The 144,179-nt window shown below is 42.9% G+C and overlaps 1 protein-coding gene and 1 pseudogene across 2 annotated transcripts; both read right to left on the reverse strand.

Moving 5' to 3' along the window:
- Window positions 1-13,998: 13,998 nt before the first annotated feature.
- On the reverse strand, window positions 13,999-112,746 carry OTUD7A (OTU deubiquitinase 7A). Of its 2 annotated transcripts, XM_035131410.2 has the most exons (14): window positions 112,714-112,746; window positions 89,288-89,419; window positions 82,702-82,952; window positions 66,500-66,654; window positions 53,868-54,053; window positions 49,278-49,496; window positions 45,303-45,404; window positions 44,384-44,511; window positions 42,777-42,889; window positions 36,682-36,809; window positions 35,734-35,883; window positions 19,453-19,567; window positions 18,514-18,598; window positions 13,999-16,638 (listed from the first exon to the last, which is right to left on the reverse strand). In XM_035131410.2, the coding sequence occupies exons 4-14, from the start codon at window positions 66,648-66,650 to the stop codon at window positions 15,214-15,216; spliced, it is 2,802 nt and encodes a 933-aa protein (XP_034987301.1). In that variant the 5' UTR covers window positions 66,651-66,654; window positions 82,702-82,952; window positions 89,288-89,419; window positions 112,714-112,746; the 3' UTR covers window positions 13,999-15,213. The 2 variants fall into 2 exon arrangements, with proteins under 2 accessions (XP_034987301.1, XP_060138488.1); XM_060282505.1 differs by lacking the exons at window positions 82,702-82,952; window positions 89,288-89,419; window positions 112,714-112,746 and having other exon boundaries at window positions 66,500-66,762.
- On the reverse strand, window positions 56,641-56,701 carry LOC118093325 (U6 spliceosomal RNA; annotated as a pseudogene).
- Window positions 112,747-144,179: the final 31,433 nt, after the last annotated feature.

Consider the following 144,179-nt stretch of genomic DNA (forward strand, 5'->3'; position numbering starts at 1 on the left):
TGGTGCTGCATGTAATTTGGGTCAGGACAGGTGGATATAACCCTCCACTCCCCTACTTAGCAGCCATGATCCAAATGGTTCCCCTCCTGGAGTTGCCATTAGCTAAAAAGAAAAAAAACCACACAGGCACACTGCAGCTGGGAACCAATCTGGTTAGGCTATTAGGACAATTTTTTGCTGCTGCATAATGAATGTTCTTAACTGCATAAAGAGAGCCCATTTAAGACACATGAGAGTGGGTGAGCTTTCAACAACTCTGCTTTTAAAAGTGGCTTTTAACATGGAACATATTATCAGTTCTTTGCCTTCATCGTGTTCTTTCATCTTTTCATCAGAGTTCTGAGCAAATATTTCCAGTTCAAAACATCAATTTCATCTGCCACAGGCTTAACTCTGATCTGGTGGAGCCAGCCTCACAAATTTATTTGGAGTGTCACCAGTTTATAGCACCTTGCCCGGGGGGGGGGGGGAGGCAGATCAGTGTGTGCCTGTCCCACATTAGACAAACCCAGAACAGTTCAAAAGAGAAATATTTGCCTCGCCTCTCTTCAGCTTCCCACTTACAAATATATAATCTTCAAAAAAAACCCACTCCAAGAGGACTCTTTGTGGAGGAAGGCAGGTTTTCCTTGCCGTCAGCAGTCTGAGCAGGTCAGCTGATCCTAGGCTTGATGCTAATTCCTAGTGCCTATGCCTCTCTACAGTGAATTAGGAAGTCTCCTGGCACTGTTTTAATAACAGCCTTGCACAGACCTCAAGGGGATATTCCATGCATCAAACAGATCCCTCCCTGTAAAGCTTTACAGCCAGTTAACTCATTCAAGGGCTGACCACTCTTTCACTCTCTCTTCGATTTATGGTGCAATGCATTTCTTCCACCCAGGGTTGCTCAGGGCAAGCTATTGCTTAGACACCAAAGCACATTGTGACTGTACAGGGGTAGAGTTTTTTTTTCAGTACAGTTCCTTTTTCAGCAGCTGCTTTATTATTATTATTATTATTATTATTATTATTATTATTATTATTATTAACATTTTTGCATCTCCCATTTCATCATTTCAGGGCAGAAATTAGCTGGGAGTTTCTAAAGATAGAGACAAACATCCAAGCAGAGATGGATCGAGTATTCTTTTGAGTAGTGGGCACAAATATAAGGAAAGACAAGAGACAGAGAGCATTTCAAGCACCCTATATATTAACTATTTAACTATTGATATAATAGGCAGTGCAAATGTTCTCTTGCTGCGTCTGTATCCTCCTCTGAGCTGGTCTCCAAGGTGGAATGCTTGAGTAGTGGGGGAACCAATACCTTAAAGGCACATTGTTTCCCTTCCTAAACCCGAGATGCAGTTTTGTGAACAGGAGTGATGCAGTTCTGTTGCATCGCTCAGTTTACTGCAAGCGCTAGCTTTAAAATAAACTTCCTTCTTGAACAGGAGGAGGAGGAGGACTCTTGTACAGCATCCGACCCTTAGTCCACCTAGTCCACTACTGTCCAGTGTCAGCTTCCTCAGCAGCATAGCTGCCAAGTTTTCCCTTTTCTCATGAGGAAGCCTATTCAGCATAATGGAATTTCCCTTAAAAAAGGGATAACTTGGCAGCTATGCTCAGCAGAAGTCTCTCCTAGCCCAGCTGAGATCTTTTTAGCTAGTGATATTGAATAATAAACTTGGATCTTATGCCTGCAAAGCAGGGGTTCTGACACTGTAAATTATCTCACATATCCTTCAAAATCTCAAAAATCTATGGTGATGTTTCTGAAAAATGAAATTTCAGTTTAATGAATTGATTAATTACTTACAAGGCATATGATGATCGAATCATGAATTATCAAAAAACAGTGGAGCAAGAAGCAAAATGGCAGGTTTACACAAAAATTCAGACAAACTGATATTTTACAAATTAAGTTTATTTTATTGAATAGCTATCCGAGCCACCCTCTGTTCCAAACAATGGAGGAGCCAATCACACAGATTACAGAGCTATCAGTAACTTGTAGCATTCTTTCATAAAAGAAATTAATTACAGTTCTAGAAAAAGAGTGACAGTCATAACTGGAAGTCATAACAGAAGCCATATTTAGTAGTAACTATTGCAAAAATTGGTCTAATGCTTTCATACTTTACAAAATAACAACCCAACTGCTAAAAATGGCCCTTACACATCTTCTTAGTAAAATAATGAGCATATAAAAATAACATTTAATTTTAACTGGAAGGAAGATTGCACATAGAAAAAATTTCAAGGACATACATATCCAATAAGAAGAGAAACATTTGTTACCTGTTCAAGTTACTTACTGGTCCTGTTTCTTCTAACAATCACTTTAAATATTATACGACGGGTAAATTAAAAAACTAACACTCTGGACAGGATACAAAGAGCTGCACAGGAGCAGACCCACAAGTCCAAGGAAGTCCTGGACTTTTGTTTCGTAAACGTCAGCTCCCAATGCTGCATGACATACCGCTTTAGAAACTGAGGAAAGTTTCAAAAGCAGCTTGTGATATTGTGTGAAGGGGTCTGTCATTCAGAGGGGGAAAGTCAAAAATTCCATGAGCCATGCCTAAGTCCATGGTTTGTCTAAAGTAGTTCTTTGGATTCCACTTTTTGCTATAAACATGAACAGCAACCATTTGACAGGTTTAATCCAATGACATGTAGCAGAAAATGAATGCATAATTAGGGGCCTACTTAGCGCATAGCTTGGGCATTCACAGGGATTCATTGGTGCTGTACTGACATTTTTTTGAAAAAAACAAACAACTAGGCTTTAAGCAGTAAATAAATTAATAAAAAATAACAACAATAATGATAAATGTTTAGGATAAGGGCTCAAGAGAAAAAATGAGAACCAACCAAACTCCTTTGTTCTTCTAGTCATTTTAATGTATTTTGTTGCAATACAATGCTGAAAGTATAAAATTTTACAGAATAGCAAAATTATCAACTAGGCAAATATTTGGAAGTTATGGTCAAATATTGCTGTAAATTAAGAACCAAGGAACATTTTTTGCACTCTGCAATTTGATTATACATTTGCAAAGACCATTGGTCACTGTAAAAAAAACACTCTTCTTGCATAAAGCGACAAAAAAACTTTGGTGATAAGTGTATATGGAGACTCATACCAATATTACTAGGAATCTGTCATGAAGAACAGTTGGGGGGGTGGGAAGTACAAAGAGAATAGGGGTGATGCCCCCTCAATATTTGTAGGAGGATGCCTCCTCCGCCCACTCAACATTGGGGGAGGGGGCTCAGCCCCCTACCTACAAATATTGAGGGTGCACCGGCCCTATAGCACCTATGAAAGGTGGGATATATTATTTGTTAACAAGGTAGCAAATAAACAGAAAAAACTAATCTTTCAACAGTTTAAATTGAACTGAAGGCATATTTTCAAGGGAGTTTTCCACAGCATCACATTGCTGCCATGGCAAATGTGGTACAGTATATGAAAAAGGAATTCTATTGATCAGGATTAGCAAAGGGTTGACCTAAGTATGGTTAGCACGAGATGGAGTCTGACCCTCCTTCACTGCTCACTGAATAATGTTCCGTTTTTGCTCAAGACATAAGTGAAACTCCTATGGAGCACTTTTCACATTACCTTTTCAAAGTCACAGCGATTTGCAAGTCGTGCCTTTGTTGAAAGGGTTGTGGAAGGGTGATAAGTCAACTACAGTGCACACCATTTGTCTTGGTGGTGGCAAGATGTAAGGCAAATACTGTATCCACTTGCAGCACTAGACGTTAGATACCTATCTCCCAGCAAATATAGGCACATGAATGATAAATTTAGGCATGAATTTTGGATGCAAATGCATTCTCCTGTGAAAGCAGTGTCCTGTCTTGAGGGAAGGGTCTCTAAATCTTGCTAAAAATTAATTCCACTTCAAAAATAATGAGTAAGAGTAATATATACCAATGGCAGATTGCCATACTTCCCTCCTGATGGCTCTCTGTGTCCCAAACTCCATACACTTCAGATTTTCTTCAGGTCTTACCTCCTTTCTTTTGATACCTTTGAGCTAGGGAATGTGCAAAATATTCCAGAGAAAGTGTCGTTAGTCATCTTTTCTACCTTTTTTAACTCCAGTTTCCCCCTGAAATTCCAGATATTTTGCTTGAAGGCGCACCACATTTGTTCCAGATCTTTCACTGAGTGGCATTTGGCTGGTTCTCTCTCTCTCTCTCTCTCTCTCTCACTGACATACTAATCCGCCGCTTGCATTCGCATGACACCTCTGTCTGTCTTTGCTTTAGGTGCTCTGGTGTCAGAGGGGGCTTGCCAGCCCACAGCCAAGCGCTTGCAGTAGCTAAAGAGGGCTCTGGGAAGCTTAGAATCTGAACAACACGGTCCATGATCAGCCTATGTCAGGGACCACATATTTACGAGAAGAAATTCCAGTCACCTAGATGGTGGACTTTCACAGAGTTAAAATAATAGTACATAAATTATGACAAAGGGACACACTTTTCATGCTAGAAAAATGCAAACACTCTCAAGTCTGGAGAAGCAGCTTCATTAAAGTGAATGGCATCTCTTTGTTGTAGGTGGCAATTAAAATATTTTAAATGAAACTCCTGGGCTGCTGTTCTTGATGTTTTACTGTATGTTTCTCTTATGTCTCCACACGAAGCCAATTCCCCCCCTCCCAAAAAAATGTTTGAATAAAACTGCAGAAAACAATCCACCTCCACAACTTAAAATAGGTTTTTGCAATGAAGAAATCCCCACAACTAAACAGAATAACAGCTAAAATCCTCGTGAATCTGGCCAAGAGCACAAGAGATGATGGCCTTTCATATTGAGAATTCTGCCTCCACTAATACGCCTTGTTGCTATAGATACAGAATGATCTCCCTAATTATTATGAATCTCTTCCATTTATTCATTTTCACTGGGGGTTCCAGCCATTCTGGCAGCCATCAAAGAGTCATAGGTTTCAAAACAAATTATCTTCAAACAACACACAATTAAGGAAACTGAATAGCAATATATAACTAACCAGACTATGAGCAGTCTGCAGGAATTTATATGAAAGTGATACAGCAACTACACACTGAAGGTGGGTGGGAACACATAACTATGCAGATGGGAAACAATGGGCCATCAGGTGAAGAAGTTGCAGCAGCTCCCATTGAGGCCACCAGAGAGAGAGAGAGAGAGAGAGAGAGAGAGAGAGAGAGAGAGAGAGAGAGAGAGAGAGAGAGAGAGAGAGAGAGAGAGAGGCATTCAGGCACTTCTCTGCATCTTGCCTAGACAGAGTTCCATCTGAAAGTCTCTGAGATAAATATGACAATTGTCTTGTATTTGCATGAAACTTATTGTAAGCTGCCTTGGGAGGTTTTTGCTCTGAAAGGCAATATATAAGTACTTAGAATAAATAATAAACTCAAAAAGATTGATCCAGACCTAAATGACCCCCACCCAGTTTTGGAATCCATCTGCTATGTTGCATGTTTCCAGGTTGAAGGCTGTGGATTATTGGTTCAAGTTAAACAAAATACCAACGCTGTCATTTATTATTAGCAATTTGTAACAGAAAAGGTGGTAACAGTGCTGCTCATTGGATCCTAAAACCAGAAAAACTGAAATGAAACTGGATCACAACCATAGCTGCCAAGTTATCCCTTTTTTAAAGGGATTTTCCCTTATGCTGAAAAGGCTTCCTCGCAAGAAAAGGGAAAACTTGGCAGCTATGATCACAACATTCAAATGTGGAAACAAAACTGTTGTTTTGTGGAATCTTTATATAATCTTTTTGGTTTTTCTCCTAGTCGATGGTTTCAGTCATATATTAAATTGACTGTAATGTCAGTAAATGTCAGTTAATTCAAATATGTGGCCATTTTTGTTTATTTCTGTTATATGCCACATTATGATTTTATTGGCAGCATTTGGATTTCTGCATAAGAAGATAATGCATTGTTGCTACTGAGGAATCTAATTCTTTCATATGTCACATATATGGTCCTAGATTGCCGTATATTTGTGATAAAGTGTGAAAGATGAAGATTTTTCTATGAACTGGAGGGATTTGGGGGATGATTTTGAGGTGAGATCTGCTTGTTTTAATAGGTCATCAAGTCCTTGGGTGACGCATGTGAGATCCCATTCAGGAGACTGTCTTCCACACAGAGCGCTATAATAAGAATGAAGAAGATGAAGTGAACTTTTGAATCTTTGCTAAAACTGAAGAGATCTTCTATTTTCTTAATTTTGGTGAGCACATAAAAAAAAACCTACTACGGTAGTCTAAACAAGATGAGAAGAATATCAGGTTTTAGTAGCGCTGCAATAATCTACAGAACTTGTTCCCAAGAGATGACAATAGGCCAGAATAGCTGCATATTCTATAAGTGATTATAGCTCTATTCAGAAAAAATATTCACATTCAATCTTACTTTGCTTCAAAAACATCAGGTCATTTTTTTCATGAAATTTGCAGTGGGGGAATCTCAAGTTTGATTTTCGTGATGATGTTTTGTTTATATTATTTGGCTGAGTCTTGTTAAATATCTCCTCAATGTTTTATGTCCTATAAAAGAGGATTCCATAAAGAAATAAAATGGGGAACATGTCGTTTTACCAAAATATATAAACCACCGTATAAAGCTTTTCAGTAAAAATCATTCTATATTCCAACCTTCAACAGACACTGGCAATGAGCATTCAGAATGTATTGTAACATTTACAAAGCTTTCTTCACAAGGTTAGTACCACATTTCCCACATGAACCTACTAAATTGACAACAACTCTCTATAATAAAGGTGCAAAATATTGCTTTGTAGCATATTTTGAAAGTAATATAAAAATAATCTCTATATTTTAAACTTGGTTTGGAAAATTGCAACATAATACAGTCATTTATGTCTACAAACAGACTGCACTTACAAACATCTTTCATTATGGGTGTGGGTGTGTATATATGTGTGTGTAAAAGCAAGCATGTCCATAAAAAAACAAATGTGCCAACTAGTTACTAAAGTCAGTTAAACGCTACACCGTGTTTTATTTGGCAGTAATTCTACAAAGTTTGCCATACTCTCAAAAAAAGTAGTTATTTTGCAGAGTACACTACAAAAAAACTGAATGTGTTCTGAGCTGAAAAGCCACTTGCAATCAATTTTTCCATTGTAGTTCTGCCATCACAATAATGTCTGCTTTTCTATACAAGGGAAAGGAAGTAATCCCTGGCTCTCCACTATAATAAATTATTTCATGATACATTTTACAATGTTTCAATACAACACATTCTCAATTTTTGGAACTAGAAATGTATTAATTCTTTTGGATGGGGAAGAGAATGTAATCAACACATATCGACAAAACGCAAGGCTTCCATCTATCTTAAATGAGTGCTCCCATGGGTGAATAACTTTGTTCCTGGGACAAATTGTACCATTAAAGGGCCTTCCATTGTTATGACTATCCTTAAAGGTAAAGGTAAAGGGACCCCTGACCATTAGGTCCAGGACCATTAGGTCCAGAGATGAGTGACTCTGGGGTTGCGGTGCTCATCTCATTTTACTGGCCGAAGGAGCTGGCGTTTGTCCACAGACAGTTTCCAGGTCATGTGGCCAGCATACTAAGCCGCTTCTGCTGAACCAGAGCAGCACATGGAAACGCCGTTTACCTTCCCGCCGGAGCGGTACCTATTTATCTACTTGCACTTTGACGTGCTTTCGAACTGCTAGTTTGGCAGGAGCTGGGACCAAACAACGGGAGCTCACCCCATCATGAGGATTCTGATCAGCAAGCCCTAGGTTCAGTGGTTTAGACCACAGCGCCACCCGCGTCCCTTATGACGATCCTTACCTGACAATATAAATTTGCTTTACTTTATATGTATGTTCACTCTAAAGAGGACTGTATGTACTCTGTGCAGAAAGGACTGAAATTCTGCATTCACGCAATTTCAGTTCTGCATCCTGATAATCTGAATTCTCCTATAAATTATGCAAATTTAACAAATTTGTGTAATTTCTTTCGATTTTGGTTTTATAAACTATTTTGCATACATATTACTGGTCTTGCTAGTCACAGTAAGGAGTTTACAGCTACAGAGTTCCTTCTTTGGCTCCTGAGATTTCAGCAGGACTAGCCAACAGAGTTTCAAGCATATTGTTTCAGCAGCCATAAAAGGGGGGCGGGGAGAGATAAAGAAGGTGCTGAGATTCTCAGGAAGCTGAATTCTGTGTTCAGTACAACACTTGCTGCTTTTTCTGCATAAAATGGCAGGAACAGTATTGCCAGCAAAAACACTGTGATGCCCTTCACCTGCTTGGTGATAAAATCCCTATTGATCATTCATGCCTGTTTTTCAGAAGGAGAGGGGCTGATTTAAATGGTCACCCCCATTAAGTTAAGTGCATGAAATACACAGGGTGGTGCGGAAAAGAAAGGGGTAACTAAACACAGCTACTGATCAATATTTCTGCCTCTGACTTTTATGAAACATATGGCGGTGCTTACAAAATATATTGCAATGCAGGAATGGCAAAACATGTCTGTTTTCACGAGAAGCTGAGTGCAGAACAGGAACTGTTGTTTCCTGTCTAAACACATTTAATCCAAAATCACATTTACCTAATCCAACACAGAGCTCAGTGGAGCTTCTTCCCAGGTAAGTGTGTAAAGGATTGCAGCCTAAGACACACATTATCTGTGATATATTACACCAGTCCTTCCCCTAAGAACTCCATTTCAGCTGACAAGGGGTGTTTTATTACACATTTTAACTCATGCTGAATTAGATTTGTCTGTTATCTGGATTCCAGTAGCGCAATAATACAACTTGGTTTTGCTTTGAAAGAACACCAATGAGTATCTGATTGGACTTGGGGCAGTACAGTGGCAGAGAGAGGCTTCTGCTACCAAGTCCAAATGTTTGCTTGTTCTGGCTTATGATCACCTGCAAAACTTTCCACAGACCTGCTTAGAACCACCTACAACACACAACACAACTTATATGTAAACACAAAGTGTATCATGTTTTATTCATTCATTAGCCCTTTTCTATACTACTTTTTCATGTATTATTACAAAGTATGAGAATGCTTAAATACCACTTTGAAATAACCCTTAGACCCTTTGTTCCATAGACAAAAGAAAAGTCAAACATTTTGCATATTTTCTTTGACAAGTTTTGGATTAGTGGCTTGAACAATTTATACAGCCTTTTACTTTCCCCCCAACACACATTTTTTTTCTGATGCCTATTAGCAGAGTAATTATAATTTATTTGAAACCATAAAGCATTTTTCTTTCATTTATAAAAACATCACTTTACCCCAGAACAGTTAGCAACACTTATTACATTCAACCACTGTTCCATGTTTTGTACTTCTCAAATACCAAACAAAGGGTATTTTGCCCATTGGCAGCCCCCTTATGCACAAGCCCAAGGAAATGAAAAGTTCCAGTGAAAGAGCACTGTTCAATTCAACAACGCTTGTGCAGGAGAAATTCCCAGAGAACTGTGTCGTATTTCGCAAAAGAAGCTTTGACACAAGCCTCAAATTCCCATCTCAACAATCAAATTTTGTCTTTGCACAGCCCAGCCTTCCTGACTTGGAATTAACTGCCCACAAACCCTTAGCCCTTTATATACTGAATTGTCTACAATATCCACTTGTTACCCACCAAGTGACCAACCCACAACCCAAGAAAATGCTGAACTGGATGAAACAGCAGTCATGCTTATATATAGATATATTGAGAGAGAAAGAGAGAGAACAAGAGACAGGGAGTTCAAGCAAAACACATTTTGGCCTTAAAAAAAATAAATCCCTGGAACAAGAAGTTTCATAAACACTTAATTTCCAGATTCAGGTAGGTAGCTGTGTTGGTCTGACGCAGTCAAAATATATAAAAAATTGTCCAGTAGCACCTTAGAGACGAAAGCACACGAAAGCTTACACCAAGAACAAACTTGGTGTCTAAGGTTGGTCTCTAAGGTTACTGGACAATTCCCCCCCCCCCTTATATACTTCGACTTAATTTCCAGTGAGAATGACCTTTTAAATTGTATAGTTTTTACTGAGGCTTCATTCAAACTCTTGCCTCTTTTTCAGATAAGACAGACAGGAACAAAATCCTAAAAACACTGAGGGTAAGGTCATTCATAATTGCCTACTATTTTTTTGTGGGATGTAATCCACTGGGAGCTGTGGCGCTGTGGGTTAAACACATAGAGCCTAGGGCTTGCCGATCAGAAGGTCAGTGGTTCGATGACGGGCTTGGTCCCTACTCCTGCCAACCTATCAGTTTGAAAGCACGTCAAAGTGCAAGTAGATAAATAGGTACCGCTCTGGTGGGAAGGTAAACGGCTTTTCCGTGTGCTGCTCTGGTTTGCCAGAAGCGGCTTTGTCATGCTGGCCACGTCCTGGACCAATAACGCGAGATGAGCACCACAACCTCAGTCAGTAAAGACTGGACCTCATGATCAGGAGTCCCTTTACCTTTAATCCACTGGGAGCAGTCAAATACAACATTCAGTCAAATACAATACATACAGCAAGGGAATGTTTGGTCCGGCCAGTCGAAACTTCCTGTTCCTCCTGGCCTGGAGCATCCTTCCTCGCATGTGACTAGTGGGTGGGTGTGACCTTTCCAAGGCATGCCGCCACTCTCTCTCTTTTCCATCTTCCTTTCGTCCTGTGAACTTCCCAGACCGCTAACTGCAGTCACTAGGTCAACCCACATATGGGGTACACCTGCTTGCAACTTCAAGCCTTAGGCCTGCCTTCAGGAATCACACTGTGCTCTGCCTGATCGTAGTAAACTCTCTTTTTATTGCTTATGAATAAGACTGTGGCGTCTTTATTCTTTTAGGAGGGATTCAAGGGGTCTTACCAGGAAAATATTAGAACACATTTCAGTCTGGACAAGCCAGATTGAGTTGCGTATTGCAACTAGTTTTCTGCTGTGTAAAGGGGAATGCACTCTGCTAAACAAAGGAACTTGCTAGCACAAGCTAGGAAGGATATTAATAAACAATATATCCTCTCCTGCCACCTTGAACATTCCCACACAATTTGCTTGGAATGATCGTTATACAATTTGAGCATGGAATGCAAGCATCACCCCACAGACCATGTCCTCTTTGTTACCTTGGTTCCCATTTTGTGGTGGTTTAGATAGAATCACACCAATTTGAATGTACTAACTCATCCTGGGTTAGAAGGAACCAAGAACTGCACAATTTGAAACTGAGATCTAGCCCAGTGAGATACCAATGACTGTATGTACACTGGTCTTGAGTTAAAACCCTATTCAGGCACACAGAGGAATAGAGGAATTGACATTGACACCTGAGCTTCAATGTCAGCACGAACCCTCTGGGTACATACCAGGCCTGGTATAAACACTCAGAGCTTGATCCTCTGCCATTTCCTGGTCAAAGAAGCAGTAATAATGTTAATATCTTTTGACTCTCCACTTAGAGTCCAGCTCTGACTCTAGCCAAACTGATCTCCAGAACTCTAGAGGCCCCTCATTGCAGGTCTAATTGGCATTGGCCTCACCCCTAACTTCTGCAGATGAAGTTTTATGGGTGGAAAGCGGCACTGAGAGCTAAGATTTTTCTGAGATGCTCTGCTATATAATTAGATTCTTACACAGAGTAAGAATTAGATGCTCCCTAAGTAAATAATGACCTCACGGGTGGCGCTGTGGTTAAACCACAGAGCCTAGGGCTTGCTGATCAGAAGGTCGGCGGTTCAAATCCCCGCGACGGGGTGAGCTCCCATTGCTTGGTCCCTGCTCCTGCCAACCTAGCAGTTCGAAAGCACGTCAAACTGCAAGTAGATAAATAGATACCACTACAGCGGGAAGGTAAATGGCGTTTCCGTGTACTGCTCTGGTTCATCAGAAGCGGCTTAGTCATGCTGGCCACATGACCTGGAAGCTGTACGCCGGCTCCCTCGGCCAATAAAGCGAAATGAGCGCTGCAACCCCAGAGTTGGTCACGACTGGACCTTACCTTTTAAGTAACTAATGTTTAGTGAATTATTTCTAAGAGTAGGGTATAAACAAGGATCAGATTAGAGCATGGGTGCCAGAAAACAGTTCTTGGAAGTGGGGTATTGATTTGAGCAACTCATTAGAGCATTTCTATCATCTGGGCAAAACTTATTTTCATTCAGTTCAGTGTATATTTTTTTTTAAAAAAATGATAATAGTACCAAGTGAATATATGAAATTATTGTGTCCATTAAAATTTATTCTCCTGATGATGACTATATCAAAATGGAAAAGCATAAATTGTTAACAGCAAGTGGCTCATGCCTACCTCCACGAGCCACCTCCACCTAGAGAAGCATTTAGAGGCATGCTAAAGGGCAGTTCTACAGTAAAAGGTAAAGGGACCCCTGACCATTAGGTCCAGTCATGGCCGACTCTGGGGTTGAGGCGCTCATCTCGCGTTATTGGCCAAGTTCTACGGTAATGCATTAGTAAGTACTAATATTTTCTTTCTTAAACTTTTAAAATATCATCCTTGCTCTCTCTCTCTCTTTCTCTCTCTCTAATGAATACAATCAAAGATAAGTCCATCTGGTACCACAGATTTCTTTGGCCAAAGAAACAGGAGTATTTTTCACAATGAACGAAAAACATAAAAAGGCATTGGACAAAATTGGAACATCTGAGGTTACTTGTGTTCTAATCCACACAGCAGCCATCAAACCACATCTGTTTTGCACCTTAATTCTATGTTGGAAGAACAGAACAGGCAAGGGCAGAGGCCCTTAGGAAGGCGCCCTTTCCTCTCCTCCTGCTTTGAAATAAATGGCAAAGCTGGACAAGAACACTGCAGGGTCAGGCGGCACTAATGACACAGCTGGTCCTCTTTCTTGAGTAGACTACCCATAAAAGAATGGGGACCAGCTTGGCACCACCATCACTGTAACATTTTGCAGTGTGAGTGCACCCTTAAGTGTGGTAACACATCTTCCTCTGGGGTAAAAGGAGATACCAATTCAGAAACATGACACATTCTCGGAGATACATGAACTACAAGGCTGGATTCATTAAGAGCTGTTCTTAAGTAATATTGGTGTGCCTCCCCCGCCCCACCAAACTTAAAATTTATTATTAATTAATACTAAGTATCACTTCTGACTTCATTTTGTACTGAATTATAGCATCAATTAGTGATTGCTACCTCAAAGTACTTCAAAAACAGGCGTTTCAAGGTGTGTGCAAGTGGTGAACAGACAGGAGTCTCAAGTACTTTCTATTTGAGGATGCAGAAACCAAGTTCAATATGTAAACTGAGATGTGGCTATGAGTGAATATTTTCTGAGCTTACCTAAAAATATTAGAGCTAAAGAGAAGAACCAAAAATATAGGCCATTCCTAGTGATGAACTTTCCTAATTAAAGAGGGTCACTTTGAGGGCTCAGAGTGGTGCCCTTAGGTTAATGACACTGTCATATTTCTTCTTCCCTTTTCATTAGATGTGATAGGAGCCTCAGTAATGGGATGAATGGGATAAATTTCATTCTGAAATTTAATTCAGATCATACAAAGGCAACAATGCTGACTGGGGGAGCCAGCCAACATTGGGATTGCTCTATATTGGTTCTTAATGGCACCATACTCTACTCTCACAGCTTAAATGTGCTCTTGAATCTTGCACTGAAAGCAGACTTTCATGCAAAGTATACACCGGAGGGCTGAGGGCTGTAAGAAATTATGAAGTATGCTATTTGGTGCCCAAGCTGGCAGCAAGTGGTTTGCTAGAAACAAAATAGATATAGAAGGCAAACAGGTTTATATCAATGCCAACTGAAGCCCTACTATAGACACCAGTGTTACATTCAGCTCTTATCTAAAACATCTGAAGAGCACCAGGCATAGAGGTTATCTAAATTATTCTGTCTAGTTTCAAACTCTATTACAATCTTTGCTTCATTTTTGTCTTTGCAATGGTGTTTAGAATTCATCTTCTGCACTGTCTAGTACTCATCTCAGAGGAGCAGACTTTAAACACAAATCCATGAGCTGTCCTTGTAAGTGTTTAAGACCATTTTGTGCATGTCCAATTGATGTGTGACTGCTGATGTTTCGTTTTCAGCTGATGTGCGCAATGACCCGGAATACAACTCCTGTGCAAACAGGGAGTTGCCTGCAACACATGTGCAAATTAACAATAACAATTTTTGTCTTCTCTGCAAAGAGGTAGCAGCTCTACATTGTGCTATATGAATAATAAAAAATATGAAGGCTTCCATATGCCAATATTTCAGTTCTTTAATTCTTGGGAATTAATAGCTAAATAATGTGGTTCCAATAAGCAGTGTCGATAAACTGGCCAAAACGACCAAGGAAAGGATATGATCAGTGAGATACAGGGCCCTTAGCTATGTGGTTGCACTGAATGAGGTTTAAGACAGGTGTAAGACAAAGCTATTGAGGCAGTTGTTTCGTCATCCAATAGCCCAACTGTTGAATTGTAAAGTACTTATTTTCAACCATAAGGGCTTGAGTCCTGTCTAAAAATAAAATAGATATGTCATCTGGAGGATAAGCACATTTCTTTCTTGGACATTCTGTGCAGTACAAAACTGGAGTTTGCTTACATCAATAAAACCAAGAATATGTGTTTTGTAAGAGAAGCTTGCTAATGAATCCAGGCTTTCATTTGTGTATCTGTGGAGAAAACAGGACTACTAAAATAATACAAGCAAGGATGTTAGCATGTTAGTATGAACTATACGCAAATTACTTCCCCCAATTTTTAAAGGAAGAGGAAAGAGCTATGAAAAAGTTATATTTCTCCAACTGAGATGGCTCTAAAGAATGAGACAGACACATCTTATTACAATACCACATTTCCAGTTATTATGACTTTTTCCCTATCTTCCTACTACCTGAGTGATGTCAGTGTAAATTCAGGCACCATTAGAAAAATTTTGACCAAACGTATACACAGCACTGACAAAGGAGTAAAGAACCTTTCAGCTTACCAGTGTATGTAAAAAAGACACTGACAAAATGGAAAATAATAAACTCTTTATGATAAATAAATTCTTAGTTTTTCATTGCTGCAGGGGAAAAACAAATAAGCTGGACCTTTCTCCCCACAGATCCCTCTGCAGGATTCTCTCTTCCTTCCTCCTGTAATCCATTGCCACATACCTTACAAGTAATAAAATGGAGGAAATAAATATTCATGGGAGGAGCTCCATCACCTTCAATGTCGGTGCCCCTTACTTTCTTGCTCCCTGCGTTTCAGCTCCTCCTTATAGCAGTAGGAACAATAGTTTTCAGTCTCGGGGCGACCATAAAAAGAGCAGTTCTCTTTCTTGCAGCGGTTCTGCTGGATTGAATATATTGGGCTAATTGTGCTCCTGCCTCGATTTTTGTCATTGTTCAACCAGGTCTGTGGTGCATCCTCATCAGCATATTCCAAGCAGTCTCTGATGTCACTGGTATTAAACCCATTAGTATATGTTTGTGACTTGTGGTCCGTAGGCATAACATAGGTCAGTGACTCCACTGTGTTGACCGTACGGATGCCTGCTATTCGGGCTGGGCTATAGCTCTGTGAAGACAATGACCGGTTCTGTTGGGGATATGTGGCACATGTTTTTAAGGTGCCAACCACTGGCTTGTAGGTATCATCCTGGAAGCTTGATGGCTTGGAATTGACATCGTGCAAGTGGATGACACTTTGCCTCTGAACAGGGGGTGTATGGCTATAGTGGGCAGACAATGGAATGGGTCCACTTTTCTTGGCACCAATGGTAGGTGACGAAAATGACCCTGGTGTGGGACTAGTACGGTCTTTAAACTTTAAAACCAGTTGAGTCGTATGGCTTTGAGGCAAGACTGGTGATGCCCTTCCCTGAGGAGATGATTCCAACTTCTCTTTTGAGTACATTTCTTGCTCCAGTTTCCTGCATGACGATCCATTGAGAGTAGCCTTCTTCTCTGCCTCTTTCCTCTTCTGCTCCTGTTCAGCACTAAAGCGCTCCTGGGCGCTGGTCAAGTAATAGCCAATCATCTCCTCATGGAACTGATGTCTATGGCTGGTCAAGAGGAGGCCAGCAAAGATGAACTTCCGCTCCCCTTGCATGGCGGCTCTCAAGATGTTGAGGCTCAGCTTCACATCAGTACTGTACTTCCATGGGTCTGACTGTTTATCTGAAGGGGATTTAGAATTCATTTTTTCAACAGGCGAAATGCTTGTCTTTTCCGTGGGAGAGGGGGTTGTCTTTTCAGATGGAGAAGTGCTTGCAGACTGGCCAGATTCTTCTTTGCTTCCTTTGCGTGACTTAGACTTCTTCTCTTTGACTTTCTCAATGATCTCCCCATTTTTCCCATTTCCTGAATTTGCTCTGCTCATTTTGCCATGCACTAGTCCCCCAAGCCCACCCATATTCTTCTTTAGCTTGATGCCTAGAGTTTTACTGAGACTCCCAAGTTTGTTAGCAACTGAATCAGCCCTGTTTTTTTCTTTGTCCTTCCTTTGCTTTTCTTTCTCTTTCCCATTTTTCCCATTATTGCCATTAGAATTGCTGCAGATGGAATCCCTGTCGGAGTCCATGGAATCAGCGAGAGACTGAACATCCTCTCCTGCTGACGCAGTAGGAGATTCTGGCTGAGCCAGAGGAGCCTATTAAGAGAAGTAAGTTAACAATTAGAAATTATTCTTACACAATGATTTCCTGCAGTAAGATCCTCTCTACATTTGAATGCAGTTTTTCAGAATATTTAGCATTTGAAAAATGCAAGTCTTCAAAAGAATGGTTCTGCACATGAAGGGGTCACAATTACATTAACAGATGGTTAATCTTTGGAAGAAACTTCCTAGATCCAGGTTTATAATAGCTTGTCAAATCTCTCTGACTGTCCTTTTGGGAAGTCATTCTCTTGAAACGTCAGATGTTTGCTGTGAATTCCACAGCATATTCAAGATGGTAAAAGCCAAATCTGAAAACAGTGCATCTTTTTGTATGCTTTCCTATATCTGAAACATCAGGAACCATTGCAATATGATGTTAGATAGAATGGATATGCTCTTCACTACAAGTTTTCTGATTTTTTTCTGATGGGTGATGGCTTAGGAGAGAATTTCTCTCTTCAAATAGATCAGCTAGTATTCCTGGAATTTTTTATACACCATGCTTGGTTCTCTTGCTCAACATATCTGAAACAATCTGGTCTGTTGTTTCTTGCTTACTCCTGCTCAGTGCTTATGGGACAATGTTTTGGATTATATTGAGGATAGTGATAGTAAAGTTCAGTCCTGATGACCATTCTGTGTGGAAAGGCTACATTGTAGGATACATTCCGGTACAAATGGCATCAAAGATGCAAAATGAAAGATAACACAAATGCAGAAGCCAATCTCTGGGTATTTAGCAAGGGATTTTTTTTAAAAAAATGATTAGGATGGCAATAATTGATCTGGGATTAAAAAGCAAATTGTGCAATAATTCAATTATCAATGACGTTCACATTTATACCTGAAAATATATGATGTAGCGCAAGTAATTTTCAGTGTAACTATAGAAGTACATTTCAAAACATTCATTTCCAAGACTCCTAAACAGATATCCTCCTATCTCAGCCAACCCTATGAAATTAATCTTGCAAATTATTCACAATGGGCAATGATTGAAAATCAGTTAACCTGACCATATTTCTCATTAGATCATGTGTGCTGTTTCTTGACTATTTCATTAGTGTTGGAGCAGCTTCCGAGAGGCATGATTAACAAGTATGATAAGGTAAGTGGGATATTCCAGAGAACATATTCAGTTCCCCAAAGCTCCCTTTTGTGCACATGAAAATTTGGCTGAACTCTTAATTTGCTTACCCCTGACTGACAACCTTGGGTATCAACTTTGCAGTCTCACATTTGATAGTCACTACACATTTGTTAAACCACGAATGTTCTGATATTTGGACCTGAGAATCCACACTCTCAAATGTGGAACTGCACAAATGCAAGGAGCAAATTCTGCTTTTCAGCCCTTTCCCTAGAAGACAATGGATAGACAGGCTGGCCAATTACTCTTTAGTTTTGACCATCTCATATGCCTTGACAGAGGGCAGAATTTCCAACCAAAAGCAGCATTGCTACTACTACTACTACTACTACTACTACTACAATTTATATACCACCCTTTATCAAAAGATCTTAGGGTGGTGTACAACACTAGAAATACATTACAAAACATCAGTGATAAAAACATAACAACAGTCTAATCCATTGCTGCTACAGTTACAGTAGTGCATGGTCATTTTTGTGTGTCAGAAAGTGCTGCATTAATTCTAGGGAGGCAGGGACCTGGACCTTGCCTCTCCCTGCCCCAGCTTCCCAAAGGAGCTTCCCTGAACCGCTAGCCCAATAGCAACACAGCAAGGATGCAATGGATTCTGTTGCACTAGTGATGGGAGCCTAACCCAGGATCATCTGCTTTCATGAGATCACACAGTTGGGGCCTATTTCTCTCAAGCTACTTATGGAGAGTAAAAGGGTTACCCGTGTTTCCGATGGTATGCGTATCCAGGTTACATTCATGTAACTGTGCAGAAGATTAAGCTTTGCCTCCAGAGACAGAATCAAACTGAGAAAGGAAAAAGAGGAAAGACCACATACCATATAATCACTGAAAATTTACAGCCACAGAGTACAGTGGAACCTTGGTTTATGAACACCTCGGTTTACGAATTTTCGGTTTACGAACGCCGCGGACCCATCTGGAATGGATTAATTCACTTTCCATTACTTTCAATGGGAAACTTCGCTTCAGTTTATGAACGCTTCAGTTTATGAACAGACTTCCGGAACCAATTACACCCATGCTTCGGGTTAAGTACGCTTCAGGTTGAGTACTCCACGGACCCGTCCGGAACGGATTAATCCACTTTCCATTACTTTCAATGGGAAAGTACGTTTCAGTTTAAGTACTCCGCGGACCGTCTGGAACAGATTAATCCACTTTCAATTACTTTCAATGGTAAAGTTCACTTCTGTTTATGAACGCTTCAGTTTATGAACAGACTTCCAGAACCAATTGTGTTCATAAACCGAGGTACCACTGTACTCACACTTAATCGAGAGAAACAGAAAAAAACCCATCAGGTTTAACAAGAGTACTTTCAGTTACAGGTCCCCATGCTCTCTTAAGGAAATAAGATAGGGGGGAAAGAAACAGTACTACACTGGGCTTGCTATGGGAAATTTGCAGCCTCACATTTGTCTTGCCAGACTGGGGCAACCAACTGGCATTTTGTAGATGGCAAAACTCCACACCCAGCTAGTGAACTATGCGAGAGATGTATGTGGCTCAAAAACTATATAATTATTTGTTCTAAAAACTGATTTTAAAAGGGCAGGCTAATCAAAGGTCGCCAGGCATTTTAGGCACACAGATGTCCACATGGTGTTGAAGTTTTAGTTATTTAAAAGAGTTCTTACTTGGCCAGCTTGGAGTTATCATTGTCATCCTTCCCCCACTCCCAATCTTTCCCAGGATCAACCGCAAAGTGCAAAGGTAGTAACTTGTGTTCAGAATCAGTCAGAGGGATCACCGCTGAAGGAAAGAGGAAAAGATCAGAAGTGAAGAAATATATTTAGGTGGGAAAAGGATGAGAAACAAGAATTGGCTGAAGAAAAGGGAAAAGCATTTTAGAAGCATTTGTTCAAGACACTGTGCCTAATATATACCATGTTGCCATTTTTTCATAAGAAATTGCTTATTTTGCAAACAGTGACACCTTTGTATATCATGTGATTTTTTTTTCATGATGAAGAAAAATAGTCATCAGCTTTCAGAGATGGCAATTAGGATATTTCTCTGGGTGTGTGTTCTTCAGTTTAATAATATTAAACATCAGTTTAATAATATGAGATAACCATAGCCTCTTTCGTAGATCTCAGACTGACCACATCTCTAGCCAAAGCATTTGACAAAAGCAGCACAAACCTTTTCTTTTGGTTTGGTGGGCAGGGTTAAAGCAAATGTTTTGAAAGCTGAAATTATACACTTCTGCTTTCACTTTCATTTACAATATACTGTCATTCACCTGCAACCTCCAAGGAAAGTGGACTATAACCCCAAATAATTAGTAGGCTATTCACTCCAGATTTTACTAAGTCCTAATTTACTAAGTCCTCTGAACACTAAATCTTAGTTGCTGTGACCATCCTGGTCATTTCAACTAAAAAGGAAATAAAAGTGTTCTATGCAACCTGTGCAGAATATGCATAGGGACACCGTTAAAATACAGCGATAAGCAAGTTATACACCTATACCTTGAAATGCACCCCCCACACAAATATTTTTCTAATATTACATTGCTGATCAGACTTTACAGTCTACTGCATTGTCTTCGATGAATGTTCTTCTCAGTTTTTAGGCTGCAACCACAAATCTAGCAACATTATCCCATGTTGATGGCCTTTCAGCTGATCCCTGGTGGCCTGCTGGAATGTGGAGTTAACCAGGGCTATTGACTGTCTGGCTCTGAAGTGCCCTCTCCAATTGCATGGAGCCCAGACAGCCTCATGGTTTCCCCCAGTGCTGAGGGCGATGAAACAATCACTGAGGTGGCTAGAGTGCAGCGCCGTGCGGTGCCCAGCAGCGCCGTGCGGAGAGTCCCGAGCCTCTGGGACGCAGCAGTGCTCTGTAGCACTTTGAATCCTCCTCCTCCTCCACACGGGGCTGCTGGGTGCTTTGTGCTTCAGCAGCAGCAGCAGCAGCCGTTTCCAGGCGCCGAGCCGTGGCAGGAGGAGGAGGATTCAAAGTGCTACAGAGCACTGCTACGTCGCAGAGGCTCGGGACTCTCCGCACGGCGCTGCTGGGCACCGACCCGGCAAGCCTCCTCCTCCTCCTCCTCTTGCCTCACCTCCTCCTCCTGCCGCGGCTCAGCCTCATGAATGTGAGCTCAGCAGCGGCTCAGCCTCACGAACGTGCAACTCTGAGGCTTTACGCACTTCTCCTAAAACGGACACCCGCTGCCTCACGCTGCACGGGAAATGCTTTTTGCCCCTGGGTCCCTTCGCGCTCTTTTCTGGCGCTGAATCAAGGCGGCGACCCCCCCTTCCCTTTCTTCCTTCCTCTCTTTCGTTCTTATTCTTTCTTTCCCTCTCCTTCCTTCCTTCTTTATCTCTGTCTTCTCTCCCTCTTTCTTTTTCTTTCCTTCTTTATTCCTTCTTTCCTACTCTTCTTTCTCTCACCTCTTTCCTTCCTCTCTCCCTCCTGCTCCCTCTTTTCTTTCTTTCTTCCTTCCTTCCTTCCTTCCTTCCTTCCTTCCTTCCTTCCTTCCGTCCTTCCCATCTTTCTTCCTCCCCCTCATTCTTATTCTTTCTTTCCCTCTACTTCCTTCTTTCTCCCTTTCCGTCTTCTCTCCCTCTTTCTTTCCTTCTTTATTCCCTTCTTTATTCCCTACACTTCTTTCTCTCCCCTCTTTCCTTCCTTCCTTCCTCCCTCCCCTCCCCTCCCTCTCCTCAGAAACATAGGATGCTGCTTTATACTTCTGGCCCTTAAACCCTGGAACCAGGAGAGCAGCTCCAGTGAGTCAACCTCAGCCAGTCCCTTTGGTGAAGGGTGGTGGCTCACTGGCAGAACATCTGTCCTGCATGCAGAAGGACCCCAGCATCTCCAGGTACTAGTAGCTCTGCAAAGGTCCTGCATGAAACCCTAGCAAGCCTCCACCACCCAGTGCAGTTACCAAAAATCATTTTTTAATAAATTGTACAATAATTGTACATTTGAATATCTACTTGCCATTATTCTGACTATGTTTCTGCTTTCAGAGCTAGTTATTACTTACATTATTACAAAAAAACAGTAATAATTGAATGCAGTGACAATAATTTATGATAATAAAGAGTGGACACATAGTCCTACAGATACAACCGGCCCTTTGAGGGTGACCAAACTGCTGATGCGGCCCCCGATGAATTTGAGTTTGACACCCCTGTAGTATTATCTCCCATATTACAGATGCGGAAACAGGCTGAGAAACAGTGGCTTCCCTAGGGCCCTCAAGAAGTTCCCAGGAGAGTTGAGATTTGACCTAGGAACTTCCTGATTTGTAGCTCAGTCTGTTAGTCACTAAAGGGACGCGGGTGGCGCTGTGGGTTAAACCACAAAGCCTAGGGCTAGCTGATCAGAAGGTCAGTGGTTCAAATCCCTGCGACTGAGTGAGCTCCCGTTGTTCGGTCCCAGCTCCTGCCAACCTAGCAGTTCGAAAGCACGTCAAAGTGCAAGTAGATAAATAGGTACCACTACAGCGGGAAGGTAAACAGCGATTCTGTGTGCTGCTCTGGTTCGCCAGAAGCGGCTTTGTCATGCTGGCCACATGACCTGGAAGCTGTATGCCGGCTCCCTCGGCCAATAACGTGAGATGAGCGCCACAACCCCAGAGTCGGTCACAACTGGACCTAATGGTCAGGGGTCACTTTACCTTTACCTGTTAGTCACTATGCAAAATAAGCTATTTCAAAAGGTTACACATTTTTGGATGTACATATTTGAATGTCAGGGCTACATTTATATAGAAATTGGTTACAAGAATCTTAAAAAATAGAATACTATAAGAGTTTACTGAAAATCCTCTTGCAACAGAAAGTATTTTTCCAGGATTGGTGAAGATAGCAGTCACGGGTAAAGATGTAGCAGATTGTAACATTAGTAAAGTTTCACCAGGTGGCATTAAACCCACGTTTTACCAGCTTCCTCAAAGAATATCATGGGGAACTGTGAAAAGCCTTATTGCAATAAAAATACACTATGTCCACAGGATTTCCCTGATCCACCAAGCTTGTTACACTGTTAACAAAAGAAATGAGAGTGGTCTGGCATGACCTATTTTTGAGAAACGCATGCTGGGTGTTAGTAATCATAGCACACTTTTTCTAAGTGCTCACAGGCCGACTGTTGAATTATCTGTTCTAGGACCTTTCCTAGTTCCTAGAACAGATGATAAATGTTTTTAAACAAAAAAACAGATTTCTCTATCTCAAGACAACCAAAACAAAAGAAACAGAAACAACCTTGAAATATACTCGGAGTCAAGAGTGAATTTCATGCTCTTTATTCAGCTCATAGTCATCAAGGAGGAGAAGAGAAGACGAATGGCTCTTTTCCCCAAACCGTCTGCTTATATACATTATTTACACAATGGGCCTTGCGTGATTGGCTACTTCAGGGCTACACCTGTGGGCCAATTATATTGTGGATTGACTTCTGCCTGCAGCCTGATTGGCTGCTCCTACAGGCCAATCAGGTAGCAGATTCACTTCTGCCAGCCGCCTGATTGGCTGCTCCAGCAGGCCAATCAGGTTGAGGATTCACTTCCACCTGGAGTTGGATTGGGTAGCTCCCGCTAATTCTGAATCCTATTGTTCTAGGATTCAGCTCAGTACATAACACCCCTCCCCTCTAAGTTCCAGTCCTGCCCGGGAAGTTGCATTCGTAGTCCCCAAGGTCTGCTGGCCGCCTCCGTGTGCGTTGTGGCCTGGGGTGTTCCTTGGTCAGGGGTTCTGGTTCTGGCTCGTGTTCCGAGGCTGCTGGCTGTGCCAGGGCTGTCTGGTCTGGCGCCACTGAACCACTAGGTTGTAGCTCTGGTTCCGGTGTCCTTCCAGCCTCGGGGCGCCCCTCTGTGCCTACTGCTTCTGCTTCCCCTGCCCACCCCTCTCGCTCTACAGGCCTCACTGCCCTGCTGTCCCCTTGGGACCCCTCTGTCCCGCTCTCCTCCCGGGTTCCTCCTGGGAATCGTCGCCGTAGCTGGTCGCAGTGGCGGCGCCAACATTGCCCCCCTTCCGTTAGTACCTCGTACGACACGGGACCGGTCACCTTGGTGACTGTGGCGGGTACCCATGCTGGGCCTGCCCCAAAATTCTTTGCATACACTGGGTCCTGGGCCACAAATGTCCGGGGGTTCCTGCCTTTCCCCACCACTACCTCATCCTGAGCTCTGTCGGGGTGAAGTCGGTCCAGTCTAGTTGCAAGGCGCCGGCCCATTAGTAATTCAGCTGGGCTCCGGCCCGTCGTTGTGCTTGGGGTGCTGTGCTGTGCTAGAAGAAATGCGGCAAGGCGGTATTCCCAGTCCCCTTGTGTCATGCAGCGGAGGCTGTCCTTGGTGGTCCGCACCATGCGCTCCGCTTGGCCATTGGTGGCAGGGTGGAATGGTGCTGAGCGGATGTGGCGGATGGCGTTCTGCGCTGTGAAGGTCTGGAACTCCTCTGACGTGAATGCGGTTCCATTGTCCGAGACGAGGGTGTCAGGGAGCCCGTGGGTCGCAAACAGCTTACGTAGTACCCGGACGGCCGCCGCTGTAGAAGTGGATGGTACCAGTGCGACCTCCAGCCATTTGGTGTAGGAATCCACCACTATGAAGAATGTTTTTCCCTGGAAGGGGCCAGCGAAGTCCACGTGCAAGCGTGACCATGGATGTCGGGCGGACTCCCAGGGCTGGACTGGGGCCCTTGGGGGATCCGGGCGGGATTCTTGGCAGGTCTGGCAGTGTTGGACCCAGGCCTCTATCTCTCTGTCAATCCCCGGCCACCACACATAACTCCTGGCAAGGGCCTTCATCCTCACTACCCCTGGGTGTGTCTCGTGTAGGGCTGTGAGGACCCTTTTGCGGAGGGGCTGGGGAACAACGACCCTGCTTCCCCATAACAGGCACCCCTTGTGGGCCGACAGTTCATGTTTGCGGTTTGTGTAGCCAGCGAATTCTGGCCCGGGGCTGCTGCTGGGCCATCCTCGCCACACCCAGTCCAGGACCCGGGAGATGACCCTATCTTTTGTGGAATGGTGCGCAACTTCTTGTGCCTGAATGGGTCGGTCGGGAAGCAGCTCCAGAGTCATAACCTCTTGCGCAGGCGCTGGGTCGGGGCCTGTTTCTGGTAGTGGTAGCCTGCTGAGGGCGTCTGCGTGGCCCATCGCCTTCCCAGGGCGGTGGATTAGTGCATACTGGTAGCCGGCAAGGAAAATTGACCACCTGAGGACACGTGGAGACAACACTTGGGGGGTCTGCTTCTCAGGAGCAAACAGGCCAAGCAACGGCTTGTGGTCAGTCACTATGGTAAAGGGCCGCCCGTACAAGAAATCATGGAATTTTTTTACGCCCTTCACGATTGCCAGACCCTCCTTGTCAATCTGTGAGTAGTTTCGTTCGGCTGCAGCAAGCGTCTGGGAGAAGTATGCCACCGGCACCTCTCTTCCATCCGGGAGTTGGTGTCCCAGGACAGCGCCGATGCCATAGGGAGAGGCGTCGCATGCCAGCACCACTGGCAGCCTCTCGTCGAAGTGTGCTAAGACCGAGTTCGAGACGAGCAAGTCCTTGACTGCCTGGAATGCGGCCCTTTGTCGCTGGCCCCACACCCAAGGGGCCCTTTTATCTAGGAGTCTGTGTAGGGGCTCCGCTACCGCTGCCTTATGGGGAAGGAAGGCATGGTAAAAGTTCAATAGTCCCAAGAATGACTGAAGTTCGGGCTTGCTCTTGGGCGCTGGGGCCTCACAAATGGCCCGTACCTTGTCACCGGTTGGATGGACCCCTTCTGCGTCCACCTTAAATCCCAGAAAGTCCACCTGCGGCACTCCCAGTAAACACTTTTCCCGCTTCACCTTGAGGCCCGCCGTCTGGAAACGGTGCAGGACGGAGCGGAGGCGGTCCTCAAATTCCTCTGGTGTGGGCCCGGCGATCAGTACATCATCGAAGAAGGGGGTGACGCCAGGAATCCCTTTAAGGAGGGAGTCCATTAGATTCTGGAATATGCCTGGTGCCACGCTAACGCCAAATTGCAGCCGCTTAACTCTGAATGCCCCTCTGTGCGTCACAATCGTCTGAGCCTCTGCTGTGGCTTCGTCCACAGGCAACTGTTGATACGCTTGGGCCAAGTCCAGTTTGCCAAAGATTTTTGACCCAGCCAGGGTGGCGAGGACATGGCTGACCACTGGCACTGGGTATGCATGGGCCGTGAGAGCCTTGTTTATGGTGCATTTGTAGTCTGCACAGATGCGGACCGAACCGTTAGGCTTGACGGGTGTGACAATTGGAGTTTCCCAGGGGGCGTTGGGCACCGGCTCCAGCACTCCTTGCTCCACGAGCCGGTCCAATTCCTCGTCTATGCGGGGTTTCAGGGCGAACGGGACCCGGCGGGCCTTGTGCCTGATGGGTCGTACAGCGGGGTCTAGCTGTAGGGCAATGGGGGGTCCTGTATATCGTCCCAATGCCCCATCGAAAACCCCTGGAAACTCTTTGCATATGGCGTCCACGTCCACTTGTAAGCTAGTGCGGTTCACCCCGGTAACGGCTAGCCCCAGAGGTCCAAACCATGCTAGTCCCAGTAAGCTAACGTAGGGGCCCTTAACTACCAGCAAGTCCAATTGTTGCTTTCGCCCTCGATATTGCACCCTGAAGGTCCCCACCCCCATAGTAGGGACCTTACGTTTCTGGAAGTCCCGGAGGGTGAATGGGGCCGGCCTTAGTTTGGGACCCCCATTAGGGCACAGTTCCCTTAATGTTCGGGCCGAGATTATGGATAGAGTTGAACCCGTGTCCAGCTCCATGCGGCATGGGGCTCCCTCTATCTGTACCTCTATATAAATTTTCTCTGTGCTGGGATGGGGCAACTGGAATACCTGGTAGTCCGTGATCTCCGTCGAGTTGCCTTGGTGCATGGTGCCGTGTGACCTGGGGCTCCTGGGTCGGTCATCTGATGCTTGTCGACGGGTGAGTCGAGCCCGACACACCCGGGCGATGTGTCCCAATTTTCTGCACTGCCTGCACTCTGCGTTGCGGAAACGACAGGTCCTCCTCTCGTGGTTCTCCCCGCAGCTTGCACAGTTCCCTCCTTCTCGTCGAGGCTGCTGTGGTGTGTGTGCTGCTTGAGTGTGCCGCTGTACTCGGTGTACTTCCTCCCTGTCAGATTCGGATTCGTCGGTGAGGTCTTCGTGGTAGACCCTCGGTTGGGATGGCGGGGCCGGTCGTGCCTCTTGCGTTGACCTCTCGGCGGCTTCGGTTGCCAGGGCTTCCTCCAGAGCAATCTGGAACGTGAGGTCTTTTTTGGCGTAGAGGCGTCGTTGCAACATCTCGTCCCTCAGGCCACCGACGAGGCGGTCACGAAGCATGTTCTCCAATTCTGAGAAGTTGCATAACCGGGCGGCTTGGCGGAGGGAGGTCACAAACCCAGTTATGGTTTCCCCCGGGGCTTGCCGCTTTGCGTAGAAGGCATTTCGGCAAGCTACCACCGAGGGCTGTGGTGAGAAGTGCTCCTTCAGCCGTTCCATTATTGTTTTGTAAGAGACGGTAGCGACATCTCTAGGTGCAAGGAGAGCCCGGGCGATTTCAAACGTCTCCTCTCCACAGACGCTGAAGAATGTTGCCCTCTTCATGGCATCGTTGGTGACTTCTTTCGCTTGCAGGAGGAAGTTGAAACGGGCGGCGTACCCTTCCCAGTCTCCTGATGCTGGTTTGAATGGCGAGAAGCTGCTGTCGGTTGCCATTCTGGGTTCCTAGGGTCCTGGAGCTGAAGCCTGGATGCACGGTGCGATGCAGCGGTGCAGCAGGTGGCGGTGCTGCGGTGCAGTGCGTGGTGGCGGTCAGCTCAGCAGGATCCCATCCTCGTCGCCAGTGAAATATACTCGGAGTCAAGAGTGAATTTCATGCTCTTTATTCAGCTCATAGTCATCAAGGAGGAGAAGAGAAGACGAATGGCTCTTTTCCCCAAACCGTCTGCTTATATACATTATTTACACAATGGGCCTTGCGTGATTGGCTACTTCAGGGCTACACCTGTGGGCCAATTATATTGTGGATTGACTTCTGCCTGCAGCCTGATTGGCTGCTCCTACAGGCCAATCAGGTAGCAGATTCACTTCTGCCAGCCGCCTGATTGGCTGCTCCAGCAGGCCAATCAGGTTGAGGATTCACTTCCACCTGGAGTTGGATTGGGTAGCTCCCGCTAATTCTGAATCCTATTGTTCTAGGATTCAGCTCAGTACATAACAAACCTATTTTCTTTTAGTGGCTACAGCTAATGTATTTTCAGGTTATTTCTCTCTCCCAAGGAAAACATAAGTGATTACATTCTTCATTAGAGTCAATAGCTAGAAGTCAAAGATGCAAAGAACTCAACATGTTTTTATTTGCATAAAAAGCTCAGGAGCATAGTAGGGAATATGCTTTGGAAAGGCCAACCTTGTCAAAAATGGCATTCACTATTTATTGAGCTTGGGCAGTTAGATCCAGTTATAAAGTTAACTGCGTCAAAAGCCAGAAGTTTGCAGAAGCTCTCCTGTGTTTGCACACAGCAGCTCTTGAAGGGGTGATGTACGGATTATTCTACAAACCTCTCATGTGTCTCACGCTAAAAGAAGTATAAACTGGGCTTTGCCTATGAGAACATGCAATGGGACAGCTGCTTTCAAACTGTTCAGGAATAAAACACAGAAATGTATCCAGCCTCTCCTCTCATTAAAGGGATGGTTTGCTGTGTAACTCTCTCTCAAGATATTCACATTACTGTTTGCTTCATAGTAATATGAGAAGAGTTATGAAAATATTAACAGCCACTGCTGCAGAGAGCTAGCATTTTTCAACGGCTTATTTTAAATAGAACGTTTGTTTCATATTAATTTGCATGCACTTGAAAATAATTGTGTGGGCTGTGTGTCTTCACATTTATGTTTTAATTACTCCACTGGAAAGATCCCTATAAATAAAATCCTAAATATCTAAAATGTAATATGGCAGACATTGCTCCAACAGCCTTGTTAAGCTGCTGTTAACAATTCGTAAGTGGGTGCATGGGTTGCCAGATATAATGTGTGGTTTTTATGCTGGCTTTCCCAAACAGCAGCTCTCTACTAACCCCACCCCAGCCTGCAAGTTGTTGTTTTTTAAACCTAGGAGAGTTTTAGGAGTCTTATATAATGCTGAGAAAGGGCACTGTGGAAGCCCCAATGTCCTGGCAAACAGTGGGGACATCGGGCTCCCTTGTGATGCTCAGCCAGAGGTCAGGAAGGCTCCTACCCCCCAGCACAGTAAGACCCAAATACCCTGCAAGCAGGAGCCGGATTGCGGCTCTGTCACACTTTTCCATTGAGGGGTGCCTGACCCCAGCCCCAGTTGCTAGGTGAAAGCCTTCTGTTTCTCCCCCCCCACCCCAATCATAACCGCACCCCAGACATTACTGGAACACTGTGGGAGGTGATCTCCACATTCATAACATTTAAAAGACCAGGTGCCACATGGATGTTTGCAGACCTTTAAAGGAATGAAACCATGGGAAAGTGCTTGGCATGCCATAATTGTAAAATTTATGCTTGTCTCCTTCTCTGTTACCTTAAAAAGCCTCCAAAATCACATTGCCTTACTTGCTCTTGACATCAGCAAGTAAATGGCATCCCATGAGGCAGTTCTGAAATGGGAAAGGCATTAAGATTCATTTAGTTCAATCTGCTCTGTAACAAGATTTAGTGACAAAATATGAATTTTAAAAAATAGTCTTTAGTGCAGAGTTCGAAGCTCATTGCCTCTAGATATTCATAGGATTTGATCCCTCCCACTCTTTCAGAAGCACTTCATGAAATATATAATTTTCTACTCCTTCCCTAATTAACTGAGATGTTTTAATTTGCTTTTTTCTTTCCTGCTCCACTGTTCTTACTTGTCTCTTTGTGCTTTTCCTTTCCCCTGTGTATCTAGTTTTATTGCTGTTCTGAAGACTCTTCAGTAGTTAACTCAGTTTACCTAGTTATGAAGGCAATGCCAATGGAGCTAAGGTGGAGCTGCCGAGAAACAAAAGGGAAGTATCAGAATGTTTGAAGAAATCGCAAGATGTGCAGAACTAGAGGGGAACCCCTAAGGCGGTAACCCCCACCCAAAAAAGCAGTGCAGTGAGGACCAAGCATGTGCAATGAGAAAAGAATACTGAGTTTCTGTTGGGAGATTAAAAACCAGAGAGAATGAAAGGGCAGGAATGAAAATCTGAGCTCTTATTGAGTTGTTCTCAATGAACCACACTGTACATTCCGTGTGCTGTGATATGAAGTAGTAAAAAAAAAAGCTTCACCAGTAAATTTCTGTGCATGAGGCAGCTGCTAAAATGTGCAGGAGAACAGCCAGTAAAAGAAGTAGCAACTTCACATCTGGGAGTCTGATTGAAAATTGGTGAGAACCGTTGAGAAGCAGTGGAAATTCAATGGCAACAACCCTTGTATCTTATACATATTCAGTAGAGCCTCCACAGAGGTAATTACACTAATCAGTAAGATGCAGCTGGCTAGAGGGTTTCTCATCTCTGAGAATTAGCCAAAAGTCAGAATAGCTTCAAAGCTATAGAGAGCAATGCTGCAGAACTAAATGATATTAGGTAGGAGATAAATTTTGGAAGGGCTACACATCTTCTAACAAAAAAGCAGCAGCAAAAAAATTGTCAGCTTAATCTACAGCACTTGAAGGAAGATTATAGCTTGGAATTTTTACTTGAAAGCTGCATTCAAACATGGAAAGGACTGACATCCTTTTAACAATGAGAGATGCACCTTTGCAATCACTAGTGGACTCTCACAAAGATAAAGGCCCACATTCCTATATGGAAAGGGGGTTGTAAATGGTCCCAGATCCAATGAAAATATAGAATGATTTTTTCTTCCATCTTTCTCCCACAACCTGCCAGGGAATATCATCTAATATCATCTAATCTTTTAAAATGTATTAGGAAATGTCTACTGAGTAGGCACCCACAATCACAGCATCTCTTTCATTCATAGTGTCTCCTTGTACTGTTGAAATCAAAGCATGCTTTGAGCAACACTGGAATAAAGCCATCACACTTATCCATTTATGGGAAAGCAGTCCTTTGACGGAAAGAGTTACTTGTGCCTTTGAACCAACAAATTCATGAATAAAGGCAGCTAAGGATTTAAAAATATCAGCATAGCAGCTGCTTACTTTATACAGCAAGATCTAGAAATCAAGAGGCCTGCTTCTAGCTGTTCTGCTCTGTACAGAAAAAGCATCTTCAACGAAAAAGATCTGTTAGAAGGCATACAATGTCTTCATGTGGGAATGTAGCACCTTCCGATATGTAAAAGCAGAAGTCTGGAGTATACAAAACAAACAAATTGTTGCAATATCCCCGTGTTCCATCATATGACTGCATGAAGCCCCAGGGAGAATACTGTATCCTCTCTTAGTTAGCAATGTCAAACTCCTCCCACTTTCTTCTCTTTGCTTGCTTAACAATTTTGCCTGACACTATTGGGAGGCGCTTATCCAAAGTCTGTGCTAGGCTTTTTCCATGATCTCCAGTACATCTGTGGCTAAAAGAACAAAGGCCAAACTAGATCTGCGGCAAGGGGTCCTGGCTGCATGCATTTTTTAAAAGTTAAGTAGCAGCCATGTTGGTGATGATGGGGATTCAGACCAGAGAAACAACACACATTTATTTGTGTGCTGGCTAAAAGTATTGCGCTCCTGCTCTCAGTCACCTCCCCTGCTGGCTGCTAATCAGACTTCTTAAAACCCTGAAAGATATTGTTTGTCCCATATCTTTGCCCACTATATTTCTATCACATTAGTGTTTGGGGGAAATACGGTAATTTTAATCTTTAACCAACTTTGCTCATGTTTTTTTTGTCTTATGCTTCTGGATTCATTTAAAGTGGAAGGCCCGGAATAAATTGGGAAGTGACAGTCCCCATATGAACTTGAATTGTTTAGTTATGGGAAGGAGTCCCTGCTACAGGTGCTGCTCCCTCACGAGGCTTTGCTGGTGCAGTTATGAGGCATGTCTCTTTGCCGGTAGTGCTGCCATTCTGGATACAGAACCAGGTATTGACTAATCTTTGGAAAATACTTTTGCCAAGGTTTTTGTTTATTTTACACATCCTAAGGTGCTAAATAAAAAATAAAAATAAAAAAATAAAAAAACTAACTAATCCTAAGGTGCTGTTATTCTTTGAGGAACTTCCATAGTTTGAATCTTTCACTAGTGTGTTTTAAATTTGTTTTTATAGTGGTGGTACACTGTTTTTGTACATTGTTTCCCTGCTTATTTAACTTATATGCAGAATTCATGCGAAAGGCTGGACTGGATGAATCCCAAGCCAGAAGAAATATCAACAGCCTCAGATATGCAGATGACACAACCTTGATGGCAGAAAGTGAGGAAGAATTAAAGAACCTTTTAATGAGGGTGAAAGAGGAGAGCGCAAAATATGGTCTGAAGCTCAACATAAAAAAAACCAAGATCATGGCCACTGGTCCCATCACCTCCTGGCAAATAGAAGGGGAAGAAATGGAGGCAGTGAGAGATTTTACTTTCTTGGGTTCCATGATCACTGCAGATGGTGACAGCAGTCACGAAATTAAAAGACGCCTGCTTATTGGGAGAAAAGCAATGACAAACCTAGACAGCATCTTAAAAAGCAGAGACATCACCTTGCTGACAAAGGTCCGTATAGTTAAAGCTATGGTTTTCCCAGTAGTGATGTATGGAAGTGAGAGCTGGACCATAAAGAAGGCTGATCGCCGAATAATAATAATAATAATAGTAATAATAATAATAATAATAATAATAATAATAATTTATTTATACCCCGCCCATCTGGCTGGGTTTCTCTAGCCACTCTGGGCGGCTTCCAACTGAATATTAAAAACAGTACAGCATCAAACATTAAAAACTTCCCTAAAGAGGGCCGCCTTCAGTTGTCTTCTAAATGTAAAGTAGTTTTTTATTGCCTTGACATCTGCTGGGAGGGCGTTCCACAGGACGGGTGCCACTACCGAGAAGGCCCTCTGTCTGGTTCCCTGTGACCTCACTTCTCGCAATGAGGGAACCGCCAGAAGGCCCTCGGTGCTGGATCTCAGTGTCCAGGCTGAATGGTGGGGGTGGAGACGCTCCTTCAGGTATTGTGGACTGAGGCCATTTAGGGCTTTAAAGGTCGGTACCAACACTTTGAATTGTGCTCGGAAACGTACAAGGAGCCAGTGTAGATCTCTCAGGACCGGTGTTATGTGGTCCCGGCGGCCACTCCAAGTCACTAGTCTAGCTGCCGCATTCTGGATTAATTGCAGTTTCCGGGTCACCTTCAAAGGTAGCCCCACGTAGAGCGCATTGCAGTAGTCCAAGCGGGAGATAACCAGAGCATGCACCACTCTGGCGAGACAGTCTGTGGGCAGGTAGGGTCTCAGCCTGCGTACCAGATGGAGCGGGTAAACAGCTGCTCTGGACACAGAATTAACCTGTTCCTGCCTGGACAGCTGTGAGTCCAAAATGACTCCCAGGCTGCGCACCTGGTCCTTCAGGGGCACATTTACCCCATTCAGGACCAGGGAGTCCTCCACACCTGCCCGCCTCCTGTCCCCCCAAAACCGTACTTCTGTCTTGTCAGGATTCAACCTCAATCTGTTAGCCGCCATCAAACCTCCAACCGCCTCCAGACACTCACACAGGACCTTCACCACCTTCACTGGTTCTGATTTGAAAGAGAGGTAGAGCTGGGTATCATCCGCATACTGATGAACACCCAGCCCAAACCCCCTGATGATCTCTCCCAGCGGCTGCATAAAGATGTTAAAAAGCATGGGGGAGAGGACAGAACCCTGAGGCACCCCACAAGTGGTGGCACCCCAGGGGTCTGAGCACTCATCCCCCACCACCACTTTCTGAACACGGCCCAGGAGGAAGGAGCGGAACCACTGTATGACAGTGCCCCCAGCTCCCAAGCCCTCTAGACCAGTGGTCCTCAACCTTGGGCCTCCAGATGTTTTGAGACTACAATTCCCATCATCCCTGACCACTGGTCCTGCTAGCTAGGGATCATGGGAGTTGTAGGCCAAAAACATCTGGAGGCCCAAGGTTGAGGACCACTGCTCTAGACGGTCCAGAAGGATGTTATGGTCGATGGTGTCAAAAGCCAACATCCATAGAGGTAAACACCAGGTCTAAGGCATGTCCACGGCTATGCGTTGGGCCAAACTTATTCAAGGACAGCCCCATGGCGGCCATGCTTTCCATGAAGTCCCAAGCGGCCCCTTCTAGGTTCGTGTCGGCATGGATGTTAAAACCCCCTAGGACGACCAAACTAGGTGTCTCCAGGAGAACATCCACCACAACCTGAAGCAGCTTGGGCAGAGAATCCTTGGTGCAGTGGGGAGGTCGGTACACCAAAAGGAATCCTGTACTGCCCCTATTGCCCAACTTCCAGAACATGCACTCAGAAAACTGGGTCTTTCTAATAGGACGCCTGGTGCAAACTAATGACTTCCTAAAAATCACTGCAACCCCCCCTCCCCGCCCACATGCCCTGGGTTGCTGTGCATAAGAGAAACCCGGTGGACAAGCAGAGGCAAGGACAGGCCCATCTGCGTCGTCCAACCAAGTCTCTGTCACACATGCCAGGTCAAATCCTCCATCCACAATCAGATCGTGGATGGCAGTCGTTTTGTTCATCATTGACCTGGCATTACACAGCAACACTTTCAGGTCATGTGGGTATCCCTTGCCGAATAATTGATGCTTTTGAATTATGGTGCTGGAGGAGACTCTTGAGAGTCCCATGGACTGCAAGAAGATCAAACCTATCCATTCTTAAGGAAATCAGCCCTGAGTGCTCACTGGAAGGACCCCACATTAGCAGCAAGCCTAGGCCCAGAAAGCATGTGCAAAATAACCTAGTTGTCTTTCCCGAAGGTGCTAGTATTTTAACACAGTGCTTTGCATAATATGGTCCAAAGACTAAACCAATCTTCCCTAACCATAGCGGAGGAGAACTTGTGGCATATCCAATAACTCTCTGGAATTATCTGGCATGGATGCTGGGTTAATGAAGATTTCTGGTTCCATTAAATAAAGAAATATAAAAGTTGAGGGAAAGGAAGGAAGTAGCCACATTTAGACAATCATATATTGGCTCAATATTTCATCTGAAGAAGGAAACCATGTGTGCCAGCTTCAGAACAAGTCAAGGTCTTAAACCATGCTTTGGAATTGGAGTCTGGGTGCTGTGCCTCAAAACACCAATGACTTACCTGGTATACCTTTCACTTTTTAGAAAGGCAGAACGCAGAAAACAGATCAGAGAAAAAAGCAAGGGAGATGGAAGAACCAAACGCTGCCCAATCACACCACCAACAATGGATTAGTACAATGTTAACTTGGAATTGCCACTTATATAAGCTATGTTGGCAATGATTCAAAATACTACAGTATGACCCATAAAATACACCTTCCGGAGATTCATATGAACAGATATACATTTCAAAATATTCATTTAAACAACCTTAAACCAATGACTTCCCTTCTCTTTCTGTGGTTCATTTTGCATACCAAACATCCAGCCAGTAAACCATTGTTACGTCCATCAAAACTTATTTACACTGTTAAATTTATCTTAATGCTACCAGAATTTGTAAATGAACACAATTTTCATCCAATTTTCATATTCAGTAAACATTTTTCAGTCTTCTATAAATGTATACAGTATTCTTCTTCTCTTATTCTAGATGTTAAATATGCAAGTTGTGTGTATTCCATCAGTTTAAGTAGCCATTCTTCTTTGGTTGGGGCCTTGCTCGCTTTCCATTTTGGGGCTAACAAAACATGGGCCGCTGGCTGATATAATTTTTAACTCAGCACGGTGTTTATGATAGGCACATACAGATGACATGCCCATAGACAATAGCTCTGCATTCCTTTCCACTAAAAGAAAACCATTTTCTTTCCTACTTGACATACCTTGTTCCCTTTGTTGATCTTTTTGCTCCATAGACACAAGAGCGGAGAAATGCGCTTGATCATAGGCAAGGACTAGAGGTGAGCAATGACATCGGTTAGGCATGACTTCCAAAGGCAAGTAAATTCCACCAAATGGAATTGGTGCAAATGCTGTGAAGAGAAACCAAGATTTTGCAAACATGTTGTGAAGCTAGGAATAGGCAGCCTAAGCAGCCTCAATGTATCTTAATATTGATGTACTATTTCATTCATTTCCCATCACATCACAGTCAGGCAAAGTGGCCTGTTGGGCATGCTGCTGTTTGATTAGAACTGCAAGAGAGCTTGATTAGCAGCTGACAGGCCAAAATGAATTGCTGCTGGACTATGCTCATCTTGGAGCGTTGCAAGTTGTGTAGGCCTTCCCTAAACCAGGGGTGATCTATATATATTTGCTGTCTTTACTGTATTCATAAGACACACAAAGTATAGTAAACTATGTCTAATACCAAAATATTTTCAGCAATTAAAAAAATTATTGTTGGTTACAAATGTGCACTGCTGAATCTTACATTCTTTTGGCTTATTCTGTTTATCACACAGTTTCCATGATTACTCCAGAGGGGATGCACTTAGAACTTATTTACCATTTCTCATTCAGCCCAAGGCACAAATAAAATACACTTTGTGGTGAAATGTGTAAATTTCTACACATCGTAAATGACTGATTCTTAGATAAGAATTTTCTAATATCCAGAAGAGCAGGAGAAATTCATTGTTCAGGCTTTTGCAAAACTAGTGACATAAGCAGTTTGCGCCTGTCCTGCTTATGACTGCTAACCAGTCATAATCTAAATGAGACAAAATTTCTTAATATTTTTAATATTAACTCTATAAACCAACCTAAGATTTTATTAAAGGTGGCATTAAAAACATTTTAAATAAACAATCGCCAGCAAAATGACTCACCTTCTCCTCCCGAGTCTCGTAACATTGTGTCTGCAACTACAACAATCGGTCGCCTTAATATATGTGCCAGGACAAAAACGTGGAACTCCTCTAGGCTCTCATACACAGGATCTTCAGAGTTGTCAACTCTAGAAAACCAAGTGCAATGGCACACAATTCAGAACTAAAGATTTTTTCACCCCTTTCCTTACAGTTACTTGTTCTGATGCAAAACTGCTTATATGCATTTCCAACTCAAATCGGATATAATGAAAAACACAGAAGCCATTTTTATTCCTAACAGCTAATGTAAATATAAATAAATGCTTACATAGTTTCCAGAAGACACAAACTCAGGATAGCTAAATTTTGAACTTGGGGTATATATAACAGAGTACAAAATCCGCGCAGTTCATCAGTTAAGGAAGGCATCAACATACAAAGGATGGAATCCCTACCCCCAAAGCAGGTACTAGGAAAGGGTTGAAGCGCCAGCTGCATTTTATAGAGAAATTTGGCTGTTCACTGCAGGAGATAACCTGGATTGCGTCATTAACTGCCAGCAGATTGACCCCACTTCTCAGCCAAGATTATTTCCTAAAGCAGTTTACAACAACCTTACAAAAATCTCAGTAAATGAATAACAAAACAAAAGTTTAACATATTTAGGGATCTATTATAATTTTCTGTTTATTTTAGTTGTAAACGGCTTTAGGAGACAATCTTGGCTGACAAGTGGGGTATGAATATACTAAAGAGCAAGAACATTGCTTGTGTGCAGGGCTTTTTTTTCCAGCTGGAGCTCACCAGACTGCAGCTCTAGCACCTTTCAGGTTGCAGGCCAGTGCCCCCCGGGGTGATTCAAAGGGAAAGCCAACAGGAGAGCTTCCTGCCCTGAAAAATTGATCTGCCCCCTCGGCCAATTGTGAGTGGGCAAGGGGGCGAGATAGTAGATTTTTTGTTTGTGGATTTCCCTCCTTTCCTCCCCTTTACCTCTCCAGAGCCACTTTCCTAAAATTGCTCCCGCATCCCTCTCAGGAAAAGATCAGTGAGGGAAGAAAGGCTTTGGGGAGCATCCACAGGGGGTTTTCCTTAGTTTTACACTTTTAGCACCAGCAGCTGAGTGAAACTGCCCCTGTGTGCGCCACTGTGCAAGTCAAGATGGCGCTGCAGGCGGCACGAGATTCTAGGTGATGTGAAAGTTCTAGCTGTAGTGTTTGATCAGTGATGGCTCATTCAGACACCACCACCCAACAAGTGAACATAGATGCATGAGCCATCTGCAGGATTTCTGATTGCCAGATACTGCAGGAAACAGCAGGGGGTTATCCCCACACCTTCTCTGGCATCTAAATGGTTAGCAATGAAATGGCTGGATTAGAAGCCTTATGCTACCTGTAAATAAACCTTGCACTTTAGGAACTTCCCACCAGGCAACTGTGTTGACAGTTTTGTGTCATTGTATATTTCCTGATTTAATTCTTCAGAACTCTGAAAGTTGACAATGTTTGTATTTTACTTTTTCAAAAGAGAACATGTTTGCTTGCAAAATAATAAATAACCTAAGATGAAACCAGCAGCAACCCAGTCTACCTCAGAACCCATTATTTCCTCTTTTTAAAACAGTTTGCTTTGAAGCTGACACAACTTTGAATGCTTCAAGTTTGTTCTGGCACCAAAGGAAACTAGCTCATCTATAATTCAAAGGGCATCATGCAAATTGTCCGTGGCAACAGCCCAGTGAAATAACTGGGAGGTTCTGGGCTCAGAAGTGTTCTTAGAATGTTCTCTTCCCAAAAAGAGACAAGGACTGAGGGCTCCCATATCTATCCCCACGCCACCTTGGATCCTGGCAAGGAAGGGGCTGCAGAATCAATTCCTTATGTAGGTGCCATTCCCACCCCCACCCACAGCAACACACACATGGACATCTTTAGGGGTAGCTAACAGCCCAGCCCAGAGTGTAGACTAATTAAGTTTCCATTGTTGAGCAAGTATACGAATAAAATGCATGAGGAGCCCTTGCAATTCAGATCAAATCCTTGATCTGCAAACAGAATTAGTGCACTTACACTGTTGGAAAGCAAGTACAGTACCCTTATCTCCCCCCCCCCCCCAGGGAAAACAACAGCTTTGGGTGGCAACTTTGAGAAATATGCTGCAGAGGACAATGGAAGAGGAACCCATAACCCATGCTACAGCACCAATGCTGTCCCACAGTAGCCTTGATCTTATAGAAAAGGTAAGAGATCCTGTTCATTGATTTCTCAAATCATGCCTCCCTTTGCCCTTTTATTAGCCAAGCAAGGCAGAGGTGGAGGTGAAAGGGAGAGCTCAAGCACTGACACATGAGCAGTAAATAAGATTTTAGAGGAGGTGGTGTGCACGTTAGTTGTGGCTGGTATGATACTGAAAAGGCTTTTCTGAAGGAAAAGTCAGATTTAAAAGAGAAAACCTGTTTTACTTACAATGAAAGGTATTTCTGGATCCTGTAAAAGCTACTGCCAGATTGGGATTTAGGTTTGGTGAAGCCCAACAATCAAGAGGCAATAAATCAAGATTGCAAAAAATAAAATAAAGAATTCAAACAGGAAGCTGGCGTCTTAGCTCCTTCCGTTTTCAGTTCTTAAGCAACAAGCCAGAAAGTGAGGCGATTCAGTACTAGCATAGCATGGAGATGGCTTTCAACAGAAAGGTTGCTTTAAAAATTCACTGAGACTCTCTGGTAGGAAAGATAGAGAAGTATAATGGAGGAACTATTAGAAAAAGTAGGCAAGCGATGAGGCACATCAGAATACACAGCTGCTGACAGCCCAGGGGGACTGCATCCAGAAATACATTCCTCTTGTGGGGATCTGATGAGACTGGAGGCAGTAAGAATTTGTGGGGAGATCAGGTTAATTCCAGGTGGAGACCACTGCGGAAAATGTCCAGCAACCATAGGGCTGCCATGGTCTGCTGCCAAATGGGGGAGGATTGTGCACACATTGCTGAGAGACGGTTTGTTCTGTTGGCCATTGCAGGAGAAAGACTGTTGATTTCCTTTGAATCTTCCACACTGCCTGCTTCAGTGGGCTGGGAGGACCGAAAATCCCCAACTCTGGTGGACCTTGAGTCTCGACAGGAGTACTTTGGCTTATAGTGATGAAAATGATGTGATAAAGAAAACACTTCCTGTTATTTACAATACGCTTTCCTTTGTATGTTCTTTTCCCCCTGTCATGTCTCTTAATCGATTTAATTACCATAATTCCCACTACTTTTAATATAACCTCTCCTTTTATATCTCTATTCTAAGCATTTCATCAGATTAGATTCTAAATTTTCTTTTTCCAAGTAATCTTGAACATATTTCCATTCCTCCATTATCTTTTGCCTTGGTACGTTTCTAATTATTGCAGTTAATTTTGCCATCCTCAGGTATTCCACCAGTTTTTCCTGCCATTCCTGAACTGTTGGTAAGCTTTCCATTTTGATGCAATTAATATCCTTGCCGCTGCACATGCATACAGCAGGATATTTACTTTATCTTTTATTCTTTTTTATTCTTTTTTTTGTATCTGTCTTTTCTTTTCTTTTTCCTTCTCTTTTCTCTTTTTTTTCTTTTTTACCTTTTAAAGATCTATGACGTCTGAAGTTTTTTTTAAAATGTTCTTTATGATTTGAAATTTCTATGTTGTTCTTTTGTTGAATATGTACGTTTTATGAAATCAAATAAAGTTTTTTTGGGGGGAAAGGAAATGATGTTGTGAGAAAGACTTGTCATTGGGGCTGGGCGATGTTAGCTTTACAACATCACGATGGACCACTAGCCAAACATCACAATGTTGAAAGCGAGGAACAAGCTGCCTCGGCTCCGGCCCTGAGAGGCACCGGGGTGAAACTGCCTCAACTCAGAGCTGAGGCAGTTTCACCCCCAGCACCTCATGGTGCCTGGGACGAGGCACCTTGCTCGGCACTTCTCCACTGGGAAGCTGCATGCCCCTCAACAGAGAAGTGCAATGGAGTCCCCACCCTGCCACTGGCTCGCGTGAGCAGGAGGTGAGGGGCAGGCTCCATTACACTTCTCCGCTGGGGGCAGACAGCCACGTGCCTCTCAATGGAGTTTAAGGGAGTTGCCTTCCTCAGTGGAATGAGGGCCAGCACATTATGGTGGTTTCACCCGGCGGTATATCACGGGCGAAACTGCTGCTGCTCCTGAGTCCCTCTACCACCAGCGCCTGGCTGCAGCTTGGTTCTTGCATGGTGCGTTGGGTGCTAGCGGCGGAGGGACTCAGGAGCAGAAGCAGTTTCACTTGCATGTCTTCTTGTCCATAGACTCAACTAGGACACCTTTTAACACATCCCCGAAGGCAGAAGAAACAAGGAAATAACTAGCCTGAAAGGAGAACACCAGGAGTCTCAGGAAGAAATGACTGCTTTCTGTGATGCAAATTTTAAAAACTGAAGAAGCAGAGAGGAGCTTAGATGACAGCTTCCTGTTTTAATTCTTTATTATTATTATTTTTGCAAGCCTGCAATGTTGCCTATTGACCACCGGGTGGTGCCAAACCAAAATCCCAACTGGCCACAGATTTTACGGGTCTCTAGAAAGAAGGAAGCTGGCTTGACAGATGGAAAGGGACATTGTTCTAGGAAGCTTCCCTGTCTTGCCTCACCATTAGTAAACAGAGAGATAGCACATGGTTTCCAATGTGGTCCTTGAGTTTAAAAAGTTTCTTCATCCCTGCTTTAAGTGAAACCTGAGTGTTGCCTCTGGGAGAGAAGAGGCTGCCCTGAAATCCTTTCAATCTAGGGAGGTACCCCAGGGTCAGAACGTTCCTAAACTCAAATGTACAAGGTACAGAATAGTTCACTATTTACATTGTCCACACCATATGCAAGAAGCATAGGAGGGTGGAGATGTAAGTCCATGGGACTCTCACCAGTTGAGGTTTATTCCCAGGGAATAATGTGTGGTCGGGACTTCCATCTCTCTCTCTCTCTCTCTCTCTCTCTCTCTCTCTCTCTCTCTCTCTCTCTCTCTCCTCCCCCCCCCCATTGCTCTAAGCCACTGGACTGCTTTTAGAATGGTCTTTTAATTCCATGCTATATTTACTAAAGTCATCGTCCTTTCACATTTGTGCAAGAGATACTCCCTGCAGATTATGATCTAGAAAGGTCTGGCGGTGGGTGGGGAGCCAACATCCCACCCTGGTGACTGGCAGCTCCACTTTAAGGAGTCTTGAATTGCACATTGAAAACTGTGGTATCGGACATCTACAATATTTATTAGTTGGATGGGTGCTTTTGTTTGGATTTCCAGAGAAGCAGAGCTGTCAAATGTGACTTCTTCAAGGACTGAGCTCTTTTATTTTGGCAAATACATCTCAGCACATCTCTAATTGGAGTACACTGAGCTGTGCAAAAACAGGAGACATAAACCGCCTGAGAAGGACAGAATGAGGTTGCAAGAACTAATAAGGACCTGAATACAAAAGTAGTGCAGATTAAGACACTTTTTTTTAAAAAAAAAGCAATTTTGAAGAAATTTATGTAAATGCAAAAACAGCACAGTATTATTATTTTTTAACACACGCAACCCCACAGAGAGAGTGAGAACTAAAATTATTTACATCTGTGGTCACCAACACTGCAGTCATGGGCACCATGCCCTTCACTGAGACCCCTGAAGGGCCTTCAGATTCATTTTGTTTAAAAAATAAGTCTCTAGGCCTCAAAGAAAGAAAGTTATGAAGCATAATTTACAGGTACCCTTCTTAGCAATTTGTGTGAAATGAGCCAGCTGAGCTGTTTCTTTCTGTCAGTATTGGTTAAAATGAGTGATGTCACAGCTCCCGTTCCTCGGCCCCTGCTCCTGCCAACCTAGCAGTTTGAAAGCATGTCAAAGTGCAAGTAGATAAATAGGTATCCCTACAGCGGGAAGGTAAACGGCATTTCCGTGTGCTGCTCTGGTTCGCCAGAAGCGGCTTAGTCATGCTGGCCACATGACCCGGAAGCTGTACATGATCGGCCAATAACGCGAGATGAGCGTCACGACTGGACCTAATGGTCAGGGGTCCCTTTACCTTTTAGGTTAATAAATCAGAAAAGGGAATAGGGCAACCCACACTTACCCGCCTCCAGTGCCTCCATTTTTGCTGAAGTGAGTTCGTGGTTCACTGGAAGCCAGTTTGAGCAGTTCATTCCATTCCCGCTCCCACTCTTCTTCTGTGTAAACTAACCCTGACTAGGAGAGAGAGAAGGCAGTTCAAAGAACAGGAGACAACTGTAACTTATACATTGTGCCTTGATTTGTATCTTTATTTCTTGAGTTAAGAGATCTCTGAACTCACATATGCACAAGTTCTCTGGAACCTGGGAGCACAATTGCTAAGGCTCATTTGCAGTATCCCTCCCCCCCCCAATATATATTAATTCAGCTGCTTTTAATTACCAAAGTAAGCCATCCCACTTTGAATCAAGTTATCATAGAAACAATCTTATTTGGTTTCTCTTATAAATATTCTTCTGGAAGGAGGGCAGAATAAAAAAGGTTAAATTGTGTGTGCATGTGTGGAAGCTGCTATCCTATGCTCCACTACTGGGAGTAAGTCCTGCTACATATAGTGACATTGATATCCTAGGAAACATGCAAAAAATTGTGTCAGTGTCTCAGACTTCCAGTGGTTGTCAAAATAGACTTTGCTGTGCAAAAATGCCTATTTGCACAAAGTGTTTAACCAAATGTACCTCCCAAAATGTTTGTTTAAACAGCACAATGACATCGTACAAAATAATTTAGAACAGAACAGAGAGGGAACACTTCTGATACTGAAAGTTGAGTGGTATAAATTAAGTGTCTCAATGTTAAGTGAAAGATGCAAGGTTATGGTCTGTCCTGCAAATCATTCCCCCCCCCCCCTCCACGGATGATGAGGACTAAATGAAGATATCCAGTGGGTGGGGAAAGCACCCTGCCCATCCTCAAAGTCATTCTTCTTCATCATTCTGGCACAAGCATCAGGCTATGTGTCCTGGCACTAAGAAGGGACTCTATGAGGAAGCCATACAGTGTTTCTCATAAAATAAGACACCGTCTTATATTTATTTTACTTATTTTCGGGTGTGTGGGTGTGTGTGTCTTATTTTATTTTATTTAATTACCGGTAAGTTGTTGCTGCTGCTCAAGCGCCGACAAAGCGCCCAGCAGCGTGCGCCGCATGGAGCCCCGAGCCACAGGAGGAGGAGGATTCAAAGTGCTACAGAGCACTGCTGGGTCCCGCTGGCTCGGGGCGCTCCGCATGGCGCTGCTGGGCGCTTTGTCGGCGCTTCAGTGGGGCCCGCAGCACGCATCGCGTGGAGTCCCGAGCCAGTGGGACCCAGCAGCGCGCCCCGCTGAAGCGCTGACAAAGTGCCAAGCAGCGCCACACGGAGCACTCCGAGCCAGCGGGACCCAGCAGTTCTCTGTAGCACTTTGAATCCTCCTCCTCCTCTTGCGTCTCAGGGCGCTCTGCTGGGTCCCGCTGGCTCGGGGCTCCATGTGGCGCGCGCTGCTGGGTGTTTTGGCGAGCCCCTCCAGAACTGCACTTAGCACTACAGCTTATTTTCGGGGTATGTCTTATATTTTTTCAACGCATGAAAATCGTGCCATGGCTTAATTTATAGGCACGTCTTATTTTATGGGAAACACGGTAGTGAGTATGGCTTCAAAATTAAGATAAATTCTTGATGTTGTACAAACCTCTTTATTCTGCTGTGTCTGCTGCCAGCGCCACCTTCTCTTCAGGGCTTCCCTTTCAGCTCCACTTCGCATCATTGTGTAAAGCGCTTTCCGTAATACAAGGTCCCGGTCATGAAACCCCCACATTCCTAAATGCAAAGAAGTAGTGTGACAGGAGCAAGAACGAAAACAAGGACAGCACAAAACACGCATGAAGAGGAATTAAGACTAGGTTTAATCCTTGGCATGAGTTTTATTCCCTTTGATTATGTTTAAGCATTTCAAATAATAGGTGCAAACATTAAATAGGTTAATATAGGGCAATACTGAATTCAAAGCAAATTTTAGGAAATGTTCTTTAGAAACAATGGAAGAATTGAGTTGCCTGGTGAACAATTTTGCCGGAAGGAAACAAATGTTCTTGATTTTAGCCTCAGAAATTTGGAGTGCTATTGGTGGGCCCTGAATGACTAATGATCACTGGGGGCTCTTTTGACTGTTTCAGAAATAATGACCCAAAAACCTAAGGTCTGGCTGACTCGCACAAGAGAGGGATGAATTGGGAGGGGTGGCTAATACCCCAGAGGACAGGATCACACTTCAAAATGACCTTAACAGATTAGACAACTGGGCCAAAGCAAACAAGATGAATTTTAACAAGGAGAAATGTAAAGTACTACACTTGGGCCAAAAAAATGAAAGGCACAAATACAGATCTCACAGAACCCAGTCCAATTTGTCACTTACTATATCACGGTATCATTTGCTAACATGGATAAGAGGAGATGGCCTAACATTGTGTTTGTACACTATGGGGTCCACATCTTGTTCAAGTGAGGTTCTTTCAATCCTTCTGAAGGAGAAAGGTTGAATCTAAACATTGTAAGCAACATAGAGCTGTCCTATTCTTTCAGAATGCATTATTTATCGGAAGACCTACCTAGGGAAGCCGCATGCAACAGGCAGTTGCCATCCCCTGTGGTGGCCAGTGGGAGAAGGCGTTTACAGCTTGTACACACTGTGGACCACCAGTTAAGCCGACCTGAAAAATGAAAATTAATTTAAAATATAAGGACACTGCCAACATTAAGCACTTTGGAGTCCTATTGATATTAAAAACAAATAGCTCAATCTTTTCAACTGAAATAAATGGTTGTGGTCATAATAAACTGAAATTAGGCTAAAGCAACCTATAACATGAAAATGTGTAGCTATACTTAAACTCAGGAGAATTTCAGATCCTACTGTAAGTCTATTTTCCCTATATCCAAAAAAGTATATAAATTGTAGCTATATTAATAGGTTGGGTTATTAAAAACTCCTGGTAATCGCCACATGTATTCAAGAAGCAGCAGCTGGCACACACTTCACATGCCTAACCATTCTTATGAAAGCTAAATCAAGAGCGCACTCGGGAAGCATAATTTAAAGTGGATTGGGCTGCCTCTGGGAGTGATAAAACTGGAAGTAACATGTTCTCATTTTTAGCAACTCCTTTCTTGCAGGCATGGTGAAATAACAGACTACCGCCTGCACCATGCAGAAGATTTTGACAATAATGTAGGTGTGGCAAGATAAATCAAGGAGACGTATACAATCCATATAAAAGCTATACATTTCTTGATATGAGTTTTATAGTGAAGAAGGTAATAGCTAAGAAAACAAACCTAAGGTGGGCTGCCTGTTACATTTCAGAGTAGATATAAAGGACAATTCTCTTGTGTTAAGAAATAGTTTTCCAAAGAGGTCATACCAGCAATGTCCATTCCTTCTTTGACTTAGCAAAAATGGTTTCAAAGTTTTAAATGGTGGCGCTTACATTATAGCAAATCTTCCCAATTTTAAAAGCATAAACATGACAACCAGGGCCGGATTTAGGTTTGATGAAGCCCTAAGCTACTGGAGGTAATGGGGCCCTTTATACGTCCAGCTGTCCTTTGTCCACAACAAATTGTCGCTGTTTTTTGTGTTGAATATATGCTATATGGTAATTTATGGACCTAATAGGTATCTATTGATCCCCTTCATGGATCAATGCCTTGTCGTGGCGAAGGGGCTTGAATAACTCAGAGAAGCTATGAGCTATGCCATGCAGGGCCACCCAAGATGGACAGGTCATAGTGGAGAGTTTTGACTAAACGTGATCCACCTGGAGAAGGAACTGGCAAGCCACTCCAGTATCCCTGCCAAGAAAACTCCATGGTGAGAAGAGAAGAATCCTTGGAAAAGACCCTGATGTTGGGAAAGATTGAGGGCACTAGGAGAAGGGGACGACAGAGGACAAGATGGTTGGACAGTGTTCTCGAAGCTACGAACATGAGTTTGACCAAACTGTGGGAGGCAGTGCAAGACAGGAGTGCCTGGCGTGCTATGGTCCATGGGGTCACGAAGAGTCGGACACGACTAAACGACTAAACAACAACAACATATGCTATATGGTAATTTATGGACCTAATAGGTATCTATAAACATTTGCATGTAACAAAATATGTATTTTATCAAAGTAATTGTTGAACTGAAATACAATTGGAAATGTACATCCAGGTTTTTTTCCCTTTAAATTTTTTTGGGGTCCCCAAGAGAGTGGGGCCCTAAGCTATAGCTTGTTTAGCTTATACGTAAATCCGGCACTGATGACAACAAATACTCAACAAAGCTCTTGCTCCTTGGAATCTTGAGGATGTCCAGTGTACAACCTGATTATCTCTTGGCTCAGGTTGACTGGACATAAACAGGAGTGGAGGCACCTTGCTAAATTGAGGGTGAGTTTGGCCCTAGGGTTCAGAATAACACCTGAATTCAACAGGAAAAACGCTGACCTGGGTTTGGACAACCCCCACTTGCCCCAGACGACTCTTCAGAACAGTAGAGAGTGGCCTTGATGGTCCTACATATGCACAATAACATTCAGAGTTGTGTCATTCATGCAAACTGCATACCCCATTATGCCATGCAAAATACATAGGCAGAAACAGCAAGAATCTCTGTGCAGGCTGTGGTTTACGTGACACATTGTTTCATACAGTATTAATAATGGGAGTTAAAATGCCAACAATTCTGTGAACTGGCAGAAGCGGATCTTCAGTAAGTTATCACTTTACATATAAACCCTAAATTATGAAGGAGACCTCACAATTGTAGGTCATCTTCTAAGCAAAGACCAGCATATACCATTGACATTATTCAAAGCTCACTGGAATCTATCCAGATAATAATGATGGGAATTGCAGGAATCCATCCTGTCTTCATCATCTTCATCCCTAGGCTGGACTTTCAATAAACAGCCTCTATGTATTCAATAATTGTTCCGGGCATGGAGAGTGCAGAGGTGTTGCCAATGCCTGCTGCTATGGCATGTTGCGACTTTGCTGAGACAGCAGAACAACATAGATATATATAGATTATATAAAAGCCTTTTAATCTATTATTCTGTCTAATTAAATTATTTAGATATTCTTCTACAGTGAAGTTCAACAGAAGCTGCAGGAGCATAATAATTTTCTTACTCCAATAGTGGCCACAGAACCTCTAAAGCGGGCATTCCCAAAAGGTGGTATGTGGACCAGCAGTTGTCCACAATCTTCATTCAGGTGGTCCACTGCATGTCCACATTATATATTCACATTGATTTTTACATTGTATTTCTATTGTTTTGCATTGTGTTGCAGCTTGAATTCTATAGATTGCAAATTGCATTACACTGAAAAGCAATGTAAGAAACAAAAGAAGCAATAGAAATACAATTAAAAACAATACAGCATCAAGCACAGCCCATTGCAATGGCTACAACAGGCAGAAAAATCATTAAGTGGTCTGTCGAGACCACTGGCAATTTTAAATTTTTTTGGGGGGGACGCTTTGGGGACAAACAGGGTGGAAAGGCAATGGCCACCCACTGGAGTGGCCCATCCAGTACTCTAAGGTACGCTGTTCCATTGAAAATGAAGTTTCTATTCACAGTTATCATGGCTAACAACAACTGAACAATATATGTATCAATAATAATAATAATAATAATAATAATAATAATAATAATAATATATTTATTTATACCCCTCCTCCCCAGCCAAGACCAGGCTCAGGGCGGCTAACACTGAATATAAATACAGTAAAAACATTAAAACAAAACAAAAGAAAGAGTTGATTAAAATATAAGTAAGAATACAGTTTAAAATGCAGCTTACAATGCATTTTAGTGGTAGCCTATAGATCAAAGCCATAAGGGTAGAAAACGTCAAATATTCACCGGGGCCAACTATCCATGCTGGTCCTACATGGGCTAGCAAAAAGAGCCGAAAAGGCCCTGGCCTTGGTTGAGGCCAATCTAACCTCCTTGGGGCTCGGGAATTCCAAAGTGTTGTTATTTATGGACCTTATGGACCTTAAGGTCCTCCTTGGGGCATACCAGGAGAGGCAGTCCCATAGGTACGAGGGTCCTAGGCCGCAAAGGGCTTTAAAGGTCAAAACCAGCACCTTAAACCTGACCCTGTACTCCACCAGGAGCCAGTGCAGCTGGTAAAGCACTGGATGAATGTGGTCCCGTGGCAAGGACCCCTTAAGGAGCCTCACCTTGGCATTCTGCACCCGCTGGAGTTTCTGAGTCAGCTTCAAGGGCAGCCCTGCGCTGAGCGAATTACAGTAATCAAACCTGGAGGTGACCATTGCATGGATCACTGTGTGTGTGATGGCCCTGACTGTACTAGCCAACCTGCATGCTATTGCAGTTATTTCAGAGAGTTATTATTTCTGCTGTCATATAAAACACATTTGTTTAATCTTTTTTAAGCCATCTGAATTAAGCGTATGTATCTAAGATGTAAGCAATCAGCTCCAACAATAATATGGACTTAAAAGAGTGGTACTCAAACAAGAAGGTCAAACAAGCCAGACTCCCTTGTCTTAAGTATTTACTCACCAGCTTGTTCCAGAGCAGCCATGGTTGCTTGCTCAATCAAGTCCCGCTCAATGAAGCTTCTAAAGTCTTCACTGTAAACACTAAGGTCAGGGAGCTGGAATGTGTAGATGGGCATCTCCAAAGGAAAATGTTCATTGTTGCATTCACTGGCCACATGGGACCGAGCAAGGGAGACTATGGCTGAGCTGGCATGAGAAATTCCTCTAGACAGCCTCTTTTCTGTGCAGGAACAAAAAAAAAGGGGGGGGTGAGACAACCATAGCAATTCTAAATGTTTTTACTCAGAAGTAAATCCCCCTGAGCTTGATGGGGCTTACTCCTTAGCAAGTGCCTTTAAGATTGCAGTCTAAAGGTGTACTCCCAAAGTACTTTTACCCTGCTGGAGACAATGATCTCTTCTCTCATCTGTACTATATGCTTGCTCTCAAGGCAAAATGAAATAGAACCCCATGACCTTTGATTGTAGGTTTATTAAAAGGACTAGTTACAGGCATAGCTGCCAAGTTCTCCCTTTTTTTAAGGGAAATTTCCTTATGCTGAATAGGCTTCCTCGCGAGAAAAGGGAAAACTTGGCAGCTATGGTTACAGGTAGGTGGCCATGTTGGTCTGCCATCGTAACAAAATAAAAATAAAATAGAAAAATTGCTTCCAGTAGCATCTCAGAGACCAACTAAGTTTGTCATTGGTATGAAGAAGAGGTATCTGAAGAAGTGTGCATGCACACGAAAGCTCATACCAATGACAAACTTAGTTAGTCTCTAAGGTGCTACTGAAAGGAAGTTTTCTATTTTATTTTATTTTGATTTTATTAAAAGGACTGTTAGAGAATAAAAAGTATACAATGCCTACAATAAAACAGCATAAAATACAGCTAAAACTTCACAGCGACCACCAGTAAGATATCATAAAATACATCATCAACAGCTGTATGTGTGAAATGGAAAGAAACTGGAATATCAGTGAATGCCTTATTTCAAGGGGTAGAGCAGGCACCCCCAAACTCGGCCCTCCAGATGTTTTGGGACTACAACTCCCATGATCCCTAGCTAACAGGACCAGTGGTCAGGGATGATGGGAATTGTACTGGAAGGCCGAGTTTGGGGATGCCTGGGGTAGAGTGTTGTGTCGTGGCTTAAGAGTCCAGATACCATCTTCATGAGAACAGTTCTTTATTTAGGGCAAACAGGACTAGGGACTGGGGTAAAGGGAAGCTGTATTTATAGGAACAAGGGTTGGGTGAAGAAAGATACATTTAAGCGGAAACCAATAGAACTCTAACTTTCCGGCGGAACCCAATCAGGCTGAGGATTGTGCTTGTCCCCTTTAAACAGACAAATGAACAGTACTCCCACCAGATTACAGAATATTTGAATTAATACACAACATAGAGCATTCTACATTGCAGATTTAAAGACCATACTCTGGGTGGCCACAATACAAATTTCAAGGGCTTGCAGCGGCACTAAGAGGGGCTCCTCAGATTACATCGGCAACCAAGAAGGTCTGAACAGGAGAATGCAGTCTCTCTTGTAACCTAGTCCCAAATTTATGATGAATTATCACTTTCTTTGTGTTCCCTGAGATTATATTGCATATGTCACAGCTCCAGTCTGGAATAAATTGCAGTGGAAAATCAGTACACAAGTACTGAACTTCCCCACCTCCCAGTAAGCCAAACTGGAAATCCTGAGGAGCTGCTCCCTTAATCCCTACCTTGAAATGTTGCTAGTTAGTTAGGATCCTGTTTTTATATAAGACTAGTTGACCCTCCCACGCGTTGCTGTGGGTTATCCCTGTGGCTGCCCCCACCCTGTGACGATCCATGACGCGTTGCTGTGCCTGACTCAGGATCATAGCTGTCAAGTTCTCCCTTTTTTTTAAGGGAAATTCCCTTATGCTGAATAGAAAAGGGAAAACTTGACAGCTATGCTCAGGGTCAATGTTTCCCACGAAAGGGGGAGGATGTGTCCGTTTCCCCCTGGACTATGTGTCCCCCCCCCATGGTTGTGTCTCATCCCTGTGTTTACTCCCATCCTGTAGTGACCCATGAGGTATCCTATCCCTCCTCCCCCCACCCCACGTCAGCCCATGACATATTTGGGCCCCTCCCCCCCACCCCATCCAGGGCTCCATTCGGGATAGTATTTAAAGGGCTGTAGAGCTGATGCCTAGTCTGTAAAGTGGAGCCAAGGCCTAGTCTGTGAAGTAGAGTCGAGGCCTAGTCTGTAGGCTGTAAAGTAGAGCCGAGGCCTAGTTTGTAAAATAGAGCAGAGCCCTAGTTTGTAGGCTTTAAAGTAGAGACGAGGCCTAGTCTGTCGGCCTTGGCTTGGGCTAGTATTTAAATGTGAGCTGAAGCCTCTGCCCTGTACAGTGGAACCTCAGTTTATGATCACCTCAGTTTACGAATTTTCGGTTTACGAACGCGCGGACCCATCTGAAACGGATTAATCCACTTTCCATTAATCCACTTTCAATGGGAAAGTTCGCTTCAGTTTATGAACACTTCAGTTTAAGTACTCCGCGGACCGTCTGGAACAGATTAATCCACTTTCCATTACTTTCAATGTGAAAGTTCGCTTCAGTTTATGAACGCTTCAGTTTATGAACAGACTTCCGGAACCAATTGTGTTCATAAACTGAGGTACCACTGTATCTCCATTCCTTGGCCCCAGCCTGACTCTGTGGGTTGTCTGGTAATGGCCGCCTTGGTGGTTTCAGTTGCTCGGTTGATGACATCATTATTTGGCACCGCCCATCAGAGCTTTTGCTGGTGATAGCGCGCAATCTGCCTTTCTATTGGATGCTGCTGGAGTCTTCAGAGCATCTGCTGGTGATGTATAATTTGGGCACCACTTTTTGTGTTTAATCATTATTTTAGGTATGAAAGGTGTGCTTTTTTCGGAAAAAAATTATGCAAGATCCCTCCCTGATGGGCAAGGTATGCTTTGTCCTAATTTGATGCAATTCAGTTAAGCGGTTACGGTGAAAGGCTGGGGCATCCGTGCACGCAGTGGGAACATTTTTATATATGTAGATAGGGAAAGAAGTCTGGTTCTGCAAAATCTGGCTTCAGAGTTATCATAATTTTCTGGAAGAAATAGGTACTAGCTGATCATGAAATATATTAAATAATTATTCAGTAATTCACTTTCAACTTTCCTAACAGATCAAATAAAATGCATCACAGAGTCACTCTCTGGCATCCCAACACAACATCAAACAGACCAAAACTGGCTTTAATCTGCAAATAGTTGAGTAGAAGTAATAATTGTGCTCAAATTTGAAGGCAGGTTCTGTTTTTTTTGCCTGATGTTGTGGACTCGGATGACATCTGCACATACATGACAATCAGAAAATACTGTACAGTACATCCCATAATATCCACAGCAACTGTTGTCTGACCTTTTCTAGTGCAATGCTCTGATCCTGCTCAACTGATTTTCCTTCACAAGGATCTGAAAGCCCATGGCATAAAAATTGTCTAGTGCCATTTTATTTAGTGCAAAGATTGTCTGTGGGTCTAGGAATTCTCAAATGCCTCTGACTCGATAGCTGCATGGTCTGACTCTAAGGCAAGGATGGGAAACCTGCACCCCTCCAGCTGTTGTTGGGCTCCATCTCCCAGTATGAGCAGAGCCAGTATTATAGGATGGTGGGAGCTAGAGTCCAACATCTGGAGGGTCAGAGGTCCCCCATCCCTGCTCTAAAGCTCCTCTCTAACATCTCAGCAGCTGAACTAATGGCATCCAAAGCATTGGTTATGTTCACTCAGACCTTGCCTGCCATTTGGGAATCCTAGCAGTGTATATTGAGGTAGTGAGATTAACCCTTTGCTATGGTGGGCTTTTCACTGTGGCACTCGGTTTCTTATGTTTCTTATCTTTACAAAAGCATGTGAATTCTTTTCTTCCCCAATTTTTTTAAAAAGTGGCTTTAAGTAGAATTTAAACATACCAACCGAGTTGAATTTCACTATTTTTTTTATAAAGCACCCTGAACACCAACAGGTATTTGTTGTTGTTGTTTAGTCGTTTAGTCGTGTCCGACTCTTCGTACAGGTATTTAATAATATAATAATATAACTATATAAATAATAATTATTACTAGTACTGTTGGCAATGACCACTACTGCTGCTTTTTTGTTGATAGAAAAAGGAGAGTCAGGATTCTACTTATATAAACCAATTAGGCTCATGTAAATAAAATTTGTTCCTATTAATACCCCAGTAAATGGCATCAGAAGCTAGTAAATGTCTTTTGTAATCGCTAGCTTACATAATAGTTTGTTCTGGGTTTTTATGCCGACCCTCTCTTTGGCAGAAATCTGAAACTCTTTGGTAACGGAGAAAAAGAGAGTCCTACCTTACAATATATGTCCAACAACATGAAAGCCTAACATCCATAGTTTTGACAAACTTGTATGTTGCCAACGCTGAATTTATGAAGGTATATCAAGGGCAGGGCAGTTTTGGGGTGGGCCTACCTATTTTATTTTTTTGGCATCTCAGTAGTAAGCCTTTTACCTGTGTTAGGTTAACAGAAAACCTACAGCAGCAGCTTGCCAATCAAAGTTGGCTAGAAGCACTGTACCTTGAGCAATGTCATCCTGTCTTTGAAGTGATGGTCGCTCACTCTTGTTCACCTGTTGGGAAGGATCCGTTTCCTGCTGCGGCTTAGGATACTTCCCTTCGTTGAACGCTTGTGGCAGATTAGCTGTATGAACCTGCCTAAGCTGCTCATAGTCACTCAGGGCAGCTGTCAAATCCCAATTTTTGCCTAAGAATGAGACATCATAAGAGCATTGTTAACAAGAGTGACTGGTATTTGCAAGTATCAAAGCAGTGGCAACTGTTCTGTATTAATTAATCGGGAGTAAAAATGTTCCATGTTCTGCCTGCCCACTGAAGTGTCTGCTTGTGGAGCTTCAGCTTGAAAACCTCTCTTATAAATTGGAGTATCAAGTGAATATGAAAGCCCTGTCTTTATAGATGTCACCTACAGAAATTCTAAATTTTGTGAGACCAGAAGTGACATAGCTGTTACCAGTGCTGCCTTTCTAGAGAAAGAGGGGTTGGAACTCACAATGAATGCCTCCCTTATTCTCTTATAATGGCAATGGAGACCACCTACTGATATTTGGTGACACCAGTAACAAGTTATTTAAAGAAATAAGAGTATGGGAGAAATCAAAGCACTTTATCTCTTCTAAATGTTTTAAAATGGTACATTTGGGAAGGAGGGGCAGGGGAGAGAGAGAAGGAAAGCTGACAGACTATAGCATCTCTACCATTACCAGCTTTGTGGTTCTGGATCTGGCTGTATCTTCTCAGACTTTGGAGGATTCTTGTCAGAAGTATGAACTTTTTATAAGACTTCTCTAAGAATACTCAGAAGACTCAGCACATTCCAAATTATGATGAGCAGGTTTTGCACACCATTAAGCATATTTCAGCTTTTCAGGTAGCTATGACAGGAACAGAAGGAGTGCCTTTAAGGTTGCACACAGCTAAAGCAGGTTTATATCTCTGCAAAGCATTTCTAGAGTACATATTGCTAGGGAATGGCACTACAAAACTGCTTAACAGAAAATGTGTGTCCGAAAGGTTATTTAAAAATCAATTCCTTTAATAATGATAATGGAACTTTGCACGAAGTGATAGTTTTAAACATACTTTGGAGCCTAAGCCAACTACCTTGAGAGACTTTTTTGTTGCAGAAAAATGGCATTTATATAATTATTTAACATGTAACAATAACAACACTTGATTTTCTTTTATCACAACAAAAGCTTCGTTATGCCTAAGGAAAGAACTCAAGTAGCGTTGTTAGTTGAACAGGACACTGATGCAGAGTTGCATGGGATAAGTAAGCTACCTCTGCCAAAAAAGCAGTCAGAGTAAAGGACCTATGAGTAATCCTTGGCTCTCAAACCATACAATGATTATTCATTTTCATCAAAGCATAATGCCTCTCATTTTCCTCTATTGAATTAGGGCATCATTTACACCAGAAGGATGAAAGCACTTAACCACCTTCCAAAGCACAGTCAGAGATCACCCAACTCCTTCAATGCATGCTCATGAGAACACCATATTCAAAAAAGAGGCTGACAATGAGACGATCCTTAACACCAGTTTAGATGCTGACATTTTAAACGGCAATGTTTTAAATGGCAATGTTTTAAAAGCTGGCTGACGTCAGGCAATCAGGTTGTTTCTTTTCAAGCCCCTATTATTTAAATGTTACTTTCATTTCATTCTAGAATTATCTTAACCCTAGATATTAATAGCCTCTCCAGATTTTTATTTTTAAAGAAACACCTCAGGGAAAGCACATACGCTGAGGATTGCATAGTGCTTTTATTGGCACCAGCAAGAGAATATTCTATGTGTAAGACTTGTAAGAATGAAATGTGACACTGACGGGCCTTGTAATGATAAGTCATCTCTGCATTTTATGATGAAAAGAGGAACCATCTTTCTTTTTATTATTTCAATCTGGCTCTGTTTGGTTAGGATTTATCATTATTTGATATTGTAAAACCTGTTCAGCTATGGCAGAAGTGGATCCTACTACAGTATCAGTATGTATTCACTCGGGTTTTTTTAAATTTTAATGGCACATTTATTCCCAAATTACTTTGCAGGGTGCTTAAATGGAATGAACATGCAGTTCAAATACAACATATGTTATTGTTGACAGTCAAAAGGAATAAGAGAAAAAAATAGAAGTATAATGTTCTGTACCACCTATTCTAGCTCAATTTTTTGGAAAAAAATGACTCAGAAACTTTTGCCTAAAATGTTAACTGGCTTAATTTAATAAATATATAAAGAGATGAGAACAGTAAGTGCAGAACCTATTTGTGTATAACATGCCCTGAGCTCTGGGTTTTATAATGAACATTTTCATCTTAAAAAGCAAAAAAGAAATGTTTTGCACATACATGTTTTGATTAATCATTTAATATATTTAGATTCATTTCAATAATTTAAATTTATTTTGATCCCAAATTAGAGAAATACAATGGAAATTCTATCCCCAAATTCTTCAGGTGGCAGGTTATGAAAATAACCAGGAGGGCTGCATTTTCAATTTATCTTGACCAGAAAAAGAACATGATATATTACTCTGTGGGAAAGGTGACACACTTTTTAGTTCTCAACTGGCAGAAAGCAACTGGTTATTGTGTTGACAATACAGGATAAGAAAAGAGCATTAGTTTTTGGCTTGTAAATGAAGATACAATTCACAAACTATGGTTGTGAACAATCAAACAGATGAAGCACTTCTGTAGGTTCAGGAAGTGGGAGAAATTTTTTTACATCTATGTCAAACTACAGATTTCCTGACAATTCAAAAAGGCCATGCTAATCTTCTCTGTATCGTTCCAATTTTAGTATATGTGCTGCCGAAGCGAGCACCTGACAATTCAAAAAGGAACATTTCACATTAAGATGTTAAAAATGTGTACATTCTGATTACAGTGGTACTTCTGGTTATGAACGGGATCCGTTCCAGAGGACCAGCCATATCCCGAAATCTTTGTAAATGGAGGCACCCTTCTGCGCACGCGCATGGAGTGATTGAGCGCTTCTGCGCATGCGTGCACAACGAAACCTGGAAGTATACACTTCTGGATTTGCCCCGTTCGCAACCTGAAAGTTACGTTACCTGAAGGTAATGTAACAAGAGGGTCCACTGTATTAGCAAATATCTCATTTGTTTAAAATGTTCAAATTCTAGCCAAGTTTTAACATTCATTTCTTAAGAAAGAGAAAATTTCTGTATTACCCGAATAGCTAGCAGAATAACTCCAATGTTGGGCATGATTTACCGTATTTTTCTGTGTATAACACGCCCCCGTGTATAGGACACCCCCTATTTTGGGGGACTCAACATTAAGAAAATGGAGGAAGATTGCCCTCATGTATAAGACTACCCCCCTTTTTAACATTATTTTTAGTAAAAAAAAACCCACCCTAGTCTTATATATGGAAAGGACGGTAATATGCACCATCACCTATAGGTGGAAAACAGGGCCTGTGCCTATCAAGTGTGTGTTCATTGGGGGTATACAAAGATGGATTTCTTAGGTATTAAATAATGCTGAGTAAGTTCCCCATTTGACCATGGTAATAATATTAGATAAATTGGAGTTCTTGTTGTTAGACACACCAATAAGAATCAGACCAAGAACTCAGGCCAACAATATCATTCAATAATGAGAATAATCCCTATTAACATACCAATTGTGAACATAGAAAACAAAATTACATGCAACTATACAATTTCTGTAATAAACTTAATATTCACAGACTGAAAATTTCTCAGTTCAATGGTATCTAATTGAATAATTCAGGTTCCAGTATAGGGTGGCAATGACCAGGGCCAGAATAATCCTGGTCAGGCCATGCAGGCCCTAAAAGCAAGAGGAACTCCATTTTCTAAATCTCTCTGCCTCTGATAGAAAGTAAATTAGACAGCACTTTGCACACAGGCACAGCATGTTTGTACATCTAATGCAAAGATCTAACCACACACAGCACTTCTAAGAAATTCTAGCATAAACCACAAGAGCAAGAGGATGCAGCCCACCGCAAATTCTAAGTAGAGCACAACCACAATTGTGCCTGTAAAATTCCACATAGACACGTGTATGAAGGTACCAGGTACATAACGCCACCTAGTAGAGTTGGGCGGGTGACTTTGCATCTTGGGGTGCTCTCTCTTGATTGGTTGATGAAGTACTGCAGAAAGGCTGATTCACTTCACTCTGTCAAAAAAGGTATAAAAGCACTCTGTGTATGCCCATGGGTCGGGCAGAATGAGAAACTCATTCTCACTGCCACCATTTATTGCAATAAATGTTTTAATAAATCTGTTTTATAATATGTACAACTGTCTGAGATTTCGTCTGGTCAATTTGGGAAGCCAATCATCCATATTACATTTCTGGTGACCTTACATTTCTGGTGCCGTGACTCGGATGAGGGCATTTCCCTGAACCAGAGGCAGTCCCCTTTTTGCCCCACTGGACAGGGCGCAGATTCCTAACGGCGCCTCTGGTCTGGTGCACACCGGCAGACTTTTTCCGGAGGATCAGAGGTGGCCCTTGAGTTTCCATGCCCTGGACGAAGAGGCAAAAGGACCGAGGTTGGAAGGGAAGAACAGGAAAAGCCGGCTGGGGTAAGTAGAAAGGGAAAAGGTACCTTGAAGGGAATTGGCCCCCTTTAATGAGGGGAAGGGAGATCCTGATCACATCTCCAGCGTGTTGGTAGTACTCAGTTAATCAGAGGTCAACTGGGGAACCAGGCGCTTTGGGTAAAAGGCAAAGGGAGGAGGAAAATGTGTATGTTAGTAGTCAGTAGGGAAGAGGTCCCTTGACAAACAGATACTTAGGAAACAAGGAAAAACTGGGAGGTAGAGTGTGGTAAAGTGTCCAATGCATGGTATGTGTGGCAAAGTTTGCAGTGCGTGCTGTGAATGAGGGGATACTTTACAGGGCCATAAATGGGAGGAGTATGGTCAAGAGGAGGGAAAAATGTGATTTCCCTAGAATTCATGATAGATAAATTCATAATGCCATAAAAGAAATTTAATTTACAAGTCCTGCCAACAACAAGTCCAGAGAAAAAGGGGGTGTGCAAACCAGTATCCTCACCCCAGAGAGAAGAAAGGCATTTTGAAAAAGAAGATGAAGAGAAAGGCAGTGGTTAAACAGCAACAAATAATGGCTCAAGGACCAGTGAGGAACCAGAAGGGGTTCAAAGGTCACTGGTGAAGGTCAGTTGCTAGGACGGAGATGTCTCGGTCAATGTAAAAGAGGAAGGAAGAGTGTTCGGAGAAAGATGGGACAAGGGGGTCCCAGCAGAAGAGAGTTCGTCGGTTTGGCAGGCATGGCAAGGAGCCATGGTCAAGGTAACTTAAGAGTTACCTGCATCTGGACTTTGTTATAAACATAGGCACCCAGTACTCTGTTTTTAAATATCCTTGAAACAGCACCAAAAAGCCAAAAGAAGCATCAGACTGATTTTATGCCTAAAAGGGCTGTACAAACAGACAGCGGAGGATTGGTTCAGAAAAATCATCTCTGCAACCTTTAAAATGCTATTCACCACACTAGAAATGAGGCTACCGCCACACAGGATACTGACAAAATGCCAGTAACGGTGCTCAGAAAATGTTTTCATATGCTTCAGCTGGCTTCAAAAGAAAAGAAAAGAAAAAAATCATGTACTTAAGTAGTTCACAACGCAAGAGACAATAGATTTTATTTGAACAATTATAATCTTTTCCCCAAGTCCTGTTGTAGCTGTGCAGACTTTAGTTTTTGGGGAAACTTACAAGAATGGGGAAAAAAGAGACATTTGAGTCCTTCTAAAAGCAAACTACGTTTAAAGGGTTTTACCCTCCTACCTGCAACCCCATTTCATATGTTTTTGTGACAGCAACGTTGGAAAATTTGTAGAACTGCATATTTTAATGAAATGAATGTTTATCAACTAAAGAATTCAGGATAAGGTAGAAGGAAGTTATACTGAATGGAGATTTGTGTGTAAAGACATTGTCTGTTTGAATCTAACACTACCATTGGAAGACAGGCTGCGAAAAATCTCAAGCAGTCTCTCAAACCTCCGGCAGAGATGTGTGGCGTAACCCCCCTTATTTGGTTACACAAGCGATTCTGCATGATTTGTATTTGCACAACTTGCTTTCTCCTGCAACCTGCACTTAGAGACTGTGGCTGTGCCTGGCTGGTGTTGCCATTTCGGACATTCTATTGTATGACATTGTGTGACCAAGACCGTTGCTGTGAAAGTAGGGAGAAAAAGATGTTATGCTTTGGAGGTCCACGTTTCAGCTTACAAAAACACTACTGCTCTAAATGCTTTGACTTTAAAAAAAAATTATGTCTCACGGAAACAGCCCGTTGCTACAAAGCAGCTGTAAGTTTTTTCTTCTTCTAGAAACCACAAGACTTTGCATAATTTGAAAAACAGGCTTTAGTATCCTAGCAGAACTCAGCCGTCGGCAGCTGGATGGGAGGCAAATACGGATTTAAAGGACCCCTCCTTAACCCTGCACATGCATGAAGTTCTGTGGAAGGAAAGAGAAACCACGGGGAGATCCTGAAAGATGGACCAGACGTGGAATCCTGTTGCAAGCCTTGTGAAATTCGGCAAAGACTGCTGTAAGGCACTGCTGCTATATCCCAGAGATGACTTCTCAACTTACTGCTGCTACATCCCAGAGATGACTTCTGTGTGCCAGACACACCTCAATGTCCAATACGTGGGACGCACTACCTCGGAGAGTTTGGTGGTGGACTAACCAGCAAGAAGTTCTAAAACAGCAGCGGCAGCTACAAGGACAATCTCTCTCTCCCCCCCCCTCCTTTGTTTTTTATCTACAGGAAATCACTCGAGCGAACAGCGTGTAGCCTTGCGGAGCCTGACACGATGGTTCCAGCCTGACGCTAGCGAGTCCCTGAGTGAATCCTTGAAGGAAGGGAGACGAGACCCTCTTCATTCCTAGGTGGTGAGGTATCCATTCCATCCGGTGAAAGTGCCTGAGATGACCCCCTGGATCCACACCCTGCTGTACCTAATCAGGAGTGGGTACCCAGCGCACGGTGCACCAGTTTCCCCTTGCAGCGTCTGACCGGCAAAAGACGCCCAGCGCATGGGAAACCGAAGTAGCCCCTGCTGTGACACTCCGGACGCTGTCACTCGACGCACGGGTTGAGGAATGTCCATCTTATGCAGCACCAAACATCAAGGAGACAAGGAGACGCAGTAAATCTTAGACCCTTATATATGTATGTATGTATGTATATTTGTATGGGAGGCATCAATTGAGTGGGACCCACAGTAGAAGTCTACCTGCCCCCAAAGCAGTATCCTTAATTTGGAAGGAAGGGCAGTGTACCTGCCTCACTTGAGCGAACAGACCCAAAACAGTTTCAGAAATTGAACCATGGGGTGGGTTCCAGCAACTCCCTAGGTGATACAGGGCTATAGCTGGGTTGGGGATGTAACTGGAAGAAGTTGGCCAGGTGCACCCCTCAGTTCTGGCTTTGGAAATGATGGGAGAAACTTCTGGTAGCCCACTGATATCTAATGCAAGCCTCTCCTGATTCTGGCAAACTGGAACAATAGCCATTCTTTCTGTAGCCAAATGCTCAGCTAGGACAAACCTCCAATTGTTATATATATATATATTCCTGGCCTTTAGAACTGTGTAGGAACTTTTGAAACCCACTGATTTGCATTGAAGCCCAGTACTGAGCTGAGAGAGAACTGTGTATTTTCCTGCTGACATAAAGTTTTGGAAACAGTGGCTAAAGCCCCTTGGCTTTTAGATTTCCAGCAACTATAGTATCCTAGTATCTCTGAAGACTAGTGTGGCCATTATAGATTCATGGCCCACCTGAGAGAAAGAACCCTTTGTTGCCAAAAGTCTGTATTGCGATTTTTTTGTTGTGCCTCAAATGGAAATGCAATGTAGTAGAAAGTGGCACTTGTGCTTCGACAAAAATGATGTTTGTATAATGCAAATATGTGTTCCCAGTTAGGTCTAACACGAAGGCTAAAAACTTCAACAGAAAATGCTTAGGAGTTATGGAAATAGATTAATCAAAAGCTGAACCAGGCTTAAATTCAGCAAGCATTTTTACTCTGCTTTATAGCATCAAGCTGAAGCAGGGAAAAAAAAAACTTTCATGGTTATTTTACACTGACAGTTCTGCAGACTGAATGCCTTAATCTACAGGCTCTCAGAGTTTGTGTATAGCCCTATGAATTAGCTGATGGTGTCTATCCTAACAATGAATTATTATTTCCCCCTTAGGAAAGATTTCCAACCTCATGTGTATGTGTGGTAGCACTTTTAAGAAACTGTTTAGTAATGCGCGTTATTCATTTGTTTTAGAAACACTAGCTTGTATACCTTAAGTTAAGAAGTTTCAAAATGAAGGTCTGAATGTGCCAGGTAACAAAATGTAGGTCTGTTTGTGAAATATTTTGCTATTTGATTTAAGAAAAGCAATGTACTAATGTCTTTAATGACTGCTAGTTCCTGATCACAGCCGGAGGTTCCTAGGTATTTTAACTGTTCAGTAGAAAAGGCAGCCCCCACCCCAAAGTTATCTATCTGCCTTGCACTATTTCCCTGGAAGTCAAAAACCTAACATTTGAGCAAGCTTCCAGTTAGCCTTCTTCTGCCCTACATACTTCTTTGAAGCCCAGCAATCTTCTGAGGGCTCTTAAGTCTCTCAATACAGCTTCTGGTAGCCCTTCTGAGACAAGCTGAATAACAAGCTGGGAAAAGTCAGCAGAAGCTTCCTCACTTACTTTGCTCTCTGTTGCCCATCCTTTGGCCTAACATTGGAGCATGGGAAGCTGCTGGCTCCTCTGTAGAATCATAGAGTTGGAAGAGACCTCAAGGGCCATCCTGTCCAACCCCCTACCAAGCAGGAAACACCAGGAAACACTGTAGTGTGTTGGCTCAATCAAATGGAGATGCAGAAGCAGACCTGTTCTTCATCTCCATATTGAAGAGGAGGGAATATAGGGTGGCAATGACCAGGGCCAGAATAATCCTGGTCAGGCCATGCAGGCCCTAAAAGCAAGAGGAACTCCATTTTCTAAATCTCTCTGCCTCTGATAGAAAGTAAATTAGACAGCACTTTGCACACAGGCACAGCATGTTTGTACATCTAATGCAAAGATCTAACCACACACAGCACTTCTAAGAAATTCTAGCATAAACCACAAGAGCAAGAGGATGCAGCCCACCGCAAATTCTAAGTAGAGCACAACCACAATTGTGCCTGTAAAATTCCACATAGACACGTGTATGAAGGTACCAGGTACATAACGCCACCTAGTAGAGTTGGGCGGGTGACTTTGCATCTTGGGGTGCTCTCTCTTGATTGGTTGATGAAGTACTGCAGAAAGGCTGATCTTCACTTCACTCTGTCAAAAAAGGTATAAAAGCACTCTGTGTATGCCCATGGGTCGGGCAGAATGAGAAACTCATTCTCACTGCCACCATTTATTGCAATAAATGTTTTAATAAATCTGTTTTATAATATGTACAACTGCCTGAGATTTCGTCTGGTCAATTTGGGAAGCCAATCATCCATATTACATTTCTGGTGACCTTACACCAGTTCCATTAAAGAGTCTTTTGATGCAAAATATCAATATGGCATTTGGTGTAGAAGTCTTTTAAAGTCAGATAGAGACCACAATAATCCGAAGTCAGAATATATCGATACCATGTTTGATGTAAGAGTCTTCTAAAATAAGGTAGCGTCCACAATAATCCAAAGTCAGAAGCCAGGACAGGGCCCTATTTCGGTGTCCTTAACTTTCGTCAGCTAAGTTTAAGGAACGTGTACCCAACGTATACAGAGAACAAGTGGGTACACGTTGACCTCCTTAAACTTAGCTGATGAAGGTTAAAGACACTGAAACGGGGCCCTGTCCTGGCTTCTGACTTTGGTCATTCAGGCTCCCTTGTGGCAAATTGTACCTACCTCAATTAAGCAATATATCAAGCTGGAGGTGGGTGATAATTATTCTAAGTAGCAGGTGGCGATATAGTTCTAATACAGATGGCTTAGCACAAAAAAGAACAAATGTATCATTCGTTGATTTAGATAAATGTGCTCTTTTTGCCATTTAAAATTAATGTTTTGATTTTTTTTAATGCTGCAGAATCACAGTGATTTCTTCACTAAGTTTGTTAGAATGTGACATTCCTCACAAAACCCCAGAGTCTGCAGAGGATGTGCTCTTTGGGATCTGGGAAGGGTCTCCATGTGAGCTGGAGGGGCAGCGGGGCATTGATGCACGGGGAAGTGGCTACTGCTGCTGCGCTACGTGGGGAGGCTGAGCAGCCTCCACAAAGCCCTCTGTGTCAGGGACTGGCTGGATGATGAGGAGTGGAACCAGCTGGAGAACTGCCAAGGGAAACCCCAGAGGAGGAAGGCTCAGAGCTCAAAGATTGGTGGTGGGACACCGAGGAGAGGTCAGAGGGAGAAGAGTGGTAGGAGTTGTTAGATACCGAGGGAGCAACAGGATTTAGTGAGCAGGGAGAGCCTGTGACAAGGAGCAGTTCTGACTCAGAGGCTGAATCAAAGGAGATGGGGCAAGAGGCTGCAGAAGAAGACAGGGAGCCTGCCTCTCCTACTGTGACAAGCTCCTCTCCTCGTCTCCAAGGTCACACAGAGTGATGTGTAGAGCGGAGCAGAGATTAGAGATGCCCAGGCACAGGTTAAGACTGCTTCGGAAACATCCAGCAGAGGAAGAGCTTAGAGGGGGCTGAAAGCAGGGACCATCAGTCCTAGCTATTGCTCTATAGGGGCATGAGTTACTGGGAAGTGTTGCAGAGTTGTGTGCCATTTATTTGAATAAAGAGTTAACTTCTCTGACAAAGTCTGCTCCTTGCTTGCTGACCTGTGTCTGGCTCCAGCCCTGACACGCTACATCCTCTATTGCCTCTAGGGAGGGTTTCCTCGCAAGCCACTAGGATTATCCAGGGTGCTCCCCACCTATGTGCATTTCACTGATGTACATGAGGCCCAGAACGTAACCCCCGCGTAAGTGGGGAGTCGCCTGTACATAACTAACAGTATATATATATTAACTCGAACACACTGGTATGCCAAGGATAGTTACTCCTAGGTCATTAGGTCCGTCCTGGGAGGTTAAAATGCTTCCTCCACTGGGAATTTGAATTTAGAACACAAATCTGATATCAGAAATGGCAATATTCGGTTTGCATTTCATTTCATTTTTATTTCAACCTTCCATCACGTTCTGTAGGTCAGTGTTTCTCAACCTTTTTTGGGCCATGGCACACTTGTTCCGTGAAAAAAATCACGAGGCACACCACCATTAAAAAAGTTAAAAAATTTAACTCTGTGCCGCCCTATAATATAATTATGACTGTAAGAAACACTTGCCAAATATTGCATTCCGGCGGGTTAGTGCTGTGTATTGGCGGCCGCCAGGCTCGTTTGCACTGAGCTTTGGGAAAGAGGAGGAGAAATATTGCTTTTCGGCGGGCCAGCGTTGTATATTGGCGGCCGCCAGGCACGTGACAATGCAAATCGCCCTTCTCATCGCCGCACGTCGCGGCACACCAGCCAGCGTGTGCCGCGGAACAGCGGTTGAGAAACGCTGCGGTAGGTGACCATAAAGTGGCCTCCCACTGAGTTCAATGGGGCTTACTCTCAGGCAAGGAGGTACAGGACTGAAGCCTGAATGATTAAACTTGAAGTCATTAAAGGGCCACATTCCATTCCTAAAACACAGCAAAGTTCAGATGAAGTTTTCAGAATTATCATTTTTAATCACATTTGCTAAAATAATCTGGTTTTATACTGAAATAATTATCTACCAGAGTCTGTGATATAAGCAATAGTTACATTAAACATGTGCACCACAAATATTCCAGAAGGGTAGCCAAAATAGTCCACTGTACTAACACAACTCTAACACAAGACTATCAGATTTATTGTAACATATACTTTAATGGGTGAGAGCCCACTTTGCCACGAACATGAACTGGTTGCCTAAATTGCTATGGACACTTTTTCAGAAGTGTACTGCCAGTATTGAGTCCAATCTAAGATGTTCTCTGCGGGGATCCAGTGTTGTCTACACAATACCACTTCTCACTAAACGAGGACAAAGCTTACTTTAAAGTTCTTCTGTGCAAGCCCCAACACAATGAATGGGAACAGCCATTCAGCCTCTGCAGAGCAGCAAAACCCATCAATGCCAAAACTTGTACAGAATTTTTTTTAAATCAAGGAACCTATTCACATTCCATAGCACTCCACATTGTTCTCAAAGGTGGTGAAAAAACAAGCCAAGAAACTTTCTGAGATCTCTGAGATAACAGAATCAAAACCAAAAAACTATCCTTCATAAAAGTCCAACTTCCATCTTGGCCTAATGAAGGAAATCCTACATCATGGGATCAGGAGTGTATAAAATAAGAATCTTTCCACAGAATGGAGAGAAGGAAACCTATTGATTTGGTTGTGTCTGCTGCAATTTTAGTCTCTATACTGTGCTTGTAAGTTGCAATGGATCACTTTTGTGAGGAAAGCTAATATTATGAATTATAATTTATTAAAGTCACTAATAAATGATGGCGATGATGACAAATCATTTCCTGAGGTCCATTAGTCTTGAGCTTACCTTCTAGCAAGTCTCTTGCCAAACCCGGTTCTGCCCCTGTGGACCGAACAAAGTCTGACAGGACCGCATCCATATCAAGAGTCATGGGATCATGTAGAAGTACTGCTGGATGTGCAGCAGTGCCAGGATTTGGCAATAGGCTACAAGTCATCCATCTAGAAAGAGAAAAATAAAGTAATTATACAGAAAAGGTTGTCGAAAGGTGCCACGTCAACTTTCTAAGTTTGGAATGCTGACAATCATTCTACATTTTCAAGCATTCTTGCTGCAGTCGCTGTCATTGTTCCATTTCTAGCCAATGTTGTCATACCCAAACCCATCATGCACACATTCTCACATCTTCCACCCCACAAGATTGTTATTGATTGGTGAAAATAAACTGCAATAATAAATTATCCTAAAATTGTTAAGCATGCATAGAAGTAGCCCTACAGATTTAAACAAGGGACTTTGAGGCAAAAAGCAAAACAAATCCATAGAATCAGAGAATCATAGAGTTGGAAGAGACCACAAGGGCCATCCAGTCCAACCCCCTGCCAAGCAGGAAACACCATCAAAGCATTCTTGACATATGGCCGTCAAGCCTCTGCTTAAAGACCTCCCAAAGAAGGAGATTCCACCACACTCCTTGGCAGCAAATTCCACTGCTGAACAGCTCTTACTGTCAGGAAGTTCTTCCTAATGTTTAGGTGGAATCTTCTTTCTTGTAGTTTGAATCCATTGCTCCATGTCTGCTTCTCTGGAGCAGCAGAAAACAACCTTTCACCCTCCTCTATATGACATCCTTTTATATATTTGAACATGGCTGTCATATCACCCCTTAACCTTCTCTTCTCCAGCCTAAACATACCCAGCTCCCTAAGCCGTTCCTCATAAGGCATTGTTTCCAGGCCTTTGACCATTTTGGTTGCCCTCCTCTGGACACATTCCAGCTTGTCCAGCACTCAGGGATTTATTTTTATCTCTGTGTGCTCTGCACCGAAAAAAGCCAAGTTCTGTAAATACATGTCTAAATAGCAGCTTATAAATATGTATAATTTACATTAATATTATTATCCTCTTTCCAATCAAGCTTTCCCCTCAAAACTGGGACTTATTTTTTGCCTAGTGACTGAGGTATCGCCAACCATCTTCCAAGTGTTCCCAAACCTTTCTATTTGCTTTAAATGAATGAAATGAATACTGATACTATCAGGTTGCTAAAATGTTTGCCAGATTCCACATTGCCATAGCAATTTTATAACTGTGTAGAATGCACACACTTTAGTATACAACATCTTTTAAAGGCATTTACTAATACACAATCTCATATCTGGATTTATTTTACATTTCTAAAATGCTGACATTGCAAAATTTGTACAATTACTGGTAAAATATAATTGTTTCTTCGTATATCCACACCTCATATATATATTTCACAGTTGATCACAATAAATAATTCCAATAAAATATGATTATATAAACTACAAGAAATACAATTAAAAACCAAGTTTACCACAATTTCACAATCAATTCAAGCAGCAGAATGCATCACTCAATTATAGCTTTTAAAAGAAAGTTTCTTTCCCCAACAGATCTAAAAAAAATAATTTCATTTACAATGCCTGAGAAGATAAAAATGTCTTAACCTGGCACCCAAAGGACTACAGGAACTAAATGAACTTCCTTGCAGAGGGAATTATGTCATTGCTGCTGATAAAAAAAAAGACCTCTAGTTGCCAGTTTCTGCTGGTGGTGGTATTCTGAGAAGTAAATTACCTCCTGGTACTCCCAGTTCATGTAACTGGAACAAGAGTAGGCCATGATCTGTAGCATTAAATGCCCTCAAGAAGTCCAAGAGAATCAACCATCACACAACACTTGTCTCTTTAAGTACATACCATCCATCAGAGCTACTGAGGAAATTTCTGTATCAAAACTGAGCCTGAAACCTGATTGGAATAGGTCTAGCACATCAACTTAATTGAAGAGACCCAGGAGTTGCACAGCCACCACTCAAATACCTTGCATAGCCGCCAACATTATTACCTGTGGATCCAGGACATCAAAGGGGTGGAAGTGATGGGGGGCGGGAGAGAAGCATCTCTCTTCTGCTGGGCTCTGGTGAGCGAGGAAACTGTGGCCGCAGCTTCCTCAGCACCAGGCCAGTGCTGCTAGGCCACAGTTCCACTCCCAGGTCAGGCATGACCCAGGGGTGGAAGCAGCGCAGAGCAGGAACAGTTGCAGCAGCATCGCTGCACCTCTCCTCTGCTGGGCTCCAGTATGCGAGGGAGGCGAGGACAGCCCCTATAGGGAGATCATCCTTGCGGTGCTGGCCATGCCAGCAGCTCCCGCAGTGGGCAAGCTGAAGCTGCTGGTTCTGGCACGTCACTGGGGGCTGGGTTTTGGCAGAGGCAGCCTCTCCTCTTCTGCCCGCTCTCCAGCAGCTGCTATGAACAGCAAAAGGGAGGAGGCCAGAAGCAGCAGCCACAGAGAGGCTCGGCCAGCTCACCCTCCTTCCAGAGCTCAGGGGTGGTTCTGGAAAGCAGGACAATCCAAGATCCAAATGGAAGCTGCGAGTGCTTCTGTGAATCCAGGATGTCCCAGTAAAATTGGGGCTGTTGGGACCGTCTGCCCTTGCTAAAGACATCTGTTGGTACAAAGATGCTCCGACAGTAATTTATTAATACCGTGAGCATAGACTGAGCTCACAAAGACAAGAATTGTGACATTGAAGACGGAATTTTGAATAAGTTAGATAGTAGGCATAAACACAATAGTGCTATTAGTAAATAGAATCAAAGAAGCCATGCATGGAGGTGGGGAGGGGAGTCACAAGGGTACATGGGGAGAGGGAAAGGTTTAACAAGAGTTGGTTGAAGTTGGATATACAACTTCAATGTTAAAGGCGAAGAAAACATGATGTGCTTTATTTACAGTATTTGAATATTCAAAACAAAAAATAAAAAAATTCCTTCCAGTAGGACCTTAGAGACCAACTTAGAGACCTTAGAGACCAACTAAGTTTGTCATTGGTATGAGCTTTCGTGTGCATGCACACTTCTTCAGATACCAGAATATTCAGATGCCAGAATATGTGTTCTACCTATATCATTTGAATATATATATATATATATATATATATATATACATTCTCAGGCAACACCTGCAAATCTGGACCAGATGGACAACGAACTGCCTCAACCTCTGCATCAGTTAGAGCAGGTATTAGTGATTTCATTCTCAAATTGTTTTGCAAACAAATCACAGTAGGCCTTTGAGAGGTTTCTTCTACTGAATCATGCCGTTCAATGATGTAAACCAGTGGTTTTCAAAGTGTGTGCCGTGGCACCCTGGGGAACCTTGAATGATAGTCGGGTGCCACATGCAACGCTGGCCTCTGTCTCTCTTTCCTCCTCTCCCTTCCTCTGATGCCATCTGGTGTCTCTGCCTCCCAACAGCTTGCACAGCTGTGTTTTGCAGTGGCCCTGACTACAAGCTCCCCAGACGAATGGTGCCTCTGAGCAGGGCAGTCTCGAGCAGGTCGCGCGCCCTGGCACTGAGGGGCAGAGATCGCTCTGGCGCCCCCGCCCTCGCAGGGCGCAGCATGGCTTCCGTGCGGCGCCCTGCCTACCGGCCCGGCGCCCTGGCGCCCCGTGCCACTGGGACTCTACCTAGAGCCAGCCCTGCCTCTGAGGCTGGCCAGGGGTGCTTCCCAGGCCCCTGTGGGGCAGTGTGAGGAGGCACCTCTCCTTGGAGCGGGGGGGGGGGAGGTCTGAGACCAAGGCGAAGGGAGAGGAGTGGAGCCTGAGGGACCACTCTGTAAGGGCAGAGTGCCTTCTCAGTAGTGGTGCCCTCCCTGTGGAATGCTCTCCCTTTAGATGTCAAGGAGATAAAAAAATGACACAACTTTTAGAAGACGTCTTAAGGCAGCCCTGTATCAGCAGGTTTTTAACGCTTGATGAAAACATGTTTTTAGATATGCTGCAAGCTGCTCAGAGTGGCTGGGGAAACCCAGCCAGATGGGTGGGGTATAAATAATAAAGTTGTTGTTGTTGTTGTAAGGGAGGGTGTTTGGAAAAGGGTGATGGGCTGCCATTTCTGCAGACAAGGGGTGACATTGCTGGGCTCCTGAGCCCCCAGTCAGGAAGCACACTAAGTCAGGCAAACCTGGCCCTCCAGATGTTTTGGGACTACAAGTCCCATCATCCCTAGCTAACAGGACCAGTGGTCAGGGATGACCTATGCCTGCACTAAGTGGTCTTTGGGAATCTACTCTGTCTCAGACTCACCACTGCAATTCTGGGATAATACTACTTATCAATTTACTTATCTAAAATATTTCTAAACTGCTTTTTAGAGCTGCATCCTTTCAAAGTGACATACACAAAAAAACTACAACTCAAGATACAATGGATATAGTCAGCACATCAGAAAAATGCACATATTATCTCGAGTGAGCTGCTCTGAAATACACACACTATTTACAGGTCCAGTTAAAGGCAGCAGTGCAGAGGAAGATTACTCTAGAACAGGCATCCCCAAACTGCGGCTCTCCAGATGTTTTGGCCTACAACTCCCATGACCCCTAGCTAACAGGACCAGTGGTCAGGGATGATGGGAATTGTAGTCCAAAACATCTGGAGGGCCGAAGTTTGGGGATGCCTGCTCTAGAACTTTCCTTAAGCAGCATAGGCATAAATCAATTCAGAAAGAGTTCCACAGTTATAGTTCCATATACAACCTTAGAGAATTCTTGTAGGGATTACTGAAATATTAAAACAGGCACTACTACTACTACTACTACTACTACTACTACTACTACTACTACAACTACAGGCCTTGCTCACAATCTTATCATTTTGTTTATCAGTCCATGCCTGGATGTTTTGCTTGCATCAGATTCCAAGTTTCCTTCCACCTCTGCTGAAGAGTGATGACCACTATCGTTTTCCTCTTCCATTGCAGAGCTGCTGATTCCTTCATCGCGAGGCCTTTCTGTCTCTCTAGAGTTTTCCTCAGAAGCAACTGGTGATGTCTGTTTTGTCAGAGAGGGCAGATTCACCAGACTTCTATACAGCCATGTTAGGGAATCTCTTCGGAGTATAACAATGATAGCAATCATCAGGAGAATGGTGAATACTATTCCCAGGGCAATTCCCAGATTGCTGCTTCTCATATTAAAAGTGTGAGGTGGCTTTGTAATTGAGATGACAAGCTTGAGAGCCCAATGCTGTATACAATGATATTTATCTCATGGTAGCACTCCTTGTTCCATTGTTGCACTCCCCTTGTTGCATCACAATCAAGTTTAGGAGCAATATGATGGTATGTCATGTCAGTACATGAAAGATGCTATGCTTTGCTTCTCTACCAAGGAATTGCCCAGCCACCCAGTGATGACCATGGGAAGTGAAACCAACTACTTTCAAGATACAACTAGCCATTGTCACACTCTAGAATTTAGAGTAGACTTGTTTAGGGGAAAGGTTTCCTTTTTATTAAAACAAAACAAAACAAAACAAAACAGCAACAACCAAGCATTGTAGGGCTCTTTACTGACAAATTATGTAGTCCAGTTCTTATTAACAGTAATGTATTTTATTGCTTTGTTATTAAGCCCAAAGAATAAAGTTCTGGCCCTTTAAATGTGTAGTTATATAAAATATCATCAACCAACTTTAAAAATATGCAGAGCCTTTAATTACACAGACACCACAGATGGTGTAGCTCGGTGGCTTTGAGAATGAACTGTGGACCAAGAACCTTCTGATCTGAATTCTTGCATCTGACTCTCACGCTCAAAGATAAACTCAGTAGATGGCTTTAGGCATATTTCCAACTGAAGAGCACACCCTTCATTTGAGGATCACAGGGAGGTTTACAAAATAAAAGCACAAAAATACATATCATAATAACAAACAAAAGAGTAATTTCACACATACAGTTTAGAAGGCCATCAATTGTTTAATAAGCCAAAGGCCTAGAAGAGGAATGATTTTGCCTGGTGCCTAGACATGAAATGGAGGTGCCTGGCGAGCCTCCCTAGGGAGAACATTCCATAAGCAGGGAACCACCACAGAAAAGGCTGCGAAGAAGAGCCTCAGATGATGATTGCAGGGTCTGGACTGGTTCATATGGGGAGAGGTGGTCCTTGAGCTATTGCAGTCCTGAGCCATTTAAGGCTTTATAGGACTAAACTAGCACTTTGAATTGGGCCCAGAAACTAATTGGCAGCCAGTGTAGTCAGACCAGGATTGGTGTTATATGCTCAAACTATCTTGCCCAGTGCTGAATTCTGTACAAGCTGAAGTTTCTGAACTGTATTCAGAGACAGCCTTACATATAACATGTTGCAGTAATCTAACCTAGAGGTTACCAGAGCATAGACAACAGGAGTTAGGTTATCTCTGTCTCAGCTGAGCCACCAGCCAAAGCTGATGGACGGCATTCCATGCCACTAAGGCCACCTGAGCCTCAAGCAACAACAATGGATCCAGAAATGCCAACAAGCTACATACCCACTCCTTCAGAGGGAGTATAACCCCATCAAGAGCAGGCAAGCTTCCATCCATCTGGTCTAGGGACTACTAACAATGCCTCAGTCTTATCTGGAATGAGCTTCACTTTGTTGGCTCTCATCCTGTCCATTACCAATGCAAGACACTGGTTCAGCACTTCAACTGCCTCACCTGCAGATGTAAAGGAGAAACAGAGCTGAGTGTCATCAGCATACTGCTGACAACGTACTCCGAACCTCTGGATAACCCCACCGAGCAGTTTCATGTAGATGTTAAACAACATTGGGGATAGGATTGAGCCTGGAGGAACTCCACATTGAAGGCTCCATGGGGCTGAAAAGCATTCCCCAAGTAACACCCTCTGGGAACGTCCATCCAAGTAGGACTGGAACCACTGCAAAGCAGTGCCAGCCACCCCTAAATTGGACAGTCACTCCAGAAGGATACTGTGGTCAATGGTATTGAAAGCTGCTCAGGAGTCGAGGAGTACAGTGGTACCTCTACTTACGAATAACTCTACTTACGAATGTTTCTACTTACGAACGGAGCTCCGTCCGCCATCTTGGATGCGGTTTAGATAGGATTTTTTTTCTATTTACGAATTTTTAGATAGGGTTGCTTCGACTTACGAATTTTTTCTCCCAATGCATTCTTATGGGATTCGACTTTTTTGACTTACGAATGTGCGTTCGGAACACATTAAATTCGTAAGTAGAGGTACCACTGTATTAGCAAAGACACATTTCCCCTATTTCTCTCATGACAGAGGTCAATATACAGGGCAACCAAAGCAGCTTCTGTGCTAAAATCAGGCCTAAACTCTGATTGAAGCAGGTCTAGAAAATCTGTTTCCTCCAAGAGCACCTGGATCTGGGATATTAGGCAATAATTATTCAAATCAGATAGATCAAAAATGGTTTTTTGCAATAAAGGCCATATCATTGCCTTCTCAGTGAAATCTCCATGGCAACACATTTTCCAGCCACAATATATATATATATTGCTTTTCTTCACCACAACCAAGGGTAGTCCCTTAATATTCCCTTAATATAAAACATGTAAGCTATAAATATCTTCATAATTTAGAAACGTTATAAAAATACAAATAAAACACAATGAAGGCTAAACCAAATAATTAATTCTTTCTCTTTCTCAAACACACAACTGTTCAAAATCTGATAACAGATACTGTAGCATGTGTTTTTCAATTAAGAGAATTTATAGGCAAATAAAACTGGTGGTCATATTGCCACTATGCACAGAAGTAATATCTATAGCAATTTCCACTCTTAGAGCAAATTAGTAGGAACCTAAGAGCGGCTCTTCTGGATCAGACCAATGGTTCATGTAGTCCAGCATTCTGGGGTGGTGCTACACTCTTATAGACTCTCCTCCTCCCCAAAGGATCCCAGAGTAGTATACAAAACTTCAATAAAATATACCATGTAACAGCATAAATTTTAAAACTATAAAACTGAAATTATCACAAAATTATCACTGCAGTAGACCAGACAGCTTTTTAGCTCACCTACCCTGAAAAGCTCCAAAGAGAAACAAAGATGTCTTCACTTGATCTTAAACTGTCAACACTTCCATCAGTAGGGAGTTCCACAACTGGACACCACAACAGAAAAGGTTGTATCCTGTGTCATCACACAACGGGCCAGAATTGCCAACAGGACCACAGTGGGCAACTATACATCTTCCAGAATCTCACATGTATAACTCTGAACTTACATGAATCATATTAAATAGAACAGAAAAATTTAAGTAAGCATAAAACCTCAGTAATTACCTAAAATAAATGGAACACCTTATAAGAAGAGTGCAGACTGTGCACATATCAAGTTAATGACATAATAAATTCTGTGCACAGAGTTCTTTCTGAAGAGGTAGGAAGTCCTGTTTCCTGTGCACAATGATCTAGTTGTTCTCAACTTAAGTGATGCAATGTGTGTTCAACAACTACCGTCAGCTGTCTGTACCATCCAGTTGCTGAGAAAAGCAGCAATTGCACCAGTATATGACAGTGACTCATTGGAATAGGGGCTAGTGTGTAGGTAGCTAATGGAACTAATAGTCACAGCTAAGGAAATGCTAGCACAATCTTTTCCCATTAAGATACTGGAATTTATTTTACTCGAGCTGCAAAGTAAGAGCGGCTTCTCTACCCACCCACCCCCATCTGTACAACACACACACAACTTAGCATCATCATCATCATCATCATTATGTTTTTATTAAATATTTTCTTGGGTTACAAAAGTACGTACATCGTCTCTATTTTCAGATCATAAAGTCTTTTCTACAGATCAATGTAAGACTTTAATGCTGTATACAGTATAAGGTTGGGAGAGAAGAGTGAGGGGGGAGAGAAGAGGGGTCATAACCTTTCATCCTAGCGTATTGTCAGTGTCACATTGTGCGGTGCTCTTTCTATTCATTTATTAGTTTTCCTTGGCAGTGAGAGAGGTGGGGGGGGGGCAGGGCCTGGTTGCTTCCCTTCAGTTGACTGCAGGGAGTTTTGTTTGTGTGTGTGAGCGGGAGGGGATGTTGGGTCAAGTTAGCCATATCAATTCATATGCTGTGGGTGGGTTCTTCTTGTTGTTGTTGTTTTTTTAATTAAAAAACCCTTTATTTATTCACTTTTTAAAAACCAATACAAAAGCAAATTTACCATCAATTCAATTTAAGCCACCCAAAGAATAATATACAAATAAAATTCACTTCCAAACAATAACATATCGCTTTCCTTAGAATTATTTTATACTACTTGCGTTGCTTTCCTTTATTTTTCCCACAAATAAAGACACTGTAAATGTTCCCTTCTTGTCAATTTTTCTCCTGTATTCCCCTATGTTATCCTAGTCTAAACAGATTGCTATCTCTGTTTTTATATCTTTTTTTCTTAAAATATTCTTCCACATGTTCCCATTCAATTTTGGATCTTTGTTTTGATATATTTCTAATTGCCGCAGTCATCCTTGCCAGATTCATAAATTCTATTAATTTTATCTGCCACTCCTGGATTGTAGGTACCTCCTCTTTTTTCCATCTTTGACCTATCAACAATCTTGCCGCTGCAAGATGTTTTTCCTGTTTTCTGGTATGTTTTCAGGTATCAGACTTACAAAAAAATATTCCGGTTTCCCCCCAAAAGTGATCCTTAACATCTTTTTCATATCCTCATAAATTTCCCCCCAGAATTTGTTAATTTTTATGCACCCCCGCCAACAATGAAAATAGTCACCCACTTTGTTTTTACACTTCCAACAATTTTTTGATTCTTTCTTATAAATTCTTGCTATCTTATCTGCGGTCAGGTGCCATCTGTACACTAACTTCATCATGTTCTCCTTAACTCCCGTGCTGGCCGTAAATTTCATTGTCGTTTTCCATAATTTGTCCCACTGTGTTTTAAATATTGGTCTTCCCAAATCCTGGGCCCATTTAATCATCACACATTTTATTTCTTCATCTTTTAGTTCCCACTCCAATAGAAATTTATATATTTTTGATAATTTTTTATTATTATTTTCGGTTATAATTTCTTGCAATTTAGATTTCTCCTTTCCAAATCCTATCTCCTTATGTTCTTTAAATAAACTTTGTAATTGAAAATATTGTAGCCAACTGGCACAGAATGATTTAATTTGATCGTATGGTTTCAACATCAGCTGATCATCTTCTCTTACTATTAAGTCTTGATACGTTAACCATATTTCATTTTTACCTCTTCCTCCCATTGCAGTCATCTCTAATGGAGAGGCCCACCAGGGTGTTTTGGGTTGGATTAGATCTTTATATTCTTTCCAGATTTAAAAAATTGACTTCTTTATTACATGATCCAAAAAATGTTTATATTTTTCCTTATCCTCCTGTAAAAGATATGTATGCCACCCCATAACATTCCTAAATCCTTCTACTTCCAAAAGTTCTTCGTCTTCTAGTAAGATCCACTCTTTGAGCCAACACAAACACGCAGATGCATAGTAAATTCTAAGATCAGGGACCCCCCCCATCCTCCCCTTCCTTTAATATCTGTGAGTAATTTGTACTGAATCCTCGCCTTCTTCCCAAGACAAATGAGATTACTTAAATCCCTTCTCCATATACCAAATATTTCTTTCCTTCACACTACAGGTAACATTTGAAATAAAAATAAGATCCTGGGCAATATCGACATTTTTATAGTAGCTATCCTACCTGAGAATGATGAATTTAAATCTCTCCATCTTTCCATATCCTTTTTTACCTCCTTCCATAACTTCACATAATTATTTTCAATCAAATCTATATTATTTGCGGTAATCACAATACCTAAATATTTAATATTTTTTTTTACTGTTGCCCATTCCATTGTTGTTTAGTCGTTTAGTCGTGTCCGACTCTTCGTGACCCCATGGACCATAGCACGCCAGGCACTCCTGTCTTGCACTGCCTCCCGCAGTTTGGTCAAACTCATGTTCGTAGCTTCGAGAACACTGTCCAACCATCTTGTCCTCTGTCGTCCCCTTCTCCTAGTGCCCTCAATCTTTCCCAACATCAGGGTCTTTTCCAAGGATTCTTCTCTTCTCATGAGGTGGCCAAAGTATTGGAGCCTCAGCTTCACGATCTGTCCTTCCAGTGAGCACTCAGGGCTGATTTCCTTAAGAATGGATAGGTTTGATCTTCTTGCAGTCCATGGGACTCTCAAGAGTCTCCTCCAGCACCATAATTCAAAAGCATCAATTCTTCGGTGATCAGCCTTCTTTATGGTCCAACTCTCACTTCCATACATCACTACTGGGAAAACCATAGCTTTAACTATACGGACTTTTGTCGGCAAGGTGATGTCTCTGCTTTTTAAGATGCTGTCTAGGTTTGTCATTGCTTTTCTCCCAAGAAGCAGGCGTCTTTTAATTTCGTGACTGCTGTCACCATCTGCAGTGACCAAGGAGCCCAAGAAAGTAAAATCTCTCACTGCCTCCATTTCTTCCCCTTCTATTTGCCATGAGGTGATGGGACCAGTGGCCATGATCTTGGTTTTTTTGATGTTGAGCTTCAGACCATATTTTGCGCTCTCCTCTTTCACCCTCATTAAAAGGTTCTTTAATTCCTCCTCGCTTTCTGCCATCAAGGTTGTGTCATCTGCATATCTGAGGTTGTTGATATTTCTTCCAGCAATCTTAATTCCGGCTTGGGATTCATCTAGTCCAGCCTTTCGCATGATGAATTCTGCATATAAGTTAAATAAGCAGGGAGACAATATACAACCTTGTCGTACTCCTTTCCCAATTTTGAACCAATCAGTTGTTCCATATCCAGTTCTAACTGTAGCTTCTTGTCCCACAAAGAGATTTCTCAGGAGACAGATGAGGTGATCAGGCACTCCCATTTCTTTAAGAACTTGCCATAGTTTGCTGTGGTCGACACAGTCAAAGGCTTTTGCATAGTCAATGAAGCAGAAGTAGACGTTTTTCTGGAACTCTCTAGCTTTCTCCATAATCCAGCGCATGTTTGCTATTTGGTCTCTGGTTCCTCTGCCCTTTCGAAATCCAGCTTGCACTTCTGGGAGTTCTCGGTCCACATACTGCCTAAGCCTGCCTTGTAGAATTTTAAGCATAACCTTGCTAGCGTGTGAAATGAGCGCAATTGTGCGGTAGTTGCAGCATTCTTTGGCACTGCCCTTCTTTGGAATTGGGATGTAGACTGATCTTCTCCAATCCTCTGGCCATTGCTGAGTTTTCCAAACTTGCTGGCATATTGGGTGTAGCACCTTAACAGCATCATCTTTTAAAATTTTAAACAGTTCAGCTGGAATATCATCACTTCCACTGGCCTTGTTATTAGCAATGCTTTCTAAGGCCCATTTGACTTCACTCTCCAAGATGTCTGGCTCAAGGTCAGCAACCACACTACCTGAGGTGTACGAGACCTCCATATCTTTCTGGTATAATTCCTCTGTGTATTCTTGCCACCTCTTCTTGATGTCTTCTGCTTCTGTTAGGTCCTTACCACTTTTGTCCTTGATTATGGTAATCTTTGTACGAAATGTTCCTTTCATATCTCCAATTTTCTTGAACAGATCTCTGGTTTTCCCCATTCTATTGTTTTCCTCTATTTCTTTGCATTGCTCATTTAAGAAGACCCTCTTGTCTCTCCTTGCTGTTTTTTGGAAATCTGCATTCAGTTTCCTGTATCTTTCCCTATCTCCCTTGCATTTTGCTTGCCTCCTCTCCTCCGCTATTTGTAAGGCCTCGTTGGACAGCCATTTTGCTTTCTTGCATTTCCTTTTCCTTGGGATGGTTTTCATTGCTGCCTCCTGTATAATGTTACGAGCCTCCATCCATAGTTCTTCAGGCACTCTGTCCACCAAATCTAAATCCTTAAACCTGTTCCTCACTTCCACTGTGTATTCATAAGGGATTTGATTCAGATTGTATCTTACTGGCCCAGTGGTTTTTCCTACTTTCTTCAGTTTAAGCTGGAATTTTGCTATAAGAAGCTGATGATCTGAGTTACAGTCAGCTCCAGGTCTTGTTTTTGCTGACTGTATGGAGCTTCTCCATCTTTGGCTGCAGAGAATATAATCAATCTGATTTCGATGCTGTCCATTTGGTGATATCCATGTGTAGAGTCGTCTCTTGTGTTGTTGGAATAGAGTGTTTGTGATGACCAGCTTGTTCTCTTGACAGAACTCTATTAGCCTTTGCCCTGCTTCATTTTGAACTCCAAGGCCAAACTTGCCAGTTGTTCCTTTTATCTCTTGATTCCCTACTTTAGCATTCCAGTCCCCTGTAATGAGAAGAACATCCTTCTTTGGTGTCATTTCTAGAAGGTGTTGTAGGTCTTCATAGAATTGGTCAATTTCACTTTCTTCAGCACCGGTAGTTGGTGCATAAACTTGGATTACTGTGATGTTAAAAGGTCTGCCTTGGATTCGTATTGAGATCATTCTGTCATTTTTGAGATTGCATCCCATTACAGCTTTTGCCACTCTTTTGTTGACTATGAGGGCCACTCCATTTCGGCTACAGGATTCTTGCCCACAGTAGTAGATATGATAGTCATCCGAACTGAATTCGCCCATTCCCTTCCATTTTAGTTCACTGATGCCCAGGATGTCGATATTTATTCTTGTCATCTCATTTTTGACCACATCCAGCTTACCTCCACTCATGGTTCTTACATTCCAGGTTCCTATGCAATATTTTTCTTTACAGCATCGGACTTTCCTTTCGCTTCCAGGCATATCCGCAACTGAGCGTCCTTTCGGCTTTGGCCCAGCCGCTTCATCAGCTCTGAATCTACTTGTACTTGTCCTCCGCTCTTCCTCAGTAGCATGTTGGACGCCTTCCGACCTGAGGGGCTCATCTTCCAGCGTCATAACTTTTATATGCCTGTTGTCTTTGTCCATGGAGTTTTCTTGGCAGGGATACTGGAGTGGCTTGCCAGTTCCTTCTCCAGGTGGATCACGTTTAGTCAAAACTCTCCACTATGACCTGTCCATCTTGGGTGGCCCTGCATGGCATAGCTCATAGCTTCTCTGAGTTATTCAAGCCCCTTCGCCACGACAAGGCATTGATCCATGAAGGGGGCCCATTCCATGAATTGTTCCAATTTAGATATTTCATCTTTCCTTAAATTTTTGATTATTACTTTTGTTTTATTTACATTAATTCTAAGCCCTGATATCTCGCCGAATTTTTTAAATCCTTTTTTAAGATTTATTATTGATTCCATTGGTTCATCTAACATTACTATCATATCATCAGCGAACGCTTTTATTTTGTAAATAATCCCTCTCACTCTTATCCCTCTGATTTCTTTATCTTTTTTAATATCATCCAATAAGGATTCGATTGACAATACAAATAATAATGGGGATAAGGGGCATCCCTATCAGGTTCATTTCCCTATTTCAAACTCCTCCATCACATCCCCATTCAAGATTAGCCTAGCAAATTGTTTATTATAAATCACATTAATTCCTTTCAAAAATTTCCCATTAATTCCAATTTCATCTAACGATTTTTCCATGAAATCCCATGATAAATTATCAAAGGCTTTTTCTAAGAAAATAAAGGCTGCTTTTTTACCTGGTGCCCAATCTAAATATTCAATTAAATTAAAAAAATCTTATATTTTTCGCCATACTCCTTCCCGGTAGAAAACCCTGCTGATCCTGCCCAATGATCCTATTCAATATTTTCTTCAATCTACTGGCAAGGATATCTGTAAAGATTTTATAATATACATTAAGTAAAGAGATTGGTCTAAAATTCCCCACCTGTTTTATTTCTTCCTCGCCTTTTGGTATTAAAGTTATATAGGCCTCCCGCCATGTTTTAGGGAATAATCCTCTTTCCAAAATTCCATTTATTAACTTTTGGTAGAGTCCTCCTATCTCTTCCCAAAATATTTTGTAATGCTGACTTGACAAGCCATCCATCCCCAGTGATTTTCCTACTTTTAATTTTTTAATATCCTCATATATCTCCTGCAGCAACACTGGTTTGTCAAGCAACTCTTTTTCCTCTTTTGTAATCTGTTTTTCCCCCGTTTTGAAAAAAAACTCTTCCAATTTTCCCTCGTTTATATTCCCTTTTTCATATAATTTTTTAAATAATATTGGACAAAGCATTTTTATATATCCTCTAATTTTCTCAATTTCTTTCCCCCATCTATAATCCCCATAATCATTCTCTCTTTTTGTTTTTTCCTTAATTGCCATGCCAAAAGTTTCCCAGCTCCCCCCCCCCACTCAAACGTTTTTTGCTTGGCCCATCTTATTTTATTTTCCATCTCATAGCCTACCATTGTAGACAATTCTTTCTGCAAAATTTTTATCCTCATTACCAAATTTTCGTTTCTGGGATTTTCTACTAATTCTTTTTCTTTCTCGATTTCTTTCTTAATTTTTCCCATATTTTTTTCTCTCTCTTTTGACTCTGCTCTTTTGTTGAAGATATATACCCCAAACAAAGGCTTTACCTGCATCCCATGTCATTGTTAGCACTATTTCTTCTGATGTATTGTTCTTGAAAAATTCTTTTAACAATTCTTTCATTTCTTTACGAATATTTCATCATTTAAGATTCTCTCATCCAATCTCCATCTAATATTTCCCCTCTCCTGTTCTTTTATTTTAACCATTATTGAGTTATGATCAGGTTACAGGTAGGTAGCCGTGTTGGTCTGGATCGAAGTAAAATAAAAAAATTCCTTCAGTAGCACCTTAAAGACCAACTAAGTTTTTATTTTGGTATGAGCTTTCGTGTGCATGCACACTTCTTCAGATAGTTATGATCAGTTATTGATTTAGCCAATATCTCACTTTTAACCACTTTTGATAATAATCCAGATGACAACCATATCATATCAATTCTAGAAGCTGATTTTTTTTTGCCCCTGAATAATAAGTAATTTTTTTCTCCTCTGGATTGTCCCTCCTCCAAACATCTTTCAATTCATAATTATGAGTTATATTAAAGAAAACATCTGGTAATTTTCCTCTATCTTTCTTCCCCCCTTTTGTTCGATCTAGTTCAGATTTTATAACCCCATTGAAATCCCCCAAAAGAATAATCTCCTCATCCGTTATACAATCCCCCATTTTCCTTCCCAATTTCTTTTTTAAAAATTCTTTTTACATCCATTTGGGGCATAGATATTCACCACAATTACATTCCCTTTCGGTAGATTTAAACTTACACCTACCATCCTTCCTTCTTCATCCTGAAGTGAAAGCAAGTATGTGCTCCACCACTGAACTAAGCCCAGTTAGATCACCATTCAACTGTCCTTCCATCCGCAAGTGAAGACTTTATACAGGAAAAAAAATGCTCAAAGACTTTTTCTGGTTTTCAATATGGTGGTGGTGGTGGCATCATCATCAGACAGCAGTGGCAGCTTAGTTTCAGAGCTCCTCATTCCGCTACATAAAACGCAGCCATAGTACCATCTTAATCCTGAAAGAGAGAAATAAAAATATAAATGTCTTAGTTAAGATACAGAGCAGGAATCATCCCATTCATATGAATGGGATCTATAATCTTATTTTGAAGTTTAGAGAGCTGTGGCAAGTCTTGAGCCCTGAGGCCTCCAGGTATAGGGTGGCATATAAATCCAATAAACAACAACAACAGAATACAGGTGAACAACTTGACTTCATTTTGTGCGCCCAATGCTTCCAGAAGTTGCCTTGTTCATCCATCCCAACATAGTTCCCTCCTTCACATTTACCTGCTCCACCTTGTTCCAGATTTTCTTATATAGTTTCAGATCACATGGAAGTGGCATAATTTTTAAAAAATAAAAATATCTCAATTATTTTACTTTTCTTACTGCATGCAGCCTAAAAACGTGGTCCATGAACAGCTTCGCCGTCTATTCATTATTTTTAGGCCACCTGTGTAGCCAGGCCCAACTTTCCTATAAGGCTGGTAGCCAGGCCCAACTTTCCTATAAGAAAAGGGAGCAAGGTTTAATGTCTCAAACCAACACTGCTGAAGGAAAGTTCAAGGCAACGAGACCCAAACCTGAGCACTTTAGAATTCATGCGATATTTGGCAGGAGGGGAGGAGTAGATTTTGTTATGGGGTATTAAACCTTGCACTCTAAGACACAAAAATCATCTGGGTTTCGGATTAGAAATCAGCCCTGAACCCTTCAAAAATTACGTGGATTGCAGCAAGTCCCAAACTGGAGAGCTACATTGCCATCAACACTACAGTATAGTGTTTACCAAAGTGGGTGAGTCTGTCCTCTAGGGGGTGCTGAAATAATCCAGGGGATGGTAGCAGCCTTGGTTGCAATTTGGGGGCATTGAATAAAAATAAGGGAGCGGTGGAAGCATAAAGAAGAGAAGAGAATTTAAAAAAACCTGTTTGTACATGCTTCACCTGTTCTGTAATGATGCCTACTGTCAGGTCGGGCGCCATTGTGGGGCAGCGACAATGCCTCCTCTGGATCCAGCGGTCATGCTGGAGGTGAGGGGTTTTCCCCGTGAGCCCTTTTTGGCTTCAGCCAAGCCCAGGAAGTGGATCTCAGCTTGCCTACCTATTTAGCCAATGGTTGGCAGGTTGTAGCACTGGCCCTGGCCCTGGGGCAGATTGGACCGAGGCGGCAGGCTTCATCCCAGTCTTCCCCATGGGTTTTAGATACATAAAAGAACACAAATTTGTCACTGCATCTTTTTGTTTGTTTGTTCACTTAAAGAAGGTAGATTTCCGTGTGTGTGTGCGTGAGAGTAATTTTTTTCTGAGAATGGGGCGGTAGGGCAAATAAGTTTGAGAACTCTGCTAGAGTGCTTAGTTAAGAGCTGGTGGAGTAATGAACCCTGAATAGGAACAATGTAGAGTTACAACCTTCATGCTGTTTCATCCTAATGTACATTAAAATCAGTATCAATGAACAGTGTTTTGTCCTTTTAAATGTCTAGGAGCTAAAAGAAATTCCTCCTAGCTCTCAAGTCAATCATTTTCTCTTCAAATTATTCATCTGAATAGGTATTTAACCCATTTTCAAAAACAGGCACACTATAAATTGCTGGAGAGTTGCTTTAAAAAGCCATATTCCAAAATTAGTTACATTCCCTGATGAGAGCAAATTGCTCTTCAGATTACATGCTGATCACTTCTTTGTATTTAAATACAGGATATTTTTTTTTAACCTTTTGCTTATTTTATTGTGCTTCATTATCAGTAGAGTTCATGTGTTTCAGAGGGATAATTAATCTGAGATTCAAAGCATCAACTAAAGGCAATAACCTGCTATTTTGCTTTACAATGCATCAAACTACTATTCTGAAACATAAAATATAAGCATTGACTATTGATTTATATGACACACCGTGTGAGCTTAATTTCCTTCACTTTCTTGATCTCTCTGTCCAAATGAAGAAGGACCAACATCCCACCCATTCCGAACACAAGCCTACCTCCTTCCCTGAGAAGCTGCAGTGCAACTCGCTGATAGTCTGAGACTGGACATATAAACCGTTCAAATTCATACTCATAGGAGATGGCTACATCATTTTAAAGCACAAGGCTTCCCCCAAAGACTCCTGGGAACTGTAATTTATTAATGGTGCTGGGAATTATAGCCCTGTGGTGGACAAACTACAGTTCTCATGATTTTTTGGGGAAGTTATGACTGTTTTCTTTTTACCTTTTTAAATACTTTGTGGTGGGGTGGATGGGAGGGATGTTTAGTCAGGTTTGGGAATTTGTTTAATTTTGGCACATTTGTAATTTTTATTGTTTTTGGTTTTATTGTTTTACTGTGTTTTTTGTTGTGTGCTTATATAGGTTTTATTTTACAGGTAGGTAGCCGTGTTGGTCTGAGTCGAAACAAAATAAAAAAAATCCTTCTGTAGCACCTTAAAGACCAACTAAGTTTTTATTTTGGTATGAGCTTTTGTGTGCATGCATACTTCATCAGTTTTATTTTGTTCTTAATGGGAGGGGTCAGGGCTGCCTGGGAGTGGGTCCCAGCCAACAAAATGGCTGGGGCAGGTTCCACAGGGGGGGATGCACTGGGACAACAAATGTCAGTGATCATGGGTAGGAGGAGGAGTTATGCTAAGACCAGACTATGTCATTACCGAGAAGGCAGGTTTAGCCATTGTCTGAGGACTATCCCTGCCTCTGGGTCTGGTCCTGACCGGATGGATACTGGAATCAGCAAGGCATACCCACATGACCTGAAGGTGCTGCTGTGCAATGCCAGGTCAATGATTCATAAGACCACAGCCATCCATGACTTGATCGCGGATGGAGGACTTGACCTGGCATATGTAACGGAGACCTGGTTGGATGAAGCAGATGGGCCTGTTTTAGCTGCTGCTTGTCCACCAGGTTTCGCTTACGCACATCAACCCAGGCCTTGTGGGTGGGGAGGGGGGGTGTTGCAGTGATTTTTAGGAAGTCATTAGTTTGCATCAGGTGTCCTATTGGGATGACCCAGTTCTTTGAGTGCATGTTCTGGAAGTTGGGCAATAGGGGCAGTACAGGATTCCTTCTGGTGTACCGACCTCCCTGCTGCACCAAGGATTCCCTGCCCGAGCTGCTCCAGGTTGTGGCAGATGTTCTCCTGGAGACACCTAGTTTGGTTGTCCTAGGGGACTTTAACATCCATGCCGACACGACCTTACAAGGGGCTGCTCGGGACTTCGTGGAAAGCATGGCCTCCATGGGGCTGTCCCTGAATAAGTCTGGCCAAACTCATAGCTGCGGACATGCCTTGGACCTGGTGTTCACCTCTATGGATGCTGGTGATCTGACACTAAAGAAAAGTGAAACTAAAGAAGTGCCACGGTCACAGCAGTTCCTGGTGCAACTGGACTTCTCCGCAACCCTTCCCCTCTGCAGGGAGGTTGGACCGTTTCGGATGGTCTGCCCCCGCCACTTAATGGATCCAAATGGTTTCCAGAGAGTGGTAGGGGATGCTTTATCCCATGTTGGTGGCCTTTCAGCCGATTCCCTTGTGGCCCGCTGGAATGTGGAGTTAACCAGGGCTATTGACTGTTTGGCTCCGAAGCGCCCTCTCCGATTGCATGGAGCCCGGACAGCCCCGTGGTTTTCCACGGATCTGAGGGCAATGAAACAATCACTGAGACGGCTAGAGCGCCGGTGGCGGATATCTCATTCTGAAGCTGACGGGACACAGGTTAGAGCTCAGTGTCGAGCCTACCAAGTGGTGGTAGTGACGATGAAGAAGACTTTCTTCACCGCCTCTATTGCACCTGCAGAAAACAGCAGCAGGAGACTCTTTCAGGTGGTTCACAATTTAGCGGAACCACCTGCTCCATCGGGGCCCAGCACGGACCACATGATCTCCTGCAATGATTTTGCAAAGTTTTTTGCAGATAAATTCGCTCAGATTCGGGAAGAGGTAGACTCCACCGTGGGAGCAGGGCCGGGGCGAGGGAGTGCTAGAGTCCTGTCTAGTCAAATTGCGTGGGATCAATTTCAATCTGTTACCTCCAAGGATGTGGACAGGCTGCTTGGATGAGTGAAACTTGATCCTTGCCAATGCTGGCTTATAAATGCTAGCCGGGAAGGGCTGGGCGATGGGCTCTGTGGGGTGGTGAATGCTTCTCTCTGTGAGGGAGCCTTCCCACACCTGCTGAAAGAGGCAGTTATTAAACCGCTTCTTAAAAAACCATCTTTAGATGCGGCCAATATGGCCAACTATCGCCCAGTCACAAATCTTCCATTCTTGGGCAAGGTGATTGAGTGAGTGGTTGCTGAACAACTCCAGACACGCCTGGAAGAAGCGGACCATTTGGATCCCTTCCAGTTGGGATTCAGGCCTCATCATGGGACTGAAACTGCCTTGGTCGCACTGGTCAATGATCTCCGGCAGGCTAGGGATAGAGGTGAGAGCTGCTTCCTAGTTCTGCTGGATCTCTCAGCGGCTTTTGACACCATCGACCATAACATCCTTCTGGACCGTCTAGAGGGGTTGGGAGCTGGGGGCACTGTCATACAGTGGTTCTGCTCCTTCCTCCTGGGCCGTGTCCAGAAAGTGGGGGGGGGATGAGTGCTCAGACCCCTGGGGTGCCACCACTTGTGGGGTGCCTCAGGGTTCTGTCCTCTCCCCCATGCTTTTTAACATCTACATGCAGCCACTGGGAGAGATCATCGGGGGGGTTGGGCTGGGTGTTCATCAGTATGCAGATGATACCCAGCTCTACCTCTCTTTCAAATCAGAACCAGTGAAGGCGGTGGAGGTCCTGTGTGAGTGTCTGGAGGCAGTTGGAGGTTTGATGGTGGCTAACAGATTGAGGTTGAATCCTGAGAAGACAGAAGTACTGTTTGTGGGGGACAGGAGGCAGGCAGGTGTGGAGGACTCCCTGGGTCCTGAATGGGGTAAATGTGCCCTTGAAGGACCAGGTGCGCAGCCTGGGAGTCATTTTGGACTCACAACTGTCCATGGAGGTGCAGGTTAATTCTGTATCCAAGGCAGCTGTTCATCATCTCCATCTGGTATGCAGGCTGAGACCCTACCTGCCCGCGGACTGTCTCGCCCGAGTGGTGCATGCTCTAGTTATCTCTCGCTTGGATTACTGCAATATGATCTATGCGGGGCTACCTTTGAAGGTGACATGGAAACTACAATTAATCCAGAATGCGGCAGCTAGACTGGTGACTGGGAGCAGCCGCTGAGACCACATAACACCAGTCTTGAAAGACCTGCATTGGCTCCCAGTACGTTTCCGAGCACAATTCAAAGTATTGGCACTGACCTTTAAAGCCCTAAACAGCCTTGGACCAGTATACCTAAGGGAGCATCTCCATCTCCATCGCTCTGCCAGTCCAGTGCCGAGGGCCTTCTGGTAGTTTCCTCGCTGCAAGAAGCCAAGTTACAGGGAACCAGGCAGAGGGACTTCTCGGTAGTGGCACCCGCCCTGTAGAATACCCTCCACCAGATGTCAAAGAGAAAAACAACTACCAGACTTTTAGAAAACATCTGAAGGCAGCCCTGTTTAGGGAAGCTTTTAATCTTTAAGAAATTAGTGTAATCTAATATTTTTGTTGGAAGCCGCCCAGAGTGGCTGGGGAAACCCAGTCAGATGGGCAGGGTATAAATAATAAATTTATTATTATTATTATTATTATTATTATTATTATTATTATTATTATTATGCTTTAAATGTATGCTGTGTCTGGAAAGAATATAATATGAATTGGTTGTGATGTATATCAAATAAAGTTTCCACCAAAATTCTCCCTCCAAAGAAGCATTTCTTAATGTGCCTCTTTTTCTCTGCTATATTTTACTCTGTGGGATACAATGCGATATATTATTCTTATTAAGAGTGTCTGTGTGTGTATATGTGAACATTTTCATTCTGTGAGAAATGACATAACTTTGAGAGATAAAAACAAAAAAGAGTATACATCATTTTTGTTTAATTTTTGAGGATTCCCAAACTGTTGCAAGTTGTGTTAAATCATTAAGATGAGACCGGATGATATAGAAATAAATAATCAATCTAATGCACTGAGCAGATTAGAATCCCAGAAAGAAAAGCAGGGGAGAAAAACCAAAATAAAACAGTTAACACAGAGACACCACCACTGGTTTACAGTCACATGGTTTGGGACAGTGCTTGTCACATGGGGCAAGGGTTCATTTCCTTCCCTAGGATCTATTTCTTCAATATGCTTTATTTAAGAATAAACAGCAGCTGTCTTAACCTGCTAAAATTAGTGCACTTGTTAAGGCTGTCTGCTCTTCATCCCAAAATAGCTAGAGAGATTCTTAAAGCTATCGTTAAGTGGTCCATTTGACTTACTTTCCGTAGACTTTAAGTAACCGTTTTGGGCGGCATGTGTTAGGTGGACCTTATACCGCTTCTTTTCAATGAAGACAACAGTTCATTTTTATCACGGTAGAGTGTGTGAATAAGTTGCGTCCCCTGAGAAATCTGTAAGGAAACAGAATGCCTGTTAGTATGAAATTCATCGCACTACCATACTCAGCTTAATGAATGTATTGTATTAATGACAAGCAGCGTATGGGATTCAGCTGCATATATGAATAACTGATCCTCTGCCATGCCTTTGCTCATTTAGCTGTCCAGTGCAATAAGTAATAGATGCTTGATTCTTGCTTTGCAACTGCAGCATGCAAACAATAAATGAGGCAACTGTCTAGAAGAGTAAATAGACAAGAAAGCATAAAAAACCAAGAGGTGAATGACTCAAATGCTTGCTGTGGGATCTTGCATCAAGGACAGGTGGTTTCGTGTGTATTCATGTGGTATTTGCCCGGAACCAAATGGCTAGGAAACATTTTCCTAGCTGTTCCAGTTTTTCTGGCTCAAGACTGTAGTCTAGCTGGCCTCTAAAATCTATTAGAATCATAGAGTTGGAAGAGACCACAAGGGCCATCCAGTCCAACCCCCTGCCAAGCAGGAAACACCATCAAAGCATTCTTGACATATGCCTGTCAAGCCTCTACTTATTAGGATGTGACAGGTGTAATTTTAGTGGTGTACATTTATGAACTGCATGGACTTGTATGGACTGGGCTCAGGAAGAGATCTATAATTATTTTCCTGCATCTTCTCCATAACCAGAAATAAGGGAGCTAACAAATCAGCTTGTGTTGTGTGATGACAGTGCAGCAGGTGTTAAAAGCAACCATAAGATAATGTCAGGGCAAAAATGCAGAGGGCTTTGAATGTATTCAGACCACACTCAATAGCTAGATAACTAGAAGCATTTATTCCCTATTAAATACAGCAGAAAAAATATTCACACAATAACATGTACATCAAAATAATGTCTGAAAATCCTTCACTGGTATCGCTCCCACATGACAGCTTTCTCTGTCCAACGCTAATTTGATTATTACGTTCACTTTGCAAAGCTAATTAAAGACAGCAATAGGATTAGACCTTCAGTTTTAAAACACTCAGTACTTGATTTCTCCAACAAAGAGAGGAGGAGAGAAAATGAATACGAAAGCCCCAAGAGGTCAGCTCCTATTCCTGTGAGCATGGGCAGTGATAGTAAAGGATTCTGATCACACATGGAGGTCTTTTTCTTTTCTATTACTTCACAAATTCTAGACTTGATCCTGGTATGAAAAATATATATTGTGGATAAATGTTGCACAAATTGGAATCCAGTGTAATTTCAAAGTATTTTTTGAGAGCAAGTATGGATACAACAATTAAGAATGTACAAATACTAGATTCCAGAAAATTTTTTATCAAACCTGTGGCAATTTGAGATATAGAGAGCATTTTAGTCCTTATTCAGTAGTGCCAATTGAAGCCTAATCTGCAGTTTTAAAAAAGCCTCCCCCCCCAATAGTCCATACACAACGTATAGGAGTACAAGTACGAGTATTCCTACTACTCTCATCTAGGCTTTCTTTGTGTGATTGAGTATTTAAAAATAATAATAACAGGCCAGGTAAGAATTGCTGACAGGGTAGATGAAATATTATAAATAGATTTGGGAACACATTTTAGTCAGTCTTAAAAATGGCAAGGATCTAAAGATATCAGATATCATCAGTAATATGATATGTTGAAATTAGATAGAAAGAATGTTTTTTTCAGACCAAAGTTCACAATTCAAAAAAGAACTCTTGCAAAACAAAGATAAACATTTGCCTAAAATGTATAACCTGTTATTAGAATGGGCAACAAAACACGACCTAGTTAAAGCCTCAATGACACACTGGGCCACAGATATAGGACACAATCTGCAAGTTCTGCATATTCTGTCAACTTAAGTTGCCAATCTTTTTTAGTTAGTTCTCCTCTGGGAGAAACATTGGAAAAGTGACTTGAAATTCACAGCATGTTATTCTTTGAAAGAGAAAATGATTCATAAATGGTATCTAACTCTGAGTAGGCTTGCTAAGATTCACAAGACAGAATCAGGTACGGTAAGTGCTGGAAGTGTAAAGAGGAGAGGGGAACGTTATTTTGCATGTGGTGGACATGTAAGAGAGTATTGGGAAATGATTTGTAATGAACTGATTTTATTTTTATTTTATTTTTAAATTACTTTCCCGCAAAAAACAGAGTCCTTTCTGCTGTCTGATAACTCAGACAGAAATCCCAAAGTGTCAGAAAAGGTTATTTATGTATGCAACAACTATGGCCCATGTTTTGTTAGCTCAAAAATGGAAAGTGAGCCCTCTGTTGTCTCCGGGGAATGTTTCTCCATACCTTGGCCCTCACCCTTGGAGAAGGAACTGTCAGATTCTGGGTTCTGTTTCCCAGCATGCACTTTTGTCTGAGCCCTCTGTTGTCCCCGGGGAGTGTTGCTCCCTCCCCCCTGTATTTCCATACTTGTGCCCCCACCCTTGGAGAAGGAACTGTCAGCTTTTGGGTTCTATTTCCCAGCATGCACTTTTGTCTAAGCCCTCGGTTGTCCCTGGGGAGTGTTGGCCCCTCCCCCCTGTATCTCCATATATTGGCCCCTGCGCACGCATCGTGAACATACATATATATATATATATATATATATATATATATATATATATATATTTGAAATAAGAACATGAGAAGCAGAAGTTACTATTGTTTAATTTTATTTTTGGGGTTGTCATTTATTTTGGTGGGTGTTGTATGATTTGGGCATTGTTGTGTGTTTTGTGGTTTGTTTGTTTGTTTGTTTGTTTGGTTATTTGGATTTTCTAATTTTGGAGTAGGTGTTTTGAATGTAGGATGTGGCGCTGGTTTTTTTATTGTGCTGTTTGCAATGTTTTATTTCTCTACTTGGGGTTGTCATTTATTTTGGCGTGTAGTGTATGATTTTGGTGAGGGTGGTTGTTTTTTGGTTGTTTTATTTTTGGTGTAATTTTTTGGAATGTAGGATGGGATGTATTTTGTTTTTTTAATGTGTTGTTTGTAACATTTTTATATTTTTATATTTTTGCTAATAACTTGACATTCCATATCTTTCTGCTCCTTCCTTTTGCTTTGCAAACCACTACCTCTCTCAATTTCCTCTTCTAAAAAATATAACACAATGAAGATTTTTTTAAAAAAAAAATCAGATATATATTTGGACACAAACAACCAGTATAAGGGTTATTTCATGTTGAAAACAAAATGCTGTAAATGCATTTTTACAAGGGATAGAAAAACAAGCTAATCACCCAGATCCCATAGTAATGAAATTTATTTTTCAGTCTTATGCATATCTAAAATGTGTCACTGATTTCTACAATTTGATGTTGCTGGCCTGTAAATATTTTTCCAGGCTCGCAAGCTTGTGCAATCAAGTAAACAGTCTTGAGATTTAAGTATAAGACCAAACTGGAAGGCAATGGGTAGCCTCAGACGTGGTTTCATTAGTGAATGGGGGGGGATCCCAGTTAAAATGCCAAGAAAACGAAGAAAAGTGGCATTATATAAACAGACAAAGGAAAGGATGCAGCTGCAATGTGTGTTATCAAGAAAAAGCCTCCTGGGTGCTGAAGATAAATACTGAGTTAGAGAGCTTGATTTGCTGGGACTATCCCAGCAAATCTATAAGCAATTGTCTCAGTTGTCTAGAGCAGGAGTCTGCAACCTTTTCAGAACTGGGAACCACTTTTCATTCCACCATGCAACATGGGACCTATTTTCACCCTTTTCTGGCCTTGAAATACTCTCTCTTTCAGAAACAAATAGACCCTTGATGGATTAAGAGCAGAGATTTCTCTAGACCAGCATCCTGCTTCCCACAGTGACCAATGTCTGAGTAGCCTATAAAAAAAACCCCCAGAGATTGGAGGCAAATATCCTTTCCTTCTCCCCAGCAAGTAGTATTCTGTGGCTTACAGTTTCTGAAAGTGGAGGTTCTACATAGTCATCATGCCTATGCTGATTATTTTGCTGTTCCCTTCTACTGCAAGTGTGGGGAGGGTAATTCCAGTTCCTTCACAGCTACCCACTGTGGGAGTCAGTATTGGAACTACCTGATAGATCTGGAAAGCTTCAAAATAAAATTGTGTAGGGGCAACCCTGATTTGTACAGGGGTTGCTTTCTGGGTCATCAAGCATGTTAGTGGAGCACACAGAAGCCTGCCCCATGGGGCTCCCATTATGCCCTCTTCCGGATCCAAAAACAGCCTGCACATACACAGGTCACATGTTCTTTGAACACACACAAAAGAGGGGTTGCCTGTATGTAGAAGGCCAAACCCCCAACCAGGACTTTGTGTACAGAATAAATGATGAAACCCTGGCCTTTTGAGCTTGTAAAACAAACTTGCTGAGGATTGAATGCCATCCACTGATCTTTTTGTGGGGGGACATTATATGAAGGACCTGGAATATTAAATTGAAAAAGGTAAGACAGATTCCTTCAGATTTCTCAGAGTCTGAGTCCTGAGCTTTATCCCCAAGGTCACGCTGAAAAACAATTGGGCCTGAGGTCTGATGTTCCAAAAGAGTGATTTAGATTTATCATAATTAATATGATAATTAATTAATATGAAGGCCAGATATTTCTGCATGACCTTGAGAAGGCTAACTACAACAGCAATAAAGAAGACAGCAATGTTTATACCCCGCCCATCTGGCTGCATTTCCCTGGCCACAAGTGGCAGTGTTTGGTGGCTAGATGTACTGTAGCCCCATCAAGGATTATATTCCTGATGGCTTGTAGCCAATTTTAAAGAGATATACATTGACAGGGGAGATCAGCATCACACCAGCCAATCTCTTCAGTTCATTTAATTTCATTCTGGCCAATAACAGCAACACTATTTCAGATTAATCTTATGGAGTTTTAAAATTAAAGTGATATGCAAGAGAAATTATATTCATCATAAGAACATAAACTGCTGCCTTATACCAGGTTAGACAATTGAACTAACTCAGGATTGTCTATTATTCTGACTAGCAGCAGCCCTCTGGAGATGTTGAGGCTTGAATCTGAGACACTGGGCATGCATGGATGAGGCAAGGCCTTCTCTTCCCTTTATCCAAGCATATGCAGAAAGGATCAACGTACAGGTACAGATCTAGGAGCAGGAAGCTGGAGGTAGTTTAAAAAAGTAAAATACAACAGTCCCTGAGCAAACTGAACCTAAAGACAAACTGTGGAGCCATTTGTAGAATTACATTGTCTCCTGGAGCACAGCGGTTTCTGCAATACTGCATCAATAGTAATTTGCTTTAGTACATGAGGGGGAAAGCAGTCTTGGACAATCAATCAAACAGCACACACTTACAGGAATGGTAAAAAACAACAACCAGAAGTGAACACCACATGCTTAGTCATCAAAAGAAAATCAATGTATACAAAGGAACATTTAAGGGCCATTCTCTAGAATCTGTCCTACCCCAGAAAATTATGGCGTTCAACTGCACAGTGTAAATTCTAGGAGCTCAATGCAACTGCAAGCCAGAGAGAAAGGAAGGGGGCGGGGAGAAAAATATTAACAAAATGTCATCTTCTAAATTGCCATATTTTCAAGTTCAGTGAAAATTCACAATTTTCACAATTCACAGGAACCCAACAGAGAACATAAGCCTGCCAATACTCTTAACAGTACAATTCATTCCTGATTTTATTATATGCTGCTCATAGCTTTAAGTCAAAGGGGAACCTCTGGTGAACAACTGCTGAACCAGCATCAAACCTTTCCTGGATATTAGTGTTCAATTTCTCCATCTTGGCCTTGATACTATTCTTTGTAGAGTGAGGCGGTTGTGAAAGTGCAAGGTGGGTAACTATAGGGAAGCCTGAAGAGTTGTTAGTTGTAGTAGATTCCTGCTAAACTATCATTTTCAAAACCTGTCTATAAATACAATTATAGAGGGCAGGCAGTAAACAGAGGCACACTTATTTGATGCATATGTCAATGGAAGCTTTGCAAACCACAGGTGAAAGTGATCTTCATTACATATATCCCCTACTGATACAGGTTGTTAGGAATGAAGTATCAGAAGCCTATCTTTAAAGGCATGAATTACTCTTATCACTACTGCTAGTTTCTTTCAGTGGTTGGCTAATGGCCAACCAGTTAGTGCTCCCCAATAGCTCTGTGCATACTACTGGCAATCTGTAAAGATTAAATTTTGGACTCAGCTACGGTACATTAGTAAAGAAAAATCGTTCTATTTGCATTATAAGACTGTGACACCAGGTGGCGCTGTGGAGTTCCATCTTTCACCAACACTTTGAGCTTTACAACGCATTTTCCTGAAACACCTTTTAGATGTGTCTAAATCCAGCCTTTGTTTGATTTTATTATTTGCATTTAAAATGTCAGTTACACTAATATACTAGCAATGGTACACATTGAGTAAAATTATAATAATTGAGTCCATCACTTACGGAAAAGGATTGTGGAGGAAAAGTCACTGAATATTATCCATCTGAGATCTGCACAAGAACAAGCTTGCTTTCTCATGCTGCTCACAGAATCTGAAGATGTCAAAGTCCTTTCCTATAAGAGAAGCATTTAAGAGAAGTACTTGCTTTTTATGCAGTCTTCAGTAATATAGAAGCAGAGTTATATTTCCCAGCACAGTGAGAATGCTCAGGCAATTCTGTTTTTATGTCCAACTAGGGGCTATGTTATTGGTATGAAAAACAATGTTTAGTGCAAATCCTAATACCCTTTCTATTTCAACTAGTGTGTTCTCTCTACACACTGAGCTGAACTCAACCCCACAACATTCTCTTTTCTGCCACTTATAGCTTAATAAAACAAAAAGCAGTCCTAACAAGAGAATTTAAAAATCAGTTTTCTGCTAGTTATACACAAAGAAAGGGAAACACCATGGATAAGGAACACAATCAACCCCTCTTCCTTTCCATCTGGCTTTTTGCATCACATTCCCACTTAGTCTCTATTAATGTATTTATTTCTTTAAAAGTATATCCTATCTCTCCAGCACACTGGTCATCTAAGCAACTGTTAATCAATGAAAATGCACAACAATAGTGTAGTTCAGTAGCTTATAGTATTAAAATTCCAGTATTAAGAATAGGGCTGGCTGATGTCTGTTTTCCAACACTGTAATAGACCACCAGCTAAACTTTGCGATATGGTAGTACATTACAATGTCGGAAAGGAAGCGGGGAGGAAGAAGGCAGTTGCCTGCCAAAGAGACCATTAGCATCACCGTGCGCAGCTTCTGCCTATTCCTGTCCAGGCCAGGTGGGCAAATCCACAGCCTCCTCCAGCGCCCAGCACACAGAAGGAGCCCAGCCACGCAAGGCACAGGGCGAAGCTTCCTCCTCCTCCAGCACCTCCCTGTCCTGTCCGGGCTAAGGGACTGAAGCAGGCAGGCAGGCAGACAGGCAGGCAAACACTCCATTTGCGCAGCTGTCTCAGCTGCCACTGCCTTGGCACAGGTGGGCAAGTGGGGGCGAGCGGGCAGGCTGCTGCTGCCTCTGCCTCCTGGGAAAAAGAGGTAACCTGCCCACCCCCTGCCCGCCAATGCAAAAGCAGTTGAGACACAGGTGGCTGGCTTCTTTAAACTGCTCTGCTGAGGGCATACCTGCCAAGTTCCGGCCTGAGAAATAAGGGACTGGACCGGAAGTAGCAAACTGGAAGTAGCGCTGCCGCCATTTTGGAACTGGGCGGAGCATGCTCAGAAGCGACTTTTGATGCTGCTCTGCCCTGTTCCATAATGGCTGCCGCACCAGAGGTCACGCTGCAGCCATTTTGGAACTGGGCAAAGCAGCATCAAAAGTCGCTTCTGAGCATGCTCCGCCCAGTTCCAAAATGGCCACCGCGCCAGAATAAACCGGGGGGAAACAAAAAAATCCGTTTTTTCGGCTGGGGACAGCTGGAAAAACGGGGGTTTCCCAGGGAATACGGGAGACTTGGCAGCTATGGCTGAGGGGCATGGGCAGCTGCACGCCCCTCAGCAGAGCAGTTTAACGAAGCCCCCACTCTGGCTCAAGGAAGCCCGCTTCTCAGCTGATCAACCCCCTGCCCTGCCTCCAGCTTGTCAGACAAGTCAGAGTGGGGGTTTCGCTAAAGTCGCCCACCCCTCTGTGGAAAAGTTTAAAGAAGGGAGGAACAAGCTGTATCGGCTCCAGTCCCTCACCAGGGCAGCTTGCTCCTCCCTCTGCGGTATGAGGGCCAGAGCGCTGTGGCGACTTCACCCTCCAGTAGCAGGGGGACTCAGGAGCGGTGGCTGCTTCACCCGCAATATACCGCTGGGTGAAGCAGCCACCAGACTCTGGCCCTCATACCAGTCCAGGGCGATGGATCAATACATCACCCAGGTCTACTTAAGAACAAAACAACTACTGTAACAGAAATTCATAAAGCTGCTGCAATTCCTTCAAAAAAACCCAAAGCCCTTTTCAATAAGGTTGCTTTACCACTTTTCTAAAATCAAGAGTGAGCAGAATTCCTCAAAGTAACACACTACAGAGAAGACTTCAGACATAAATAATACCCAACGTCTGAAAACAGGCATAAAGAGCAGTATTTCACCTGAAGAGCTAATGGCATGAGAGGGGCATTTGAGAGGTTTTGGGTACTGCCCCCATTTCCAGGAGTCACACTAACAAGGTACAATAGCCTAGCACAGAAGGCTTTATCACAAAATGAGGGAAAAGTTGAAAAGCAGCTTAGAAATATCAATGGACATGTCTCCCATATATCCTAAACTAGTTCTCTCCAAGTGATTCTGTCACTCTTGCTATTGTTTGTTGTAGTATTGTTTGTTGTTTTTAGTAATAAATCTGCAAAATCTTTTTTTACTGCCCAATTGTCATCTTACCGGTACTTTTTTTTGGCCAAAAATCATGCTCTTTCATATTTTCCTCCTATGACTTCCTAATTTTAAAGGAAGCCCTCTCACCTTTTACAGCTTCCTTAATTCTGTTCATTAACCAAACTGGCATCCTCTTATAATTGTTCAAACTTTTTCCAGCCTATGGTATACAATTCATTTAAGCTTTTATTACAGTGGTTTTAAGATGCTTTCAAGGATCCTAAAAGAATTGAAGCTCCTCACTCTCAATTTTCATATTCCCTCATTTTTAAAATCATTTCCTCTGGCGTAAAGGGCAACAATACCACAAAAAGGACCTCATACTTTATACACATTTTATATCAAATAATAACTTCAACCACACTACCCCCCCCCCCGTTAATTTATGGAATTTCCTACCACAAAATGTGATGGCAATAAGTAGCTGATATTAAAAGCTATGCCATTAACCCTTGGAGGATAAGGCTATCAATGGCTACTAAGCAGGTTGGTTATATGTTGTTATCAGGATCAGAAGCAGCATGCCTCCAAATACTAGTTGTTGGGGAGCAGGGACAGAGGGAACAGAAGGATGGGCTAGACTGGTCTTATCCAGCAGAACTCCTTTTCTGTTCTTAGGGTGACATCATGTCAACAAACATGCAGTTTTAATATATCATTTGTTTTAAAAATAGTTTTATTTTTTCCATAAAAAGTGGCACAGATTGGGATATAAGACAATTGCTAGCTGGGCTAATCAGTTTCACCAATCCACTGACATGAATGAGACTGAATGGCTGTGGCAAGAACAGGAATCGCTGCAGATGTACATCTGTGATTGTCCGGTTCATATATAACATTTCATTTCCCATTCATCTGTGTGCATGCCCAAGGTCAGCTGGCACTGGCCACAAGCACAAAACTATGTGAACCAGCCATTCATCACTGTGAGAAATGCTCAGAAGACACCTGCCCTCTTTGATCAAGGGGAAGGGAAGGAAGGAGGGGGAGGGGAAAGGACACAGTCCTGAATACAGATCAGGGTGAAGTCTAATGTTTTTATAAGATATTTGTAACTACATTTGAAGGGTCTCTGGTTCTTCCATTTGCATTTAGAAACCAATATATTCAATGACCTAATTTAACTAAGCAAAGATTGAGAGGAGAGCAAAACTGTTAAATCTGGACGCACCATATCATTGCATCCCTAATTCACAGCACCAGTAGAAAGAGATCACAGTTGTATTTTATCACCACGCTCTCAAAATCAAAAATTATGATGAACATGAAAGTGTGAATCTCAAGAACTTCAAGACTCATGAACAATGTGAAAACTTATCCACTACTATTAAAGGGCCTTTGTACTGAAAAGGGCTGTTGGGATCCACAGAATGCTGTGTGAAATAGTAAGTCTGCAGGCCTGAGTGTACTAGTAAAGTGAAACTGGCTGATGCAATACTTTCTGTAGAAGTGCTGGGTCAGAATGACTCAGCAGTAATGTGCTGTCAGTTGATTGGCTGTCAGTGGTTTAAAGGGGAAACCTATCCAGCAGTGTTGGTGTGGTGGTGGTGTAGAAGGGTGTGGTCAGTGAGAGGTTTAGAGAGTGTATGAACTGCTTGTGTATAAACTGCCTGTAGATATTTGTATATAGCTCACAATAAATATACTGCACTAAAGAAACTGGAACTCTTAACATCTCTGCTAAAGCGCCGTGAAGGAATTCGCGACACCCTCCCCCCCCCCCCCGGACATACTACATTCACCCAGAAGAAGCAACTGTTTGACTAACTCCCATAGCCCTCATTTACAAAAGATGCTCATTGTTCAAAGTGCACATGGTTCACAACTTCCTTTGCACCCACAGATTTGAAAATACAATAGGTTAGGTGGGTCACAATAACAAATTTTTCAGTACAGTGGTACCTTGGTTGTCGAACGTAATCCATTCTGGGAGTCTGTTTGACTCCTGGAACAGTTCAAAAACCAAGGCGCAGCTTCTGATTGGCTTCAGGAGCTTCCTGCACTCAATTGGAAGCCACGTTGGACGTTCGGCTTCCAAAAAACATTTGCAAACACACACTTCTGGGTTTGCGTCGTTCGGGAACCAAAACGTCTGAGTACCAAGGCATTCGACAACCAAGGTAAGACTGTATTAAATGTTTTCAGTATTAAATTTAACCACGTTTCAAAAGATTTTACATTTCCACTTCACACCAATTAAGAGATTGGTGCCACTGGACAGAATCACTACATGATCTGCAAGCAATCAAATCCTCTAAATGCTCTCCTTGGTTCCCCCTTCTAAAAAAGGTCCATTTTAGAGCCATTTATTTGTCAAATCTCTGGCCAGCCTCACTTAGATTCGCTTTTACTGAGCTGTGTTTTCAAAGCTATGCCGTCTGCCGTCCCGGATGGACAATACAGCAGGGTACCATATGAAGACATAGTACAGTGGTACCTTGGTTTACTACCATAATCCATTCCGGAGGTCCATTCATAAACCAAAACAGGTCATAACCCAAGGCACGCTTTTGCCAAAAAATTTGTTCGTAATCCCAAAAAAATTGTACGTAAACAAAAACATTTGTTCGTAATCCAAAAAAAGTTCGCAAACCGGACACACACTTCTGGGTTTGACATGTTCATAATCCAAAATGTACGCGAAGCAGACTGTTCACAAACCAAGGTACCACTGTATATGTGAGCTGCACGGGGAAGACATCTTGCACTACTTACTATACCTTGGACCCAGGAGGCGATTTCTCACTTTACCGTCCATAGAGGAAAGATGTCTCTTTCAGTGACTCATTAAGTTGCCTTTTCTGCTTGGGCGGTCAAAAAGATGAGAAATAAGACTCTGGACAATATAGCCATGAACTGTAAAGGAGACACAGAGATCTAAATAGAGACCATTATTTGTGGCGTGACACTCCTTTCGCTTGTATTTATTTTTATTCAGATTTGTTTGGCTAGTATTTTAAAGTATTTTAAACTAAAGTTATTTTAACTGGTTTGGATTTTCACTCCAGAAAGGCAAATTGAATACATCTGATTTAGTAAAAGAACTTCATGGTGTTTGTACACTCCCTTGACCTTCTTAACCAGGGGTCAGAAAACTTTTTCAGCAGGGGGCCGATCCACTGTCCCTCAGACATTGTGGGGGGCTGGACTGGATGGGGGGTTTGAACGAATTCCTATGCCCCACAAATAACCCAGAGATGCATCTTAAACAAAAGCACACATTCTACTCATGTAAAAACAGCTGATTCCTGGACCGTCCGCGGACCAGATTTAGAAGGCACTTGGGCCGGATCCAGCCCCCGGGCCTTAGTTTTCCTACCCATGTTCTTAAGCATAACTATTTGCTATATAGGCAATTAATACCTGCCCTGGCCTCAAAGGGCCAACACACATCATTAGTTGAGATTGCCAATTGATTTGTTTACCATTTATCTGCAGGAGCAGCTTTCATGTGATTGTTGCAGTTCTCACAACTAAAACAGCCTAGCTGTCCAGTAATAAAATCGACGGCTGCATGAAGCTGTGACAAATACTAATTATTCTTAAAAACTTGTGTCTGAAAGTCTGCAATTCCTGTTTTTCTTTATCCTCGTTACAAGATTCATTAAAACTTCGGTTAAAAAATTATTGTAATTATATTTATTGCATTTATTTGCGGCAATTAAGATTAAAGTAATAGCTTACTTGATCTTCAAAAATACTGTTGACCTAAGTATGCAATTTATTTCAATGGAAACATGAAGTTCAGACCGGAAATGTTGTCCATACATTTTCTCCATTTACTATCTTGATATTCAAAGCATGAATTAGTTTTACTTGAATATTTGTTTTTTAAAAAAACCCTAGGAAATACTTTTGTGTTCAATTATTTAAAAATGAACAAATCAGAGAAAAATACTACTTGTATTTTTTTTAAATCACTGGTATAACAACTTTATGTTCAAAAACAACAAAAGTTGCTAGAGCTGTTGTTGCTCAACAAGGGATATATGGGGTGTTAGGGGAGGGGTAGCACCTCTGGTGGGCTCCTTCTGGGGTAGTTTGTCCACCCTTGAGCCCCACCCTGCACTGTCAACATGCAACAGTGGCCACAATCCCAGGAATGGCTTTGCCTGGCCAGTTAAATCAGGTGTGGGTAGCTGATGGGACTCAAACCCTCTGTGAGTTAGGAACTTCCCTTGCATGCGAAGACAGGCTCTGTTGGATGGAGTGGATGAGCCCACTAGTAGCTCAAGAAGGCAGTTTCTGCACATTAGGGCCGGGCGTTGTATCAATACATCATCCAAATCTGTTTGAAATCCATTCCATGGTAACAGTTTAATAATATTCAACATGGGAATATATCACGAGTCACTATGTATGTGTGTGCTACACAAAAAATCATGATCTGGGGGGAAATGCGGATCCGGTCATCGCTTTTCTCATGATTCCTGCCACCCCTGTTGCTCTGTACTATAAAATAATAGTTGTAGCAGTATGCTAAGGGTAAGAAAAAATGTTTCAGTTTTAGACCTCTAAGTAGCCAGGACATTACCCTGTTCATCTCTCCATAGTTCTATCAAGATAGTCATACCTCGTGTTACATTTGCTTCACATTGCGGCTTTTCAGGTTACGAACGCAGCAAACCCAGTGTTTACTTCTGGGTTCGTCATGCACACATGCGTAGAGGCGATCTACGCACTTCACACATGAGAAGTAGCAGCGCTCTACTTACGGACTTTTGGGGGTGCAAAATGGATTGCCTTCGTAAGTAGAGAGGTACCACTGTATACTGGTATATTGCAATGCTTAACTGGTGATATATCACAATGTTGAAAGCCATACATTGCTCAGCCCTGCTGCATGTGCTATAGAGCATGTGAGGGCAGATGCAGCTCATCGCCCTGGGAAAGTAGCCCATCTAGGAAAAGAAAAACTATTATCTGAAACATCCACTGCCTTGTGGGATATCTTTGGGAGAAGAAAAAGCTCAGGAGTAAACTCAACACAAATCTGGAATGGAGTCCCTAAGGGGGTTGGATGGCGCCCTGCATGCCTCCTTCCGGGTACTTCTGCAAAGCTAGTGCCAAACATCTTGCTCTGCTTTCCAATGGACCACAGCAGTGAGGACCCTTGATCTGGGCAGCCCAGCACTGCCATACACACTGCCCAGGCTTGGACGCTGGGGAGGTCAATTGGGTGTTGCTAACACAGCAGTTTGACTTCACCCCCAGAAGCAGACTCCGCTGTCTCTCGACCTAAGCCTGTGTGTATAACAAAAAGATTGCTTTTAAAAAATAAACAAGTAAAGCCTCAACACACAAATTATTATTATTATTATTATTATTATTATTATTATTATTATTATTATTATTAAAATTTATATACCACTCTTCATCAAAAGAATAAAATAGTACAGTGTATCCCCAGCACTGCAGAGTGTCCTTATCAGGATATGCTTCTATACCCTAGATTCCTCTCTTGTCTTCCCCCTGGATGGAGCAGGTTCACCATTTGTGGACAATGATCAACAGTCGTCATTGGAGGTCTAGGTGGCAAGTACAGTCTTTCACCAGTTGGCCTGTTCCTGGAATGGGAGATCCTGCTATCTGAAATCCATACTCCAGTGACCTCATGTTTGGATTATTGCAATGTGCTCCACCTGGAGCTACACTTGAAAATGGCCCAGAATCAGCAACTATGACAGAATGTGGCTGCCAAGTTATTAACTGGATCAATGAAGTAGGATCACCTTACAAAGTTCTGCAATGGCTGCCTGTATGCTACTAGGCTTGGTATAAGTGTCAATGGTGGATTGCAAAACGATATACAGCTTGGGGCCCACAGAGCCTAGGGCTTGCCATTCAGAAGGTTGGCGGTTCGAATCCCCGCGATGGGGTGAGCTCCCGTTGCTCGGTCCTTGCTCCTGCCAACCTAGCAGTTTGAAAGCACGTCAAAGTGCAAGTAGATAAATAGGTATCACTACAGCGGGAAGGTAAATGGCGTTTCCATGTGCTGCTCTGGTTCGCTCCTCCAATTGGTTACCTCCTCCAATACCAACCAGTTCAAAACCTAAGGGGGTGGGGGCTCTGCTTGCATCCCCCACCAAGTCTGGGGTTGAGGGGATGTGTAGAAAAGCTTTATCTGTTCTAGGGTCCCAATTCTGGAACGACCCACATTTAGAAGCATATCTGTCCCACACATAGTTAGGTTTCATACACCAACTGAAAACACTGTTACTTGCCCAGGCTGCCACAATCTGATAAATAAGTGGATAGCTCCTCATTACCAATTTACATATATTTGTTTTAAATGATCAATTACAATTCTTAAAGGTGCTATTTTGTTTTGTTTTATATAATTTAGCTTACTGTATTGTATAAAACATTTTGTATATTTTATATGTTTGATGTTCATTGTTCTTGACTCATTTTAAGGACAGCAGACAAATAAAATAATGTAAAGGTGCACTTTGCTCCTCGCCCACTCTTTTCATCAGCGTGCCAGGAGCTACAGCAGCATGCAAACCGGCATTCATTATTAGCTTCGTCTTCCAACAATCCTTGGATTAACACTGTGGTTTGTTAGCAGACAAACCATGAGTGCTGCTTCACACTTAGCAGGCCAGTCTCTGATTTCCTTCTCAGTGGGCTGAAGAAATGGAACAGGGGAGCAAAGCATGGTCTTTGTCACATTGTCTTGTTCAAATCAAAACAAAGTTTAATTAAGCTGTGGTTCAATGTTACATGACCAATATCTCAATCTAAAACAGTGTTTCTCAACCAGTGTGCCTCCAGATGTTTTGGGACTACAACTCCCATCATTCCTGACCACTGGTCTTGCTAGCTAGGGATGATGGGAGTTGTAGTCCCAAAACATCTGGAGGCACACTGGTTGAGAAACACTGATCTAAAAAGTCTTTTAAAAATTGAAAAGAAGAAGGGAATCTGCAACCTTCAATTTTGAAAGATTCACTGACCAAGTTCCAACTTTCCTCCTTAGAAAAATACAAATTGCTGCTTTAGCTGCTTTCTACCAGCTCTTTTGAAGAATGACTTTTAAAACCACTGATTTTTCATTTTAAAGCATTAATTCATTTTACTTAAGGCAACACAGTAAAGCAAATTCTTATTAAAATGGAGCATTCAGTAAGATGGAAAAATTAGAAAATTCCCCCTTCCAGTACTATTCAGATTACAGATTGAACCACAGGCCTAAAAGTACAATGAGGTTATTACACAATGTAACGTGTTTTTAAAAATTCTTATACTATACACTTGCAACTCCATCACTAATCATTTGCACTGGATAAACCATCTACAACTTCAGCACACCATAGTTTGTGATGTGCTACCATAACTATGGATAAGAAGCTAGAAAGAGCCCTGGGAAACCAGATACCTATTGGAAGCTTACAAGTAGAAGGCAGTGGCATTCTGCCCACTTGGATTCCTACTTGAATATACAACTGGTATACAGAGGCATACGACCTCCAATAGTGGAGAGAGAACATATTCAGCATAGCTAGTAGAATCATAGAATGGTAGAGTTACACCCCTACTTCTAACTATCCCAGGCCGCCCAACTGAGGCCATGTTGTTTTTTCTTCTATCAGATCAAAAGTTGTTTTTTCTTCTATCAGATCAAAAGTTGCCAGATTCATCGAGGGTGCAATGAGATTAAGGGCTACCTTTTAAACGATAATCATAGTCATATATTCTTTTATTCATGTTGATTTAATTCTATTTTGTGTGTATTCTGTTGCTATGGCTGTTGGCTATGCAAATAAAGTTTATTGATTGATTGTGAGTTGGAAGGTACCCAAGGGTCATCTAGTCCAACCCCCTGCAATGCAGGAACCTCAGCTAAAGCATCCATGACACAGGGCCATCCAAACTTTGCTTAAAAACCTCCAGTGTCGGAGAGCGCACAAACTCCCAAGGGAATCTATTCCAGTGCCCAACAGCTCTTACTGTCAGAAAGTTCTTTCTGATGTTTGGTCAGAATCTCCTGTCTTATAACTTGAAGCCATTGGTTTGAGTCCTAACCTCTAGAGCAGGAGAAGAAAAGCTTGTTCCCTCTTCCATGTGGCAGCCCTTCAGATATATGAAGATGGCTATTGTATCTCCTCTTAGTCTCCTTTTTTCCAGACAAAACATACCCAGCTCCTTCAAGCACTTCTCAGAAGGCTTGGTTTCCAGACCCTTGATCCTCTTGGTCACCCTTCTCTGCACACATTCCAGCTTGTCCATATTCTTCTTGTCCATATTCTTCTTAAACTGTGGTCTGACCAAGGAGGAATGGACCAGTACTATTACCTCCCTTGATTGTAGTTATTGATAGCCATATTTATTATTTGACTCTTTATTCTATGTATTAAATTTATATCCCACCCTTCCTCCCAAAGGGATTCTAGAGTAGCAAACACACAAGCAGCAAAACAAAACATCTTAAAGAAACTAAAAACAATTCCAATACAGATGCATACTGGAAAAGATCTCCAATTATAAGGCTTATGGAAAGAGTAAGACCCCCAGCAGGTGCTGAAAAGACAACGAAGGCAGCACCTATCTAATATTTACCAAGAGGGAACTCCGAAAGGGAGGTTCTACAACACTAAAGACTTGATTCCTATATTGTGCACAAGGCACCTCCTGATAAGATGGCATTTGCAAGAGACCCTTATACTCCATTAATTGGTCTAATCCTCTTTTAAAGCCATCCAAGTTGGTGACCACCACTGAATCATGTGGCAGCAAAGTACACAGTCTATGTACTGTGCGAAGAAGTACAGTGGTACCTCTACTTACGAATTTAATGTGTTCCGAACACACATTTGTAAGTCGAAAAAAATTGTAAGTCAAATCCCATAGGAATGCATTGGGAGAAAAAATTCATCAGTCGAAGCAACCCTATCTAAAAATTCATAAGTAGAAAAAATCCTATCTAAACCGCATCCAAGATGGCGGACGGAGCTCCATTTGTAAGTAGAAAAATTCGTAAGTAGAGTTATTTGTAAGTAGAGGTACCACTGTACTTTAATTTAGTCTTCTTTGGATGGCCCTGTGTTCTAGTGTGATGAGAGCAAGAGAAAAACTTCTCTATATCCATTTCTCCACATCACAAATAATCTTATGGACCTCCTTTATGTCCCCTTTTACTTCCCTGTTCTCTAAACCAAATGTTATCACCTGTCCTCATAGGAGAGTTGCTCCCAGCCCATGATAATTCTTGTTACCCGTTTCAGAAACTTTTCCAGCTCTGCAATAGCCTTAATGAGGTGAGGTAACCAGAACTGTATTCTGTATTTGAAATGTGGTTGTATAACAGGATTGTGATAAGAAAGGGAAAATATTGCTTTCCTAATAATGCCTAACAGGGAATTCACAGCTGGATGAACATCATGATTGAGCTCTGCATTATGAACTCGAGCTCTTGTTCCTCTTCATTTGCCATGGGTAGATATGTCAAGTTAGCTACTTTGTCCCAATGTGCATTACTTTACATTTGCTGAATTTCTTTTTTCTTCTTCAAATAATATTTACTCATTTTAAAACAATACAAAAGACAAAACATCACAAAAACAAAAAAGAAAAACATAAAAAAGAAAAACATATCAATTACAACAAATTTTTACTTGACATTGTAGACTTCCTCAATTCCCCCCTCACTGGGTCCATTTTTAAATCCAACTTAAGCAATTTTCATATTATATCTTAAATCATTTTGACACATTTTTTTTCATTGTCTCTCAACTATTCCTAATCTATAAACTTCAACTAACCTTAACCTACAATTCATCATCAATTATTCCGAATCAGAAATTATTTTCCCAACCATCTATCTTCTATTTCACCCCTTAGCCTAGAATTTATTCCAAAAAATTATCCATAAATTCAGATATTGCTTCTTCTATCCTAATAACATTTATACACTTAGATCTGATTCAGCCCCCCCCCCTTGACTTGAGGTCTCCCAGATGATTCAGCCAATTCCATAGGTCATTCCAGTTTCGGACCATCTTACTCAGTCAGAAAATAACATCCATTATTACTCCTCACCCCACTCCCACTCCGTCACAGCGTATCCACCACACTTCCTTCTTTATCCCCTGCTGTCTCCCCAATTCTCTAACTGTTACGTGATACCATCCATCTAGATTTCCACTTTTCAACCTTTCACAATTTTTGTTCCCCTTAGATTCTGACCCCAGTATGGATCCTGCTCTCCCTCTCTCACTGCTTACACTGAACTTCATTTGCCATTTTACTGCTGGGCCTCTACACAATCGCTTTTTGCATTAACCACTCTGAACAATTTTTTATCAGCAGCAAGCTTGGTTATCTTGCTGCTTACCCTAACTCTAGATCATTTACGCACAAGTTAAAAACCACAGGTCCCAAAATCAATCTTTGAAGGATTCCATTTTCAACATTTCTCCATTTGGAGAACTGTCCATTGAGTTCTACTCTCTGCTTCTCCATTTATCCCATGACTGCTAAGCTTACACAGGAGTCTGTTGAGGTACTTCAGTCTTAGCATCAGCCTCCCAACAGAAAATAAGCCTGTGAGGCTATTGGTCCCATTTCACCATTCAGAAAAGCACTAGTGATGGAATATTCGTGGCTGGAGTAGAAAGTAAGCACAACTTTCTTATACTATAATTTATCCACTCAAGTCTGGCTGAACAGACTGATCTTTCCACCATTACATAATGAAAGGGTATATGTAAAGGAATGCTTTCTCCTATTCAAACCTCCCAAGGATCTGTTGAGGAGTCCCAGCCAGTGTTCAAAATTAGCCTGGCATGTTTTGCAACTGCTGTGGGTCCAACTGCAACCTGGAGATACCTGGATGCCAGGTGGGCAACTGACATCTGCACCTGGCTGGCTCCTCTTCTTTCTTAAGCAGGTAAGCAGAATAACTTATTTATTCCATTTATATATCACCTTTTTCTCCAAGGAGTACATGGTTCTCCTCCCTCCTCAGTTAACCTCTACAACGACCCTGTGAGGTAGGTTAAGAAGTTGTGACTGGCCCAGTGAGCTTCATGACTGAGTGGAGATTTGAACCCTGATCTCCCAGGTCCTAGTCCAACACTCTAACCACACTGGCTTCCTAGAATACATCTGCTATGGGGCAGCCCTATAAATTAAGTAGCTATATCCCAGTACATTTCTGAGCACAATTCAAACTGTTGGTGCTGACCTTTAAAGCCCTAAATGGCCTCAGTCCAGTATACCTGAAGGAGCGTCTCCACCCCCATTGTTCTGCCCCGACAATGAAGTCCAGCGCAAGGGCCTTCTGGCAGTTCCCTCGCTGCGAGAAGCCAAGTTACAGGGAACCAGGCAAAGGGCCTTCTCCAGAGCCATCTTAAGCGTATCTGGCGCCCTGGCACCGTGGTGCGAAGATCCCTCCGGTGCCCCCCTGCCCCGTTTCCCAGCACGGCTGTCTGGCGGGTGCAGCGCGCAGCACGGCTGCCACAGGCACAGCAGCATGGCGCCCCCTGGAGGCCCAGCGCCCTGGCGTCTTGCGCCACCCAGCCTTGCCTTAGAGCTGGCCCTGGCCTTCTCAGTAGTGGCTCCTGCCCAGTGGAATGCCCTCCCACCAGATGTCAAAGAGAATTGAATTGAATTGAATTTATTCTTACGGTCACAGACCAGCTTAGATCTCAAAGAGAAAAGACTTTTAGAGGACATCTGAAGGCAGCCCTGTTTAGAGAAGCTTTTAAAGTTTAATATTTTAATATTCTGTTAGAAGCCGCCCAGATGGGCGGGATATAAATAAATTATTATTATTATTATTATTATTATTATTATTATTATTATTATTATTATTGAAAAAGCAAAATGTCACTTAGAGAAGCATCTGAAATATTTTCCTTGAAGCTTGAATTTGTTTTATTTGGGATTATTTTATTTTTAATGTGTTGATATAGAAATGAAATGAAAAATAATTATAACAATAAGGCTCATTGCGGGGGGAGAAATGGCACGACATTCTTCTGTGGCAACTGTAACCTAGGTTTAAGGTGCCATTTGGCAACTGCCTTATATATTTGAGTTTCTAACACTGGCCACAGCTCCAGACTCCTTCCATCTGAGAGCTTAAATGTTATAAACACAGACAAAGAGCTGAGAGGGGGTGTTATGCGACTATACCTTCTATGAAATATAACTGTAATTTCTAATGGACTCTGCTTGCTTCATAACAATAATCACTGCAGACCATTAAAGCCATATCAATAACTGAAAATGTGTCATTTAAAACAAAAACAAAAATATTAATGTAATATCTGAGAAAATGGTTTATCTCTACTACAGTCTGAAAGTTTATTTCATGCCACCAGATTGAAAATGAAGATACAACAACTTCCTTTGTCTGACACCCAAACACAGTGGTGAGAATCAGGCCTATTGGTCTAACGAAAACAAATACAAATGATAAAATACAGATTTTCCCTCAACTTATTTTCTTAGGCTGTAATCCCACAACCTACCTCAGAGTAAGCACCACCGAATTCAATGGGATATACATGCTCCTTAAAATAAATACCTGTAACATATAAAAGCCTTCTGACAGACTGAATTAAATGCCTCCATTGCAACTCAGTGTATCTCCTTCTTGGCCCAAATACCCTAGCTATAGGACAGATACATGAATATTGTCTGACATAAACAGGCAGCTGAAGTACAATATACACATTTACTCAGAAGCAAGTCTCAATGAGTTTAATGGGGCTTACTCTGAAGAAAGCAGCTACAGGATTATAGGCATGATGTGCATGACACGAATAGGCAGCACTGCAAATAAAGCACGAGACAACACAGAAACACACATATTACACTTAGAGATACATACTTCCATTACAGTGCAAAATACTTATGCATGTGGAGGTCAAATTCTGATCCTATTACTAAAAAAATATTAAGGAACAATGTGATCAATTTGCACTGAAAATAATTTAAAAAATCAAAAGAGCAAGTAACATTTTTTTCTCATCTGCTATATTTTTAGACTCAAGAATAATAAGATTTCTTGCTCCTCTTCATAATACTGTACCCCTGTTTTAACAGAGTGGGAAATGAGCCTGAGAGGCACCTTGACACCCAGTAATGAGCCAGGACCGAATTCATATCCTCCAGGAAAAAAGCCGAACAACTACAGGAATATTCACTGGCCTACCAGAAGCATCTCGCAAGGGTCAAGAGAGAGAAAAAGAATTGAGAGTCCTCTACACTGCACAATTGCCCACCATACCTTATCTGGAATCTGGGCTTTTGCTAGAGAGACGTTATCTATATACGTTAACAAATATTAGACATAAATAATTCTAGATTGAGTGCAAAACAAGCAAACATTTAACTACCAGTTGATTTAATAGTTAAATAAAATTTCAAGATATAAAAACAAACGGGTTCTCATATAGAATGGACCTACTTTTTTCGTATTGCTAGGGTGAAAGAATGCTAGCCTCAGTCAACAGCTAACTGGTTAAAACCAATCATTTCTTCAGTTGTTTCACACCATTCCAAATATCCATTCCATAATTTAAGCATTCTGAAATACCGTTTTAAAGACATAAGACACATATTAATTTTGTTCTAATTTATTGGCTATTTGCATTTAATTGTATGCCATAGGCCCAGGTTAAGTGTTGCTAATTACTGCACTGTTGTGGGGGAGGGGGGGAGAAAGAAGAGGCTGACGGAGACACAAGTTTGTTACAAGATGACATCATCGGCCCTGGCCAAATCTGAAGGGTCAAGTGACAACATCTTTCCCCACACTCTGTTGCCAGAGTGCCACTGAAGACCAAAGAGTCCAGTGCCATTTCTGTAGCAAATAGGACCATATTCCTTTTCTGTGAAGCCACATATCCTCCTGTGGCGTTACTATGGCATGTGGTGGGAAGCTGCAGCACAGGCTACCACCCCAGCCTCCGGCTTCAGGAGGGTCTCCATAGAAACATCTACAGGTGTGACATTTCTGCAGTGATCCAGTGCCACTTTCAAAGAAATCACCATCATGCCAAAGCACACATGCACACAAAACCAAAAACCCAGTTTCCCTCTTAGCTGCTGTTGCAGATGCATCACTTTCGACAGGCACATGATAGCTCATCGCACTATTCTCCCCTCTTCATAACTGTCAGGTGCTTATTCACACTGATCCTTGCCAGGTCGTCTTTTGCAGGCAGCAGAGGGGTGGCAGAAGACGAGAACAGGATACAACCCGTGTGCATATGTGCATGGGGACCCACATACATATCAGCACAAACGCATTGGTTGTGCAGGCAACAAGCAGCAGGATGGCCTAGCATCCTTTCTTCTCATGGTCGGTCTCCTCTTTGCCAGTGCCCCCCCTTCACCTCCACTATACGGAGGGTGTTCTCACATGCAGGGGAGCCATGATCAGCCCAGCAACCTACTAGATACACCCCAAAACACACACACCTTTGTACATCTCCCATTTGTTTGTTTGTTTGTTGAAAAACCAACCAGGGTCTAGCAGACTCTGAATCTTTTCCCCTTACCTGCTCCTCAAGCCAAGCCAAGCTCCAGCATCCCGGCTCAGGAAGGCATTTCCGAGCAGCTGCGAGAGGCCGGGGGGGGGGGGGGAGAGAGAGAGAGAGAGAGAGAGAGAGAGAGAGAGAGAGAGAGAGAGAGAGAGAGAGAGAGAGAGAGAGAGAGAGAGAGAGAGAGAGAGAGAGAGAGAGAGAGAGAGAGACGGAGGTTCTGCAATGCAGACACTTCCTTCTTCCCCTTGCAAACCAGCCAGGCTTCGCTCTCTGCTGCCTCGTCTCTCTTTTTAAAATAAAGGCGAGGCGAGGGAGAAGGAGAAGGAGAAGGAGAGGAAAGAAGCGGCGCGCGGCTGGATGAAGCGGCGGCCGCGAAGGAGACCCCCCCCCCGGTCTCTCTCTGCCCCTCCCGCTCGGGGCCCTTTCGCTCGCCTTCTCCACCGGGGCGGCTGCAGCTACCGCCTCCTCCTCCTCCTCCTCCTCCTCCTCCTGGGCTCGGCCGCGAAGGAAGGCCGGCGGCGGGGACGACCCTGCAGGCTGCGCCCAAGGAGCGGCGCCCAGGGGAGGAGACGCGCCGCCGCCGCCGCCGCCGCCACCCAGTCACCTGCCTCCAGCCGGAGAGCAGAAGCCGAGGAGGCGCCCCTCCTCACCTGCTGCCGCCTCCACGCCGCGGGCCGCCCAGGGCTCCACCGGTCACGACGAGGCTGCTGCGGGCGCCTCCGCCCAGCTCTCGCCCCCGCCGCTGCCAGCCGCCGCCGCCGCCGTCCCCATCAAGTCGCCGCCCGCCCGCCGCCGCGGCGCACCAGCCAGGCCCGGCCCACCCGCCGCCGCCGCCGCCGCCTCCCGCTCTCCACGACGCCCCGCCGAGGCGATGGGGCGGCGGGCTCCTCCTCGCCTCGCCGCCTTCGCCGGCGCCAGACGTGGCCCGCTGCCTGCCTACCGGCCGGCCGGGACACCCCAAGGACGGGGAAGGCGCGGGGTCTGAGGCGGCGCCCGAGGGGAGGCGGGGAGGGGGCGCAGGTGGAGGCGCCTCGTGCGGAGGGGGGAGGCAGGGAGGGGCGCCCAAGGCGGCCGACAGAAATATTTATTTCCACCCCCCTCTCTCTCCAGTCCGGGACTCAAGGCGGCTTACACACAAAATTGGGAAAAGGTACATGGAAAGGGCAACCATGTAATGCAATGTAATGTGTACACATAAAATAGGGGGAAGGCTTTTTTTAAAAAAATTGGAAAAGGCAACCATTAAGATGTAATTATAGCTCCTTGGTGGGGAAAAAAAGAGAGGGATGTAAATGTAACAAGATTAATTCAGCAGCATTGCACCCGGCAATGGCAAAAACAACAAGGGAGCTTGACGGTTTTACCTGTTGTACAAACTCGCTTGCGGTGATGTTGCTGACAGTTCCTCTCCCCCAGGAGGCAGTGATGGCCACCAGCTTGGATGGCTTTAAAAGGAGGGTTTGATGAATTCATGGAGGAGGAGAGGGCTATCAAGGGATACCTGCCAGGGTGGCTCTGCTCTGCCTCCACAGTCAGAGGCAGCCATGCTTCTGAATGTCAGTGGCTGGAAGCCATAGGAGGGGAGAAGGTTCTTGTGCATGAATCCTGCTTGATAGTTTCCCACAGGTTATCTGGTTTGCCCTGGTGAGAACTGGATGCATGCTTGCTGGTGGTGTCAGAAACCCAGGGTTAATGGCACAAAATGGGGGGGGGGCACCATTTGGCAGAGGTTTTATAGGCGATACAATAATGCTGACTACAAACTCTGATTTGATATGTCAATACACACTTGTGGGTGGCAGTTTACTCCATCCTGCATCAGTGGCATTGGCAGTTGTGCACTGTCTGAGCAGGAATTTGAACTTTGATCTTTTACATTCCATTGTGGCATGTCACCCCTGCAAGGTAGGATGTTGGAGAGTGAACACTTGAAAGAAGAGAAATGGGTTTGACGGCTCGCTGTACTCTTAAGTTGCCTCCCATTCACTTTAGCAAGGTTTGGACAGGAGAACATCCCAGTAGTAAATTGTTTGTTTCCAAGTTGGCCCCCATAAATGGTGCCACAAATCCACCCCCTGATCCAACTCACACTATCTCATGATAGGGCTATTGCTGGCAGCACACAAATTTTCTGTGCACTGCCCCAGTTCTAGCAGTTTTCAATGCCATGGTAAAAATTGTTCACATGTATTTACTCATCTGGCAGACAGAGCTTTTCAAATTGTATGTGCATTTGCGTAATCTGAATAGATGCAGAGGAAGTCCTAAAAGTGGCTGTGTGAATAAGCAAAATGGGAAAAAAGAAACAGAACAAGGGGTGCCATTTAGGAAGAGTAGGGGGAACCCCCCCTCAAAAATGTTTTAGACCAGCTGTGTTTGTTTCTCAGAAGCATCTCTCTCTCTGCTCAAGTCAATCATTCTCCTAACTGTTATAAACATTGGAGGGGCTTATGAACTACCTACATATGAATGCCAAAGGCATGAATCCTTTTACAGTATTTTAAAACAAACAAGCAGAGGGGAGGGGGGGGCTGCTGTGTGACCTGTGCTGATAATGAAATATTAAAATGCAAATGCAACAAATGCTCTTAAAAATACACATGATTATGTTGCAGTTTCATCTTGAATGGATCCCTGAGTTGGTTTCCGTTAATCTTTTCTTCATACCCTTTTACCTAAACCTGAAATCGTGCTCCTGGGGCTCATTCTCATGAGCTGAGAAGCAAGTCCTGACAGAAAATCAGTCTGATAATGGCTTAAATCTGTAGTGCTGTTGTGCCAGTAGTTATGAAAGCCAGCAGTTTCTGGCTGCATTTTAGGGGAAATTTCACAGGGAAGTCAGATGGTTTTCAATATTATCATCATTATTTAAAGTCTAAGGAAGGCTGCGGCCTGCTTTTCCTATACTGTATGTTCAAAGCTGAACACCTTGGCCTACTTCAGATGCTGTGCTGGGTTTTCGCCTGTTCGTAAAGTGTTGTGTCAGGTTTGTATTATTTTAAACTTTTTATATATATATAAAATTGCATTGAGGTTATGTTTAAGTAAAGGCTGATTTTACTGAATATTATTTATGGATGGGATTTAAGCTATACTAAGCTACTTTGTGAAGTCTTTTGCCTTGAAAAGTGGGATATAAATGCAATCAAAATGACTTTATTGTACGTACTAGCCATTGGACATGACAATTCAGAATCAAAAATAAATACAAATAAATACAAGCCAAAGGGGTGTCGCACCACAAATAATGGTCTCCATTTAGATCTCTGTGTCTGCCTTACAGTTCACTGCTATATTAAGTGGTATATAAGCACTTGAATGAATAAATAACTGATAGCCAGAGAAAAGAAACCATGGTGTCATAGAGCAAGATGGACCTAGTAAACTGGCAATGAAAGCTGAAAGCATCTTATTCCAGCACCATGAACAGCTCCCTAGCATTGCAGGAGTCTTTCATGTCACCAGTTGATCTTATCTGGCTTGAGGCTGGGAAGGCACATCTTCTTAAGATATACATAGTTACTTCAACTATGAAATAACATATGGGTTGCCAGGATGTATAGTGGGTGGGCTGATGAGGTAGAAGAAATAAAAAATGTAGGTGGCAGAGTTGTGGAACTGTGGTTGACCTGGTCCTCACCAACAGGGAGGATGATGAAGTGGACGTACTCAGAAGCTTGGATTTCATGATACACAGGCAAGGAAAAGCTGAATGTATCTATGCATCTGCAAGAACTGTGCTGAAATCCCCCTTGGTGACAAGGTAGAGGGGAGAGTGTGAGATTTAATAAGAGAGAAGAGTCTCTTACTACCGCTGGAATCAGCGGTCCTGACGGATTCAGCAAGATTTGTGTAATAGGGAGTTTTGAAACAATGTTGATAAACTGAGCTGTAAAAGTTGCTTACGAAAACTCCCTTGGATTACAATTTAGAAACAAGTAATGGATTTTAATTTCTGAATATATTGTAACCAGTTTGAAAAAATGGCGATCGAATGAAAAATGCTAACACTTCCTGTGCTCTGGGATTGCACTGTGTCCTTGAGAGGAGTACAAAAATGTCAACATACGATTACACAGTTGGATTTAAAGAAAAAACTCTGAAACTCTTATGGGAACTTACTATTGGAACACATAAACAGATTGCTCAATTAGAGGAAACAAATCGACTTCTTCAAGGGGACAAGGGACAAAAAACGTTGGAACAAGAGAATAAACAAGAAACAGAAGGAAAGCGAGAAACATGTCAGCTTTTGGATCAAGAGGAAGTCTGCAATGAGAAGAAAGAGGAAAAAGTTTTTGAGCACGTGAATCAGGGGAATGACGCTCCCATGGAAGGGGGAGCAGAAACTATGTCTGGACTTCAGAATACCCATAGGGAACAAAGACCGTGGGAGAGGATTACCTACATTGAGTGGATGATACAAACAATAAAGGGGCAACAGCGAGGGAATGGAAAATTTGGACATGTAAAATTTCGCAGAAAGGGAGTGGGGTAAATGGAAAAAGGTTTCTTGTTTAAAGGCTGGCTAAAACGGTTTGAAACTGGTTTTTGGACCATGGAATTTGTTGATCCGAGAAGGGAGGTGCCGTGAACAGGGGGGGAAGAGGCTAAAATTAGAAGATAAGATTTAAAATGGAATAAGAAAATGATATATAGATTTTATAAAAGTATGAAAGTATGAAAGTTCTTGCAGGAAAATTCAGGCAAGGGAGGGAAAGTAGAATAGAGATGTGTGTGTTTTTCTTTTTAGATTTGAAAGAAGATTATTAGTATAGCTGGGAAGAATGAATAATGGGATAGCGGGGTTCTCTAATCCTCCTCCCGTGGTCGTCTCCGTTCTGGGGTTCCCTGGTGGCAGAGGGGGACTCCTGGAATGGGGGGGAGGGGGGGAGGGGGAGAACCAGCTGCAAAAAGAGCCATCTCTTCCTATCTTCCGTACCCTGGAGGCTCTCAGTGGCAGGGAGAGTTCTGGGGTGTGGGGAGAAGGAGGGGAATGGAAGGAGATATATAAGTAAATAAATAAATAAAAATTATTGATAATTTGATTAATTGGCTAAATGGACAATTTTAAATTAAATGAGATTAGAATGGTTGGTAAATAGTGAAAACTGTAAAGATGGAGTTGGCAAATGAAAATCAACAAAGGGGGGGTGGTCTGGGGAAGCCAAATAGATAATGTTTAGGAAATTAGATAAGATTTGAATTTTTGATGTTATGTGTTTTGTTTTTATTTTTATCATACGTTGTGGTTTTTTTTCCTTCTGTTTTTTTTGTCATTATTTTTATTTTATTTTTTCTTTTTCCTTATCGTTTTTGAATGTTAAAGTTAGACAACAGCTGGGTGGATATTCGCCTGTTCCTATCCTTGCCATCCTGGGACCTCTTGGTGGCAGAGGGAGGTTCAGGGGAGGTGGATAGAGACCCAACTATAAAATGAACCACATTGGATTGCCTTCCTCTCGGGGGGTTCTCTTGTGGGAGGAGAGAGCTCTGGGAGGGGGGGTAGGAGAATGTGAAAAATATGTTATGTATGTGTATGGTCTTTGTTATAATGTAAAATTTTATTATGCAAAATCAATAAAAAATTAATTAAAAAAAAGGAAAAGCTGAATGTAGTCGGACATGCACTCTTGGACTTTAAGAAGGTTTCAACATTTCAAAAAACAAAAACCTGAAGGAGCTACTGGGTGAGATCCCATGGTCAGAAATACTAAAAGGGAAGGGAATCCAAGGAGAAACATTGAAGGTCCAAATGCAAACAATATCAACAAGAAAGAAAAGTGGGAGGCATCTAAGGAAACCAGTGTGGCTGCATAAGGAGCTTACAGATGAGCTAAGAAGGGTATGTATAATAATTGGAAGAAATGGGAAATCACAAAGGAGGAGTATACACAAGTAGTCAACAGTTGCAGGGGGGAAGTCAGGCTGGCTAAAGCTCAGAATGAGCTCAGGCTTGCAAGAGAGGGTTTGGGTTAAAACAATAATAAACGTTTCTTTGGCTGTGTTCGAAGTGAGGGGAAGAACAAGCAAGTGGGAGGTCCTCTGCATGGGGAACACAGAGAAATGCTATTGGGTGATAGAGAGAAAACAGAACTACTCAACACCTACTTTGCCTCTGTCTTCACCTGAAAGGAAAGTGATGCCCAACCTGGTGATAACAGAATAAATGATGTAAGGCGGGAGCTGCAGCCCAAGATAGGAAAAGGGATAGGAAGGAAACATCTAGGTACTTTAAATGAATTCAAATATCCAGGGCCTGATGAGCTGCATCCAAGGGTACTAAAGGAGCTTGAGGTTGTAATCTTTCTCTATAATCTTTGAGAATTATTGGAGAACACGTGAGGTTCTGTAGACTGGAGATGGAAAAATGTCCCCATCTTCAAAAGGGGGGGGAGACCCAGGTAACTATTGACCAGTGAGCTTGATATTGATTCTGAGAAAGGTACTAGAACAGATAATTCAACAGCTGGCCTGTGATCAATTAGAAAAAAAAGGATGCTGTGATTACCAAGAAATAGCATGGGTTTCTCAAAAACAAGTCATGCCAAACTAATCTCATTTCTTTCTTTCTTTCTTTCTTTCTTTCTTTCTTTCTTTCTTTCTTTCTTTCTTTCTTTCTTTCATGGATGGAGTTACAAGCTTGGTGGATCAGCAGAATGTATCTTGGTTTCAGTAAGGCTTTGACAAAGTCCCCCATGATATTCTTGTGAGGAAGCTGGTAAAGTGAGGAAGCTGGTAAACTTGGCCTTCATCTTGGATGAAGGAATTGAGGGGATGCTCATCCAATATGCAGATGACACCAAACTGGGAGGGGTAGCTAATGCCGCAAAGGACAGAATCAGAATTCAAAATGACCTTAACATATTGGAGAGCTGGGTCCCAACTAGCAAAATGAATTTCATATTGGAGAGCTGGGTCCCAACTAACAAAATGAATTTCAATAGGGACAAAGGTAAGGTTCTGCACTTAGGCAGGAAGAACCAGCTGCACAAATATAGGATAGGGGACACCTGTCTTACTAGCAGTACATGTGAAAAGCATCTAGGGGTCTTGGTGGACTACAAGCTGAACACGAATCCACAGTGTGTTGCAGCCCTGAAAGATAGGAGTTGGGGGGTGGGAATCTCCTTGCCTGCACAGATGTCAAATTGCTGCCACTCTAAGGGATCCAAAAAATGGATCAAATGTCAAGAATAGTGCTGCTGTAAAATGGTATTTTTTGTACTCTTGCCCCAAGTGAGGCAAGATTCAAGCCCACAGGCAGCATTTTGAGATTAATATTCATTCCATGAGGTAAGCAGCAGAAAGGGGTGCCCACAGAAAGATAGTGGAAGGGACCCTTAAATGGACCCCAAGGGAAAAGCTGCAGAGCTGATGAATAAATACATCCTTGCATAGCAAATTGAGCTCTGTCATCCCAGAAGCTTTGATGTAGAGAGAGAGAGAAACAGTAAGTAGTTGTGCAAAATAAAAAATAAAAATGTATGCATTTTGGTGCAAAGAGGGCAGGTAGAGTGTGGATTCTCCATGCTGTTCTGAGGAGATAAGGATGAACAAAGCCAAAAGAATCCAGTTCAATCAAGTGGACTGTGCATCCTCTCAGTAGGCTGACTAATGCTTTCCCTTAAAAAGCAGTTGGAGTCTCTAAACACTAATTTTGCAGTTTCATCATTACAACTACAATCTTTCCACCAGCCTAGAAAGTTAGCAGGGCACAAGCCACCAGAAAGTTCTTCTGCGGAAACCCTATTCATGGTCAACAGCTAGGGATGATGAGAGCTGTAGCCCAGCAACAGTGTTAACTAATGGAGCCTAGACTATTAGGGCAAGTGGGGTACCGCCCCACCAAGCTCAGTGTACTGTCAACCAGCCCCCACCTGCCTGCCTTCTTACTTACTTACAGCCAGGCCAGTGGGCAGGACTGATGATCCATTTCCTCCTTGGTAGTGTCAGGTTGTTGTCACTTGCAGAACTCAGCAAGGGTTGGATGAGGATGGGTGCAAAACTAGAATTGGTTGGCTCTGCTTATCATTGTCTCTGGCTCCACCTAGTGTTGGCCTCCATCCTTGCCTTCTGACCTCCCTCCCCCATCCCCGCAGCAATGGACACCAGCCGTCCATGGTGTCTGCCCTGCCCTAGCAAGGAAAAGAATGCCCTCTAAACTAAGCAGAACGAAGAGGTTTTCAGCCAATTAATAGCACCTGTACAGTTAAATGGCAAATGACATACAGTGTTAAATTTCTAGCATAAATTTCCGGAAAGCCATTACTCTTAATTCCAAGCAACTTACTTTTATTTATTGTTTTATCCTTGTTTTTTGCTGGGATTCTTTGGGAGAAGAGCTGGCTATATATTTAATAAATGAAGAAAGAAAAGTGGTCTGTAAATGTTGAGGCCAGGGGGATGGCAAATAAAATAAAATTCCAGAGAGTTTTCATTCTGCCCTTTGTGCCCACCTGCCAGACCTCATTAGACAGGGGAGCCCAGTGCAAAACCTCAGGTGGCGAATGGAGTGCAGAGATGCTACACAGAGGTAGAATGCAATTATATGAATGAACAGGCCATTTCCCCATTATTGCACTGGAACCATGTGAACATATTCTGTGACAATTCTCTGCATTTAAAGTAGCAGAACTAGTCCATGCAGGGGAGGAAGGAAGTGTTTTTTGTCTTTTCTTTTTAAGCCTTGCTGTTTTAGAATTCATACCTGGCAAAGATGAAGGCCTAATCCCTAAATACTGAAACATCTTTCATTCAAAGCAGAGCCTCAAGGACTCTCTCTCTCTCTCTCTCTCTCTCTCTCTCACACACACACACACACACTCACACTCTCACACACAAACTCACTCACTCACACACATCCCAGGGTTTGCATCTCCAGTGCAATTTTTTTATTAAAAAAAAGCAGGCTGCTATCACATATTTTAAGGAAACAGAGAAAGTGCATCCAGATCCATTTGAATTAGTCACATAATACAAAAGCAGCATTTGCCAGCATTATTCCCAATTCTCAATAGCGCTGTGCACATAGACTCCTCCTCCCTCAAGCAACCCTGTGCCTTACCCTCCAACATTCCTCAGATGAAAATAGGGACATTTCCCGCTCCCCCACAACTCACCCTCCTCGACCACATTTTTGTCCCCACCTCAACCCCAGAGCATTTCTACCACCCCTACACCCACAGGACGGAACACAGCACACAGACCCTCCCTTGCCCAGAGAAAACCCCTTAATCCAGATCAGAGTTTGTTTTACTCTTTGTAGATTTACAAAAAGAAAACCACACATCAATAAATACATTTTAGAAAGGGACAAGATTAGACGCAGATGCACAAAGCAAATCAAGACTCCTTGTGCTCCCCTCTGCTTCTCCTTTCTTCCTGCCCAGGGCAGCCCTTCCCTTTGCCTGCCCCTCAGAGCTGGTGCATCACGTAGGGCTGGGCCTTGTGGTGGCAGCCTCCCCATTTCATCGCCTGCTCTCCAGCAGCCACTATGAACTGCCCAAGGGAGGAGGCCTGGCAACCTAAAAGCAACACGACAGGCTCCAAATGTCCCTATTTTCCAGGCACAGGCCTGGAATTGTATGTGTATATACAGTATATATATAGAGTGGTACCTCGGTTTATGAACACAATTGGTTCCGGAAGTCCGTTCATAAACTGAAGCGTTCATAAACTGAAGCGAACTTTCCCATTGAAATTAATGGAAAGTGGAATAATCTGTTCCAGACGGGTCCGCGGAGTACTCAACCTGAAGCGTACTTAACCCGAAGCATGGGTGTAATTGGTTCCGGAAGTCTGTTCATAAACTGAAGCGAACTTTCCCATTGAAAGTAATGGAAAGTGGATTAATCTGTTCCAGGCGGTCCACGGAGTACTTAAACTGAAGCGTTCATAAACTGAAGTGAACTTTCCCATTGAAAGTAATGGAAAGTGAATTAATCCGTTCCAGATGGGTCCGCGGCATTCGTAAACCGAAAATTCGTAAACCGAGGTTCCACTGTGTACACACACACACACACACACACACACACACACACACACACATTCTGTACAAGGTAACACCAACTAATGTGACTTCAGAGAATTTCCCAAAGTAGGGGATTTTTTCAATGGTGTATCAAACAGAATGATTCAAGCTTGAGGCAACATGCCTTCCAAAATAAGTATAAAGTCTCAACCCCAGCATGGGTTATATTCATGACTTATTCATATATTTAGCAGTGAACACAATGAAAGAAGTTAGTGATCCAGAGGCAGCAGCAGGACGGTCCTTCCTGGATAACTGGCTGTTTCAAACTTTTTTCCTCAGCAAATAAGAGGTCCTACTTTTGGGAAATTCTCTGAAGTCACATTAGTTGGTGTTACCTTGTCTATATTGTATGCCACTTGACAATGAATGAAGATATTTTGTAGCTATATAAAGTGTTGTAATCAAATTATTAGCCTGTCGTGTTGCTTTTAGGTTGCTAGATTTTTCTGTTCACAACACAGGGGATCTTTGCTGCCAAGGGAGGAGGCTGGCAGTGGCAGTCATGGAGAAGCCATGGAGAGGCAACACCATGCTCCTTTGCTGTCACTCAGGACAAACGCTGGCTCATCCTGCTCCCCAAGCCCAGCAGCGCTGGCGAGCGAAATACAGTAGGGACATTCCGGGATCAAATCATAAGCCGGGGTGGCTTTTGCAATTCCAGCACTGTGCCTGGAAAATAGGGAGACTTGGAGGGTATGCATTGACCTGTGGCCCCCAGATCAGGCCCCGTTTCCTTAATCTTTTTTGGGGGGGGAAATAATTGAGCTCATCTCCCCCCCCCTTCCTCAGTCACTATATCCCCTCCTCTGGCTCCTTCTCAGAGCACTGCCTGCAGCAGTAAGCAGAGGGCAAGAAAGGTGTCTGGGCACAGAGGGCCTGGACAAGTTCAGTTCTTGCCAGGCAAGCATGGCAAAGAGCTTGTGCTGGGGGAAAGCAGCTGATGGAAAGCAGAGGGGGTAGAGCCTTGGTGATCCCGTCCTTCAAAATGTGTGGCTACTGCTATGTAGGCAGTCTTCTGTGTTTGCCTGAGCCGGAGTCTGGAGTAGGATCCTGAGCCCTGTGTTTGGTTCAGTAAAGGATATCCAATCAGTAAAAGATATCCAATCACATAGTATTGTCATGGCTTTGGCTACTGGCATAGGCTCTTAAACTCTGGGTTATGATTCACAGCAAGGGGTCTTCGACAGCCAGTCACATTGAGAGTGGGAGTGGCCCAGGCCTTCAGAAATGCATAAAAGCAGCTGCATTGCCCCTGTTTGGCAGTTCAGTTCAGTTCAGTTCAGTTCGCCATCGGCGCAATACAGTCTCTTGCTGTAATCGCTACATCTGATCTTGTAGAAACCCACATACATTTCAGCTACCATGTTAAGAAAGCAGGTGCCTTGCTTTCACAATTCAGCAGACTTGTGCAGAAACGTCTATTAATAAGAAGCTTCCCAACTCCATATTTTTATTCCCCTTCTTGAAAGAGTTGTTTTCCAAAATGTTGGCAGCTCCACAAAGTGATTGTGAATTTTATTGTCAGGCCCATGATGCATCTCGAGTCAAGAGTGCTCCTTGCCTGCCTAATTGCTTCCTAAAACACAGTATGATCATACCGAGATCCAGGAAGGGCCCCCGCGAGAGCCACGCGAGCTGCAGGTGGGGAGGACACACACTCAGTGGGGAGGACACACCATTCGTTCACTGTTTCTTTGAGCAAACTTTCTTGTTTTGAGCAAAGTTCTTGTTGAGCTTTTTCGGCTGGGGCAAGCCTCCCCAGATGTGCAGGATGTTGATACACGTTTTAATCTGCTTTCAGTTTATCGTTGAATAACTTGTTTTTACTGATATAATTTTATTGTTTTCTTCTTTTTGTAAACTGCTTTGAGGTTGTTGTTTTGCAATCAAGCAGTATATAAATCTTATTAAATGAAATAAATAATAATAATCTGTTAGCATAGAGTTTGGAGGAGGCTAGATGACAGCAGCTACATATTGGTTTGGGAGGTTACATGATAGTGCCTCAAGAAATTGTTATCCCATGCTTTGTCGTGCATTTTATTCTCATTTTCCTTATGACAGAAAGTTTAAGCCGGGGGAGCAGGTTTGCTATACAAGAACACCAAATCAACTTTAATTATGCAGCTTAAAATTGCCAGTATGTGTTTGATTCTGACCTCCCCCCCCCCCCATGACAACAGTCTGGAAGCACCCTTGGACCTAGTACCAGAACTGAACTCATAGTCCTTTCATCGAGTTCCACTTACTCCAAGGAAAGCGTTATAGGGTTACCACCATACCGTGTAGCTCTGTTCAAGAATACGGAGAAGTAAGTCCCATCAACTTTGGTAGTTCTTTAGTATAAGATTGCATCTTTAGCCACTTAATTGATTATAAATGAAATTTTGATATGGTTAAAAACAATAGTTCTGAAGCAAGAAACATACTTTATTTTTAGATGCTAAATATGCATGTCTTAGAATGAGGTTGTGCCTCTTTTAAGTATCTGCAGTTTTACAAGCACTTGCATTCCATTGCATTCCATCATTTTTAAAAAAAATCTGCCTTGAAACAGGTCACTATTTTAGCTAATTAAACTTCTTAAAGACCATTAATCTAACTAATGACTAATGATCGAAAACAATGGATAAAGATTTTATTAACTACGTGTCACAGTTTAAGATCATCCTGCTCCAAGAAACCTGGATGCAAAACCCGTTTGAACTTCATAATTATTTTGCTTTCCATTCCTGTGCTTCAATCAGTCCGAAAGGAGGAAGACCTGCTGGAGGCTTGAGCACCTTTGTGTTGACAGACTTAGGAACTTCCCCTAGACAATTGAAAATTGATAAAAAATGGACTTTGGCGGTCAAGATATTCTCTGCCCACTATAAGATCATGTGCATCAATGTATATATTCATCCATTTATGAAACAATCCGATCTCAAAAATGTTTGGAACGAGCTGGAAGACAGCATCCTTTTTGTCATAGACAAGTTTCCCTCAGCCTCTTTAATTATTGGTGGGGATTTTAATGCAAGGTTAGGCCATTCAGACGAACAGTTGATTAATGAATGCAGAATAGGTGCCTTAAATGCAAATGATGAATCTTGGCCCCTCTTCAGGCATCGATCACTTGATCCAGTTGCTAATCTTGCTGGTGCATGCCTTGTTCAAATGGCATTTAGACTAAACCTTGTTATTTTAAATGGCCTCTCATTGGGTGATTGCCCAGGTCAATTTACTTATTGGTCAGGTTTGAGGCATTCTGTTATTGATTATATTCTTATCTCACAAGATCTTTTTGACGAACATATCAAATTTATGGTAGATATAAGAACCGAAAGTGACCATTTACCCCTAAATCTTAAAAGGACTGAATTTTGGGGACCACAGGCACTCGAATCTAACGATTTACAACAAAGAGGTAGAACCAGAATCAAATGGTCCCCTCATGTCAATAACAGTTTTAGCCTTTGGACACAATCAGCAGGTCAGCTCCTCTGAAATAATCTGACCTCCAACAATGCCAAAGAGACCTCTCCAATTAATCAATATAATTTATTAACCCTAAAACTTCATCGCTATTTTCGAGACCTAGCAGCTCTAACCATGATGAGTACCTTACTAACAAAAAATGGTTTGATCGCGAATGTATCCAAGCAATACTTACACTCAGCGAATGCTTTAAGGTCTTCCAGCAAAATCCTAATCCAATTACTAAATTTGAATTACAACTAAAAAAAAAGAATTACAAAGAGCTATTAAAAACCAAAAAAAAGAGAGGCCCTCATCAAAGCCTCCATAGAAAAAGACAATGTTAATTTTTGGAAAATTATTTCTAGCCAAACCAAATCACATAATGAGGGCACAAGAATCCCTGCAGATATATGGGAAGAGCACTATAAAGTGTTGTTTAGGGATCAATGGCATCCCGTGCCTCTTGACATTTCTTTAGATAATGCTGCACCATAGCCCCCAATTTCTGAATCCGAAATCACTTCGTTAATTTTACAAATGAAATATGGTAAAGCCCCATGAAGTGATTTCATTGTTGTTGAACTTTTGAAAGCGCAAATAAATTGGTGGGCCCCAGTTTTTGCAAATCTATTTTCATATATAGACATGACAGCTCAAATTCCTAAAGATTGGGGACTGGCTATAATTGTTCCTATATTTAAAAAGGGTAATCCCTCTGATTCATCTAATTACAGACTAATCAGTCTTCTGAATGTGATCTGTAAACTATATACAAAACATCTGTGTCTAAAATTGTGTGAATGGTTGGACCATAATGATTTATTAGAAATTGAACAAGCAGGTTTTACATCTGGACATATGGCCTTAAAAATTTTTCAGGCAAAATCTTTAGCCCAGCTCTTGTATGGCTCACAAATCGGACTTTCTGCCAATCCTAAGACCCTTGAAACAGTACAATCAAAATTTTTAAGATCTCTGTTTGGTGCCCCAAATAGTACATCTAATGCAGTGTTAAGGCAAGAGGCAGGACCCCCCAGAGTGGAATTAAAAGTCTGGGAGCAAGCAATATCTCTCTGGTCAATTACCACAAAACACGGAGTTTTCACTGCAAAATTCTGCAAAACAGCTGCAAACCTTTGGCACAGGTTTGGAAGGGAACCTAAATGTTGGGGTTCATAGTTAATTATCCTTGCTTATGCCTTTGAGGCAACAGTGTTCATAATGTCTTCATCTAAATTTGGGAGTGTGTAGGTGGGGTGGGAAGCTTTAATATGCAAACCTCACTGAAAAGTTTTAAGCAGCAAAACAAAACCCACAAACCATAAATATCCTTCTCCCACATCCCATGCAAATAGTCTTAAGGTTCTATATTTCCAAATTTATCTTGCACGGCACAGTTATCAGAAAATCAATTACCGCAACACAATATTTAATTACCAAAATGTTTGTCTTCCTAACAGCTTGCACAGACTGAGAGTTTCTGCACATTATCGGTCCCACTTAGCTAAAATAAAGTATTCTAATCAATTCATTTAATGTGCTTACTTTTCCCAACAGAATCTTGCTGTGACTCTATCATGCTACATTTCATTTGTGCCATAAAAATAAGGCAACATTCATATCACAGCCCTTGAACAGCATCCACCCCATCTACAACAGAGACCATATCCTCCAAGCTATTGTTATGAGTTGGGGTGTGTGTGTGTCAGTCTAGATGATACCCGCGGGAGCCTCCCAAACCTGTGATCTTGTGTATGTGAGGTTAAACTCTATTAGAGGAAACCAACCAAACCAGTTCCTTCATGAAGGTTGGTTGCCCAGCTAAGTTCTGCCATTTACCATTCACTATAGAGACATTTCAGTGTGCTGCTCTGGTTTCCGTGTTCCGTTGCGCTGGCCACATGACCCATAAAAACTGTCTGCCGGCAAACGCTGGCTCCCTTGGCCTGTAAAGCAAGATGAGCACCGCAACCCCAGAGTCATTCGTGACTGGACTTAACTGTCAGGGGTCCTTTACCTTTACCTTTATAGAGACAAATGGGGGGGCTTTTTTCACCTCACCTGGCTGGGTGTTGTGTCATCCTAGGTTGGAGGGGGAAGAATTGGGCTGGGGGGGAGTTTTGCTGATGCTGGAAGTTTGGGAGACAGACTTATCTTGCTGTGTGCTGGACTCCGACACTGTGGCTTGGGGGCTTCCCTGGAAACTAAATAGGAAAGGAATATCTATTGGGGTGTTAATGCTGTGAGCCCCTCTCCATCCTATGCTCAGGTTGTAAAAAGGTAAAGGGTCATGTGGCCAGCATGACTAAGCTGCTTCTGGTGAACCAGATCAGCGCATGGAAACGCCGTTTACCTTCCCTCTTGGAGCGGTACCTATTTATCTACTTGCACTTTGATGTGCTTTTGAACTGCTAGGGTGGCAGGAGCAGGGACCGAACAACAGGAGCTCACCCCATCGTGGGGATTCGAACCGCCAACCTTCTGATCAGCAAGCCCTAGGCTCTGTGGTTTAACCCACAGTGCCACCCGCGTCCATTGCTCAGGTTGTATACATGTGCAAATAAAACCATGTATCCTATGCACCTTAGTCTCCACTGACAATTCCCAACATTGAACTGTACTACATCGCCGGCCAAGTACACCACATAATCCCATACATGCTAGAAGACAAGACGGAACAATGGACTTGGACATAGACACAATTGGGGGAAAAAACCCATCACAGCACACCCATTCCTCTAAAACAAACTAAGGAAAATCCCCACAATGCTAAACAGGTTCACACAAGACAAACTAGGGGACACCCAAATACCCTGGTTAAACACTACCAACTGCTCCGTGGGGAGACAATTTAGTTTTACCCTACCGATGATGTTCTGGCTGCAAGTGCCCAGCATATGCCAGGCGTGACCCACTCCAGGGACAGCATCAGGTGGGGAGTTTTACTGGGGCGGCACACCTGTCAAACCATAATGCAGGTGTCCTTAGGCGAGCTCAGGAAGGACAGAAACCTCCTGTGGAGCAAAGGGCAAAAGCTTGCTTGATCTTGATTTACACTACCAACTGTATGCCTTCTTAAACAACCCAGCAGTATGAACAGCAGCCACTAGGCCCCTGACCACCTTTGAAAACCTTTTCCTGGCACCAAAGGGACATGGCAAGTGGATGGTATCCACAATATACAAAATACTGCTCCAGAATCCCATAACCCCTCTCATCTCAATCGAAAAACAATGGGAGCATGACATAGGCTACGAAATAAACCCTACCCTGGTCTAAACTGGTCTAAACCTCCCTTGAAATCCATCTCAGCCAAAAGAAGGGAACTCACCTTGAAACTTATCTATGGACATTACCTAACACCACAGAATTGGACACTGATACACCCAGGAACATCACCGAAATGTTGGAGAGGTTGCACCTCTACAGGCACATACCTTCACTTGTGGTGGGATTGCCCCCAAATCCAAACCTTTTGGATAGAGGTCCTACGGTACAAGAAATATGCAAAATAGCAAAACAGGTATTAGAAGCCACCCTAGAGCTAGTCCTATTGAATATTTTCCAATACAATAGCATACACTCACACTCACACTCACACTGCAAAGAACTCATAAGCCACCTACTCTCAGCAGCCAGGAGCATCATATCTAGACAATGGAGGGACCTGTCAGGAGTGGAGACTGTAAGGGAAACAGCCTTACTAGAAAAGCTAACCAACAAACTGAAACTAGCATGGGACAAACAAAAGAGGATGCCTCCTTTTTACAGCTGAACAAAACAACAAGAACCCACCCACAGCATATAAATTGATATGGCTAACTTGACCCAACAACCTCACTGCCAAGGAAAACTAATAAATGAATAGAAAGAGCACCGCACAATGTGACACTGACAATACATTAAGAATGAAAATAATGAATGTTCACGACCCCTCTCCCATTCTCTCTGCCCACCTCTCTTCCTTCCCAACCTTATCTTGTCCAAAACATTAGTGTCTCCCATCAAATATAACTGACTTGTAGAAAGGACTCTAGGAACCGAAAGCAGAGACGCTATATGTATATGTTCCCTCCAGGTGTTGCTGCACCACAACTCCCATAATCTCTTGATACCATCAACCATGCTGGCTGAATCTGATGGGAGGGCACCAGGTTCCCCTGCCTGATCTAGCCCAACCTTCTGTATCAAGCAATGGCTAGACAGATGCTCACAAACAGTGGATGAAAGTGGCAGTCACTGCTTGTTGCCTGTTCCTGAGATATACTGCCTCCATACATGGCTAATCACGAAACAGGCCTACCCTTCCACAGCACTGTTCCACAACCTGCATCTCTCCTGCTATTGCAAGACTTCAATTTCCATCCTCCTTTGCCACCGGCTCTGCTTCCTGGAGCTGATGGGAGTTGGAGGGGTTGGACTGGATGGCCCTTGTGGTCCCTTCCAACTCTATGATTCTATGATCTGGAGGGCCACTGGTTTTCCCTCCTCCTTTTTGTTTTGTTTTTACTGCTTTGATGTTTGTGTTGTAAGCCACTGGCAGAAATGCTGGCAGAAAAGTTGGGTAGGTTGTTTCCAAAATAAATATTAAATATAAATATTAAATATTGTTATTACACCCTGCTAAGTTTTTAATAACTTTGCTGACCTTGGGTGACCATTTGCCACCCTGCCTCAGGCAGCAAAATATATTGAGCCAGCCTTATATTTTTTGGCTGGTGTTGTGGAAATGAATGAATATAGAAGTCAACACAAATGAGTTTCTAAGCAGGTGTGTTGTCTTTTGACAAAAGTTTCCTTTTCATCTAGTCATCTGCAAGCCAACTTTTCTGACATCCCCATCAGTGATAGCTAAAAATAACAGTTTCCCAATAACTCAAAAAGCAAAAAGTGTTAAGCCTGACTGTTAAATTCCACGGTGCTTCATGCTTCACTGATGACTCACTTCTCAACGTTATTTCATTTCCATCTCTTTCTTAAAACTGAAAACCAGAAGTTTTGTAGTTTTGTCAGCAGGGGTTCCTTTCTTTCCTTTTTCTTAGACGCTCAGGGCTAAAAAGGGGGAGAGGGACCACACAGAGTTTCACCTGCAGTCTTTGTGAGATCCTGATGATCATAGGCTTTAACATTGCAGAGTTTCTCTGGAGATTAAGTAGAGAAAAAGAAAAAAACAGCACTCACACGCAGCCAATACCAAATGATTTCTTGTCCCTGCCATGGAAAATAAAGTTTTTTGAAGTGCTGTTGAGGTTTCACTTTTTCCTGAGTTTCTTTGTGACTGACAACTCTTGAAATTCTTTCTTATCACCTAGACATCACTTTCATCCCAGTAAAAATCACGTCATAGGCATCTATGTTCTTGGTCTTGCCTATGTGCTTCATGTGTCCAAATATTTCTGGATCAATGTGGAAGAGCCTACAGAAGCAGCTCCCATGCTACTTCTTGAATCATAAGGGTTCACCTTTAGAAGGCTGTTAAGCCACTGACTATGCAGTCACTTAAACTGCAAGTGGAGGTGATTCTGTGCTAATGAGGTGCTGCCAGATCATCGCATTCTGTATGGCACAATGGATGCAGTCTTATGGTGCTTTCACATTGGGAAGCCATTTTTCTGGAGTACCAACAGTGTATCAACTGCTTTCAATGGCAGTACGGATTCCACAATAAACACCTGCCTAGGAGCACCCCAACTCTTCTGAAAGTTTCGTTTTGCTCACAGTCCGAGGCCAGCCTTTGCCAGCCTTGTGTCCTCCAGAGTTTGGGGCTAAAACTCCCATCAGCTCCAGTATTGTATGGCCATTGGAGGACAAAAGTTGTGGAGGACACAAGTTGGGGAAGGCTGTGATGGACCACAACATAAGCTCCTTTCCTAACAAAACATAGCAGATATGGGGCTATGCAGAAGACCAGGCATAGGCAAACTCAGCCCTCCTGATGTTTTTGGAACTACAACTCCCATCATCCCTGACCATTAATCCTGTTAGCTAGGGTGATGGGAGTTGTGGTCACAAAACATCTGGAGGGCCGAGTTTTCCTGTGCCTGCAGAAGACCATACAAGAGGCACCCAGGAGCCAGGCCACGCCCTCTGCCATTGGTTGCCTCTTTCTACTTTCCACTCCCTCTTTTAGGTTGACCAAAATTGGCGCAGACAGAACATGGAAGCCCTCCTGTTAATGTTCACCCACAGGCATCGCCTCCATGAAAGCAGCAATCATCTCACCTGCTTAGTGTCTGTCCTTTCTGACCCTCGGGAGAAGTGGGAACAGTCTCAGCTGGGAGGGATCAAAAGAACCTGAAATTTACCACAGTAGTGGAGGTGCAGTGAAATCAGGAATGAAAAGTCAAGTCCTTTCCAACACAGAAGGCAATCAAAGGAGGCACCAGCAAAGGGGAGTCATTAAGTGTGTCAGGGTTGTATTCCAGACCTTTTTTAAAATTCATATATATTTATCTCCCTGGCAATGAACAACTTTGGAACATTAAAATGTCAGGTGACTATCAAGCTATATTTAACCACTACATTCTGCTTAAAGGAAAACATCATAGGAGAACACGAACAAGGTTGCCATGGGATTCCCATCACCAATGCAAGCTGCAGTGCAAAGGTTTTATCTCTGAAAATGAGATTGTATGTATGCACACAAACTGTCTTTCTCTCTCTCTCTCTCTCTCTCTCTCTCTCTCTCTCTCTCTCTCTCTCTCACACACACACACACACACACACACACACCCAAGCCTCATGAATGACAACCATTTACTTATATGGGTTTAACAGACTCTTTATAGTTACCTGGGGGTGATTGATTGATTATATTTTAAAGCTGCTTTTCATTCAAATGAATCCTAAAGCAGCTTAGAAACAGTAAGTAACAATAACATGATATAATAGAACATCATAAACATTCCCCAGAGTTGTCGACCTTTTTTCAAGGAGCTGACACCCCGCTTATCTCTGCTCAGAAAAAGAAAACATATGGAGCCCAACACAACAAACCAGCCCAGGGCATCAGCGTCGGTGACTGAGCAAAGCTGGGCACCTCGTGGTGTAAGCAGTGTGCACTGGGCAGGCCTCTCCACGACCCTACACCAATCCCAGGCACACAGGAGAGTGGAGCTGGCTGGCCGCCTCAGCACCTTGCTGGCTCACTCACCCCTGAATTTGCAGTGTAGAGCTGCCCACAGTAGAAGAGCCTGCTGTGGCACTCCGACCGACCAACAGGTGGACTCTTCCCTGGACTTGGGCCCCAGACTCTTGGCCTGGCACCCCTGAGAGCCCAGCACCCAGGTGCCCCAACCCCTGGTGCCTATGGTTAAGATGGCCCTGGATGTCATCCGGTTTTTTTATTTGCAGCATTTGTATGCCACTCCACAAATGCTCAGTAACAGAGCAATCCAACCCTTTAGGAAACAGACACCCCTATAGGAAGGCACCACCCTTTAGGAAACAGACACCACTCTGCCTGCTCATAGCGGCTGTTACAAGGTTGAGGGAGCAATGTTTTCCTCTGCCCCTGCCTGTGCCCAAAAGTGATTCCAGCTGGCATCGTTGAGGGCCTTTTGTACATGCGTGATTGTGTCCAGGGAACAAGGGGGCTTGGGATCCTGTGACTGCATTGCAGGGGGCTAGACTAGATGACCCTTGGGGGTACCTTCCAACTCTATGATTCTGTGACTTTGCTCATGGTAGCATACATGTTTTTCCCTCTCCCCATTTTATCCTCACAGCAACCCTGCAAGGTAGGTTAGACTGAGAGGCAGTGACTGGCTCGCGGTCATGGCTGAGTAGGGAATAGACCCCTGAACCTTATTTTGTTCAAGTATAACTTTTATAACTATTAGAAATCTGTTTTAGAGGAGGGGGGCTCACAAGTTCTGGCATAAAGGGTTTTTAATGTATGTCAGAGGTCAAATCTCTGACAGATGCCCTTTGCACAGGACTCAGCAGTGGCAGGGATCAGCCGCAACCCCCTTTTGGCTCAGCCAGTGGGACTTTGCCAATGGGATGCCAGGACAAGCTGAACCCATCATTTTGCTAATGTCAAAGGAAAGTGCTCACATCTTCCTGTCTTTTGCTGGCTCTGATGATTATTGCATGGGGGAAAGTGGAGAAGAAAGACTACTGGTTCCCTTTGAACATTCCCTCTCAACCTCGAGCATTGCCACATCAGTCGTAGATGTGGAAAGAGCAAAACCTAGCCAGAAGCTCTCAGCGCAGCAGCTGGAACAGGAAAAACCCATTAGCAAGGCCTCATCATGCTTTAATGATGAACTAATGACTAGGCAGACCTTAGGCAAGCTGGAGCAGAGCTCGGGAAGTGCACCAATAAATATATTCTGGATGGATGCCAAGAGTGCATTTGCATCAGCAAATTTCTGCAAATTAAGATGCTCAGGGGGGCATGCCCTGACCATGAGGGCATTTGCGCATCCCCTTGGCAGTTTGTGTTTTAAGCCAGTAATAGGGACATGTTAAGTTAGTGCAGGATATGCTGCTGTGTTTTGCTCCATTCATCCTGGAATGCATGCCAGCAACTTTGGATTTAAAAAATGCTAGAACCTGGGATGGGGTCAGGAAGAAGATCAGGCAAGGCTGAATTAACATGGCTGGGGTCCCTGGTGGAGATCCCAAAGTAGGATCCCCCCCCCCCAATCCAAAAGGAACACTTGAAACAAGATACCACCAAATTAGCCGTGTGATACCTTAGAAACTAGTGAATTACAGCATAAGCTTTGATGGCTGACAAAAACATGCAGTTTTGCAATTTCCCATAAAACGTAAAGACATTTTGCCCACATTGTTAAACAAGAAAGAATGTGCAATTCCAAGTTTTAAACTGCCTCAAATCGTAATTGTTTTTGCTGACTTTCTGCAACTCTCAGCACAATTTATCTCACATATCTGTTGTGGAGATATAGATATAGGCATAAAATGATGCCTATAGATGCCTATAGATATGCCTATAAATTATGCCTATAGATATAGGCATAAAATGGTTGCAAGGGGGGGACTTGGGGCATATGCCAAAGACACGACACAAATGGGAAAAAAGGGTTAAAGAGGGAAGAGGAGAAAAGGCAGTTTCAGGGGCAAATTTTCAAGACATTATCAAGGAAATATCACAGTGCACCTGCTTGGATATGGGGCTTGCCCAGCTGCAAAGAAATGTTTTAGCAGTTGAAAAGGGGAGCCAGTGAAGGAGGCAGAAACCTGAATGGGTCCAGCAGCCTGGCAGAAAGGAGTGGGGAGGGGATGCTGTCTTTTGGAAGGGCTGATGCCACTTGACAGACCAGCCCTGACCCACCAAATCCTTGCCCACTCCCCTTTACCCAGACTATACACCTGCAAATAAAATGAAGTTACGAAAACATCATAATTTCACTGGTGAAATGTTGGATGTTAAAGGTAAAGGTAAAGGGACCCCTGACTGTTAGGTCCAGTCCAGTCCAGATGACTCTGGGGTTGCAGCGCTTATCTCGCTTTACTGGCCGAGGGAGCCGATGTACAGCTTCCAGGTCATGTGGCCAGCATGATTAAGCCGCTTCTGGCAAACCAGAGCAGCGCACGGAAACACCGTTTACCTTCCCGCCAGAGCAGTACCTATTTATCTACTTGCACTTTGACGTGCTTTTAAAAAACAGTTTAAAGCACACACCAGCATTCTATATATCTGTATAGGCTTGTCTAGTGCCAAAAAGAGTCCAGCGAAGGCATCTGCTTACTGCCAATAGGCAGGAAGTTCCAAAGGGTTGGTGCTGCCACACTAAAAGATTGATTCTGTAGAAGCACCAATCCTGCTGCTATGTTGTTGCCTTTCTAAGATTTCATTGTAGTATATAAGGAGCATTGTAGTTTTACTGTTCATGGTTTATTATTTGTTTTATATGGGACGCGGGTGCACTGGTGGAGGAAGAGGAGTGGGGGGAGCACACCGCCCCTGGCAGTGCGATCCCAGTGGGGTGCCATCACAGCTGCTCCCCTGCCCATGCTGGGCACCATGCCCCTGCAGGTGGCATGCCATGCCCCCGGGACGTGCGCCAACCCTGTCCTCGCCTGCTCTCCGCCCCCCGGTGCTGGGGCATGAAGCTCCATCACTGCGTGAGTGGTGCTGTGGTCTAACCACTGAGCCTCTTGGGCTTGCCGATCAGAAGGTGGGTGGTTCGAATCACCGCGACGGGGTGAACTCCCATTGCTCGGTCCCAGCTCCTGCCAACCTAGCAGTTTGAAAGCATGTTTAATGGCAAGCAAGTTTAATCAAACTATATATGATTCTGTGTGAATTTTTGCCATAATTCCCTTTTATAAATTTAGCACTGTCTCCTCACACGCTGGTATCTTGCCAAGTCCGTCTAGAAATCCAGAAATCCTTTTCACAGCTGTCAGCCACGATCTTCAAAAAATCCCAATAAATCAGATCTTCAAGCCTCTGTGATGATTTTCTCCAAGCCACTACTAGAAGCAGCCTTTTCAGGGGAGGTTTTGCCAGGTCACAACCATTATTTATGGCTCCCTCCCCCTTTGACAGTTGTTGTCAGCTCTGTTGCCAGCTGTCTCCAAGATGGCAGAAGCTGTTTTTGTAACTGCGTCATACTCAGAAATTTCTTGACAAGTTTCCAGCTGCTAATGAGCTTGCTTCTCTCTGATGTCAATAAATTTAGGGAGTCTTTAGCCACATTCCAGGCAAGTCCCAAATTACAAACTTTAATTATTTATATTTTCAATTCACACAGTCTATATACTGTATTTAAAAAACCATATTATCTCAATAAATTTCCAACAATCCAATCTCGCTTGCTTTATAAATGCTGTATACAGCTCCTCCAGAGGGAGGTTTGTTAAGTAAACAATAAAACACAATTATAGAGTTCTAGCCTCCCCCCTGCTGCTTCGTCACATACCATTTCTTGCCCTGGTGAAAAACATTCCTCAGTTATCTTTTGTTTCCTCAGTGGCTGTGCTTTGCAGAATAAATCTCCTTCCTTGTCTGAAGCATGTCCACAACTCATATCCAATTTCTCTCTTAAGTCATGGAGCCTGGTTCGCTCGTAGAATCAGCGTCCAGGAGATCCAGACTCCCACAGGGGCTTTCCATCCAGTGCCCCCAGCCCCTCCTTCCTTCCGAAGTCGAAGCTGGTGGTGGGCATCTGTGGATGAGACTGCGTCTTCCCGTACCCCCTGGGAAGATTTTGGGAGGCTGCATACTCCCATTACAGCCTCATTAATTACCCCATGGGGGCTGGAGAGATGTTATTGTCAGCCATCTTCTACGGCGCCTGGGCGGAAGTCTAGTACACCGAAGCTTAATGCAACTCAAAGGTGTGATAATAATGTCACTCTAATCTGCCTTGGTCAGACCACACCTGCAGTCCTGTGACCACTTCTGGGCACCAGAATAGGGATATTAACAAGCTGGAACATGTGCAGAGGAGGGTAACCAAGATGATCAAGGGTCTGGAAACCAAGCCTTATGACGAATGGTTGAGGGAGTTGTGGAGAAGAGGAGACTGAGAGGAGATATGATAGCCATCTGCAAATATCTCAAGGGCTGTCACATGGAAGATGGAAAGAGAGTCTGACTACACATTAGGAATAATTTTCTGCTGGTAGGGCTGTTTGACAAAAGATGGTAGACTCTCCTTCACTGGCGGTTTTTAAACAGAGCTCAGAAATTCCTTAGCAGTGATTCTTGGATTTCAGGGCCTGGACTAGATGACCCTTGGGGTCCCTTCCAACTGTGTATGTCTATGATTCAATGAAATAGTTTTAACTGGATTTTGAATAAATGTGCAATTAATTAATTGTTGTTGTTGTTTAGTCGTTCAGTCGTGTCCGACTCTTCGTGACCCCATGGACCATAGCACGCCAGGCACTCCTGTCTTGCACTGCCTTCTGCAGTGTGGTCAAACTCATGTTCGTAGCTTCGAGAACACTGTCCAACCATCTCGTCCTCTGTCGTCCTCTTCTCCTAGTGCCCTCCATCTTTCCCAACATCAAGGTCTTTTCCAAGGATTCTTCTCTTCTCATGAGGTGGCCAAAGTATTGGAGCCTCAGCTTCACGATCTGTCCTTCCAGTGAGCACTCAGGGCTGATTTCCTTCAGAATGGATAGATTTTATTAATTGTTAATCATTAATTAATTAATTGTTACTGTTTTGGATTTTATTGTATTATTATTTTCTGTAGCAGGCCTTGCAAAGTGCTATTCTGACACTCTCCACAGGACCAGCCCAAGACCTTTTGGGGCCTGGGGCACAAATAGTGCCTGTCTCAAGGTCAAGTTGTGCAATACAAAGCTTGTCAAATCAACACACAATAATAAATGAATTAACTAACCTTTCGCATGCTTCTCATGACACCCAAAATTTGCTGCCTGAGGAGGCAAGGATAGGTTGCTTATCCTAGGTTGCCATGGTCAAGAGATCATGGAACATATGAAGCTTCCCTATACAGAGTCAGGCCATTCCTCCCAACTTAAGACAATTTTAACTCTGCATCTATGATTACTTTGGAAAGAAACAAAGAAATCCATGCAACATGGTTTACTTTTGAATACATCAACTTCTTATACATCCCATGCTGCCTCAACTGGAAAGTAACCCTTGCCACATCCATATCTTTTAAAAAACATTCTCCTAGACCAAGAAAAGGTGACCGTGTGCCAAATATATCAGCCCTAAGATACCTCAGTCAATAGACTCTTAATCTCAAGGTTGTGGTCTTGAGCCCCACGTTAGGCAAAAGATCCTTGCGCTGCAGGGGGTTTGGACCCTTGTGCTCCCTTGCAACTCTACAGTTCTAAAATTCTATGATTTTATCTATTTTTGCATCTCTGACTGCAACATGAAAATATTTCTTCCACCACCAGATGGTGCAATTCCACAGAAAATGTTCTACACAGAAAACTAAAAAGGGGAGTGGGGAAGGACGTCATAATACTACGGTACTACAACTATCTATCATTGATGTGAGGAATGACTGTGGCCAGTGGTAGAATATCTGCTTTGCATGCAGCCGTCCAAGGTTTAAATTCTGGCATCTCGAGGTAAGGCTGGAAAAGACCCTCAAGTTGGCAATGCTGAGCTAGATGGACCAAAGATCAACTCATTAGAAAGCAGCTTCCTCTGTTCTTATGTCTCTATGCAGGGCACTCAATGAACAGAGGAGAGGCCTTGCTGAGGAGAAGCAGGGAGTCTGGTTAACCATCCTCCAATCCCACCTGTTCCTCTGAGGCGTTCCTAGGAGGTGGGCCCTCGAAATAGATCTTAAGGTACAGGCAGGATGGTGAATGGGTGCAGGTGGCAGAATAAACAACCTGCATTTAAAAAATTTATTAATTGCATTCATAGCATTTGTATCCTACCTTTTTCTTCACAGAGCTCAAGGTGGTGTACATGGTTCGCCCCGCCTCATTTAATCCCCACAACAACCTTGTGAGGTAGGTCAGGCTAAGAGGCCGTGACTGGCCCAAGATGGCACCCAGGGAGCTTCAAGGCTGAGCAGGGATTCAAACGCTGGTCTCCCATGTGGCACTCAGCCTCCTTCTGGTATGTGGCTGCCTGAAAGTTGCTCGTGGAGGTACACCACTCTAGGGCTAAGGCAAAGGTTTCCTGCCCTTCTCTTGAGGTTTGTCACTATGACCCCTCTCATCTACGCATCTGTACAAACTCCCCCTCCATCAAAAACAGAAAGAAAACAAACCTTTTTCAGACATGTTTTGACCGGATGCTAGGTTTTCCATTCACACTTCCTTTTGGAGTGGACACAATTCAAAAGAGTGGCATTTGTTTATTCATTTAATATAATTTACACACTGCTTGATTGTCAACAAACCTCAAGGCAGTTTACAAAAAAGATAAAACAATGAGATTATCAGTAACAAAAATTAACAATAATTTAAGCCATACCAAAAGTTAAAATAACAATAGACCAAAACCAAATGAGAACTTGCATCAAGTTTCTAAGCATCTGGATAGGCTTGCCTAAACAAAAATGTTTTCAGCCAGAGCTGAAAAGAGCACAGTGAAGGCACCTACTTAGTACCAAAAGGCAGGGAGTACCAAAGTGTTGGTGCTGCCACACTAAAAGATCGAGTTCTTACATGTGCAAAATGTGGCATCTGTAATACTGCCAATTTCACTAGTCTAGGTTATTACCGGTAGTAAGTATTGAGCAAGCCCATACTTACTGGGCCCAAGTCAGCGATCTGGTCCCAAGTTGTTCAGGGCTTCATATGCTAATAGTAACACCTTCAACTTGGCCCAGCAGCAAATCAGTAACTATTGCAGATCTCGAAGCATTGGTGTCGCATGCTGACAAGGTCTCCCTCCTGCCAGCAATCTTGCTGGAGCATTCTGAACTAACCGCAGCTAATGGATGCCCAACTCACCACCTCCCTTCTCATCCCCTTGTTAAGCTAGCACCATGCTAGCTTATGAGAAAGAATGGGTGGGGCGGGTGGTGGTAGCGAGCCATTACCTGCTGAGATTCCAGGAACTGCCTAGCAGACACAGATCTCCCTGCGAAGCTGGCACACCTTTTTGCACCACCAAACATGCACACACAGCCAAGATTAATAGGAGTATTTGTTGTATAGGACCATGATGACAATGAACAATGAGGAGCCATGTTTAGAAAGCCACCCAAGGGTGCCAGGGAGCCAGAGACATGTGGCTGGCTGGTAGGGGTGAAAGCTGTGGACTGTGAGAAATTGCAATCTACAGCTAAAGCCCAGCCAAGGTGGGGCTGCTGTTTAGTCCACTTTGAAGTTGCTTCTTCCAAATGGACTTTATTGGACCACTTGATCAGCTGATTGGTGGTAACAGCAGCCTCCTTTGAACTTTGACAGATGTCGATCACTTTTCAAGGGATTGATAAGTGAGTAGCCACACTCATCAGTCAAAGCTGGCTCACTGGCCCAAGGAGCCATGGATAAAAAGGGACTGTTAATGCACTGGTCTTCAGCTAGAGGGTCAGGACTCAGCCTAATGCAAAGTGGGTCACACCAGGAGCACAGTCACCATGCAAATATCTGGTAAGATATGAATAAATTGTTCCCCAAATGCATGTTTGGGTTGAAAAGTGGGTCCTGGACCTGAAAAGGTTGAAGACACCTGCGTTAATGGAACTCTTCAATGATCTAGAGAACAAGTTAAAAAGCTGGATAAATGGATCTTTTTACCATGAGTGTGGCTGCTTTTTAGAATTGTTTTAGTCTTGTTTTAAAGGCATCTGGGTTTTTTTTAATAACAGTTTTTAATATTATGTGTCAGTCTTATTGGGGAGCCTGTTTGGAAGGTGATTAATAAATCAACAATGATTTTTTAAAAAAAGAAACAAAAAGCTGTGAACCCTTGAAATGTGAATGTTCACCATGTATTTGGGATCACAGCACTCTCAAACCAAAGGGCTTTTGTGTTTGGTTAAATGGGGATTCTTATTTATAACGCAAGAGCATGCAGGAAGTAGAAAATAGCTGTGAGGAGGTTACCGGGAGGCTTATCAGGTTGGATCATAATGTACTCGTTAAGATAGGGTATCTAAGAAGAAATACTCTCCTCCACACCCCATGTGCCAATAATGAATCACTTATTCCTTGCTTATACAGTATAGCATGAGTCACACAGCTGTGTGTCCAGATTCTTCTAGCACACGACACATTGGTGGAAACAGCATGCCTTTCCTTCCTTCGTATGCAGACTGCATGGACACCTGCAGTACGCAAAGGAAATCCTGATGTGGTAACAGAATGCAAGTTAGAAGAACCTTACCAAGCCTAGCCTAGCATCCAAGTTGCACATATTGTACAGTACAGTGGAATCTTATGCGGGGGTTCAGTTCCACGAAGACACATACAGTATATTCAAACCCTTGGAACCACCCACACATGAACATCCTTCGGATTCTGCAGCCAGTGCACTGAGCAGGCTTTGCCTGGACAGCAAGGTGGAGAGCTTTTAAGGCCCACTCAGCACACAGACTCTGGGATGTTCTCATAAGATCTTGTGAGAGCTTGCAGGGCCATCTGCGTTCCATGAGATCTTGCATAACCATCTCCCAGGGTTGCAGCTGGAATGTATCAGTGGAGGGCGACCAAGAGGATAAAGGGTTTGGAAAGCAAGCCTCGTGAAGAGCAGTTGAGGGAGTTGGGTAGAAGAGAAGACTGAGAGATGAAAGGATAGCCATCTTCAACTATCCAAAGGGCTGCCACATGCTCCAGCTGGTAGAATCCCAACCAATGGATTCAAATGTCAAGAAAGGAGATTGAGACTAAACATGAGGAAGAACATTAGGAGCTGTTCAACAGTGGAATGGACTACATGGAAGGGTGGTGGACTCTCTCATTTGATGTTTTTAAACAGAGGCTGGATGGCCACCTGTCAACGATTCTTTAGCTGTGATTCCTGCATTTCAAGGGGTTGAACTAGATGATCCTTGGAGTCCTTTCCTATTCTACAGTTGTATGATTCTTTGAGTAGCAGGATCTTCTGGCAACCTTTGGTTGTTCTTTGGTCCTGACTCCTGGCTTGCCCCATGGTTCTGATTTACTCTTACGTTCTGTGGCTCCCAGCACACCCCAGAGTGCTGCGCACTGCCCTGCCTCCAGTCATTTACTGGTATGGGTGGATATTTCTTTGGCAGTTTCTGCTATATAATTCTCAAAGTTATTGTACCACAACCATAAAAGCACAGTAACACCATGAAGCACTCATACAGTGGTACCTCGGGTTACAAACCCTTCAGGTTACAAACGCTTCAGGTTACAGAGAGCCAGTGTGGTGTAGTGGTTAAGAGCGGTAGACTTGTAATCTGGGGAACCGGGTTCGTGTCTCTGCTCCTCCATATGCAGCTTGCTGAGCGACCTTGGGCTAGTCACACTTCTCTGAAGTCTCTCAGCCCCACTCACCTCACAGAGTGTTTGTTGTGGGGGAGGAAGGGAAAGGAGGTTGTTAGCCGCTTTGAGACTCCTTCAGGTAGTGATAAAGTGGGATATCAAATCCAAACTCTTCTTCTTCTTCCACTGCAAACTCCGCTAACCCAGAATTAGTATCTCAGGTTAAGAACTTTGCTTCAGGGTGAGAACAGAAATCGTGCTCTGGAGGCGTAGCGACAGCAGGAGGCCCCATTAGCTAAAGTGGTGCTTCAGGTTAAGAACAGTTTCAGGTTAAGAACCGGACCACCAGAATGAATTAAGTTCTTAACCCGAGGTACCACTGTAGTACTGTCAGCATCCAGAGGGGGTCGAGAAGCCAGCTGACTAGTGCCCAGCTGGATCATGCCCTTCCAGCCGACATGCTGGATGACCCCCTGATCTCTGGTGGACATATACCGGCGACCCAGACTTCAAAAGTCTGAGTACACTATATTAACATGAGCAGCGTGAGGAGGCTTGTGAAAGCATAACAAGAAGCAGATTTATTAAACATAAATCAGGACAAAGAAAACATGTCGTCTCTCATTCGTCTTCTCAGAGAGAGTCTCAAAAGTGAAAGCTATACACAAATGGAAGTTCCCAGCAATCTGTGCTGGTACCTACGGCACCGCCTATCCTGGTAAGCCCCGCGGAGGACCTTAAGGTCCATAAATAGCAACACCCTAGAGGTCCCGGGCCCTAAGGAAGTCAGATTAGCCTCAACTTGCTGTTGGAAATGAATAGAGGGAGGTGGGAACATGGTTTTTATATATTTCTTTGGTGGTTTATAAGCCATCCTTCAGAACAATACACCTAGAGTGTGACACAATTTGAAACAAATGCAATAAAACTCTGCAAGGAAAATAAAAGAAGATAACAACAGATGGGACCAGCACAAACTGGCAGTGTGGAGTGTTTCTGTTCAGGCTGCTTGCCAGCCAGTCAAGCTGTCATCCAGGACACTCCATTCCATGTCTCATAAGGTGCCCCTCCTCAACAGCCAATCAGGATTCCTTGCCCATTGATCCACAGTCAGTCCTCATTAGGCTGCTTTTGGATCCACATAACCCCCATT

The sequence above is a fragment of the Zootoca vivipara genome, chromosome 14, assembly GCF_963506605.1.
Source record: "Zootoca vivipara chromosome 14, rZooViv1.1, whole genome shotgun sequence".
In the NCBI taxonomy this organism is placed as follows: Eukaryota; Metazoa; Chordata; class Lepidosauria; order Squamata; family Lacertidae; genus Zootoca; species Zootoca vivipara.

Excerpts from the sequence above, each read along its gene's own strand:
- OTUD7A (XM_035131410.2), bottom strand. The coding sequence starts at position 66,650 with ATGACTTGTAGCCTATTGCCAAATCCTGGCACTGCTGCACATCCAGCA. Across the intron at positions 49,497-53,867 it reads ACAGGATGACATTGCTCAAG|AAAAGAGGCTGTCTAGAGGA; the intron begins GTACAGTGCTTC and ends GTTCCTGCACAG. Across the intron at positions 18,599-19,452 it reads GATAACTCCAAGCTGGCCAA|TTTGATTCTGTCTCTGGAGG; the intron begins GTAAGAACTCTT and ends TTCCTTTCTCAG.